This window comes from Mustelus asterias, chromosome 16 (assembly GCF_964213995.1).
Source record: "Mustelus asterias chromosome 16, sMusAst1.hap1.1, whole genome shotgun sequence".
NCBI lineage: Eukaryota > Metazoa > Chordata > Chondrichthyes > Carcharhiniformes > Triakidae > Mustelus > Mustelus asterias.
In genome coordinates this window covers 68,250,993-68,395,171 of record NC_135816.1, presented here as the reverse complement: position 1 = coordinate 68,395,171, position 144,179 = coordinate 68,250,993, and the positions used below count along the sequence as shown (strand labels likewise).

General features: G+C 44.1%; 1 protein-coding gene across 2 annotated transcripts; it reads right to left on the bottom strand.

Annotated features, from left to right (window-relative positions):
- Positions 1-25,591: 25,591 nt before the first annotated feature.
- Positions 25,592-136,864, bottom strand: jakmip2 (janus kinase and microtubule interacting protein 2). 2 transcript variants are annotated; one of them, XM_078231643.1, is made up of 20 exons: positions 136,736-136,864; positions 122,704-123,201; positions 115,131-115,331; positions 111,638-111,736; positions 106,759-106,905; positions 100,008-100,148; positions 96,710-96,766; positions 95,410-95,529; positions 73,974-74,102; positions 69,352-69,435; positions 66,972-67,034; positions 64,119-64,217; positions 60,888-60,986; positions 57,618-57,671; positions 47,579-47,644; positions 38,324-38,392; positions 37,504-37,581; positions 34,339-34,542; positions 26,246-26,311; positions 25,592-25,642 (listed from the first exon to the last, which is right to left on the bottom strand). In XM_078231643.1, exons 1-20 carry the CDS (start codon positions 136,862-136,864, stop codon positions 25,592-25,594), a joined length of 2,454 nt encoding a protein of 817 aa, XP_078087769.1. The 2 variants fall into 2 exon arrangements, with proteins under 2 accessions (XP_078087769.1, XP_078087770.1); XM_078231644.1 differs by lacking the exon at positions 66,972-67,034.
- Positions 136,865-144,179: the final 7,315 nt, after the last annotated feature.

The following is a 144,179-nucleotide window of genomic DNA, read 5'->3' as shown; positions in this document are numbered from 1 at the left end:
CGAGATCAGACAAAGTGAGACCAAGGAAAATGCGACAAGAGCAGAGTGGGGTAATCTAAGTCAGAGCACAAAATACCATGAGACAAAACAGCTCGATGATAGGATGTTCTCTTCTTCTAGACGAATGATTGCATCATTGATCTCTCTCTATCATTGGAGTCACTCAATAGCAATCAAGGTCGGGACCTCTGGCTGACTCCTTCTCCCTTCATGATCCAGGGATACTGGGCTAATTATAGCACACTGACTGTATCTCAACTGAGATTAACTAGCTCAGTTTGTCTCTGACACATAGGATGTACTTAGCTACTGAAGTACTGGGGAGATTCTGTGCATGAACTGCTTGCAAATCAACAGTGCCTGACTTTCACAATATTGCATCACTCAATCCACAAATTTATAAATCATATGTTTGAAGAATTAGTCCCACTTGTCAATTATGGATGGTTTATAAGGGTAGTCATGATGTGGAGATGCCGGCGTTGGACTGGGGTGAACACAAAACCTGTTGGACTTTAACCTGGTGTTGTGAGACTTCTTACTGGTTTATAAGGGAACAAAGAGGAGATCTTGTAGTGCAGTGGGTAGCATCGCTGCCTCTCAGCCAGAAGCTCCGGGTTCAAGACTGGGACTTGATGGCCAAGGAAGGTGCATTCATAACGTGGCAAAATAGGTCAATTATCAACCTGTAAATAATTCTAAAATGCCTATGGCAGGTGGTAAAAGTTGGAGAAACAGCAATGCTTGATGTGGAGTAAAACCCCTCAAATTATAGCCTCTGGCACCAGACGAGCAATCTGTTCCAGGAAAAGCTAGCTACAGAAACAGATACAAGTCTGCTTCATGTGCAATTAGACACATGTACGCCTCAAAGTTGAATAAGTTAATTAGGGAATTTGAAACAAAGTTTTAGTAATTGGTAGATAAAAGCAATACTTGTAGATTGGTAGATAATTGGTAGATAAAAGCAATTGGTAGATAAAAGCAATAAAAGTAGATAAAAACAAGCCAACAAAAGGATTAATGATCTTTGCTTTACAATGATAGTTTTCTAATTGACATCTTAGTCTGTATTTACCCGTCAGTATTTAAACAACCAAAAAGCCAAGTTGGAAAAATCAACTAATATTTACTTCGGAGCCTTGTTTCCAACATGTTTCTTTTTGACTTGAATTTTATGGCTGATTTCCAATCGCAATGATGTATGCCCCACAATGGAAATCAATTAAAAGACCAGACCTCCAGTTCTGGTCCTAAAACGACAGTGAAAACCGCAATCAAAATATTAAAGTAATTTTCACGTTCCACTTTGGTGTCAGAATTCTTGGGATGCAATGGGGAGGAAATGACATAGCACAGATGCAACCCATGGGATCAGCTAATGGTCAATGTAATTTTTATAATTTTTACCATGTGCCAGCAATGCCCCAAACAATGAACATAGTATGACGCTTCTCAGGAAGTATTTGAAATAATTTTAAATGGGCTGGGGGGAGGGGTTGGGGGGGGCGGTGTTGGTTCAGGATGATTGGTGATGTGGCACTGCTGCAATCAGATATTCAATTATCCCCCAATTCTTCTCTCCTGAAGGTGTTGACTCCTGACACCAATACGAATACCAGCAGTACTCCAGTACCTCAGCCAGATAGTGAGTGTTGACAGCCCGATTGAACTGAGTTCAGAGACGAGCAGTTTGCGACCAATGTTTCTTTCATTCACAGCCTCACTCCCGCACACACATTTCGCAAGGATCACACTGTAGGATCAGAAGCAAGAACCGCGCCCCCATCCCCCGCCCCCCCATCTGATTTTTGTATCGCCAATCCAGAGGAACTGAGGCCAATTGCAGCACTGGTCTTTCTAATCCTATTTGAGATTAGCCAACAACAAGGAAAAACTGGAGATCGACCCGGGGGCTTTGATCTGTGCGGCACAGTTAATGATTGAATGAAAGATAGCCCTACCTTTTCTTAAAGGGACCCCATCTTTGTTACATGGAATTACATAGAAGTTATAGGCTATTCAGCCAAGCTGATCTATGCCATTCTTTATGCTCCATATGAGCCTTCTCTCACTTAACTCATCAAATTTGATCAGTATATCCTTCTATTCCTTTCTCGCTCATGTACTTCACCAGCTTTTACTTAAAGGGAATCTACTGCCAGGACAAGGTATTGGAGGTGTTGGCAGGCTGAGAAGTGGACAAATCTCCAGGTCCGGATGAATTGTGCACCAGACTGCTGTGGGGAGCGAGGGAAGAGATTGCAGGGGCTCCGACCCCAATTTTTAATGCCTCTCTGGCCATGGGGCAGGTGCCAGAGGACTGGAGGACAGAAAATGGTGTTCTGCTATTTAAGAAGGGTTGCAGAGATAAGCCAAGAAACTAAACACCAGTGAGTCTCACGTTAGTGGTAGGGAAACTATTGGAAAAAATTCTGAAGGAGAACATCTAAGTCTGCTTGGAGAGGCAAAGCTTGATCAGGGATAGAAAACATGACTTTGTCAGAGGCATGTCATGCCTAACAAATTTGAGTGAATTTTTTGAAGCTATGACCAGGTGTGTAGATGAACGTAGTACAGTGGATGCAGTTTATCTGGATTTCAGCAAAGTCTTTTTGCTGGGGGTGGGGTTAAGATTAGTAAGATTGCAGATGACACAAAGATTGGCCACGTGGTTAACAGTGAAGCTGAGTAACTTGGGCTACAAGAAGATATAGACGGGATGGTCAAATGGGCAGATAAATGGCAGATGGAATTTATCCCTGAAAAATGTGAGGTGATACACTTTGGAAGGAGTAATTTGACAAGGATGTATTCAATGAACAGCATGACACTAGGAAGTTCTGTGGAACAAAGCAACCTTGTCGTGTTTGTCCATATATCTCTGAAGGTGGAGGGACATTTTAGTGGGTAGTGAAAAAGGCATATGGGACACTTGCCTATATAAATCAATGCATAGATTACAAAAGCAGGGAAGTCACGTTGGAGTTGTATAAAACTTTGTGAGGCCACAGCTAGAGTATTATGTGCAGTTCTGGATGCCACATTATCAGAAGGATGTGATTGCACTGGATGGGGTGCAGACGAGGTTCACCAGGATGCTGCCTGGGATGGAGCACTTAAGTTATGAAGAGTGGTTGGATGAACTTGGATTGTTTTCATTGGCACAGAGAAGACTGAGGGACAACCTGATGGAGATGTACAAGATTATGAGTGGCATGGAACAGAAAAGATAGAGAGCAGCTGTTCCCCTTAGTTGAAGGGTCAGACATGAGGGGACATAGGTTCTAGGTGAGGGACAGGAGTTTTGGGGGGAATGTGAGGGAAAACATTTTAACCAGAGGGTAGTGACGGTCTGGAATGCACTGCCTGGAAGGGTGGTAGAGGCGGGTTGCCTCACATCCTTTAAAAAGTACCTGGATAAGCACTTGGCATGTCATAACATTCAAGTGCTGGCAAATGAGATTAGGTAGGAGGTCAGGTGTTTCTTGTGTGTCAGTGCAGACTCAATGGTTCAAAGGACCTCTTCTACACTGTATGATTCTATGATTCTAAACTAGTGGAGAAAAAGGGAGGAAAGAATTTCCATTTCACTTGGCCCCTCACCATGTCCTCAGGATGTTATAAAATGTTTTTTTTTAATTATCAGGATGCGGGCGGGCATCTTTGGCAAAGCCATATCTATTGCGCATCCCCAATTATCCTTAAGTAGATGGTGCTGGGCCTCCCTCTAGAACTATTAGTCTGTATGGTAAAGGTTCATCTATATGGTGAAGGAATCCCTGCAGTGCCGGTAGGTAGCACGCTCCAAAATGTTGACACAGTAAAACTTTACAACCAATAAATTATGTCTGAAGTCAAGTCACTGCTGTCACATAAACAAATGCAATGGAGGATTTGAGCAGAGCAAGGCCCTACAAACAGCAATGAGATGAAAGACAGGTTAATTTGCATTTAATATTATAAATGGAAAGGAGGATGTTAAGCCGGACACTGGGAGAACTCCCAGAAATTCTTTGGATCTTTTATATAACAATGCAGCACTCCCTCAGCACTCCATAGAAGTGTCAGTGTGAGACCAGACTGAATAATCATGCACAAGATCCATCACTGAAATATCACACATGGGCAAAAACTGACTGGCACATTAATTGCTTGCAAGGGACAGAAGTTCCAATTTAAAAGGGACATCCAGATACGAACTTGTAGTAGCGCATGTTATATTTTAGACATTTAACTTTATTCATTCATGGGATGTGGGTGTTGCTGAAGCCAGTATTTATGTCCATCATTATACAACTGCATATCTTGCTGGGCCATATTAAGAGAGCAGTTAAGAGTCTACTATGCCCTGTAGGTCTGGAATTGCATGTGGACCAGACAAGGTAAGGGCAAATTGGTTCCCTTCCCTAATGGACATTCATGAATCAGATGGGTTTCCACAACAATCCACGAGCTTGGTGGTCACCGTTACTGAGATGAGCTTTTGAATTCCAGATTTATTTCATTAACTGAATTTAAATTCCACAGCTGCCTTGGGATTTGAACTCACGTCTGCAGATCCCTGAACTGTGAGTCCAGCAACCTAACCACTATGTGACTGTATCCCCTGAACATGCCTATTAAGGAAATGACTTCAAAATGCATTTGATTGATAGACAGCTCGGTAGCGTTTCACAATCATTGGGTTGAATTAAGATAACAGATTCACATTCAGGATTACACCATGAATAGATTTAATGAGCAAGAAATTGCACGGAAATCAGAAACTAAGAGAAAGCAGCAATTGTTAGGGCACACGGGATCAGCTACTTTTTTATTCTTCGACTGCTGCCTATAGATAATAATATGCAAACAGTAACTGGTGTAAACCACACAGTTCCTCTAGCTGTACGATCATGACTGAACTTTCAACTCCACTTTCAGGCCTACTCCCCATAGTCCTCGATTCCTGATGCACCCAATTTACTCAGATTACTAAGGTTCTGACAACTGTACATCAATGAAGTTAATAAGCCATCTGGATTTTTAAAAATTCACTTTTCTTTTATTTATATCAGCTCATTCTCAAATGGTGGATGAGATATCGGTTAAAAATTATTATTTTTGTGATAAATACATTTCAGCGGCATTAATCAAAATGCACCAGGTCATCACTCTTAAAAATATCGAGGAATATTTTGTGCATTAAAAAGTAATATCTTTACGGCAAAAGAATGAGAAGCAACTTGGCAAAACATTTTTTAGGAGCTTTGTGCAGCAAGTTGCTGTGATCTGGAATACACTGCCGACACTTGAAGGGGTAATTCTTGTAAAAACAGCGGACTGGGATTAATTGGTTAGCCTTGCCAAATCTGATCCAGCATGGGGACAATGGGCCAAATGGCCTTCTTTTGTGCTGTTTAGTTCAATGATTCTATAGCTCTGTGGAACTTCTGGATGTCCCCTTTGGAACCCCAGGGTTCCGTAGAACTTAATTTGGGAAACGTTGCTGTAAAGGCTTGCCCGATTGCACTAACTCAAAGAAGAGTTTTGAATTGCTGATATGCAAATGTGCTTAAGTAGAAACTTGAACAAAAGCATTCAAATCAGGAAATATTCTGTGAGCAATTTGCGCTGGGATCGCTAGCTTGGATATTCCATCCCCAGGTGACAGTAGGATCTCTTAAAAAAAATGCATAACAGGAAAGAACAGCAGCAAAGGGGGTTACTGTTAATAGGTTACCAACATACCCAGCATAGAATGCAACATGTAATGTCAGCTGAAAATTTAGTGCAGTACTGTGGGAGTGCTGTAAGGTGGTGGGTGGGGATGTCGTCTTTCAGATGAAACAGTAAATGATGACTCTATCTGCCCTCTCAAGTGGGAATGAAAGATCCCAAGGCACTATTGAAATAAGAATTCCCCTGGTGTCCTGCAGGGGTCCCGTAAGGAAAGTTTACATCTTTTACATACTAGTCTCCCCCTTTCTTCTCTGTTGTGAGACTCTTCTGTGGCACCCTCACCAATGACATGCCTTTTTGCCAGCGATCCTCATGTTGGCTGGCAGTGTCCTCCCGCCAGTCCACACTCATTTGCGACAGATAGCTGAGTGAGAGCATGCAGAAAAGGCTGGGGAGTTCAAGTCACCTGTACCCTTACAGCTCAGGTTGTTAGGTGGATGAGATTAAAGTTTCCCGACCTTCACACTAACCAGAATCCCAAGCATAAACTTCCCCTTGTACATAACCACTCTTAAACAATCTAATTCAAGATTTAATGGACATGCTAACCTGCTTCTGGACAGGTAAAAGATTTATTAGGGTGCTACCGGCACTTGATGGTCTGAGTTTTAAGGAGAGGCTGGATAGACTGGGACTTTTCTCTGGAGCATAGAAGGCTTAGGGATGATCTTATAGAGGTCTGTAAAATAATGAGGGGCATAGATAAGGGAGATAGTCAACATCTTTTCCCAAAGTAAGGGGAGTCTAAAACTAGAGGGCATGGGTTTAAGGTGAGAGGCAAGAGATACAAAAGGGTCCAGTTCTTCCTCTCAAGAGGGTGGTGATTGTCTGGAATGAGCTGCCAGGGGTAGTAGTAGAGGCGGGTACAATTTTGTGTTTTAAAAAGCATTTAGACAGTTACAAAGGTATAGATGGATATGAGCCAAATGTGCGTAACTGGGACTAGCTTAATGGTAAAAACTGGGCGGCATGGACAAATTGGGCCGAAGGGCCTGTTTCCATGCTGTAAAGCTCTACGACTCTAGTAGAACCAGGGATTAAATGGACAAGTTTACCCGCTCCTGGAAGAACTAGGGTTTTAATGGAGACAAATTGGTTATATTGGATTATTGGTGGTAACATTTTTTCAAAGTTCTTTACCATAAGATCCGCAAACATTTAACGATAATAATATTGCAATACCCACTGACGATACCGGGCCTACAGATCACAAGTCACAAGTTACCTGGTGCTTCCAGATGAACGTTCTTTGTTTGATGATGATCGAAAATTCTAGCTGAGATTTTGCAGTCACTATAGAGGTAAGCTCTGAGAAGTGCATTGCTGTTGAGAGTCACAATGGCACCGTGACTTCGAGGGAGTCCTCAAATTCAGAGGTTGTGGTGCACCTGAATAAGAATCTCACGGAAGGTTCCAGCAGGATCTGCCATTTTGAAACTTGAATCAATTGCTCAAAATACAACACAACTTTTTAATGTTTAATTTTTTTTAGGACTGCTTCTCGGAGACGCAGAGCCTGTTCAGGAGCATGTACCTTTAAACAATCCCTCTCCTCCAGCTCCCTCAGTTTCTATCCCCACACAAACTCCTCCCCACTCCTCAGGCTCTGCTTCTCACTCCCCCACTCCTCCTCCCACCCTATCACCATTGTCTTGCCAATGTTTGAAATAGCTCGTGAGGAAATGGTTTGCCCCTCCAATAAACACTGGGTGTGATCTTACCGGCCATTCACGCCACGCTCCTGCTGCAGTGAGGTCAGAGAATTTGGCGCCAAATCTCCGTTCACTGCAGTAGGATGGGAAAATTCCATTGATGGTAACATTCCAGCAACTGTTTCTGCCATTCGTGGGACTGAGAAGCTGAAGTGGAGAGAATTTGGATGTGCCAGGGATGTACGGTGGGAAGAGACCGGTGGTCCTGGGGAGGAGCTGTAATTAAAACATAGATACACTTTCATCGCCACCTTCAAAATAGAAATTCTAAGGAATTCTAAGGTGTCAAGAAAACTTAGCTGTCACTGAATCTCAAGGGATGTGTCTTCAGTTCAAAACATCAAAGTGAGGAGATCATGGTTTTACCACTTGCTAGGTCTCTCCCCTGACTTTGCCATCAGACCCATGCTGCAGCCAGGAGAGCCAGTTCTCATTGCAGCCCACGTCCAAGGTCAGGTCGTATTTCTTCATGTAGTCAGTGGTGAACACCTTCACTCCGCCACTCACCACAAGATGCGGGCCTCTGTTTTTCCAGGCATGTTCTTTGAAGCATTCTCTAATACCTCTGATACATATATAACCACAGTAAAATCCTCACTCCAGTCCTTTTTTTTTATTCATTCATTTTGTGGGGTGTGGGTATCACTGGCTAGTCCAGTATTTATTACTCATCCCCCGTTACCCCTGAGAAGGTGATGAGCTGCCTTCTTGAACTCAATCCCTGAGCTGTAGGTACATCCACAATGCTGTTAGAGAGGGAGTTCTCGGATTTTGACTCAGCGACGATGAAGAAATGGCAATGTATTTCCAAGTCAGGATGGTGAGCGACTTGGAGGGAAACCACTAAGTGATTGTGTTCCCAGCTATCTACTGCTCTTGTCCTTCTTGATGGTAGTGGCAGTGGCTTTAGAAGGTGCTGCCTAAGGAACCTTGGTGAGTTCCTGCAGTGCATCTTGTAGATGGCATACATGGTTGCCACTGTTCGTTGGTGGTGAAGGGAGTGAATGTTTACGGAAGGGATAGCAATCAAGCAAGTTGCTTTATCTGGATGGTGTCAAGCTTCTTCAGTGTTGTTTGAGCTGTACTCATTCAGGCAAGGGGAGAATATTCCATCCTGGAATACTCCTGGCTTGTGCTTTATAGATGGTGGACAGGCTTTGGGGAGTCAGGAAGTGAGTTACTCACCGCAGGATTCTTAGTCTTTGATTATATTGACAGCCGTAAACAAAACATACCAGTAACTTTATAAATATTCTTTTGAATGTGGATTATGTGAGCAGTGGGAAATTGTGAAATTATTGTTCCATTTAATCAGCTTATTTTTAGGGGCAGTTATATTTCTCTCTCTCTCTCTCCAAAGGCACCAATACCTATTGTCATGCAACAGTACATGACGTGGCCTTAGGCCAAGAGTGCCATAGAGGATATTCAACTGTAGAAGGAATGACAGCACTGCCTTCCCTCACCCAACATCTCCTCACTCAGATTACCTTCCTGGAAAACAATCAGCAGCAGAATTTCTGACTTTACTTTTCTTTACCTTCACAACTCAGGAGCCAATTGTAGAGCTTCACTACCATCTCTCGATGTGATTAACTAACTAATTCAGCTCAGACCAATAGTTGAATCTGGACGTTTCTGTTCAATGTACCTTATGCACCAGGTTACTTAGTTACTTTATTCACTGAGTGTGTGCTCTGGTTAAACATTCACAATCCCCTTCCCCCACAATCCCAATTCTTAACAGAAAAATCTGTGAAAGATTGCCAGTTGGGCGGCACAGTGGTTAACACTGCTGCCTCACAGCGCCAGGGACCTGGCTTCGATTCCCAGCTTTGGTCATTGCCTGTGCGGCGCCTGCAGATTCTCCTTGTGTCTGCGTGGGTTTACTTCGGATACTCTGGTTTCTTCCCAAGGTCCGAAAGGTGAGCTGTTAGATGCATTGGCCATGCTAAATTCTCCCTCTGTGTACCCGAACAGGTGCTGGAGTGTGGCGACTAGGGGATTTTCACAGTAACTTCATTGCAGTGTTAATGTAAGCACTAATAAATGTAACACTAATAAATGTGACACTAATAAATAAACTTAAACTCACACACGCGCACAAACATAGGACACTCACAGGAGACATAATAGGGTTAAAAGAAAGAAAGAGTCAAATTAATGCAAGATTATAGGAAAAACTCATTTATTTCTTTATACAAACTCCAACTAAATACTTGTTTAAATAGTGTCCTGATAATAAATTAAAAAAATAACCGTTCATAAACATAACATGGCGTTAATATTCCTCTACACATTAATACATTTTGTTACATCTGATCACAGACCCCTCGGATGTTATTCAAGAGATCTGTGGTAGAGTTTCTGCAAGCTATCATTTTTAATTACTTAGTTGGGTTTTTGCAAAATAATGTCTGAATTCAAGTTTTCATCATTCACCCAACTCCTGCTGAATTTATTAACTCATTCGTGAATGGAAGTACCTGTTGGTGGGGAGAAATCGGGGAGTGATGAATTCTGAAGGTTCAGATTGAATTGCTAATGGTTTCGGGAGCTGAGCTTTAACTCCAAGATGTGGCAGTGAGACATTCAAAGGAAGAAATCAAGCTTCCTTTCTTCTTGAGTTTTCTACCATTTCTTCCTTCACTTACAGTTGCCAACCCTGGCTGGAGGCTTCATCAGATGCTCTCCAGCCTCTAGCTACTGCATCCAGTTGAAAGGCCTATTTTCTCATCTCCAATATTTATTCTTGTTAAATATTCAAAAAAAATGAAAAACATACTGCCCTGAAGATACTTCATTTTCCCGTGTTCTTCCAATAACACCCTGGATCATCGGGTGTGCTGTTGTCGACTGCAGTTAGTCATAAAAAAAAATCAAATCAACTTTCTTAACTGTTCCGCTCATGCAGTCAGCCTTTTGCTTCATCGCAAATATTCAATTTCAGCCATTGTAACAACAAAAGCATCAATTACAAAATTAAAACATTGAAGCGGTGCACCACCAGCCACCAATGATAGAAGATAAAACAGATGCAGAGTTACTTGTAATAGAAAGAACTTGCATTTTTGTAGCACCGTTCACAACCTCAGGGTGCCCCACTCTGCTTTCCAGCCCAATGAAGTACTTTTATTAACTGGATTTACTGTTGTAATGTTGAAAACACAGCAGCCAATTTGCACAGAACAAGCTCCCACAGACAGTGACGGGATCATGACTAGATGACTGTTGGTCGAGGGGCAAATGTTTGTCAGCATATCAGGAGCACTCCCCTGCTCTTCATCAAATAATGTCCTGAAATCGCCAGAGTGCAGCATTGTTGAAGGTGCCATTTATCAGATGAGTGGTGAAACCAAGTCCCCATCTGTTGCCCCAGGAGGATATTGCACTATTCGAAGAATAGAAAGCAAGCACCCTGGCCAGTATTTATCCCTTGAGCAATGACTTAAACAGGCCATCTGGTCATTATCTCACTCCTGTTTAAGAGATTTTGCTGTGTGCAAATTAGTTGCCAAGTTTCTCTACATCACAACAGTGACCACACTTCAAAAGTGCTCCAACAGTTGTAAAGCACTTTGGCAACAGTCTGTAGAAATGTAAGTCTTTCCTTATGTTGGTTTTGTGTGCAACTATTTTATGCAAACGTTCGTGTAGGAACATTTCCCCTCTCCCCCTTTTTGCTAGAATGCAAAAGTACATGACATGCTGGGACTTCCTTCCCTGACACCGACGCACATCGCAAGGACTAGCTGCTGTTTCATCAGCAAAATATTAGCAAATGAACTGTCTCCATCCCCCACACTTAGCAAGATTGCTGACTCTGTCAAGGTCATGTCAACCTCCTCACACCAGCCTCTATGGCAACATGAAACAGACAAACCTTATACTTTCTGTTATAGCAGGCATATGAATGCCCTGGTATTGCTACCAAAGAGATTTGGTCAGCTGGGAATCTGGGACCATGTATGGAATTGCTCAGAGTTGCGTATCTTGAGGCTGTCTGGGACAGATTTAGAAGTGTTAAAAAAGATTCTTTATCAATGTGTTAATGTACATTTTCAGACTCGAGCACTCTTTTCCCTTTCTCTCTCAATGCCCAGAGGCTGAAGTGGAACCCACTATCATCATAAGAATTTAGACATAGTGGCAGCGATGGGCAAGTACGTTACAATTGGTTGTTTAATCTCAGGCAGCTCTCGGAGTCTGGGCATACACATAACCATAGCCAAGGTCTGAACCAAGTGTTTCTTCACTCCCATTTTCAAGCTATTCAATCTTGTTGTGCTCAAGAAATACTTTGATTTAAGGCCTAGTTCGTCTATGAACTGAACTAGATGTAGTCAACAGCCCTTGGTATGATAAGAAAACAGAAAATACAAAAGCAAATCAAAGCAGGCTGAAGAGAGATTAGAAAGATAATAAGCACCGAGAAAATAAGATTCAAGAAAGAAAATCTCAAAATGAAAAGCAGTTTAATAAAAAGATTCAGGAAGGGGAGAGGAGACCTCCTCTTGTAATAGGATCCAGGATTGCTCCATAAAGCGTGCCTTTCATTTCCATAATTATCATGCCCTCATGAAATCTCTCAAATAAATTAGGGACAAAGTCATTTCTTTCATTGCATTGCTCACAATAGTTTAAGTAAAACTAACTATTCCTGTGGTTTCCTGGTCATTTATCAATTCTTAATATTCTATTCCCCACATATTCAAGCCACCGGGGTTTCCATGACAGCTTCTCTTCCCGACATCTATAAATTCTACCTCATCAAACGATTCAACTTGTGTGTAAATGTCATCCTACGACAACATATACATGGGTGGATCCTGCTCAGGATCTCTGCTTTCTGAACTAGAAATCTTTTCCATACTAAAAGAAATGTAAAAACAAAAGTATGGCAAAACCGTAGCAAATCAAGTAGCTCAAATTAATGGGCTCATCGGTTCTGAGAGAGGGAAAAAAAAACAGATGAATTGGAGAGTGTGTTGGAAGATCAAAGTAAAGTTAGCTTACTTTACTTTTCAGCCAATTGTAAGCTCATCATGTGCAAGTTTACACCGCAGCAGAGGTAGCTGTAGGTGTTAAGCACGCTGTCCGCTAACCAGTAATGCAGAAAGTTGCCTGCACTGACAGTGTTAAGTATATATTCTTCAGAAATATTAGAAAGGAAGCAACTCGACTGGAAAAAAATCATGAAGACCTTGGCAACTTACCTTTTAAGTCATCTGTAATGTAGTGAAGAGCATTACTGCACTATCTTACCAGTGATGGACAATCTGGCAGTCAGGCCCAGCTTTGCTTGAAAGTTGGGAACAAGTAGTGACGAATGAGTTAACATATTCACAGCTATGAGAGAAGGACTTAGATCAACAGATCTTGAATCATCGTAAACGTACACAACAGTCCACATAAATGTTACCACAGCTCCTCAACGTCTGAGTCTTCAGGCATGCGTCTCCTGATGAGCGACTAGCTTCTCCTCAGAGGTATAATCCCCAAATTTCCCGCAGTCTTCCCTTCCTACTAAAAAACATATTACCTTTTCCTTGGTCAAGAAATGCCCTCATCCGTGTTACCATTGCTGAAGAAATAAATAGGTTCCCTGTAAATCTATTTGATGTTCTTTAACCCTGTATGGTTTCAGTTCTGCTCTTCTTCACTGCTAGTCGGTTTTTCTCTGAGAAATCTGATTACAAATTTGTAATCATAAGTTATTTCCTTTGTGATTTTTCCACCTTTTAGTCCTGAATGCAGTGATAGTTTGTTAGTTCAATGTTCCCCTGCACAGCAGGGATAAGTTGTTTTTCTTCACTTTGGTTCTATGTCTAAGACACTTCTTTTAGTGTATCATTGCCATTAATGTGGTATTATTTTGCTTCAAAATACTCTTGATTTGCGATGCAGTTGCAGTTAAATGCAGCAGGTACTGGAGCTTGCAACTTTCTTCAGGAGGGAGAGTCGAGCAAAATAAATCTTGGGTAATAGTTCTGGCAAAGAAGGCAGACAACTTCAGGCATAATCTTGGCTGCACTCCTTCACTTCCGTTAGTCCCAGCAATGGGATGATTCAAGATCAACTCTTCACTGACTTGGAAGCATTTTAACCATCCGGCACCCTGCAAAAAATGCAAAAAACATTTCTCATAATGATAGCATATGACTTGTAATGATGCCATTTGGAGAAATTCAATGAGAGCACATCAGACACAAAGCCAACATTAAGCTTTCTTGACACAAACATCACACTCATGGCCCTTATTTCGACTCTTCAGATTTACTTGAGCTTTCATTGGCAATGTGGAAGTCCATTCCAATCATATGACGAGATACTCCAGGTCTGAGATGTCAATGACAGACAAGAGCAGGTCGGCAACAGATATGGATAAATATCAGCTTCGTTCAGACTTCAGCAACTGAATTTTCATCACTGGAGGTGAGTAGAGAGAGTTCGGAAAATTCACGCACCCGCCTACCTTGGGAGAAAGTACCTGGAAAGGCAGGATCACCTTGTGGTGGACGAGGAAGCAATTTGGATTGGAGTCAGGCCAGCTGATCCAAGAAAGCAGTCAGAAGCAGCCACAGAGGTCGCCAGGGATTAGGGGGCGGGCTGATTAAAAGGCCCATCTCAATGCAGAATGTTCCAGTGATGATTAAAAACACTAAAGCCTTCCAGCACTCGTAAACTCCCCATGTCCCATCCATGCCACTTCACATCCTTCACCCAGCTCCCATGACAGCTCACAACACCCATGCCGCATTATGGCTTCCACCTCTCCCCCCACCCTTCACAAAGCCTTTCACACAAGTTATGGAAAGATATACTCCTCCATCCATCCTCCATGGTCCCTCGTGTCCGTTCTGCCAAGTTATGGCATTTCTCATTTCTATGCCCATTGGCCCACCATACACTGTATAGGACCAATGAATCCTACAATGACAGTCGGACGTATCCGAAAAAGTTTTAATAGAATTAATTCATAATTTTCCACTATGTTAAAATGAATCATTTCACTACAGGGTAGGGACTGAGAGCTCAGACTTCCATTACTCTTGTTTAAACAGCTACTTGCCAGAGAAAACGTTGCTTGATTGACAGCTCTGCCTCTCTGATCTCTGTGGTAAATTTCACAATGTTTATTTATGCATGGTTAAATGTTCTCAAGGGCTTGTGTCTCTGTTATTGATACTTTAAATGGTGTGGATGATTGACACTTTTATTACCTTGAAATTATTTTTTTTTAACATTGTGGAAAGTTATGAATGAATGACTATTTCTAAAGCATTTTTTACACATACTACTGTCACTATATGGTTCATTAGCTCTATACAGTTCATAGTGGATCAATGGGAAGAGAAATGCCATAGTTTTCATAGGGAGTATGAGAATGACTTTTTGAATCCACCTTTTAAAAAGGTCACCACCTGCGGACTGGGGTTCATGACTCTTTTGAGGGGCCGTGAACCACTACTCTTTAAATATCTGGCCTGACTCCATATACATTTTGGGAGAGTAGGACATGCCTATCCCCGCAATGGAGCCAGCCAGGTCAAGAATGCTGGGTGCTGGCTCATGACCCGAACAGGCCCACATACTTAAAAGGTAGCCTTTAAGATCTTTACAACCTAGGAATGTGAATGAGAATTCCACAATTAGGAGCCACTTGCTATTTTTATAGGGCTCCCGCATCATCCCAACTTAATGGCATGAGCGATCAGTATCCCGCCCTAGAGGCCCAGGCTCATTGACAGCTGTACCTGAAATTGGGGTTCAGCTGGGAAGAGGGGTCCAAACCAGAGCCCTGTGATCTGGATTACCTATGTTGAATTTTGGTTTGAATAATGCAAAGAGGCTCAAAGCTGAAGCCATGGAATAGGCCAGGCATGAAATGACAGGCATTTGTACCATCGTTCCTAAGTGACAGTGAAACCATACATATAAGTATAGTAAGAACCATGGATAAGAAAAATTCCTATTTTGACTTTTTGCCAGGCACACAGGTAACTGGCTGTATCCCTATCTCTAAACCACCAGGAATCACATGGAAACATTCTCAGTTAAGGAGAATTAATATCATAATAAATATCCCAAGACCATTTACAGCCTCCAACAAACAGCAACAGTGAATGCTTACTGACCCATGCTGAGTTAAATCCATACCTACCACAACATCTCTCCACCAGGCTACCAGAGATAGAACAATAGAGATAGAAGAATAGATTTCTATCAAGTGGCCACACACCACCTCCCAACTACATTGCTGGAGAAAGGAGCAATGGTTGCCCTACATGCCATCCTCAATCCAGAGGTAACAGGTTATGAATAACAGAGAAACAAGGGCTGGATTAATTATGAGCAGTGAATAATGTTCCTTGAATTGGGCGTTCCTTTCTACTCTTGGAAAGAGAGGTTGCTATAAGGCTGCAACACTTAAGTTGTCAAGAGGCGAAATGGTGAAATGGATGGTTATATTTGTGGAAGGGAAAAGCTACACTGATCCTAAAGGGTCTAAATTTTGTCAAGTGTGTCTGGTATATTAACCAATTTGAATTAATCAGAGTTTGAAATTTGCCTGATAAGGACCTGATGTGAATTTGAAACTTGGTTGGATCGAGGGGAATGATTCTCGCTTTGGGTGGTTCAGTCCAGAAAAGGTGCGAGGTGTCCTGGGTTCAAATCCCAGATTAACCCTTTGACGTTGTTACCTATTTTTCTGTGGGAGGCACAGTGGCACAGTAGTTAGCATCGCTGCCTCACAATACCAGGGACCTGGGTTCAATTGCAGCCTCGGGTGACTGTGTGGACTTTGCACATTGTCCCCATGTCTGCGTGGGTTTCCTTCAGGTGCTCCGGTTTCCTCCCACAGTCCAAAGATGTGTGGGTTAGCCATGTTAAATTGCCCCTTAGTATCAGGGAGACTAGCAGGGTTAATAGGTGAGATTAAGGGGCCTGGGCAAGATTGCTGTCAGTGCAGGCTCAATGAACCGAATGGCCACCTCCTGCAATGTAGGGGCTCTATGATTCTATGAAACTCCAGGTTGTTGGCACCAACATCTCATCTGATTAGTACGAAAGGCAAGCAACTCATATTCACCAAGTCAATACAGTCAAAAGGTTTTGTTATAGGATTCTTTGAAAATAAGTCAAGTTTCTTGTACTGTATGTTACTTTGTGAAGAAGGAATAAAGAAAGGTACACTGCTTGCACTTTAAGGGATAACTCCCTACCTATTCCATCAATAATCTCATTTGCAGAAAACCTCCCCTTGGAGAATGGATTGAGAGTGGGGAGCGTGCGGCCTGAGAAAGGGATTCTGGCTGTTCAACTTGACACAATGGACAGAACTTTTACTGGCCTGACTCGAAGGGAACAGGTTGGCCAGAAATTTGGAGGGAACCCATTATCCATTAAAACTCCACAGCATCTTAATGGCATGAGTGATCGGTACCCACCTGAGTGGCCCAGGCTTATTGGCAGCTGTACCTGAAATTGGGGTCCAGCTGGGAAGAAGGGGTGTCAATGATCTGAGTGAGAAGAGTGGATGCCATCTAAAAGAGCGAGAGACTGAAGGCCTTGGGTGGGGGAATCCGGGAAGTTGCCCTGATCACTGATGCACCTCAGGCAACACCTGGATTCAGCCAGTTAAGTGTGAAGGCCTTACCTCCTAAATCCACCTTGCCTTGAAGAAAAGGCTGTGTTCAGATACCAAACACCTCGGAAACCCGGATGGCAATGATTAAAATTGAAAAGCTGAATGACAATATGCTCACAGCCTTAGATCAGTGTGGAATCCCACCCATCTTCTGGCCTCACTTAAAGGTAGAAATGGATGAGTGGGTGGTGAATTGATGAGTTGGGACCAAGAAGCAGACATTTGAGACTTTAAAATGGTCACATGACTGAACACCCCACCTTCCCCCAACATCCACCTTTCTGTGTTAAAATTCAGCCCAAGTTTGATAGAAAAATTGGCAGCATAATTCTCCCTGGCATTACAATAATCATGTACAGTGGAAATAACACTGTCCCAGTAATCTCATCACCTTGGTGGTATTCTGGACAATCCAGTTGAGCAAAGATGTACCACAAAACTGTGTAATTAGCCAATATCTTCTGGTGGTGAAATTTCACAAAGACCCTCTTTAATTCCTGTCTGCTCTGTACAGGCAAAGTACCACATGGGATACATTCATTATTTAAAAGTAGCCTACTGGTGTAAGAAAGTGCATCTTTAAGATATTTTCTATCCTCCACATGAATAAAATTCAATCTAAAAGAGACAATTCTTATTTCCTATATTAAACTTTTAGAGGGAGAAAGTGGTGCAGGTTAATATCACTGGACTAGTAATTCAGATGACCAGGCCAAAACTCTGGGAACATCGAATCCCTGCAGTGCAGAAGGAGGCCATTCAGCCCATCGAGTCTGCACCGACACTCTAGCAGAGTATCTTACCCAGGCCCTCTCCTCTACCCTATCCCTGTAACCCTGCACCATTTACCATGGATAATCCATCTAACTTATACATCCTGGGACACTAAGGGGCAATTTTACCATGACCAATCCACCTAACGTGAACATCTTTGGACTATAGGAGGAAACCGGAGCACCCAGAGGAAACCCACGCAGACACAAGGAGAACATGTAAACTCCACACAGACAGTCACCCAAGACCGCAATTGAACCTGGGTCCCTGACTCTGTGAGGCAGCAGTGCTAACCACTGTGCCACCGTACCACCCCACATGTAGTCTAATCCTATCCCGGCAGCTGCTGGAATTTTGATTCAGTTAATAAATCTGGAATATAAAGCCAGTCTTAGTATTGGTGACCATGGTAACCATCATCAATTGTTTAAAAAGCCCATCTACTTCACTAATGACCTTTAGGCAAGGAAATCTGCCATCCTTACCCAATCTGGCCTACATGTGACTCCAGACCCACAGCAAGGTGGTTGACTCTCAGCTACCCCCTGAAATGGCCTAGCAAGCCAAGTCAGTCAGTTCAAGGGCAGTTAGGATAGGTAACAAATGCCAGTCTTGCTAGTGACATCTACATCCCATGAAATAATTTAAAAAAATGCTTTGTTGTGCTAGCAACAACAACCTTTGACTAAAGTTGACTACAGTTTGTGATGCGCGATTAATTCACTCGGGAGGCTGATCGTACCCGGGAAATAAAGGCTTTTATTAGCAACAAGAATAGAGCATACTGCTTAACAATACAATCCCAGACTAAAGGGTCACTAGGAAGTGCAGTGACCTTTATACTCCTATAGGAAGGCAGAGCCAACCGGAGTGTACCACAGAACAATACCAACAGGTGGAACACCCCAACCCCAACCCCAACAGCAAGCAGAGTAACATATATACAAGTACCCATAGTGATAACCATCTATGGTTCAGTACCCATAGTGGTAACCATCTATGGTTCACCACATTCACCCCTCCTTTAAAAACAAAGGCCGGTGGGGTAAAAAAAACAATACGAACTGTCCATATATTCACAAGTTCAGTCGTATCGGAGGACCGCACCGTCTCTGCGACCTCCGCAGCACTGGCGGTAGCGCCGGTTCTGGTGACTGTGGTGACCCTCTCTCCAAGGTGATGTCCAATGACTCCTCCAGTTCCTCACGGACGGGTGGACCTTGAGGTGGCGACAATCTCCTGGACTCAGGCAAGCTGTACATGGGAGTAAGAAGATTAAGTAGAGGTCCCGATACTGCCCGCGCCGTGTCAGGAGGGGAGAGAATGGGCACAGGAACCCTAACCAGGGGTGCGGGAGCGACGGGGGTTTCCAGGTCCCCTGCAGGTGCCAGATCTCGGATAGAGACCATGTCCTCTCGCCTGTCAGGATATGCTACATAGGCATATTGAGGGTTGGCGTGGAGGAGATGGACCTGTTCAACCAAAGGGTCGGACTTGCGGGTCCTAACATGTCGCCGCAGGAGGACAGGTCCTGAGTACGTCAACCAAGACGGCAGTGAGGTCCCAGAGGAAGACTTCCTAGTGAAGGTAAACATCCGCTCATGTGGGGTAGCGTTGGTTGCCGTACACAGGAAGGACCGGATTGAATGGAGCGCATCAGAAAGTACCTCTTGCCAACGGGAACTGGAAGACCCCTAGACCTTAATGCCAGTAAGACAGCCTTCCAGACTGTAGCGTTTTCTCTTTCGACCTGCCCGTTACCCCTGGGGTTGTAACTCGTAGTCCTACTTGAGGCAATTCCTTTAGAGAGCAGGTATTGCCTCAAGTCGTCGCTCATAAACGACGAACCCCTATCACTGTGGATATAACTGGGGTAGCCGAACAGGGTAAAAAGACTCCGCAGGGCTTTGATGACCGTGGCAGCGGACATGTCTGAACAGGGAATGGCAAAAGGGAATCGTGAGTACTCGTCAACCACGTTGAGGAAGTACACATTCCGATCTGTCGAAGGAAGGGGGCCCTTGAAATCAACACTCAGTCGTTCAAAAGGGCGAGTGGCCTTAATGAGGTGTGCCCTGTCAGGTCGGTAGAAGTGCGGCTTGCATTCAGCTTCGAGTTATCGACCTGACATCCTCTATGGAGTAGGGCAGATTCCGGGCCTTTACAAAATGGAAGAGCCGAGTGATCCCTGGATGGCAGAGATCATTGTGGAGGGCCTGTAGCCGGTCCTCCTGCACACTGACACATGTTCCACGCGACAGGGCATCTGAGGGCTCATTGAGCTTCCCCGGACGGTACATGATATCATAGTTGTAGGTGGAGAGTTCGATTCTCCACCTCAAGATTTTATCATTCTTGATTTTACCCCTTAACGTGTTGTTGAACATGAATGCCACGGACCGCTGGTCCGTGAGCAGGGTAAATAGTTTTCCAGCCAAATAATGGCGCCAATGCCGGACGGCCTCCACAATGGCCTGAGCCTCTTTTTCCACAGAGGAGTGCCGAATTTCGGGGCCTTGGAGGGTGCGAGAGAAAAAGGCGACGGGCCTGCCCGCCTGGTTAAGTGTGGCGGCCAGGGCGAAATCAGATGCATCACTCTGCACCTGGAAGGGGATGGACTCATCGACAGCGTGCATCGTGGCTTTCGCGATGTCAGCTTTTATCTCTTCAAAGGCTAAGCGAGCCTCTGCTGCCAGGGGAAAAGAGGTAGATTTTATGAGCGGACGGGCTTTGTCCGCATAATTGGGAACCCACTGTGCGTAATACGAGAAGAAGCATCTTCTCAGTGCTTTGATGCTAGTGGGTAGGGGAAGTTCAAGGAGGGGACGCATACGGTCTGGATCGGGGCCGATGACTCCGTTTTCCTCCACGTATCCGAGGATTGCTAGGCGGTGCTTGCTGAATACACACTTCTCCCTGTTATAGGTCAGATTCAGGCGAGACGCAGTGTGTAAAAACTTCAGGAGGTTGGCGTCGTGGTCCTGCTGGTCATGGCCGCAGATAGTGACGTTGTCCAGGTACGGGAAGGTAGCCCGTAGCCCGTATTGGTCCACCATTCGATCCATTTCACGCTGGAAGACCGAGACCCCATTAGTGACGCCAAAAGGGACCCTTAAGAAGTGGTAGAGACGGCCATCCGCCTCAAAGGCCGTGTATTTTCGGTCCTCTGGGCGAATGGGGAGCTGGTGGTAGGCTGACTTCAAGTCGATGGTGGAGAACACCCGGTACTGCGCAATCTGGTTGACCATGTCAGATATGCGCCGGAGAGGGTACGCGTCCAGCTGCGTGTACCTATTAATGGTCTGACTATAGTCTATGACCATCCAGGGCTTGTCTCCAGTCTTAACCACCACGACTTACACTCTCCATGGGCTAGTGCTAGGTTGAATGATCCCTTCCCTGAGGAGCCGCTGAACCTCAGATTGAATAAAGATCCGATCCTCAGCGCTGTAACGCCTGCTCTTAGTTGCGATGGGCTTGCAGCCTGGCACGAGATTTGCAAATAAAGAAAGTGGGGTGATTTTGAGTGTCGAGAGACTGCACGTGGAGCGCGCTGGGCAATTTGGTGGCTGCTGTTCTCCACTGAAAGTGGAGGGAGTGGCCCATCATACTGCAGGGTCACACTCCTCAGGTGGACCATAAAGTCTAGTCCCAGGAGTACCGGAGCGCAAAGGTGCGGTAACACGAGGAGCCTGAAGTTCTCATAAACTGTGCACCGCACCGTTAGAGTTACCACGCAGCTCCCAAGAACGGTAACAGATCGGGACCTCGACGCCATAGAGATTGTCTGCCTGACAGTTTGTACTCGGAGAGCGCACCGTTTCACGGTATCCGGATGAATGAAACTCTCCGTGCTCCTGCTGTCAATCAATGTATCAGGCGTCCGTTTACCTCTATGTCCATCATGGACTTGTCGAGTCTGTGAGGCTTGGCCTGGTCCAGGATGATTGATGCCACTGTTGGATCCCGAGTGGAACTGCAGGCAGCTGAGATGGTCGATGATGAGGACCCCTGCCGGTCGTCTGCGGCCGGTGTCGACCAAAATGGCTGCGCCCATGGATCGCACGTGGTCGATGGCGTTGAAAGTGGCGGCACTCGCAGGTCGCACGTGTCTTGCGTCGTCGCCCTCAGGAATGGTGGCGCCCATGAATCGCACGTGGTTGAAGACATCGACGAAGCTGGAGACGAGGAGACGGATCCTGGGGAGTCACACGCAGCACTGCTTGGCTTCGAAGGTGGCTTCGCTCGGCACACTTTAGCATAGTGCCCTTTCTTCCCACAAGCAGAGCAAAATACTGTCCTGGCCGGACATCGCTGACGAGGGTGCTTTGCCAATCCACAGAAATAGCACCGTGGGCCTCCTGGAGCTGCCGCAGCCGTCAGGTCCGAGGTTGAAAGCACGATCGCGCAGTTCCTAAGAGCCGCCGGGTAGAGTTGAGTTGGTGGCTGTACTTGCCACGATGTTCCCACGTGGTCGGTGGGGTAAGTTTCAAGACTTCTGGAGGCCGTTTCCATCGCATCAGCCAATTCTACCATCTTAGCTAGGTCCAAGTTACCTTGCTCTAGCAGCCGCAGGCGAATATAGGATGAGCCGATTCCCGCCACAAACGCATCTCGGATCAGATCGTTAGTGTATTGAGTAGCCGACACTGGCTTGCAATTGCAGGCTCTGGCTAGCTGCGGAAGTTCGTGCAGGGACTGTCCCGTCGTTTCGCCGGGCTGCCGCCGTCAAGTGGCTAGTAGGTGACGAGCATGAATCTCGTTTGGCGGTTTATGGTACAGCTTCTTGAGTAATTCGATGGCCTCTTTGTAGTCTTGTGAGTCGCAGATTGTTACATACACAGTGTCGCTTACCCTTGCATGGAGGACCCGCAATCTGTCGGCGTCGTTTTGGACTGCTGTTCAGGCGTCGATATAATCCTGGAAACACTTCAACCAATGGTCGAAAGTGTTCGACGCTCCAGCGGCACGCAGATCTAAGGTAAGCCGATCGGGTTTTAACATTTGCTCCGTGGTGTTTTTTTTTAAAACAAAAATTGTTGCTAATAAAATTGATGTGCGATTAATTCACTCGGGAGGCTGATCGTACCCGGGAAATAAAGGCTTTTATTAGCAACAAGAATAGAGCACACTGCTTAACAATACAATCCCAGACTAAAGGGTCACTAGGAAGTGCAGTGACCTTTATACTCCTATAGGAAGCCAACCGGAGTGTACCATAGAACAATGCCAACAGGTGGAACACCCCAACCCTAACCCCAACAGTAACAAGAGTAACATATGGACAAGTACCCATAGTGATAACCATCTATGGTTCAGTACCCATAGTGGTAACCATCTATGGTTCACCACAGTTTGCAGTAAACTAGCCATCCTTTGATAGCTAAACTCTGTTAAATTTCAATTCACACAAGGGCAAAAGAAATGTTCTATACTGGTTAGCCAAAAATCCCAGATAATCTTAATCTTCTGCCATTTAAAATATGAGCAAGAAAAGAAGCAAAGGATCAAATGGGCTCTTGTGATACTTTTTTTTCAATTACAGAAAGAACATTGAAAAAAGATATCCTTTCCACATAATTAGAATCCTATATTCACAAATACCAACCTCCCAGACCTCCAGAAAGACATTCCAATGACTTAGAGGTAAAATACTTGACACTAAGCCATACGGACCATGAAGGAACCAAAAGTTTATCTCTGGTCTGTATCATGTTAGCTGATCTCTGCTGGGGGTCAAATGGGAAACCACAGTGTGACAGTCATGGAGGCGAAAATCGTCAGACCTTCCACCTCTCTCATTTTTAAAAAAATGTGTTTACTCCATTCTTAAAGTTACAAAGCTAATGCTCAGAGTCAACCAGGCAGACCTAAATCCATCTCCTTGCTTGCTCCAAAAACCAAATTCAACTTCCAATTGAATTCAGTTCACAGTCCCCACAAGAGAGACAAACAAGATCCAAGATAAGGCACTGCACCCCACCTTGTGCTTGATCCGATGCTTGATCTTGTACAGCAACTGGAACAGTGCTATTCCAATAACCTACTGAAACTCTGGTGTCTTGAACTTTGATACACTTCACAGTCAGATAACCTGCCAGTCCGACACCAGTCAAAGATTGCATGTGGAAAATGGCCTCTTGGTGGAGGTACTGAGGGGCAATTGCTGTACACGAATCAGAGCAGTGAGAGAGCTTCTTCAGAACAGAGCTGGAGGGAACATTGGATAAAAACAACACCATTCGGGTCCAATGTACCTTTATTCGATTATTTCTATGGAAGGTGTTAAAATAAAGAAAGGTTCCCTTTAGACAGCAGAAATCACCAAATTTGCATTGACTTGCATTCAATCAGCAGATGATGGATATCTTTCATTTCAACACTTTTATATTTATTGTTCCCAGCAATCAGTGTCAAAAGATGTCTTGGTTTTTAAGTCTCTGCCTGAGCGCATCAGAACCTGAAGCTGGGAGACCAATATGCAGGTAGAAAATCCAATTCTATATCTTCTTGATTAGTATTTTACACAACTCGGGGTATTTCAAAAAGGTCAATTTTTGTGCGTGTCTGGGGATGGAATTTATAACTCAGGCATCATCAAAATTGTGGAATGAGAGGAGGCCATCTGGCATCAAGCCTAAATCCTGCATAGACCACAAAATCAATCACTATGGACTCAGACCCATTCCTTTAGCCTCCCAAGGGAAATGTCTGCAAAATTGTTCTAAACTCCCCAAGGTAACTAAATAAAGCTCAAGAATGTTCAGAATTGCCATGGTGACCTGAACCCTGGCTGGCTGCTTTAATTTCCCAGTTACATTCCCAATGTCACGGAGAGTACTATATTCTTGAATTCTATTATTTCCATCTACTGTTATCTCAAACCTTCAATTCTGCTCCTAACCTGTTCTTGAACCTCAAGTCTTCTTTTTGAAGCAGTCAATGAAAACGATATTACTGTTTCAAAAATGAATGGTCCTGAAGCTTCACTATAGTTGTAATGATAATTTTAGTCAACGATCCATTGCAATTGCCAAGATGGGGTATTGGATGGAGCTTTGGACTTTTGTGGTTGTATGTAGGCTCTCTGCTTCTTCAATGCTACCTGGTATAGGTAGCAGAGAACATATCTCCACCGCAAGGAATCAAATGTTGGTTATCCAGATCCTGAAGCCACTTTTAACAAGGTGGAACATAGCATTGTGAAAAGGCCAAAGAACTCATAGCCTGCCTATCTACCTGAATGGGGATTCATAGAATTCCTACAGTGCAGAAGAGGCCATTTGGCTCATCAAGTCTGCACCTACTTTCTGACAGAGTATCTTACCCCAGGCCTTATCCCTGCAACCTCACACATTTACCATGACTAATCCCCCTAACCTACACATCTTGGGACACTAAGGGGTAATTTAGCACGGCCAATACACCTAACCTGTACATCTTTAGAGTGTGTGAGGAAACCGGAGCACCCAGAGGAAACCCACGCAGACACGGGGAGAATGTACAAATTCCACACAGACAGTCACCCAAGGTTGGAATCGAACCTGGGTCCCTGGTGCTGTGAGGCTTGAGTGCTAACCACTGTGCCACATTAGGAAGTCTGAATGGATGTATGCAGGTAGGCCAAACATGTAAAATTCAGTTCATTCTTATAGTTGTTCATCCATCCAATATCAACAGAAGGACTTATTGTAGAGTCACTTACCTTTATTGGGAAGTCTCATTGACATCAAGGCCAAAGGATAAAGGCAAGGGAGAAAAACAGAAATAAAAACAGAAACTGGAAACGGAAAAGAAAATGGAAAGACAGAAGAAGAGCAACATGTTTAGAACAAGTAGTGTTATGATGCAAGAAGCATGCGTGGAATAAATGTTACAAACACTGCATAACACTATGACACTATTCTCATTCAAAAATACTGCATACTTTCCTTTCTACAGTTAGATTAAATGTTCAGGGAATATTAGAACATTATTTAACAATTGCTGGGCAAGGATACTAAAGTTAGATAATTAGAACACACAATTCCATACTGTTAAAGAGGTATCTATTTTCACACCTTTGATGGGTTTGTTTTACTCCTTGCAACTGATGCTGTGTTTCTTGTTGCTATTAACGTGCAGTTCTCCATTTCTGGGGCATTGAAGGGTAACTGAGCACAGATTATCACATGTAAGAAACATGTATCATGAATTCAAATGCAGAGGTCAGCAAGTCCTACAGGATTCTCTGTTGATAATGATCAAAATGTCCAGTAGGGCTCTCTGCGTTCCCTGACTGAATTCCTGACATGTTGGGATGATATATTAGCCCACTGTTGCATGAGTGTGTGTCTCTGGGTTAAAAAATGGCTACTGGTGGGTGGGGAATTGACAAACTCACCTTTTCCTCTAGATCCTTAATTTGCCTTTTCTGAACATCAGTTTTATCTTCTAGATCTCGTATTCTCTGAAAAACCAAGTACACGCTGAGTGAAGCACCAAGCACTGCTTTCCAGTGACAATGAATCACCATTACACACCCATATCTTGCTCTCGTTTAAACATGTTGCTTTTAATTAGAATAAAAGCTGAACATGCCTTTTTTCAAAAAACATATAATCATAATATTCTCATCAACAAAGATTATTCTGAACTGTAGTCACTAAGTGATTAACTGATCTAACTGAGGGGATTTTAGAAGGCGGCACAGTGGTTAGCACTGCTGCCTCACAGCGCCAGGGACCCGGGTTCAATTCCGGTCTTGGGTCACAGTCTATGTGGAGTTTGCACATTTTCCCCGTGTCTGTGTGGGTTTCCTTCGGGTGCTCCAGTTTCCTCCCACACTCCAAAAGACGTGCTGGTTAGGTTGATTGGTCACGCTAAATTGCACCTTAGCGTCATGGGGATAGCAGGGTAAATACGTAGGGTTATGGGATAGGGCCTGGGTGGGATTGTTGTCCTTGCAGGCCCGATGGGCCAAATGGCCTCCTTCTGCACTGTAGCGATTCTATGATTCCGTGATTTTCACAGTAACTGCTTTGCAGTGTTAATGTAAGCCTACTTGTGACAAATAAATAAACTTTATATCTTTAACAAAATTTGAAGGTGCAGTGATATGCTGTTCATTAGAGTTTGGGAACAGGCCAAGGAAAGCTATAGTGCTGTATTTAGAGAATAGGATTTCAGGAACTCAGCATTTCCATAAAGCCAAGAAGCCTTCTTTTGTTTTTCAGTTGGTCTCACCCCACTTCCTCTGTGCACAAATTTGACCACTCGTACTTCAGAAAAATGTCCATTTGCATCTTTGAATCTAGTGTCACTGTGGCTCTGTCACTACACTCCTATCAGAGAGAGAAGGTTAATAGATCCACTCCATGGATTTGAACACAAAATCCGGGGTGGCATTCAGCACAATACAAACATCAGTAATGGTGAAACACTTGATTGGAGGTCTTGTCTTTCAGATAAAGTGTTAAACTGAGGCCTGCCAGTTACAGAGGTTTTCCTTACTGAGAGGGTTTACTGGATTTGTTCAGTCTCACAACTCTTCTCCCACACACCCAGGCCGAAACCCTACCACCTCACTTGCTCCAATTCCGGGGCAGGCGAGGTTCCCAGAATGGAAATCTCTGTTGGCCCCAGGCGGGTTTTACGATCTTGCCCGAGCAAGGCCATAAAATCCCACCCCCAGTGTCCCAACTGTCCTCTATTTATATTCTATTTTAATAATAAGACAATTAATCAGCAAGATAAACTAATAAAAGGGGTGTCAGGCCCTGGTGGTTCACCCTAACAAAAAACAAACTTCAAAGGGGAACTTAACAAGTTAAACCGGAATGGTAAAAAGTAAAATACTGCAGATGCTGGAATCTGATACAAAAACAGAAAATGCTGGAAAATCTCAGTGGGTCTGACAGCATCCGTGGGGAGAGAATAGAGCCAACACTTCGAGTCTAGATGACCCTTAGTCAGAGCTCAGAAACAATGGCATGATGTTCGGTGGTCGGGTCGTGGCCCAGGGGGAGGTAGGAAGAAGCGTCCGAGAGTTGGCGCTCAGCATCTGTGAGGTGGAGGTCTGTACGCCAGACAACAACAGCACCAGCCTTGTCGACGGGTTCGATGACAAGGTCACGGTTGATCCTAAGAAAGCGAAGTGCAGCAGGTTCGGAAGGAGACAAGTTAGAGTGGTTGAGAGGAGCGGAGATATTGAGACAGCCGATGTCACATTGACAGTTCTCGATGAAAGGATCGAAAGCAGGTAAAAGGCCAGAGGGAAGGGTCCAGGTGGAGGGGGCATACTGGAGGTGGGTGAAAGGATCTGCTGAACAGGGGGAGGATTCCTGCCCAAAGAAGTGAGCACGGAGACAAAGGTGGCGGAAGAAGAGTTCAGCATCACGTTGAGCCCGAAATTTGTTTAGGTGAGGCCGTTAGGGTACAAAGCCGCTCTGACGAAGGGTCGTTTGGACTTGAAACGCTGGCTCTATTCTTTCCCCACAGATGCTGTCAGACCTGTTGAGATTTTCCAGCATTTTCTGTTTTTAAATCAGAATGGTGTTTCCAGAGCTGATAATATACTCCAGCCCCCACACTGTCAACCTGTCACGGAAGGTCATTTTTTGCCTAATGGTGGTAACACAAAACTAATTAACCAATAAAGAAAAGCCAATTAAGCCAAATGATAGCCCTTTCAGGGCACTGTAACAAAAAGGGAATTTAAAGGGACCTTACATAATTAAATGTGAATGTCATTTTGGGGATTGTAGGAACATTCCAGCCCCCACCGTGCTCACTGGCCATGGAATGGTCTCCTATTTATATTAATTTTTAATGCACACAAATTAAAACAAATTAAACAAAGGGAATAATCTGTTAAAGGGACACTGTAACTAAAAATGAAATCTTAAAGGAACCTTATCAAATCAAAGTAAAATGTTATTCTGGGGCTCAGTGATACATCCAGCCCCCATAGTGCTCACCAGTCACAGAAGGTGGCACAGTGGTTAGCACTGCTGCCTCACAGCGCCAGAGACACAGGTTTGATTCCTGCCTGGGTCACTGACTGTGTGGAGTTTGCACATTCTCCACGTGTCTACGTGGGTTTGCTCTGGGTGCCCCGGTTTCCTCCCACAGTCCAAAGAGGTGCAGGTTAGGTGGATCAGCCATGCTAAATTGCCCCTTAATGTCAGGGAGACTAGAAAATGCACAGGGTTGTGGGGATAGGGCTTGGATGGGATTGTGGTCAGTGCAGATGTGCGGGTTAGGTTGATTGGCCATGCTAAAAATTGCCCTTAGTGTCCTGAGATGCGTAGGTTAGAGGGGTTAGTGGGTAAATATGTAGGGATATGGGGGTAGGGCCTGGGTGAGATTGTGGTTGGTGCAGACCCGATGGGCCAAATGGCCTCTTTCTGTACTGTAGGGTTTCTATGATTCTATGAGATGTGATGGGCCGAATGGCCTCTTTCTGCACTGTAGGATTCTATGATTAGTATGCCAGTGGATACTGCGTGCTCCCTCTCCAAAGACATCTGGGCATGACATAGCCATGGAAGGGGGCAGACAGTGGGGCCAGAGTACCTCCTCAACCACATGCTGCCTAGACCTGCTTATGGCCCAACTTGGCCAAGCCCAGGAGCAGACTTGCGAGAAGGACCCTCCCTTGCCTCCATCCTGTCCCCTCCCCCCACCAATCCCACACTCCTCCCACCTTCCATTGAGTGCCCAAAATGAGGAGCATGGGGCTGAAATGCAACCTAGATGGAAGAAACAAATTCTAAGGAAAATAAAAAGTGGATGCCGATCCCCTGTTTTTATGTGCTCAAAGTACTTAATTAAACAATGCCTTTTACCTGTGTATGGAACAATATAATTAACATACCATTACCACTGCCTATTCTCCTTAGAGCTCTGTCAATATTTATCCTCAATCAGTACCTATCAGTGTGGCACAGTGGCAGTGGGTGGCATGGTGACACAGTGGTTAGCACTGCAGCCTCACAGCGCCAGGGACCTGGGTTCGATTCCCGGCTTGGATAACTGTCTGTGTGGAGTTTGCACATTCTCTCCGTGTTTGCGTGAGTTTCCTCCGGGTGCTCTGGTTTCCTCCCACAGTCTGAAAGACGTGCTGGTTAGGTGCATTGACCCGAACAGGCGACTAGGGGAATTTCACAGTAATTCATTGCAGTGTTAATGTAAGCCTTACTTGTGACTAATAAATAAACTTTAACTTTAAAACTACCTGTTTGGTTGTGAAATGCTTCAAGACATCCAGAAATTATGGAAGATTCTAGATGCATGCGAGTTCCTTCCTGACCTGCTCACACTGCTTGGTGGTAAATTACTTCTCTCCTCCCCAGTTGATGTTCTCTCACCCACACCACCACCCAGGCCCTGATTTTTCTGCCTCCCACTCCATGGATATCCAGCAATGTACGATTTCTCCCATCCTCCTCTAGGCTCCCTGGTCGAAACCTGCTGGAACAGGCTTTACCACGCAGCAGCTGGCCACCTTCTCATCTGGCTAGCTATAGCCAAGAAACAGTTTTGAAAGATGGTAAGCATTGTTGTCATTAACTTTGGTCAAATCTGAGGGAAGCCGATACTTCAGGTCCTCCAAACAGGTAAAGTGACCACCTCACCCCCTCGTCCCTCTGCAGACATAAAGGCCCACTGAGAGTACTGCTAGAGTTGAGTCTCTGCCAAGCAAAAGCCTAAGAAAATGAGGTGGGTGCCATGCTCTTGCCTCATTTACCATCTACATGACTGTGCCCTCAAACCCTCCTCCCACTTGGAGAGATCTCTGAATGTATATGTGACATACAAAGAGGGTGGCACCCAGCATCACGGTTTCCCCACTGTTTCTTCTACCTTGGAGCTGGGAGATGAATGTGCCTCAGGTGTGACGCAGAAGGGAATCTGTCCCTCAGTGTGCTGTAGTGAGGTTCAAGTTCTCTATTTGCTCTTAATCTTTGTATATCTCTTAGCTTTAAGGAAGAATATCAGAATATGGATCATTTTGTCCACCAATTGTCCTCTATCCCTTCCCCAAATCCTCCAACCCCCAACCACCCCACACCATCACCTTACCATATAGTGTCTAGGAAGGAGCCTTAATGTGGTACTTCTCATGGATGGCTTGAGTAAGAATGACCATGTAGGGAAAGTTACTGAGGTATGCTAATGGACAATTTGCCAATTTAATAAATGTTGAATACATTGGGCAACAGCTTGTGGTATCTGGGAAGCAAACCCAGAGCTGGGAAATTCCAGTTACTTCCACTAATTCATTGGATTTATGATTTAAAAATACCATCTCTCCATGTCACTTTCTCCTTCACCAATGTAATTATACTGCGCCAATTACATTTACAATCTGTCCCGTCTGTTTTTCTCATAAAATCTTATTGTTGGCAATAACATGCTATTCCGCTCAGAGGCCCAAGCCACAAGTGATGCACTCCAGGCAAACGCCAGTGAAGGATATCCAAAAGCTTCAAGACACTGTTGGGAAATGGCTCACTGCGTGGATTCAAAGTTGGCATGTGTGCAAAATCCCTCGGTGCTATTTGCTTATTTAAAGAGACATTGCAAAGCCCTTCAGACCATTTGCTTAAACAGAGATTGCAAAATCTCTCATACATTGTTTATTTAAAGAGAGTGTAAATCCCTCAACCAATTTGTTTATTTAAAAGGCAGTGCGTAACCCCTCATACTATTTGCTTATTTAAAGAGACAGTGCACAACATTTTCAAATTCATTGCACGTTGGGACCAGCTTACTGCCCCTGATTGTAAGCGTCGCACTGCCGACTCAATGACATGGTACTGGATTCAACTGGACTTGCTTCAATTATGCTAATGCAAAACAGAACCTAACTAATTATACTCTGAGTCTTGCGAGCAGCCCCTCATTTAAAATCAGCTGTTTTGCAGTAGGTTGAATTGTTATCTGTACAGATTTTAAATAGATCCTGCTCAGATGTGGCAAAAGTGATTCTCTTTACCTGGGTGTGGTTAGGGGTATCTGTTGGTGTACATGGTATATTCCCTTTCTGTAGACATTTGCATGATGGCTGTTTTGGCATCTGTAACATTATGGGCTGAATTTTCAATTGCACGTGGGGTGTGTTCAGGCCCGTAAAATTGCACACTGGATAAGTGTAATGACCTCAATGAGGCCCATGAGGTTGGCCTCTTGGAGTATGAGCTTCCTGATTGAGGTAATGATTGCCTGCCCAATCAGGGAGTCTCACCTGTATATATATTGAGAAGTGTCAGGGCTACTGACACTCTGGATTCTGACTTTGTACCTGAAGCTATCTTAGGAGTGGAGATACGTTTGTAAATAAGGGGAACCTCGTGAAAGGACTCCAGCCTCTGAGGAGTTATTTCAGTAGGCCTCTCTGGTTCCCAACACCATAGATTTTCAAAGGGAGGGGAGGCCAGCAACTTGCAAAGCTCCATTTAATTGTTCCTTGAGCTCATTGCGGATCACATTAGGATAGTGGACAAATTATGGCAATTTTCAAATGGCTGGCATAGGGAACACAGACGGGTCAAGGAACACATTTGAGTACAGATATTAGGAGCACAGTGCTCATGACTACAGTGTGAAAAGGTTGCAAGAAAGCAAGAGTGAAACTCACATGTGTAGGCAATGGTACAGAGTTTCCTTCGCTAGAGCAAAGAGATTTGATTTCATCAGAAGAAAGTATTTGGACTCTTGGGAGGGGTGTGAGCCTGCTGGTAACCAAGGTTACCTCTAGCCATGCCTGTATGCTCTGGTTCACTGGAGATTCTCTTCCTATTGAAGGGAAGAAAACAACTCTCCTGTCCGCCACAGCCTTGATCAGAGCTTCAACGGAGGCATCATGCAGGGCCGCCATGGAATAGCTGCCCAAACCACTGCTGGCCCTCTGCTCTCCTGACTCAACCAGGAGAAAGGACAAAGGGCTGCCTATTTAGAAAAGTAACGACAGAGTCAACTCCTGTCCATTTTACCTCCGGGCTAATTCGCACTCCTCCCCTCACAAGGATGTGCCCAATAGACAAAATCATCCAATACCTTGTTAAGTAAGAAATTGAGTCAGATGGAAGAAGCTAGATAGCCTTGCCTCACATTGATCTTTCAAGACTCTCTGTTTACTCTTACAAGTATTTTGGAACTGGAGAGCATTGCTCAGATAATATCCAATCTCTCAGTACTGATGTGTGAATAAATCTGTAATTAAACAAGGGCAGTTTCTACGAATAACAGTCTATTGCACCATTCTTAGGGTAACATGCAAATGCTAAAGAAACCCCATCTAGACCCTAAACCCAAGCACCAATAATAGAGAACCCATTGTTCTTCACTTGGGAATCAGCATCTAGAGTCTGAAGGATCTTATGTATGCTTAGCCATGTTTGCTTCAGTCTAGGCAAAATACTTCATTTTAAGATTTCTGCCTCTGCAACTAACTCTGCTAACTTGACTACATGTAAAATCAGAAGGCTAAAAGTTAGCTAAAAACTGACAGCATTCCTAAAGGGTACACCACAGCAGGCAAACAAGTTTTTCATAACCGCAGCTGCAAGAATTGTTTTTCTAAGATGGAGACAGCCCGAGGAAAACATTTCCAATAATAACGGTTAAAATATAGTTTGGATTTTTGTGTATGTTTTCAGTCTGTTTCAAGATCCAGTTCAGTGTGTTCAAGCTCAGTACAGGGCCTGGCTTGCTTAGAAAGCCAGTCTCCAAGTTTTTTCTTCTTTTTGCTTTTGTCATGTTAACATTTTAAGCTCTGTTCAATAAAAGAAAACAATTTTAAAAATGTATCAGTGCTGTCCCCTTTTCTAATCAAATGAATGAATGGACCCAACAAGTCATAACAAACACTGTTCAATACAGAAGGGCTATACGCCCAGGGTGCAGTCCATCATCTCCTGAGGTGGATGAATGCTAAGAATAATAATGATAATATTCTCCAGTGTACTACTGAGGGAGTGCTGCATAATTAAAAGTGTCTTCTTTCTGATTAAGCCAAGGTGCCATCACGTTCTTAGACACAAGAGATCCCATGCATTATTTCGAAGAAGAGCAGAGAAGTTCTGGCCAATATCTATCCCTCAACTAACATCACCAAAATAGATAATTTGGTCATATATCTCGTTGTACTTTTGTGGGAGCCTTTTGTGCATAGTTTCCTCCATTAAAACAGTGATCACATTTCAAAAGTGCTCCATTAGCTGTAGAGCACTTTAGAGCATCCTAAGGTTGTGCACATTGCTATAGTCTTGCTAGTCATTCTTTTGTAAGTGGCTGCACCTTAGCTAGACTGCACGCACTTTTATCCTCCCTCATCTCAGCTGGAACTCAGGAAAGAACTTAAATATAGTGTAATATCAGTAGATTCACTTTCTGTCCAAATTCTGACCCATCCCTTCCTCCCCACACCAACAGATCTGCTATCCAATTCAGTGGAAGTTTTGGAAACATGCTACTTATTTTAATCCTTACCTGATGTGCTTGTTGCAGGAGTTCCATTCTCTCTTGTAGAATTTGGCAGTCATACTCCCTGCTCTTTCTCAGCATCTGACGTCTCAATTTCTCCACGGCCGTTCGCAAGTCATCCTTCTGCTTCTCCGTCAGCGACTCGCCCAGTTTTATGACCGTGTCCTGCTGTAATGCATTGTACAGAGTAGCCTCCAGTTCTTGGATATGCTGAAAGAACAAGGTTACAATGTGGGAGCCATGAAAGAAAAGTAGAACGATCTGTGAAAGGACTGCAGGTTAAAGGCTTAACACTGAATTTCCTGCACAAAGCAGACTTGTGTATCTAATCTGTACTTGGTAGTCTAATAGCGCAGAATCTTCTGCTCTCACTGGTGGCAAGCTTGGAGACAGGAAGGGTATGCAATTTGGTGGGATGGTGGTGTATTGGAACATTAATGCCTTCCTGCCCTACCAACTATTGATACTCTTAATTGACCATTAGTAACCACTAAAAGGACTCATCCGGTCACTGCCTGTCTCCAGCAGCATGTTCAACAAGTAAACCTGCTTGTGACCTCTGATGTGGCGGGCGATCATGGGTGCGGGTCTCTTGATCAAAGGTTTGATCAATGGACAGGAGGGGGGGGCGGGTGGTGGTTCCTTGCCCTTGCTGCCAATCCTCCTGCTCTCACCCAGCTCTCTATGATCCCAACCCTGCAAAACTTCAGTTTAATCATTAATTGCCACAGCCAGGCGGGGTTGTGTGTGTATCAGATGCTTGGGTGGGTCATCATGGAATCTGTCCAGCTTCTGCGCTTGGTATTTCTCATCATGTCTCTGTTAGGCCCCTGGCTTGAATCCTGCTCCCAATTTACCTGCCAATTTAGGGGTGTGAAATCAGGCAATGCAGCTGCTTCTCAAGGGCCTACAGCAGCTGCAGAAAGGGGAGTTTTTAATAAAATCAGCAACAGGAAGAAACTGGCTGAAATAGCAGCCAGTATATCTGACAAGGGGTGGCACAGTGGTTAGCAAAGCTGCCTCACGGCTCAGGTTTGATTCCAGCCTCGGGTCACTGTCTGTGTGGAGTTTGCACATTCTCCCCGTATCTGCGTGGGTTTCCTCCCACAGTCCAACAATGTGCGGGTTAAGTGGATTGGTCATGCAAAATTGCACATATGCTTGTGCACGCGGCTATGCTTGATGTGGTGTAGTGCCTCTCAACTATAAGCTCTTGTCAACAGTTGAACAACCTTTTCCAGGAATAATTAGCTACAGAAAGGAATGAAAGTCTGACCAATGCACCTTCAGGGTGCAGAAAGAACAAGAGTGTAATATTTCACAGGGCAAATGTATATATTTCATATTTAATATTAACATGGGGCAGCTAGGAGAGATATACTTTAATCATCCGGACACCATAAGTTTCATCCAGTGACTTTGTTCAGTTCTTAATTGACTGGGATTCTGACCATGGGCATCATATTATGCCCACATTGAAGAGCTAACACTTATATGTAACGCAGAACTTCACAGTTAAGCAACAGCAGATTATTCAGGAATAAAAATAATAATCAATTTAGCCGGGATTTTGTAACACAAGACTCAGTTGATGACATAAATCATTAGAGGAAATGTGGAATATTTTGTGAAACTTATCCAAATCCCACTTGTGTGTTCTGGGTATTAAACCTTCCCTTAACAACGCGTCAAGTTTCCTTCTCCCTAATCAGCGCTTTCCTTCAGTAGTTTCACCAGTATTCAGATTTCAGTATAAACTGTGGCTATTTCCTTTCCACCACAGACCTTCACTGCACAATAGGAAGGAGAGCAATTTTAAAAGTTAATGTTTAAAGTTTATTTATTAGTCACAAGTAGACTTACATTAACACTGCAATTAAGTTACTGTGAAATTCCCCTAGTCGCCACACTCCAGCGCCTTTTCGGGTATACCGAGGGAGAATTTAGCATTGCCAATGTACCTAACCAGCACTTCTTTCTGATTGTGGCAGGAAATCAGAACACCTGGAGGAAACACACGCAAACACGGGGAGAACATGCAGACTCCGCACAGACAACGGCCCAAGCCGGGAAATGAACCCGGGTCCCTGGCGCAGTGAGGCAGCGGTGCTAACCACTGTGCCACCGTGCCACCCCCAATTTGAGAATCTGCTGGAACAGGGTCATGATAGAACCAACTGCCAAAGCGGGCATCTTGTATCTGAACACCTGAGGGTGCCAGGCTCAGGGGAGGAACATGTGTTTTGAGACGGGGTATCAGGGCAAGCTTAGGGGAGGTACATGTGCTAAGTTGGGGTCACTAAAAGGGCTGGGCTCAGGCGAGGAACATGTGCTGGGGGGGGGGGGGGGGGCGGTGCCTGAGGAGGGCCAGGCTCAGGAGAGGGGCACGTGTTCTGAGGCAGGGTTTCTGAGAGAGGCCTAACTCAAAGGAGGAGTCTTTGTCAAAGTAGGGTATCTGAGGGGGAGTGGGGAGGGGCTAGCTCAGGGAAGGAGCATTTGCTAAGTGGGGTGTCTGAGGGGTGGCTGGACTCGGGGGAAGAACATGTGCTTTGAGGCAGAGCAGCTGAAGCAGGCTGTGGGGAGGAGCATGCACTCAAGATCAGGAGAGGAGAGTCAATATTTCACTGTCACTCAGTTTGAACAAGGCACCAGGAAGGTGGGATTGCTACCTTTAATTAATGTGATCATTGTGCACCTCTAGTAAAAATTCTCTAGTGGAAGACTATGGAGGGAAAGCTTAAAACCAAGTACAAATACCAAGGATCTGGAGGTCAAGAGGAAATGGTGCTCAATAAAACAAGTAAATACTTCAGCAATATTTGGTTTACTTTCAAATTGCAGTTTGGAGTTTGTAGGTTAATTCACTGCTCAAGTTTAAACGGTACAGTTTCAGAGAATAACACTCATGCCTTGGGTTAATGACACTTCTGATCATAGCATAATAGATCACACCTGTGTACATTGTAAGGATAACTCCGTATACAGTAACCAGGACTACTCTGCATATAGTGTGATAAAGCTCTGTAATGAATATTTGTCTATAATATCTCTGAATTTAGTATATTGAAAATCCTATAGATGTTATAAGGAGACCTCTATAGAGAATATACAGAGCAATGCTACATATTGGATAACTAACACCCCAGGATAAAGTGTAGTAGGATTATTTACCATATATGCTTGATCCAGGGCCTGTTTCCTATAATCTAACTCTTCCTCCAGGTAACCTTTTTGTTTGCAAAACATATCCTGCAAGAAAAATAAAAATCAACTCAATTAAGATCTGTTTCTCTGAAATATTCCATAATTGGACACATTGCATCACTGTACACTCTGGGAACATATATTTAAAGGGTTCTCTGCTCACCTGGGTAATTTTTGATTTGTGCAGGCAGCAGCCTCTTTGAGGTGGAGCAATCAAAGATAATTGGATGGGGTGGGGACCAACTTGTGGTGAAACTGTTTCACTGGCCTTCATGTGACAGGCCCAAGGTTTCAACAGCTAGTAACTGACAACATGGTCAGCCGATTCTGGGAGGTGCCTTCGCCAGAGATGCAACTAACACCCCTCCATTGGGAGTAGCACCGGCCAGGATACATCACAGTGAGAAATAAGGGAAAGAGCGGTGAAATGGATAAAGGCAGAACACCAGCATTCTCAGTTCTGACTATTATCCAGAAGCACCCTCCTCCCTGAGGGTTTGTGGTGTGGTGGGCGTTGGGTGAAAGGGAGATCCTCAATGAAGCCAGGGTCAGACATAGCTGCCACAAGGTGAGCGGCCTATTCACACACAGTGCCCACCTGGATGAGATAGTGGAGAACTCCCACTATACCAGAAAACATCAGCGCCTTCAGCAGCGTGGAGTCATAAAAAAGGAACACGCCCACAACTGTGTCAGGAAGTCTTGAAATATTGAGGCGGGAGCAGAATATTTAAACATCAGCCAGTGGCAAAAGCACGCCAGACTCAGCGAGAATTATATTTCGTACCATCTCGATCTCCAAGTCTATCATCTTCTGGTGTAGTGCAGCCTCAGTACCTTCAATCTGTTGCAGCCACTAGAGGGCGAGAAAGGTAAAGCATAACATTAATAGCAAATTCACAAATTAAAGGGCCTGACCCACAGCCTATGGCATAACCATGATTACTGAGATTTCCAGCACATCCTCATTTTTGAAAAAAGCTTTCAAATAATTTATTATGCACATTCTTCTACCATGACTTGATTTACTAGCTTATTTTGCATTCAACAGAATAAACTAAATCATTGTGACAACCCAAACTGAGACATCTGAAGAAGCCACTGGAAACCTCGACTAATTTGATTATACCTTGAGTTTTTTTGGCAAATAGCTGAAAATTCACCTTCATAAAATGTCCTTAATGCTAAATTGTGTGATATTATGATTAAACTGTGTTTAATTCTGGTCTTTGTATGGTATTTTTAAAAAAACACTGTTTAACATCAGATTCTGAAAGGATCCATAAATCATTAGCCTGGGAAAAACACACCCCCAGCCTGATACATGATTAAAACAAGTTAAAGAAAAGTTGATCATTCGTATATAAAGTTCTTAGCTAAGTACGAATGAACATGCCAGGCCAAGTGTGCAATAGAGAAATATGCGATGCACCAGAGAGTATTCACTGCCTCTTCTATTGTTGATGCCACTATGGCTTTTGCTAACTTTATTGCAACTGGAAGTCAGTGCAATGCTTAGTTCAGACAGACATATTAGCATACATTGCACCCTATGGGCATCTACTGAAAATGGCGGCTCACATTTCCCTCCTCCCAGCAGGAGGACCCAAGAACTCAGACGCTCCCCTCAGGGCTCTACATCTAATGAGGCATTGTAAGAGAGTCAGAGCCCTACCACTGTCTGAGCCTCTGATAGTCGGCCATTCTGGTTGCTTTTCCAACCCCTTAACGTGGAACATGAGTAAAAATTGGCAAATAACAAGACTGGTCCAAGGTCTTTCTATTGGGTAGGAATCTCTACACACACATTGGGTCACACTGTTAGGAAAACAAGGAGGTTTTAAGGGATTTATATCTGCATCGGTAAACATTAGAAACAAAGTATTAGTTTTAAATAGGTTTAGTTTAATGTTTCTGTGGAAGGAAAGGAAAACATATAATTAGATTCATACTGGACAAAAGAGTTTGTATGTGTAGGGGTTAATTAAGTTCCATCTGTGTTTCGATAGTGCTTAGAGAGGATTGCAGCGTGAAAGGTAAATAAAAGCATTGAGAAGGATAAGTCTTGCTGCTCCCAAGGTAGTCCACTCTACATCAGAGAGACCAAATGGAGACTGGGTGACCACTTTGCAGAACATCTTCAGTCCGTCTGCAAGCAGGATCCAGACCTTCTAGTCACTTGTCATTTCAACACATCATCCTGCTCTCATGTTCAAAAGCCCATCCTTGGCTTGTTGCAATGTTCCAGTGAACGCCAACGCAAACTGGAGGAACAGCATCTCATCATCCAATTGGGCATTTTACAGCCTACCGGACTAAACATTGAGTTCAACAACTTCAGAGCATGAACTCTCTCCTCCACCTTCACCCCATTTCCATTTATTTATTTAATTAATTAATTTCATTTGATCTAATTTACATATATATTTTTTAATTTTTCATTTTCCATCTTTTTTAATCTCCCCACCCTTCCCCTCATTCCACTAAGGCCACCTGTTACACATCTCAGATTGTCCTTTGTAACTGCTTACCTTTGCTCTGCCATTTACACATTCAGATCTCTTGATAGGCCGCTATCAGCACCCTTCTCAGCCATGATCACCACCATTTACATTCCCTTTGCCTTTTTCTCTGTGGCATCTTTGTCAATCTCCCTCCCCCTCACCCGAACAGTATAAGTATCATCCGTTTTCTATTGTTTTCAGCTCTGACGAAGAGTCATCCAGGCTCGAAACATGAGTTCTATTCTCTCTCCAAAGAAGCTTTCAGGCCTGCTGAGATTTCCTGCATTTTCTGTTTTTGTGTGAGAAGAATAAGTCATTTCTTAGCAACAGGAGGCCACTTTCCAGAGGGAAGGGATTTCCTGTCTTTAGTTTTAGCTGAATTTGTTGGCAGTTGGAGACAGGACACTGGGGAGTGAACATCTCTAAACTCTGCCTGGGGAAGCTAGACAGGACAAGGGAGCTGCAAAGAGGCAGGCTGCCCAAAGAACCAGTTACTGTCCAGATAACTGGGGAATTGGGACAGAAAGAATGTCTTAAGATGACTGAAGCTAAGAACAGAGACCAAGGTATTGTTTAGAAGAATTCAAGGAAGAATAAACAAAGTGCTCAGAGTTAACAAGGCAATTGCATTAAGCAGATTTAAAGTGGAAAAGCAGACTTCAGTGATGAATCGAAAGTTAGATACCAATTAATAATATCTGAGAATTAAGACTTAAAGCAATTGTGAACAGTTTGTACAGCAATCAAGACAAAGAAATCCTAAAGGGGATGATGTAAAGCCTGGATATGGGATTCCGCTGTTAAAAGTGGAGTGGAAGCTTTGTTTAAGAAAATCTTTTGGAAAACCTTGGCTGGATTTCAGAATGCAAAACACTAATGTAAACACTTATCGTGAAAGAACATTTTAAAGCGTGTTTTTGGAAGTGGAGTTTGGAAATTCTTACATGACAATTATCTGGGGGATTCTGAGGAGAAATCCACAGACACCAACTTGGGTCCAGAGTGTGTGTGTATTTGACTATAGCCAACTTGTGTGTTTAAAGGGACATTGTTTGACTGAGATCATTATGCTTAAAATGTACTTTGTAACCCATGTTAATCTTAAAGTCTGGGCATATTTGTTAAACCAAGGGGAGAGTAAAGGAGTATTGTAGCATAATCCAACTTTTCATGTTTAATAAATGTTTTTCCTGTTGTTAAAACTATTTAGTGGTCCTGCGACTTTGTTTCTCCACGTTTTCTAAAGAAAGTAAAAGTTATGGTCTTTTGAGCCAGAGTTCCATTCTGGGATCTTCCTGCCTAGTTGTAACATCAACTGAGATCATAACAGCACATACAAGTCATGGAGTGCATGCATTAGAACATAGAACATAGAACATAGAAAAGCTACAGCACAAACAGGCCCTTCGGCCCACATGTTGCGCCGAACATGTCCCTACCTACTAGGCTTACCTATAACCCTCTATCTTACTAAGTTCCATGAACTTATCCAAAAGTCTCTTAAAAGACCCAACGAATCCGCCTCCACCACCACTACCGGCAGCCGATTCCACGCACCCACCACCCTCTGAGTGAAAAACTTACCCCTAACATCTCCTCTGTACCGACTCCCCAGCACCCTAAACCTGTGACCTCTTGTGGCAACCATTTCAGCCCTGGGTAAAAGCCTCTGAGAATCCACTCTATCAATACCTCCCAATCATTGTTAACAAATTGCTGAAGTTAGGGTTCAGTAGGAATGTGGGGGAAGGAAGTGTTGCCTTTTATTTTCACCTCTAAATGCACAAAAATTGTAAGGAGCAAATTCAACTTGAAGAGTATGCCATAGTAGCCCTGATGGAGACAAGACTGTCAAGGACCAGGAACTGAATATAGCAGGTTATAAAGGCTACAGGGAAGATAGGGAAAATGGTAAAGAGGGAGGAATAGCCTTTATGATTAAAGATTGAACCTCTTCAATGATAAAGCAGGATATAATACAATGGCAATGAGATGAGGTGGCTCAAGTTCAAATGATCAAATTTGCAAATGTCAGCTAAATTTCAAGATGTTTTTCTGCGCACGAGTGACTAATCTGTAGAATGAATTTAAAGTTTATTTATTAGTGTTGCAAGTCGGCTTCCATTAAGACTGCAATAAAGTTACTGTGAAAATCCCCTAATTGCCACACTCTGGCACCTGTTCAGGTACACTGAGGGAGAATTTAGCATGGCCAATCCACCTAACCAGCACAACTTGCGGGCTGTGGGAGGAAACCCATGCAGACACGGGGAGAATGTGCAGACTCCGCACAGACAATGACCCAAGCTGCCGCTGGCACAGTGTTTAGCACTGCTGCCTCATATCGCCAGGGACTTGGGTTCAATTCCCAGCTTGGGTCATTGTCTGTGCAGAGTCTGCTCATTGCTGCCTCATTGAATTGTCAGAAAGGAAAATAAACACAGGAGCTGTTTAACACCTGGAGAGGGCTGTAGGATCTTTCTGATGGGTGAGTTGAATAGCCCTTTTCATCTGCATCTATCAAATGATCTTGTGTCATTTAAGGCATGATACCGTTAGGTAAAGACAGCATGAGTGATGGTGTGATTTACATTGAAGTGTCTGACGAAATTTGGCAATTTTTTTTTGTGATGACAGGGTGGTCTGGGCTTTCTGCCTCCATTTACCTTTAAAGGGGGAGACAGAAGTGGGAGTGATGGTGAGACAAATAGAGTCATCAGCTTCCTTTAGTACAGATCTTCCCAAACTGATAAAGAACAGGTTAGACCTGCTTGGAACAAAGTTCTGTAAAAGTTGTAAGAATAATTCACATGAGTCCCAACTATCCTGAAAACATTGAACCCACTACAAATATTCTTTGCATTATACAATTATGTTTCAGGGCTGTTGCTGTCATATCTGTTTTTAATTATTTAGACAGAAGTCGAGTTCTGTGCAGTTCCTGCTGGCCGTGCACTTCCCAAGTTTGGAATTATTGCTGAGCACTAATATGTTTTCCATTTAATTCTAACCACTTATTTGTTGTAGATGGATAATTCCTTGCACATTGCTTTCCACATTATTCCTTACATTGTTATGAACGTTATAATAGATTGGGCTGCCCAGGCAAGCAATCACTGATTCCACTTCCATGTTTACAATGTTGTTTCCTTTTCTGTGATGGCAAAAAAGACCGTCCTCGTCAGAAACCCATTTTTAGAATCAAACTATGACAGTAATTTCCAACTGGGAGAGTCGGGTGGTGCAGTGATTTATAGCAGGCTTTCCTTTGAACATAGGAATTAGGAGTAGAAGTAGGCAAATTCAGCCCTTCGAGCCTGCTCCGCCATTCAAGCAGGTCATGGCTGATCTCTCCCTGGACTCAAATCCACCTCCCTACCTGTTCCCCATAACCCATTATTCCTTTTTTTATTCGAAATATATCTATCTCCTTCTTGAGATTCTGACTCCATCGTGCTATTGGGCAGCGAGTTCCACAAATTCATGACCTTCTGCGAGTAGTAGTTCCTCCTCATCTCAGTTTTAGATCTATTGCCTCTCAACCTATATTTGAGAACTAGACTTTAATCCAGATCAGACTGATGGACGGTAAGCCCGATGTCTGCTGGCTAAAAGCATTCAATGTACAATACACTTTAAACAGACTCGGCAAAATTCACAGTGGGCAGCAGCCCACAGCAGCTGACAATCATTTGCTTAATATCTTTTGGTAATCTAATATCGAGGGAAGAGTGACATATGGACACAGAAAGAGAAGGAGGTTTGGGTTCATTAAAAAATTAGGAATTATAAAAATGATGGAGAAGAATGACTGTTTGACTGGGTGGAGCAATTCTAGTTGAAATAAAGTGCTCTTTAAAGTATTCAACATGAAGCAAGAGCAAGAAGCCAATTCTACACCATAACCACTAGAGTGTGCCACTCATTAACCTCTTGTAAATCCGCACTGCTGGAGCACCAGATGCTGATAAAATTACCCATCGTACTAGTAGTAGTATTGATCTATTCAGAGAATATAGTTTTAAACATTTTCAAACTGTATACTTAAAAAAAAGAGAATTTGTAAGTCATAGTTCAAGACTTTAACAGCAAATGTGGAATAGAAAAAAACACCATTGTGCAAAATAGCATTTGGGCAGTTTGTTTGATAAATAAGAGATGAGCATTATTTATAATTCAGTGCAGGTATTATTTATAGGTTTCTGGTTTATATATGGTTGTACGAATTGAGTTGGTTGGTCACTCAAACTCTACACTGAGATATTCTCACAATTTCTTGATTAAAAGTAGCTGCACACAATCTCATTTTCAAGTTGTCGTGTACGTATGAAAATAAAACTCTTAAACATTTTAAAGAGTTTAAAAAGAGCATAAAGGCAGACAACCGGCTACCACCTGCCTTGGATCTCTAATCACTTCCTTGCATCGTTCACCACTCACATCCGCACACTGGCCTCATACCTCCTTCTGCACCTGTCCCTGGAGTAAGCTACACCCCAATTCACTTACAACTGCCTTTCAAAATCCCAATCATCTACCCTTTGGCCTTCTGTTCATCACAATATTTCTGCAGCTATTAATTGATCAACCATGCCCTCATCTCCCCGTTTGGTGTTCGAAACCAAACCATGACTCTCTCTCACCCCGGCCATTCCCTTTGGTACAGCTCTCATTTTCACTCTCGAAGCCTAAGGAACACTGACTTGAAAGGAAATGGCACACAACTGACTTAGCCATCCACGTCTGGTTTAGCTAGAATCATTGCAAACATTACTGGGTCTTACTCACATCTGCTCATATTCCTGAATCATCCTGGAATTCATCTAGCTTCTTTTCTCAAATCCACACTGTCTTCCTAAACCCCCTCTTCCCTGTCTACTCTACCCTCGCCTCCAAAAACAAGTGCAAGGAGCTCTTGGACTTCTTTGTAACTAAGATTGAGACAGCCACCTCTGCTATATTTCTTCCTTCTACGAACCCGCCTGGCCAAACTTCCTTTAATGTTGATTCTTGTCCTAGCCCTGAACTTGAATCTTTCTCTAGGTGCTTTCCTATCTCCCCTCATGCCCTGTCTGAGCTCATCTTGTCCACGAGACCCATCTCTGTTTCCCTCAATCCAATTGCCATTAAACTGATCACCCAACGTTCCCCTCTGGCTCCATTGTTGGTCGACATGTTAGCAGCTCTCCCTTTTTAGATAAAGGTAAAATGCTGCAGATGCTGGAATCTGAAACAAAAACAGAAAATGCTGGAAAATCTCAACACGTCTGACAGCACCTGTGGAGAGAGAATGGAGCCAACGTTTTGAGCTGAGCTCTGACAAAGGGTCATCCAGACTCAAAACATTGGGCGGGATTTTCCGGCTGGCGCATGCCCCAAAACCAGAAAATCCCATCCATGGTTAACAGACTTTCACATAGTCCGCACTCTGCACTCCCCCCTTCACAATTCCAATGGCGGGCAGGATGGGAAAACTCCCCCCATTGGCTCTATTCTCTTTCCACAGATGCTGTCAGATGTGCTGAGATTTTCCAGCATTTTCTGTTTTTGCTCCCTTTCCAGATGTTGTCCTGCTGTGCTTTAAATCCGCTGCCATCACCGTTGTCCTAAAAAAAAAAATGATTCTTGACCCATTGGTGGCTGCCTGTTCAGTTGTCTAGGCCCAAGTTCTGTAATTCCCTCCATGCACCTCTCCAAGTATCTACCTCTCTTTCTTCCTTTAAGACGCGCCTACCTTTTGACCAAGCATTTGGTCACCTGAATCAATATCTCCTTATGTAGCTCAATTATATACTTTGTTTTGTGATGTTCCCCACGTAGTGCCTCTGGGGCATTTTATTACATTTAGTGTGCTATATCTAAGTTGTTGCACAATGTTGAATTTTACGTCCATAACGTCAAAGGACAATTCTGACAGAATTTCTTTAGTTAAATGTTGACTGACTTATTAGACAAACAGTCATCACAGGTGGGCAAAGAGAAACTGTGAGAAGAAAAACAGGAAATGACAGCAACTTATAATCCTGAGCAGATAAGCATGTACCATTTGAAGGAGTTTATGACTTGTTAAAGGTTTCATATCTTGAAGGTCGATCACACAAAAGTGGGCAGAGGAGGAATTGATGGTCTAACAAATCAGAAAAATGGTAACCTTTTGCCTGGTTTGGGGACTTCACGGAATGGAAATGAAGGCTATGGTATGAAATAGGACAATTGCAGGAGATGACTTAGAGGCAGGATTCAAGAGGCTTCTGAAAGTGAGATTGGAAGTGAAGAGGTTCAGGAAGAGAGTTTCAGAGTGTGGGGCCAGGAAAGATGAGGATCCCAGCAATGAGGATGAAGGGTAGGGAGGCAGAAAGAACAGAGCCATGGGTTGGCAAACTGGAGGATAAGCACTTGCAGTCGTCTGGTGGGGGCAAGGCCATGGATTGATTTGTAAATAATCATAGAGATTCAACATTCAGCTTGGAGTTGGGGTGAGATGTTAACGACCTGTATTGCAAGTGAGTTTGAAAACAGCAATGACTTGGGTCAGCCACTGTTTTGTAGGATGAAGCTCAAGAGGTTGCTGAGAGCTCCACTTCATACTGAGATCACACACAACTAGCTTCAGCCTGAACAAGCAGACAGAGGGTGGGACGGGCACCGAAAGGGGCCAGAGGCTAATGTGAAGAGATTTTGGTGGGAATCTTAGGTCTTAATAATGTGGAATGAAGATAAATCTGGCACATTTAGGCTCTCTCTCCCTTTCTAGCCATTTAGCCAATTGAGCTAACTCACCTCCTAGAAAGCAGGGCCCATCAATGTGACAGTAGAAACTCCCAACTGGGAGTGGAACTCACAAAGTGTAATTCAGGATATCACAGATGTACAGTCCATTATTGCAACTGCGCACTCATGATTTACCAAGATGTATGTCCTACTAGCGCTACTTCCTAGTACGTGCAAGCAAGCAAGCAATTGATCCTATTCCTGTCAGATATTCACAAATAAGCTTTGCCTTGGGAATCAGCAGATAATTGTCATGGAACTCATAGAATTCCTACAATGCAGAAGAATGCCACTCAGCCCATCAAGTCTGCACCGATTCTCCAACAGAGCATCCCATTCAGGCCCTATCCCCATAGCTCTATGTATTTACCCTGCTAATTCCCCTAACCTACACATCTTGGGACACTAAGGGACAATTCAACATGGCCAATCCATCAAACCTGCACATCTTTTGACTGTGGGAGAAAACCAAAGTACCTGGAGGAAACCAACGCAGACATGGGGAAAACATACAAACTCCACATGGATAGTCACACAAGGCTGGAATTGAACCTTGGTCCCTGGTGCTGTAAGGCAGCTGTGCTAACCACTGTGCCATCCTTAGGAGTGGAATACCATGGATCTGCACTTCGTTGGGCTCAACTTGTAACCTTTCCAGGGGAACTTTATCAAACATCTAGGCACAAAGCAGGATCTTTCCATATTGCATTCAGGGTGTCACTTCCTCAAAGAATCAGACAGACATACAAACAAAGATTCAACTCTACCTTTTCTGCTAGAGACAGCACTGTGCTCGCCTGGATAATTGCAACTTGCTCTTCATTTCTTAGATTCTGGAAGAGAAATATTAATAGATAAATGTTGTATTATGAAATACATGTGTATCATACAGATAGATAAACAATATATTTTTAATTCTTTGGTGGCATGCATGCATTACTGGTTAGATCAACATTTGTTGCCCATGCCAATTGCCCTCGAGAAGGTGGTGGCGAACCGCCTTCTTGAACCCCTACAGTCCATGTGTTGTAGGTACATGCACAGTGCTATTAGGGAGGGAGTTCAAGGATTTTGACTGAGCTACAATGAAAGAAGAGTGATATATTTCTAAGTCAGGATGGTGTGGAACTTGCATGTGTTGGTGTTCTCCTCGGAAGAGGTTGCGAATTTGGAAGGTACTGCTTAAGGAGCCTTGGTGAGTTGTTGCACTGCATCTTGTAGATGGTACACATTGTTGTTGCTGTGCATTGTTGGTGAAGGAAGCAAGCATTTAATGTGTTTTATTGGCATACTGATTAAGCAGACGGTTTTGTTCCGAATGGCAATGAGTTTCTTGAGTGACATTGGAGTTGCACTAATCCAGGCAATTGTACTTGAAACACTTGTACTCTGTAGATGATGGACAGGCAGGTGGTCAGGTGGTGAATTACTTCTCAGCCTCTGACTTGCTCTTGTAGCCATAGTATTTATATGGTTGGTCCAGTTACATTTCTAGTCAATGGTAACTCCCAGGATGAAAGCAATAGTTAGGAAACTGTCCTGCACACATTTTACTGAACGCAACTCAACTGCAAAACGTCTGATAATTAACATAGTTAAGAAAAATTAGTCACCTTTTTTAACTTCACAAGTTGAAGCATAAACTAAAATATAAGGCACACACTTCTCTGAACAGTCCCAGTGTAGGCCAGGAGACATAGTGTCACAACCCCTGATTGTTATCTCTTAAATTACTGGATGGGAGATTGGAAATCTAAGCCAGTGATTTCCCCACCAACTCTTGTATTCAGCCCTGTTACATAGCTCAAACACCCAGGCAGGGTGTTCCCTGCAGGAACACTCAGGCCTTGTTTATCTGAAGCACACATTATGCAAACTCCACTCATAGTTTTCAACAGAAAATATATTAGCTGGTTGCAACATATAATTAAGAATCATTAAAGCACTCAACTGTTTTGTTGCCGTGGCTACGCAGAGCAAGTTTAATTTCCCCCTTCTGTATTAGATAAGTGGTAGGGTTTAAATATCACAGCTGGCAGCACAGGCCTAAATGTTTAAAAGTAGAATCCAGGTGACATTTCATTGTCACTTCGATTTACATTAGGGCTTGGTTAACTGAGATTAAATGGGAACTAACCAGGTACACTGCAAAAGATGGAAAGGTACAGGTTCTGATATAGGGATTGTGTCCTCTCCCCACACACCATCATCTCCTCACCCCTCCACGCACATGCACACGCACACACACACACCTCGGTGAGAGGCTTTATTGAACTTTTTTAAACTGATTACTTTCTAAAACCCAAGCATCCCACTTTTCATAATGAACAGGAAGCTCATTTGCCACGTTACCCACTATACCCACTGTTCTTCTGTATTGACAACTGTTTGTTCTACTAGTCAGTCATGTCACATGCACCCATGGTTGGGGGGGGGGGGGGGGGGGAATTTTCCTGTCCTGTCCGTCACGGGAATCGTAGCAAGCGGGGAGTGGACTATGCAAAGGTCCGTTGACCTCGGGTGGGATTTGATGGGAGTGCACCCGGAAAATCCCACCTTTAGTCTTTAAATCATGCAATGCTCTTAATGGCACGCATGCATGTTTACATGTGCTGATCATCTGGGAGATGTTCCTTGTCCAGAGAGTGTCATTCTCATGGTACTTGTTGCTGTGGTGACTGCTGCTGTCCCTTTGCAGTTATTGGGGCCTTGTGGATCACTGGTATTAATGATAGATCTGTACTCAGTACAGTTGGTGAGATCCCTCCTTCCTGACCTGTCGGTTGCAGTGAAGGAATAGCTTCACTAGTTGATTCGGGTATATGCCTGGGTTGTGCTGGTTTATTTGATCCTTCACATCCACCCCATACAAATGAGGTGACAATTTATCCACACACATCTTCAGTTTACACGCTGGTTGACTCCTGTTGAGAGCGTTGAGGGCTTGTATCCTGACTGGCTCCTCATGTTTTTTCATGGGTGCATATTGATTCTTGAAGGAGTATTTCAAGGTTACAACTGCTTTACATATCCTTTTATCCTGCTATATTGTCTCCTTATACATCTGGTTGAGTCACCTTTGTGTCATCTCTGACATCTATTTGTTCAGGTCCCGCACAGCTTGATTCACTGAAGACTTCAGTTTATCGTGCATTGTTAGAGAAATTCAGAAAATCCTGGGATTTAAAAACTAATGAAATTACTAAATGGGGAAATTAACTTAGAATAAGGACCACAATGTGCCTTATATTTATTTTATACAGGTTACTATTTGCATTGACACTCATTTGCTTAGGAATTAAAACATGTATTTTAGATTTAAACAAGTATTTTTTGAATGTATTGTGCACCTTGGTCAAAATGCAAGCTGCCCTGAAGCATAATGGGAAGAGAGTTAAACCAGATAGGCCACACTCTCTGGGAATAATAAATCACAGAATGCAATCATGTTATCAGAGAAGTCAAGGCAAATGCACATTCTCATACTCAAGACAGTGAATAGACATGTTCACAAAATATTCACAATGTATATATTCAATTCCGACTGATAATGACAGTAAGAAGTCTCACAACACCAGGTTAAAGTCCAACAGGTTTATTTGGTAGCACGAGCTTTTGGAGCGCTGCCCCTTCATCTGGTGAGTGGAGGACTGGGTTCACAAACAGGGCATATATAGACACAGACTCAATTTACAAGATAATGGTTGGAATCCGAGTCTTTACAGGTAATCAAGTCTTTACAGGTGCAGACAATTCGAGCGGAGGGAGGGTTAAGTACAAGTTAAAGAGGTGTGAATTGTCTCAAGCCAGGACAATTAGTGAGAGTTTGCAAGCCCAGGCAAGTTGTGGGGGTTACAGGTAGTGTGACATGAACTCAAGATCCCGATTGAGGCCGTCCTCGTGTGTGTGGAACTTGGCTATCAGTTTCTTCTCGGTGATTCTGCGTTGTCGTGTGTCTTGAAGGCCACCTTGGAGAACGTTTACCCAAAGACCAAAGGCTGAATGTCCTTGACTGCTGAAGTGTTCCCCGACAGGAAGGGAACACTCCCGCCTGGTGATTGTCGAGCGGTGTCCATTCATCCGTTGTCGGAGCATCTACATGCTCTCGCCAATGTACCATGCCTCGGGACATCCTTTCCTGCGGCATATCAAGTAGACAATGTTGGCCGAGTTGCAAGAGTACGTACCGTGTACCTGGTAGATGGTCTCACGTGAGATGATGGCAGCCGATGATCCGGCACGTCTTACAGAGGTTGCTGGGGCAACCTGTGTGGTGTCGTGGTCACTGTTCTCCTGAAGGCTCAGCAGTTTGCTGTGATCAATGCTCTGTCTGAGGCAAGTAATTGGGGTATGGGGATGGCCTTGGCAAGATATTCATCTTCATCGATGATATGCTGAAGGCTCCGGAGAAGATATCGTAGCTTCTCTGCTCTGGGGAAGTACTGGATGACGAAGGGTACTCTGTCCGCCATGTCCCGTGTTTGTCTTCTGAGGAGGTCGGTGCGGTTTTTCGCTGTGGTGCATCGGAACTGTCGATCAATGAGTCGAGCGCCATATCCTGTCTTTGGTGTCTGTTGCAATTCTCCTCATCAGAGCAGATCCTGTGTATACGGAGGGTTTGTCCATTGGGGGTGGCTTCTTTAACGTAGTTCGGGTGGAAGCCGGAGAGGTGGAGCATCGTGAGGTTATCCGTGGGCTTGCGGTACAGTGAAGTGCTGAGGTGGCCGTCCTTGATGGAGATGGTGTGCCCAAGAATGCAACTGATTCTAGAGAGTAGTCCATGGTGAGTCTGATGGTGGGATGGAACTTGTTGATATTATCATGTAGTTGTTTCAATGATTGTTCGCCATGAGTCCAAAGGAAGAGAATGTAATCGATGTATCTAGTGTATAGCATTGGTTGAAGGTCCTGTGCGGTGAAGAGATCTTGTTCGAACTTGTGCATGAAGATATTGGCATATTGAGGTACAAATCTGGTCCCCATGGCTGTTCCGTGTGTCTGGATGAAGAAGTGGTTGTTGAAGATGAAGACGTTGTGGTCCAGGATGATGCAGATGAGTTGTAGAATTGCGTCTGGAGATTGGCAGTTGTTGGCATTCAGTACTGAGGCAGTTGCAGCAATGCCGTTGTTGTGGGGGATGCTGGTGTAGAATGCTGAGACATCCATTGTGATGAGGAGTGCTCCTGGTTCAACTGCTCCATGGGTGCTGAGTTTCTGTAAGGAGTCCAAAGTGTCACAACAGAAGCTGAGGGATCTTTGCACGATGGGTTTCAGGATGCCCTCGACGTAGCCGGAGAGGTTCTCACACAGGGTCCCAATGCCTGATACGATGGATGGATGGGTGTGATGGCCTTGTGTATCTTCGGGAGGCAGTAGAGATCTCCAACGCGGGGGGTACGTGGGATGACAGCACGGAGGATGCTCTAAAGTTCCAGATCAAAGGTCTTGATCAGGCTGTTGAGTTGGCGGGTGTGTTTTGTGGTCAGATCTGCAGGTAACTGTCTGTAGTACTCCTCGTTACTCAGTTGTCGGTACACTTCTTTGCAGTAATCCGTTCTGTTCAGTATGACGGTGGCCTTTCCTTTGTCTGCTGGTTTGATGACAATGTTGCGGTTGGTCTCGAGAGCACGGATGGCATTGCATTGTGCTTGGGTGACGTTCGGGGCTGTCTTGTGAGTGCGGTTGATGAATCTGGCATTGACGCACCTCCTGACGGCTTGGGTTTTTCTATCACCTTCTTTCTAGGTTCTTTTGCTGCTTCCTTCTGGAGTCTTTTGTTGCACTCTGTTGGCATGTTCAGTGTTACCAGCCCAAGCTTTAGTCTTGCTCCCATTGAGATGAGCGAGCAAGCATCCCATCTATGATCTGGAATTTAGACCAATTTCCTTTCCTGGTATGAGCATTGTGCCATCATATAGCCTCAATGTTACTTTCAAGGGCTTCATTTTCAGATTGCCACACTGAGCCAATTCATAGAGCATGATGCACCCATGTCTATCTGACACTTCTTGTTCACTTTATACTCTCCTCTGCAGTCCTCATTTTAACAGTCACAAACAATTTGCCACCTTTGGTTTTGACCAAACCAACCTGTTTTATGACATATAGTTCTTCACCAGACTCTCCTGCTAAAAGCTCCACCAGTGGCCATCTGTAGAGGCTTGTGTTGCTTTTTCCTCACTAAAGGCTCGTGTGCAAAGTGATTCTGCTTCTTGTAATTAAAACACTGCTTTTCCCATGCTGGGCAATTCTTCTTCACATTTGTATGTTGCCCTCTGCAGTATTTGCATCCTGCTCTTTGTCTGTGATTGCTCTGCTCTCAACATCATGCATCTCCTACTCTGCTCTGCTCTACATATGCTGTAGCTGACATTTCACAATTCCCACATGTCTCTTGCTTTCTTTAGCATCAGTTTCCCATCCTGCAGCAGGATTGCTCTCATTTTGTGATCTCCCTGACATAAATCCTATTCTGGCCCTCTCCTGAGAGTTAGTAGCCAAAACAGGATTTGCATCCATGGCAAATGGGGCTGGAAAATTGCTCACTATTTTTCATAGAACATAGAACATAGAAAGCCACAGCACAAACAGGCCCTTCGGCCCACAAGTTGCGCTGATCATATCCCTACCTCTAGGCCTATCTATAGCCCTCAATCCCATTAAATCCCATGTACTCATCCAGAAGTCTCTTAAAAGACCCCCGAGTTTGCCTCCACCACCACCGACGTCAGCCGATTCCACTCACCCACCACCCTCTGAGTGAAAAACTTACCCCTGACATCTCCTCTGTACCTACCCCCCAGCACCTTAAACCTGTGTCCTCTCGTAGCAACCATTTCAGCCCTTGGAAATAGCCTCTGAGAGTCTACCCTATCCAGACCTCTCAACATCTTGTAAACCTCTATCAGGTCACCTCTCATCCTTCGTCTCTCCAGGGAGAAGAGACCAAGCTCCCTCAACCTATCCTCATAAGGCATGCCCCCCAATCCAGGCAACATCCTTGTAAATCTCCTCTGCACCATTTCAATGGCTTCAACATCTTTCCTGTAATGAGGTGACCAGAACTGCGCGCAGTACTCCAAGTGGGGTCTAACCAGGGTCCTATAAAGCTGCAGCATTATCTCCCGACTCCTAAACTCAATCCCTCGATTAATGAAGGCTAGTACGCCGTACGCCTTCTTGACCGCATCCTCCACCTGCGAGGCCGATTTAAGAGTCCTATGGACCCGGACCCCAAGGTCCTTCTGATCCTCTACACTGCTAAGAATGGTACCCTTCATATTATACTGCTGCTTCATCCCATTGGATCTGCCAAAATGGATCACTACACACTTATCCGGGTTGAAGTCCATCTGCCACTTCTCCGCCCAGTCTTGCATTCTATCTATGTCTCGCTGCAACTTCTGACATCCCTCCAAACTATCCACAACACCACCTACCTTGGTGTCATCAGCAAACTTACCAACCCATCCCTCCACTTCCTCATCCAGGTCATTTATGAAAATGACAAACAGCAAGGGTCCCAGAACAGATCCCTGGGGCACTCCACTGGTCACTGACCTCCATGCAGAGAAAGACCCCTCCACAGCCACTCTCTGCCTTCTGCAGGCAAGCCAGTTCTGGATCCACAAGGCAACAGCCCCTTGGATCCCATGCCCTCTCACTTTCTCAAGAAGTCTTGCATGGGGGACCTTATCGAACGCCTTGCTGAAGTCCATATAGACCACATCCACCGCTCTTCCTTCGTCAATGTGTTTGGTCACATTTTCAAAGAACTCAACCAGGCTCGTAAGGCACGACCTGCCCTTGACAAAGCCGTGCTGACTACTTTTGATCATACTAAACTTCTCTAGATGATCATAAATCCTGTCTCTCAGGATCCTCTCCATCAACTTACCAACCACTGAGGTTAGACTCACCGGTCGGTAATTTCCCGGGCTGTCCCTGTTCCCTTTCTTGAATATAGGGACCACATCTGCAATCCTCCAATCCTCCGGAACCTCTCCCGTCTCCATCGACGATGCAAAGATCATCGCCAAAGGCTCCGCAATCTCCTCCCTCGCCTCCCACAGTAACCTGGGGTACATCCCATCCGGTCCCGGCGACTTACCAACCTTGATGCCATTCAATAGTTCCAACACATGTGTAAAGACAATGGTAAGTCATCGGTGTTTTTCAGTGAGAGGCTTTCACATGAATGCCTCCGGTGCGGCAGCCTCATGGCATAGTCATACGACTATGGAAAATTACATGTCATGTATAGACTGAGTACTTTTCAAAACCCAAACAATTGGCTTTCCCTGCAGTAAAGGGGAAAGAATCAAGTGGCATCTTTCTGTGTTATTTAATGTGCAATTCCCTGCCAACCCAAAGCCTGCTTTAAAGGCCTAAATGCCACTTGCCTGCCTGCCTGCCCATGAAAGGAAACCTATATTGCTACAGTGTATGCTAGGACTTTCCACTTGACTTTAATTGCACCATCACAACATCCACCACGGAGAAATCAAACCCTTTTCCAGAAGGAGGAAGGAAAGAAAGTAAGGGCCACGATTCTCCTCCCAAAGTAATTAAGTGCTGCTGCCAGCAGGAAAACCAGAGTGTTTCTGGCAGCACTATCCAGGTGGGATTCAACCACCCTTTGGTTGCAAAGTATTCTTCAATGGGAAATACAGCTTTAAATAGATCAGGACGTACTTTATAAAGAGCACAATATCAGCACCCCCACCGCCCTCCTCCCCCCTCCCCCCGCCCCCACCCCCACCCCAAACACAGACATTGCAAACCCCTGCAGGCCAGGGAAGCACTCCTGACCTTTCACCACAAAGGGGCGCAGCACTAAATGTTCAGGTCAACCCCTCCAAGCCAGACAAGCATTCGAGTGACACAATCTCATCCTCATCCCATCAGTCAGAGGCCTCACCACCCACCCCACCCCACCCCCAACAAGAGAGACTCTCTTATATGGAGGCAGCAAAGGCCCCACCCCCTTCAGGCCTCCCCCCTTGGCAGTGCCAACCTGGCAGGTGCAACGAGCTAGGGAATTCCAATGGGTTGGATGCCTGTCGAGAATCCCGATTTGGCCCTCTCGCCCAATTCTGCAGGTCATTGGAATTTCCTGCTGGGGCCAGCAATCCCAGAGAATCATCACCTGGATGTGAATAGAGGAATTAATCCTCTTCACTTCTGTACAGCTGCCATAACAGGAAAAGTGGGTACATCCTGACTCCCTTAGCAATGAGGGACCAGAGGATGGGAGAAAACATGGGAGAAGGATAAATCAGTTTCATTATTAAAACCATTCGTTGATTTAGCTGTGGCGATAAGTGCAAGTCCTTTTGTTTTTTTCTCAAATACAATGTTCCTCCTCCAGGGGGCAGTAAAGCTTCTCATCCACTCACACTTTCCCCATTTCCAAAGCCAGGGTTGGACTGCGAACAATTGTCTCAACTGACAGCTAGCTTTACTCCTGTTCAAATTTTCATCTCCCCTCACATTCTTTTAAACTCTTTCATTGCAGAGTGAGGACAACAATTTTTAACATGAAACAGATGAAATAGGTTGCCCAGAATTACTGTAGGCTATCTTCATGAGTGTTCACCCTTTACTGATGGTGGAGGAATGAAAGTTTACGTATTGTTGGAAATAATCATTAACTATTTGAATCAATAAGCTAGTTTTTTTGTCTCCTGCAATGTAACTCCCCAGAAAATAAAATGAAGCCACGAAATGCAGGCAAATTTTCCTCTAATGAAGAGCAGTGTCCACAAGGTTTTGCCCATTTATTGTCCAGCAATGTACATGTCAATTGATGTCCTCTAACCAGTTCCTCAGCTGGGATCAACTAGCTCACTTAGGACCAAGGAGTGAAATTTCAAGCTTCTTACACAACGTGCCCTAAGAACAATATTCAATGACCTATCAACATCACAGTGGCTGTTGCGCCTGTGCCTTCAGTTGTGCAGTTGGACTGGTCTTTTTTGACTAGCCCGCCTCAAATTCAAACTCGTCTTATCATGTACACAAGACTGCGGCTGCTATTTTTCAGCCAAACCGGGTGGTGCAAGGATATGTACACTTGGAACAATGTCGGCTGCTGGCCTGACACGAGGGCAAGTTCTTCCTGAATTGTACTAACCTCTACCCAAAAGTATCTTTGGGCTATCCATCCATTGAGTGCATACCACCCAGGTTTGCCATTCATATTTGGTTATCCACATGTGTATATTTTCAAATGGAGTCAACGGGGTAAGGTGGTGAAGAACACTGACAATTGTTACCAGACCTAGAGGAACAGGACTGCTTCATCAAGCTCCACAAATTGAGCCCAGCTGCCTGGTCCAGCTTTCCTCCTTCCAGACATCAGGGCAGCTTTCTCCCCACCCCTAATTTCCATCAATGTCCAACAGCCCTAATGGGTTGTAGCCCCAGTGGTGCTGGCTTGGAGTCAATGGGCTGCCCAAGGGTCCTTAATCTCAGGCTGCAGCCTGCCATCCTGATGTCATTGAGGGGTCAGAAAGGAACAGGCCTGTCAGGAGGCAGAAGCCAAATGCCCGAACACTGCTCAGTGAAGTGATGGAGCGCAGGGGGAATAACATGCAACTTCTGTTCCTCACCAGGCAATGGATGGCAGTACATTTAGCCACTGAGCAATGAATCAGAGTTTGATATCAATCTGACATCCATATTCATAATGCAAGACTTTTTTTGGGTAGACGGTTTGTCTAAAGGGAACCCTCAGTACAAAAGTTGCAATAATTAGGATTTCACTTTTCATATACAACTTTATGATGAATAATAAACACTTACCCCATTATCTCCAAGTATGTCCAGCTGTTTAATGAGGTCATGAATGGAAACATCCTGCAAAGTAAATTATTCCAAAGATATTTAGCAAGTTAATAATTACAAAAGTCAAGGACAAATCAAATAACATAAGTAAGTTATCACTCATTGTTACATACTTCCCTGCTCTTTCCTTATGAACCTATAATGTTTTCCCCCTTCAGGTATCCATCCAATTCCCTTTTCATAATTACTGTCAAGGCAGCTTTCACCACATTTACAAAAAGTACATTCTAGATCACAGCAACTTGATATTCTTTAAAAAATGTTCCTCATGTCAACGTGATTCTTTTGTCAGCGACATTACATCTGCATCCTCTGGTTACTGACCCTTTCGCCAGTGGAAGCAGTTTCTCCTTATTTACTCTATCAAAACCCGTCATAACTGTCAACACCGCTATCAAATTTTTTCTTAACCTTTTCTGCTCCAATGAGAATAATGTCAGCCTCTTCAGTTTCTCTGCCCAACTCAAGTCCCTCAGCCCCCTCATAAGTCTCTTCTGCACCCTCTTGAAGGCGTAGAACTGAACACAATGATCCAGCTGAGGCTGGGCATTGCTTTATGATGATTCAGCATGCATTTTAAGATTTCTGTACTCTGTGCCTCTACTTATAATGTCATGTTCAAAGATCTGTATTCATATGCCCACTTTCACCCGCCACCCCCATCCCAATCTCTGTTGCTGTGCCTTATGTACAATTTAGTGATGTGATCTCTCTCCATTCTCCCTACAAAGCTGTATCACTTAACTCCTCTCCAAATTAAATTTCATCTGCCATGTATCTGTCAATTTCAGTAGTCTCTGGTTTTGGCCAGGTGGACGCGGATGGGACGTTTCCTCTTGTGGGTAAGTACAGAACTATGGGGTCCTGTTTTAAAATTAGGAGCAGAAAGATCCTGCCATTGGGAGGAGGGTAGGAGGTTGGAAAGACTTTGGAACTCTCTCCCTCAGAACAGAGGTGGCGCCATTTCATGTTTTAATGCCGAAGGTAGATGGGAATGTGGAATTAGAAACATGAGCAGATCAAGCCATAGTCTTATTAAATGGCAGAACAGGCTTGAGGGGCCGATTGGCCTGCTTGTGTTCCTAATTCTTATGTTTATGAAAACCTATCTGGTTCACTAATGTATTTTAAGGAAGGAAATCTGCCATCCTTACTTGGTCTGGCCTACATGTGACTCTATCCCACAGCAATGGCCCACCAAGCAACTCAGTTTATGGACAATTAGGGATCGGCAACAAATGATGCACTTGCCAGCGACACCCACATCCCAAGAACAATTTTTTTAAAGAATTAAAAGTAGGTTGTTTAACCATAGTCCATGTGATCTATATTGGGTTGATCAGCTGAAGGGGACGAGAGCAAATTTCCAGAGCATTTTTTCCCTTATTGGCCCAGTGTCTTGCCTCTCACAGATATTAACCTGACTGCTAGGAGAGGGAGAGGAAGAGATAGAAAGAGGCTGTAGTCACCATGCTTAGGATACCATGAGTGTTGGTCAGGTTTGATGGACCATTTTGTCTATTCTTACCCATACATTTTGTGTGTCTGTATGTAATCCACCTGCATGACGTCAAGATCACTCAACCATAATATTCAAAACTGGAAATTTTGACAGCGTATTTAAGAGGCCAGCTTGCAATATTGGCAAGGGTGGGCTGGGCAAGGCTGGATCATGCAATAGAGGTGGTCCCTAGGTGGATCATATTACACACAGCAGTATCCTGGAATAGAACACTCATGGGTCAAAAGCTGTGCACACGGTCTCGCCATCGGCAGGAGCAGAGAATCCCACAGGCATGAATGTCCGGAGAATTCCGGCCAACAATTCAAGGGCCCAAGGATATTGCCTGAAGGAACAGCACACCATTAAAAAAAATTATTTGATGGCATGTGGGTGTTGTTGGCATTTGAACAAAGGGCAGTTAAAAGTCAATCACACTTCTGGATCTGGGGTCACATATAGACCAGACCGGGATTTTACAACAGTTTACTGGCACATTTCCTCAGGCTAGCTTTCCAATTCCAGGTTTTAGCGACTGAAATAAAATTTTGTCAGCTGCCGTGGTGGGATTTGAAGCCGCCATCACCAGGAATTACTCTAAAGCGCACTAACTTTTGTTACTGGGATAAATGTAGCAGCTATTTCGTGCATGCGACCTCACAAACAGTAATGAGATGAATGGTTATTCAGACAACTTACTGTTGATTTTGGTCGAGAGAGGAATACTGACTGGGAGAACTCCCTATTCTTCATTGAATCGAGAGGTTTTTAATATCTGCTCAAGCCAGTGGAACAGGCAGGTGAGAATTTAGTTTAAAGATCTATGGTGCAGAATACCCTAGATGAATTGTTCAAACCCTGGCATGGCTATTGAACCCACAACCTTCTGCTACCAAATGGGTCAAGCTAACAAGAAAAACCTGCAGCATTCACACAAAGATATGTCCCTGCTCTGTAGACATTAAACATTAACTGATGAACGATTGTGGGGAACAAATGCTCCCAAGTTTGCAGTAAGCACTCCCAGTGTGCAGAGAGCTGCTCCCCAAGTGTTTAATTTGAAAAGTTAATTCAAAATAAACCTGCACATTTCTTAATACCAATCCACACTTTCACAACGGTGGAAACCGTGTCTAAAAATAAGACATTTTGTATTCATCAGGCTGAGGAATATTAGTGCCAAGAGATTTTCCTATTCAGTGTTAACAGACAGCATTCACAGGCCAGATTTAACAGAGGTTTCCACAAAGTGCAGCTCCCTTTTTTTAGCTCTGATTTCAGAAGAATGAGGCCTATCGCAACAATGCGGCTGGAAGCCTTTGTCGAGTAGCACTGCCAATTTCAGACCAAATTCAGAGACTGTACTGGAGGTTCAACACCCACTGAGAACAGGATCAAGACAATTCCAATAATAATCTTCACATCTGACAAGGAAAGCCTTCAAATCTTGGAGATGAAAGGGCTGTGCCTAAAATATAATATGAACTATAGCCCCTTAGGAAAACAGTGGTTTTCAGAGGTAGTGTAACACTCAGACTGCAAGTGATCTGATTAACATACCGTGGATTAAACTGAAATATTGACCTTGTAACTTTACTATTTGCTTTACCTTCAAACGACCTTTCAATTGAGGTAACCCAGCCTTATACCAATTCTGGCCATTGGAAAACATGTGTCGCTCTTAATTTCTCAAACAGAATTAGATGTGAACGTATGTCAACATGTACCTTTACACCTTCCTGCATACAGTAGATCTGAAGAGCACTCACGCCATCTGAGAAAGGTGTAATCTGGAGGTTGAAGGCAGGGGACCTTCTTTCTCTCTCCTGCAGAAAGGGGATAAATAACAAATGGTAAGGCATTTTGCTCAATTCAGAAAAGGTACATAAATCCACAAGTTGTAGATTCATGCTTTGGGTGGATCCATCTTTGTGGCCAATAATGTTGTCAGTCCTGGGGAATGGGAAAGATTTCTGGGACCCAAGATCATGCCCCAATAGTGCTGAAAAAGCAGAGCTAAGATGTAGGGTAAATCAACTCATGCACTTCAGAATAATTTATTACACACAAAGCAATGCTTCCGAGAAACATGCTGAGGATATGTAAATCCAAGCCTTAATTATTAATACCCTCGGCTCAGTTGAAACAAAAATCAAATCCCACAGTAAAAGAGCAATCGCTCCTGTTCCAGTGTGACATCACCATTTCCTACATTAGCCACCTTTGAGGTGGACTGAGAAATATCAGTCATCGATTACGTCCAATTTTGTGCCTGCCAGGAAAATGGCTCAAATCTCACAAACTGATTTCCTTCAGGATGTTTGGAGCCACCATAGACGGGACATTTAAGTCCCATTACTTGGGACTAAGTTCACGCCATGTTCCAGAAGTGAAACAACAGTGTTCTAACACACCAGTCACCAAATTGAAAAGACTTGGTTCTCTCTTTTGGACTACATGAGGGACCATAAGCATCACTTCCTGTTGCTTGGAGAGAAGTGGTTATATTACTTGGGGCACCACACTGTATGGGGCAAGGTAAGGAGACAGGCCTCCATTAACTATCTGCCAGTCAGTATGGGGATTGAACCAACATTATTGGCATTATTCTGCACCACTCTAACCATCTAAGATAGCTGACCTGCCCAATATCGTTGACCATCCAAGGCCCAGATTTTTATCACGACGGTGAACATGCCGAAAATGGATGAGTTTTCTAAGCCCCACCCAAATTTTTGAGGTCCCACCACGGAATCCAGCATTTCCCATCTTCACAGGGTTGGGACTGGAGTTGGGCTGGTTTCGCGAATGCACAAATCCAAAAGGCATCTGGTTATTTAAATCACCAGCTACCTCTAATGACATCTGATTTTTGAATTCTGGTAGAGTAAACCCCAGAGCAGCAGAGCAGACCAGGTCAGAGGGCATCTGAATGTAGTAGATTCATTTGCATAGCCAGGGTATCCCTCAGATAGGGTGTTGGAACATCTTTGGAAGAGGTAAGGCATCTCTCTGGATGATTAAAATTAAACATGCTTATGCAATTCTCACACACAAATTCATTGGAATTGTATAGCTGCCAATGAACTGTCTAGCTGTCAAGGGACTGTCCAGCAAATGTCCAAGTTGTCCAAGAAATGCTAAAATTTTCCAGAAAGTGTCAAAGCTATCAAGGAAGTCTCCAAGGACACTAGCTGAGTTGACAAGGAGGGGGTAAAGACGAAAGGTGGTGTTGCGGGGGCATGTGAAGGCATGGGTGAGCACTAACCTGGCATAGGCAATATGAGGGGCAATGGGGGGAATGGGTGGAGGGCACAGGTTCCCATAAGTTGGCATGGATGGGGCATAGGGTGTGTGTGGGGAGGTGAAGGATGTTTCTTGTTTTCTTATTTCATATATTTAAACATAGAGCCAGAGCACAGAAGCCAGCCGCCTCCACAGCTGGCAGTCTCCACATTCATTCAGGGTTGCCCGCCCCAACTGCTATTCCAGCCCACCCCACTCACACCCACCTCCCCTTGACCAAAAGTTCAAGTTACGTACAGACATTTTTATAGGTTGAGATCACCAAGCCAGGTAATCTCCTGACTCTGCGCACCCGGGTAGTAAAGAATAGTCAGGAATGACTCTATCCTGTAATTCCCAATGCCGGAAGATTGACTATCGTCTCTATTTGCCCCCTGTCTACTCCCTGTAACTCAGACTGGGAACTGAGCTCAATCCTCCATGTCCGCCAAGTCTCTCTGATGTTGGGCATGTGTGTTTCATCATGCTAGCTTTATGCCTGTGCCCCTGCAATTCCATGACATCTCTCCGAGGTTAGATTTAATTACCTAAGGAGGTTGGAGAGGAATTTCTCTGAATGATTCTCCCCAAATTTGCTCGTGATTTTTTAAAAATCTGGATTATCACCTCTCCTAAGAGATCATATGGTTTTGGTTTGGGTAGAGGGTGTCTATATCATGATGCACACGGCATCACAATGAGCTCTTGTTTGTGCTCAGTACAAAAATGCTGCCATTGTCTATCATATTAAATTCAGCAGAAAACCTGATGTGCCACCTTTTCCAATACCACTTTTATCCCACCCGATAACGTGTGCCCTGCTGACATATTGAGCCTTCTGAGGCTTAGAACTCACGAAAGACACCAGGGCATCACGGTGGCACAGTGGTTAGCACTGCTGCCTCACAGCACCAGGGACCCGGTTCGATTCCCGGCTTGGGTCACTGTCTGTGCGGAATCTGCATAGGTTTCCTCCGGGTTCTCCAACTTCCAACCACAGTCCGAAAGACATGCTGGTTAGGAGCATTGGCCATGCTAATTTCTCCCTCAGTGTACACGAACAGGCGCCAGAGTGTGGTGACTCGGGGATTTTCACAGTAACTACATTGCAGTGTTAATGTAAGCCTACTTGTGACACTAATAAATAAACTTTAAAAAAGTTTGGGTGGCTGGAGCTAGTTGAGATGGGGGGAAGTTGAGGCCTACCCTTGTTGTTAATGTTCTTTTCTGAGATTTCTTTTAAGTGTTGTTCTGTCAGTGAAGACCTTTACATGGGCTAATTCTGGCCATGAAAACTGCAAAGCTCTCTTAACGGTGGCACAGTGGTTAGCACTGCTGCCTCACAGCGCCAGGGACCCGGATTCAATTCTGGCCTCAGGCCACTTTGTGTGTGGAATTTGCACATTTCCCCCCGTGTCTGCGTGGGTTTCCTCCGGGTGCTCTGGTTTTCTCCCACAGTCGAAAGATGCGGGTTAGGTTGATCGGCCATGCTAAATTGACCCGAGTGTCAGGGGGATTAGCACGGTAAATATGTGAGGTTACGGGAATAGGGCCTGGGTGGGATTATGGTCAGTGCAGACTTGATGGGCCGAATGGTATTCTTCTGCACTGGAGGGATTGTATGATTCTATGGAATGCCATACAAACAACTCTCTATTGCAATGTCATTTCACCTCGAGTTCCAGGATGCGGAATTCTAACAACTCATTTTGATCCCGAGAATCTTGAACTTCCTGTTGCAGCTGGGATACTTCTGTATCCAGTCTCTCAATCTGTAAGAGATGACATTGAAACATCAGATATAACTTGCTTGCTTGTTCGTTAAAGGGGCAGAAGCTTCATGAGAAAGGTGTGGCTTTCTTTTGCATACTTACAAAAATAAAAGTCAACGAGGTAGACTGCATCAAAGCACACATCGGTTTATTCATGCAATGAACCATTGTGATCAAAGTGATGCATATCACTTCCTCTCCTCATACCGTTCCATGAAGGCCACATCCCTTTAATGACTGCATTACCATATAGTGTGTAATATAATTTTAAAATGACTTAATTAAAAAAGTAAAGGTTTTAATCAAACTAACTCTAGATTACTGTCATCGCAGTAACTATGAAGCAAAAAATGGCTTTATCAAACCAGTTTTGATGCAGCCTTACTGGCTGGGGTTAATCTGATGGGTCCAGCAAAAAGAGCTGCACACATTATTTCTGATCCTAATGAACCTGGCTGATAAACTGGTTTTATGAAATCTAATACCCCGATACAGATTAGGTTTAAAACAATTATGCACAGCAGACAGGTACAGCATTGCATGCTAATATCTCTGCTGCTCACTGGAATTAATAACCAGGTTATGCAGAACCCAAGTAAAGCTCAGTCACCACCCCAGTAAAGGGTAGATAGATTTCCCACATGCAAATCTTCCACGCATATGTTTTCATGCTTCATGGTTCACATGGTTCCATATTAAATGGAGTATCGCCGTAAATGGCCCCAGAGCATTCTTAACAGTGACTGCTGGAAACAAGGCATCTAGGAACTTTCAAAGATGTATTAACTATATTCTATTATGCACAGAGATAGATGAGCATAAGGCTCCTTCCAGAAACATCTCTCGCCAAGATCCGGTTACATGTGATCTGATATAACTGACAATGTATATTAACGATTAGCATATTAACCATAATATACTATATAGTGTATAGTATATATTATACTTCCCACAGAATCTTTCATTCTATTGATTAACTATTTAGACATTCTTCAACCCCCTCCTTCACAATGTCACGGCTACTATCCCTGAGTCATAGTGAAAGACACCACGGTGGTTTGACCAGTCTGCTGGATCAGCTTCTTCTTTCCTTTGGATGAGGCCAATGATCACAGTCTTCCTGTGGAGGGGACTGTGAACCATCTAATAAGTTGGTCAGGTTATCTTCTTGGTTATCAAGGTAGTCAACCCAGTCCTATAACAGCCGTCTGTCTGCTGGTGCATTAAGAATGGTGGAACAAGTGATGTGTGCAGCTCCAGGACAAACACGTCTGCAGTGTGTTTGAAGTTCGAGCAACTTCAGCTCAGAGTTTAAGGGCCAGAGGCTGAACTAAATCAGTTTAAAGTGCCATTTATTTCAATAAATCTCAGATTGTTAATCCTGACCTCTCTTGGCGTTTTGATGCAGAATTTGTCTGCCAACAAGGCAAGAGTTCGAAAAGCAGACCTTTCCAAACCTTTAGGCCCATAAAATTCAAACAGCACTATAAAAACTTAAGACTGAGTTTGCTGGGCTTCAATACCAAGTGTTTGAAGATTGCAATTGACCCCCAGGCTCTATGGTGCACTGTGAATAGCAATCATGCACATCAACGTACTTTCATCAGATATACAGAACAATTAAACCTTTAAAAAATATAATCGTGCATGGAAGGAACCTCCCAATGATTCTATGAAGGGACTGGCCTGAGAACGCAAAAGTCAAGACTATTGATTGTTTTGAGCAAACATTAGCCTGGTTTTTAAAAAAATTCTTTATATAGGAGGATTAATGTTTCTTAGTTTCATTTTCTCAGCATCAAGCTGCTTTTGTGCTTCAACTAAACTTAAAGCTCATCACCACTTTCTCAATAACATGCATCACAATAGCAAATAATATCTGATACTATTAATGACACTAATCAAAGTTCTGAGTCACAGACTATAACGCTCATCATAACTACAGTTGGTAGTATAATGAATCAATCATTTACAGTGTATGAGTTCCTCAGTTTTTCTGTTCAGACACAGTATGACCGTATTTGACTCCACCAATAGAGTGCTATACATTGGCCGAAACCTCACTTTCCTCTCACCCCTGAGCAGTAGAAGAGGCTCGCTTATTTGGGGCTTTCTGCAGCAGAATAGGGAAGATTGGAAGAGGAGTTTTTGCTTTAATTCATTTTCGGGATGTAGGTGTTGCTGGCTAAGCCAGCATTTATTGCCCATCCCTAGTTGCCCTTCAGAAGGTGGTGGTGAGCTGCCTTCTTGAACCGCTGCAGTTTCCGAGTGCAGGAAGAAAAGAGTCTACGTGCACTGTACCATGCTAAAACGGTACAAGGAGTTAATAATCTAGAGCTAATGGCAAGGACAGACAGTCAATAAATTAGAAATACTTGTCCCATAAATGTGAATTAGTATTAAATAGCCAGTCTGATGTTTACTATCAACGTTACTTTGCCCAGAGCAAGAACACAGAGTGGGGACGATTGACAGTCTCAAATAATCCAAACATTAAAGGGGAAAACAGGCTTTCAAAAATCTATCCAGCAATCTGACAAATTACACCAGGGAACCAAAATAAATTATATACAGATATATTGAGACCTATACATACATCCCAGTAGCTCTGGTCAGCAGAAGTGTTGGCAAGTTTATGGAAACACTAAATTATACAGAATTAAACTAATAGTTCAAAATACCAAGGCTGAACTTTCCATAATGACTGGCATATCTGAGATTCAAAAACAGATACCATGCAAATGCCAGGGGTACCTTTTCCAAAAGTTCCTGGTTTCTTTTCATAAATAGTTGTTTTTCTTCAACCCATTTTGAATCCTGTGTTGGAAAACAGAGGTGGGCATTAGAATAAATTCCTGCATAAATGCAATGCATTTCAACAGTTTGAATCGCTTGTTTTGGAAGCTTTTTCAGAGGCCTTTAATAATTTAGAGTTTAAATTCTGTCCAATCCTTCAGCCACTCTATAAGCCTCAAGTTCTGCTCTCCAAGTCTAAACAAATTGCTTTCTCTTCAATTACACTCTTATCCCATTATATCATTTCCCAGTTTAAAATGAGCAAAACAGGGATCCAAAATCAGGTAATTTGAATTAAAGACTGAATCCGGGAACTTCTTTAGCCAGGTTGATTTGGTTATTAGCATATACTGGTGGCAGGATCTCAATGTGAAATTGAACAGACACTGGGCATCATAGGACCACAGAATTCCTACAGTGCAGGAGGAGGCCATTTGGCCCATCGAGTCTGCAGTGACTATCTGAAAGACCATCCAAACCAAACCTACACCTCCCGCCCTATCCCCATAACCCTGCACATTTATCATGGTCTATCCACCTAACCTGCCCATCTTTTTTAGTATGGGAGGAAACCAGAGCACCAAAGGAAACCCAAGCATGATCCATGGAGAACATGCAAACTCCAAACAGGCAGTCATCCAACTCCGGCATCGAACCTGGGCTCCTGGTAGAGCTTGCAATGATGGCTTTCAATAGTAATCTAGAGGTCAGCTGACTTTAAAGGGATATGTCCTGTTGTATGGGAAATTATTCAGGAAATATTCCAGTTCACGGTAGACGAGGAGGTTCTAACTCCCAAACTTCCAGGACAGGGGTGTTGTGACAAAAGCCACTGAAACTTTCAACACAGCCAATTCATTGTATTGATTCCGTCGTTCCACCTCCCCTGTGTACAAACAGGAGAAAAGGTGTTGCCAGGCTGTTCACCATGATGAGATTGTCCTGCCTCTGTAACCTCCTCCAGCCTCTCAGTCAATATTCCTGTTAACCTAGGCAGGCGTGTAGCTGCAGAGCAGCAAGCGGGTAAGTAGGCCTTGTTCTGGATTACACAATTTGTGTGCTCAGTCAAACAAAAAAAATTAAAGGGACTAGGCACTCAAAAACAATGGGTCATGCAAATCTACTAAATTTTAAAGGGCACATTGTCCCTTATCTTCTGAGATATCAGCACACTTCTAAATCTAGCCTCTTGCACATCCCTGATTTTAATCAGTCCACTGCTGATGGCCTTACCTTTAGTGGTCTCCTTGCTGAATTCTGGAATTCCCTATAAACCTCTCCGTCTCTCTACCACTCTTTCCTCCTTTACATTCTCCTTAAAATCTATTATGTTGACTCAAAGCTTTGTAGTATCTTCCCTAATATCTCATGTGGCTCAGTCATATTTTGTTTCATAACACTCCTGTGAGGCTCCCAGAGAAATTTTATTACATTAAAGACCCTATATATATATATATATATATATATATATATATATATATATATATATAAGGGGCAACACAGCCTTTTAGGGACAGTGCCAATCATTTTATTGGCACAACACTGACAAAGAATTTTAACATTGTCCTATTCTGGTCAGTATTGATTTTGCATTTGTTGACTGCTCACTATGTTGTTTGCGAAGAGTGCGGACACAGAAACTGAAACTAAGCATTGAGCATGATGAAGGAGACATTTTAAAACCAGTTTTTAAAAAAAAACATTTTAAAAAACTTTGCACAAAAAACCTAGGGTTGCAAAATACTCCAGGATTAGCCTGGAGTCTCAAGGAATTGAAGATCATTTCTGTGTACAACCCCAGAGAAAACCATCGGGACATTAAGAAAAAAGACTGTTTTTGTTATTTTCTTTGAACATTTCTCTTTACCATATTAAAAAGGTATTGAAAATGAGGGAGGAAAAGTTGTTTGGTCGTAAGTCAAACATCATCCAATTGGGTAATGTGTCTTTATACTTTCTAATTGGAGTTGAAAGGCAGAACGTATTAAGGATGGATGTGTTGGCCAACTAATGGTTGGAGTGTGGGGGCAAGTCAAGTGATGAAACCTCCATGTAATCACAGCTGGCAACCCTAACAGAAACTGGTGAAAGTCATCTCTTGCAATTCTCTGGAGGGAACAAAGAACAATAAACATGATCACATAGCAGTTTGTGTGTGAACATGGTGTTGAATAATCTCTTCAAACATGGACTGAAGAAGCGGTCACATTGGTCCCAAACAATGATGATTGCATGACCAGCCTTGGACGTTAAATCAGAAGTTTCCAGAATAAATCCAGAGACTGGGAGCTGGCCCTCAGTCAGAGTTGGTAATTGGGCAAACATTTTAATTTCTTACCTGCCCTTTCTGGGCCAAGGCTTTTTCGAGGTCATCAATTTTAGCTTTATACCTGAGAACTTCTGCTTGTAGTTGTTCATGAGCCTGTTGAAATCAGGAAATAGCCATTAAAGCCATGAGAGAAATGTTATTTTGTGAAAGGACAAAGAGTAATACAGAAGGGGAATTTTCTTTTCTCAGTTTGAAACTAAATTGCTTCTCATTTTATACCATCAGTGACATCAACAAACGGGGCATTACATCAATGATTTGCATAAAGAAGTTTCTGGAAAGTGCAGTAAGATCTCAAATATTAAATTACAATATTTTAAATATGTGACACATTTAAAGAAGCATCATTGAAGCTAAACTCCTAAAAATTTGGCTAAATTGTAATTTAGAACAAATATGATGCTGCGCCTTGCTTTCCTAATTGAAATATTTTTTTTTAAGACTCAGAACATGCCAAATCTGCATGTCCTCCCCGTGTCTGCATGTGTTTCCTCTGGGTGCTCCAGTTTCCTCTCTCAGTCTGAAAGACATGCTGATTAGATGCATTGGCGATGCTAAATTTTCCCTCAGTGTACTCGAATAGGCACCAGAGTGTGGCATCTAAGGGATTTTTACAGTAACTTCATTGCAGTGTTAATGTAAGCTTACTTGTGGCACTGATAAATAAACTTAAAAATGTTATCCGTAAAAACAAATGGGAGGGGCTGATGGAGGAAATGTACAATGTTTAAAATAATGTTCATTCTCATCTGTCAGCCCCGCTGAAGAGGTTCAGTTTCAATTGGTGATCTACACTGCCAGGTGCATTAGCAACCAACTGGCACCTCATCCAATTAACAAGCACCAAGCAATCCAATTGTGACAGTCGTTGTAGCCAAGGCTACTCTGAATCACATCCAATATCCATGCTGTTTTAATGTTGTGCAATGTGATGTCTCGATGATGAGGAGATCTTAAGACAGGTATAATTAAACATGAACCCTTTATTGGTAGTCTTTAACTATTTATAATTCCTTGCATGGCCATGTATGGAGCTGTTCCATGCAGGCTGACTGCTTGCAGAATGCTGTTTTTAGACTGTTCTCTCAGAGTGTGACTCTGTGTATCATACCATGGATGATGCTATTCTCACCCTTGTTCTGCCAGGCACCTTTACATTACAATGACATGCAAGAACATATCGCAACACATACTGCTGCACTTTTCTAGGTGGGATCACTGGGCAGTGGTTAGGAATAAGAATATTGTGGGTTTTCCTTCACTGTGACCAGGGATGCTGTGACCAATTGCAGCACCATACCCCCTCCTCAATTGAGATCAGTTAATCGCATGCAGATTGGAAACTAAACACATGCTAGTTACTCAGTTATACAGAATCATTGGAGGGGTCCAAAGGAATAAACAAGTAACAACTCAATTTGGAACCCAAGGCTGGTAGATCATTCATTGCATTTTAGCCAATCTTTTACCTCGCCTAACGTCACTAACATAAATTTTGTGGCATTTATATTGTTTCTGTTTCTGGGACAAATTGGTTGCCACATTTCCACAATAACAATAACAACATTTCAAAAGTACTTCAGTGGCTGTAAAATGCTTTGGGATGGCCTGTTATGAAAGGCAACATATAAATGCAAGATGGTAGCTGTTCATAAATTATTTTGACTTTCCCAATGGATGAATACAAGGTGGTGTGGCAACAAAAATCACAGGGAATGAAACTCAACAAGAGTGAACCTGACTTCCCAACCAACGAAGCACGTTAAACTGCAGTCACTGTTGTAAAGAAGGGGAAAATGGCAACCAATTTTCACAGAGCAAGATCCCATGAACAATGAAATAAATGGACAGATAATCTGCTTTTAATGGTGTTGATTGGGGACAAATATTGACTAGGATATTATGTGAAATCACCCTTATTTTCTCGAGTGGCATTATATTTCTCGTGAATCTGGTGCAGCAACAATAATCTCTCCCTCAATGTCAACAAAATGAGGGAAATTGTCATCGACTTCAGGAAGCGTAAAGGAGAACATGCCCCTGTCTACATCAACAGGGACAAAGTAGAAAGGGTCGAGTTTTTATGTGTCCAGATCATCAACAACCTATCCTGGTACCCCCATACCGACACTATAGTTAAGAAAGCCCACCAACGCCTCTACTTTCTCAGAAGACTAAGGAAAGTTGGCATGTCAGCTACGACGCTCACCAACGTTTACAGATGCACCATAGAAAGCATTCTTTCTGGTTGTATCACAGCTTGGTATGGCTCCTGCTCTGCTCAAGACAGCAAGGAACTACAAAAGGTCGTGAATGTAGCCCAATCCATCACACAAACCAGCCTCCCATCCATTGACTCTGTTTACACTTCTCACTGCCTCGGCAAAGCAGCCAGCATAATTAAGGACCCCACGCACCCCGGACATTTTCTCTTCCACCTTCTCCCGTTGGGGAAAAGATACAAAAGCCTGAGGTCACGTACCAACCGACTCAAGAACAGCTTCTTCCCTGCTGCCGTCAGACTTTTGAATGGACTTACTTTGCATTAAGTTGATCTTTCTCTACACCCTAGCTATGACTGTAATTACATTCTGCACTCTCTCGTTTCATTCTCTATGAACGGTATGTTTTGTCTGTATAGCGCACAAGAAACAATATTTTTCACTGTATGTTAATACATGTCACAATAATAAATCAAATCAAATTTATACTCAACTGAGAGAGCTGATGTGGCCATCATTGAATATCTCATCTGCAAAATGACAACTCTAACAGTACAGCACTCCCTCAGGTGTTGCATTGAAGTATTTAGTCATAATTATGTGCACAAGTCTCCAGAGTGAGACTTGAACCCACAACCTTCTGATTCAAAGATATGGATGTTCCGATTGAACCATGGTCGACAACCTCACTCTTGCATAATACAACTTCTGAAAACACTTCTTACTGCCTGAGGAATGTAATGTTTAAACTTTAGAATCTTCATGAAGATGGTGAGGTGGCATTTTATTTAAAGACGATCTCAGAGAATGTTGCCTTTCATCAGCCAGATTATTTTTGTAATGATTGTTTATTATCAGGTTACCATCAAATAGTGTGACCTGAACGGCCTGGAGATAGCACAAGCAGTAATTGTATCAGTACTGCAGGGATGCAGCGGTTCCAGAAGGCAACTCACTACCACTTTCTGAAGGGCAACTAGCAATGGGCATTAAATGCTGGCCTAGCCAGTGACGCCCACATCCCATAAAATGAATTTTTAAAAGACTGACATTCTCCATTGACTAAGATTAATATCCAATAGCCAGTAAGTTTCTTTTAGTTATTGTGTTAAATTAAAAATAGACTTATGGAAAAATCTAATGATATGCACATTTTTTTCAAACTTAAAGGAGACATTGTTTGTTTGATGTTTCTCTTCTCACACTTAATGATGCACTAGGCAGCTTTTCATCTGTTTCCATAGTGAGACCTTTCCTGGAACAGGTTGCTAACCTGTTGCCAGAGGCTTGTAGCCTGAGGGACACCATTCCCCACCAAATATGGCTGACCAGGACTCTCTCCTGCTCTTACCATCTGCCAATGACAGGCGGGAGAGCTTTTACAGGTTGAAACTCAACCTGTTTGACTGCATTATGAATGCATCTTCATTGGCCATCAAATCCTGGGGTGGAACCCAAACCCAAGGCTTCTGGATCAGAGATAGGGATGCTACCTACTGTGCTACAACATCTTCTCAAGAGAAACATTGCAAGGATGTTAATGTCTACTTTATTACTTTGACATTTATATAGTGCCTTGTCATGCATCTCAGTTTATATCAAGATACCTCTCATACTATGAATTACTTTGAATTGCATTCTCCTATGCATTGTTATGCACAGTAACATCCCATTGTAACAGCAATAACATAATGATCAGTTAATCTAGTTTTAATGGTGTTTTTCTGAGTGAAAAACATTCAAACACCCTGTATCCTTCAAATAGTGTCCTGGAATCATCACTGTTCGGAAACAGGCAAATGAGGCAAAACAGGCAAATGAGGCTCAGAACTCACATTAATATAACACAGTCAATGTAGTAAAAGGTTGCACATTAAACACTTCAGCCAAAGGAGGGTGCCACTGACAGTATAGCACACCATCACTACATTGAGCCATCAGTCTATATTATGAGGTTGAAGCCTGGAGTGGGGCTCGGATGAATAACCTTCACATTTGAAGGAACAGGTATTATGAACTGAGCCAAGTTGACATGAGATCAAGCCTCCCCAGGTGAGGTATAACATGTCCAGATGTAGGGTAAAGCTCCCTTGGCTCTGCCTCAAACAAGCAAGATTACTTATTTTCACACCACTGTGATGTTTTCCTATTTCCCACGCCAACTATTCTGTGACCCTTGTGAGGAGGACTGTCAACTTAGGTACATTTCTGTGCTGTGTAGGAACTCGAGTGGCACTGACCCTTCAATCAGACTGAGTAAAATTTCATTCCACAATCTGGCATGTTTGTACAAGGTTCCAGAGGTGAAGACCAGTGTGTACCACAATAGTGTACATTCCCAAAGAGGTATATCGCCAATTCAGCATTTTAACCATACATGATTATCTTAACTTATTATTTAATAATCACCTTTGCCTCCCGTTCTGCATCCAGGATACCTCCTGTCTGCTCCTGAAGTAGTGCATAAGCCCTCTGGAGTGCTTGATATTCCCTCGTTAATTGTCTGAAACGGAGCTCCGATTCTTCAGCTGCCAGACTCTTATTGAGAACAAAAAGTGAATTAACCTCATGAAGATGATAACTTTTAAACTCTAGTGCATATTGAAAAAAATCAGTTAAAAGAAGTAATCATTTTGCATTTTACAGTAACATAGACTAGGTGCTTCATGCATGATATTCCTTATATTCTGTTTACACTGGAGTTCCCTGTACAGGAACATAAAATCAATAACAGTATATTTATGCTTCAATTCAATCATAGAATCTCACAATAATACAGCACGAGGCCATTCCGTCCATCATGCTGTGTCATCTCTTTGGAAAAACTATCCAATCTGTTCTAATCCCCTCTTCATTTCCCATTGACCTGTAGGTATCTATTGAGTCGTAGAAGTCTACAGCACAGAAAAAGGCCCTTTGGCCCATTGCGTCTGTGCCGGTCAAAGACAAACCACCCAGCTATTCTAATCTCATTCTCGAGCACTTGGTCCATAGCCTTGTATGCCTTGGGATCGTAGTGCACATCTAAATACCTCTTAAAATGTTACGAGGTCTCGAACTCCACCAATAAATATTTGTACAATACTTGCAAGGAACTATGTAATCATCGACTGCGTACAAAAATGTTTCCTTAAGACGCTTCTGGTTCTTTGCAAACCAGCATTGTCTGGTTACTGGCCCTTCTGCCAATGGAACAGTTTCCCGTTAGTTACACGTGTATTTTTAACAACTTCTTAATTTGGCCTGCTACCTTCAAAATTTGTGTACGTTAACCCCAGGTCCCTCCATTTCTGTACCCACTTTAAAACTGCACCATTTCATTTATGTTGCATCTCCTCACTTTGCTGCCAAGAGGAAATTACTTCACGCTCCTCTGCAATAAACTTCACCTGGAATCATAGAATCATAGAACCCTACAGTGCAGAAAGAGGCCATTCGGCCCATCGAGTTGGCACCGACCACAATCCCACCCAGGCCCTACCCTCATATCCCTACATATTTTATTCACTAATCCCTCTAACCTACGCATCTCAGGAAACTAAGGGGCAATTTTTTTATCATGGCCAATCAACCTAACCCGCACATCTTTGGACTGTGAGAGGAAACCGGAGCACCCGGAGGGAACCCACGCAGACACGAGGAGAATGTGCAAACTCCACACAGACAGTGACCCGAGCCGGGAATCGAACCCAGGTTCCTGGAGCTGTGAAGCAGCAGTGCTAACCACTGTGCTACCGTGCCGTGTATCTGACCATTTTACCAGTCTGTCTATATCCTCCTGAAGTCTGCTACCACTCTCTACAGCGTTTCCAAGTTTCATGCAAATTGTGAAATTATGCACCACGTAAACCTGTCCAAGTCATGAACACACATGTGTCCAAAGATGTGCGGGTTAGGTTGATTGGTCATGCTAAAATTGCCCCTTTGTGTCCTGAGATGCGTAGGTTAGAGGGATTTGCGGGTAAATATGTAGGGATATGGGGTAGGGCCTGGGTGGAATTGTGGTCGGTGCAGACTCGATGGGCCGAATGGCCTCTTTCTGCACTGTAGGGTTTCTATGATTCTATGATTCTACACATCATAAAGAGCAATGGCCCTCACATCATATGAACATACAAACATACGAAATAGGAGCTGAGGTAGGCCATTCAGCCCCTCCAGCCTGCTCTGCCATTCAATAAGATCATGGCTGATCTGTTTGTGTTTAGAATTCCACATGCACCTCCGATAACCTTTGATTCTCTTGCCTAACAAGAATCTATCTGCCTCTGCCTTAAAAATATTCAATGCCTCCGCCTCCACCACTTTCTGAAGCAGAGTGTTCTAAAGTCAGACAACCCTCGAGGAGAAAAATATTCTCCTCATCTCTATCCTAAAAGAGCAACCTTGGGGGTTGCGTAGACTGGGTGATTGCTTTGCTGAGCACCTTCGGTCAGTGTGCAATCAGGGCCCTTACCTTCTGGTTGCTTGCCATTTTAACACATGATCCTGCTCCCATGCCCACATGTCTGTCCTTGCCCCGCTGCAATGTTCTAGTGAAGCTCAACGCAAGCTGGAGGAACAGCATCTCATCTTCCGGCTAGGCACTTTACAGCCTTCCGGTGTCAACATCGAATGCGGCAACTTCAGATGATTTGCTCGACCCCACCTCGACCCCTTTGTTTTCATTCTATTTTATTTAATTTTTAGGACACTAAGGGCAATTTTTAGCATGGCCAATCAACCTAACCCACACATCTAACCCGGATATCGGGTGGGATTGACACTCCGTTCAGATCTCTAGGTTGCTGGTCGAGTAGCATATAAAAAAATCCATTTGTTCATCGTTTATTATTTTCAGTTTTGATGAGCGGCTTTATGTCTTGAACATTAAATTATCTATTCTCGCCACAAATTCTGACTGATGTAATTGCTGCTTCACTTTCTCAGGTCAATGTCGATCTGTAATGTCCAATGTGGAATTACCTGTACAAAAGTAATTGTTAATAATACCCCCTCTACCCTGTACTTATTACTCACAACATCTGCAACTCACATCTACTAGCAACGGGCTGGTGTTGGTAACGGAGCACAAGAATGGAATGTGTTCATTCTGGGGACACCAATTTGCCGATATTTTGGAGGAGACATTCTCTGTCTCATGAAAGCCTCGTGGGAGGATAAGAGGATGAAAAAGAGGAAGGCTGAAAATCCAACAGGAATCACAGAAATCAGTCACCCCAAGCCTGAGAAAATTTAATTTATTAGGCAATGTGCAGTCCTGAGACCAAGTGATTAGCTTATGTGGGATTTAATTGCCGAGTTAACATAATGAGCATGTTATCTACTAAGCTCAGAGATAAACCAACTGGCTTTCTATGTTTGTATTTTGCTGTCCATTTATGGTAAATACACAATGTAAACTCATCCAGGCCCATTCCCTTGTACACACACAATCATGGAGAGCTCTGGAAAAAAAAAACTGCAAGGTGACAAAGATCTCTGACTGAGATGCTGAATATATACCGACACACTGAGTAGATTCATTATTTCAGGTGTCCAAAGCATGGCAAAAATCATCAGATATCAAACGTCAGGAACTGATGATATTTGACATGATAATGCTGATTCCCATCTTTAGATAGGAGTCCATCAACTCACTAATTAATAGTGAGTGCAACAGTGGCAGCAGATGCGACACAAAACCTGTGATTAACAAGAGAACAAAAGAATGCAGAGAAGCTGATGATGTCTGGTGGGAGATTGGGGTCAGCTATTCTATTTCTACACATGCCGAGATGAATAGTTGCTGCAGCTTTTATCTCATAGTCTGAAATTTGTCTCTTTGAAAAGCGAATACTTACTTTTAATTCTATTTATTCTCTTTGAGGACTTGTGCATAATTTAGCAGCGAAAATCAAAAGACAAATCTATAGTAGAGGCGGGTACAATTTTGTATTTTAAAAAGCATTTAGATAGTTACATGGGTACGATGGGTATAGAGGGATATGGGCCAAGTGCGGGCAATTGGGATTAGCTTAGGGGTTTTAAAAACAAAAGGGCGGCATGGACAAGTTGAGCCGAAGGGCCTGTTTCCATGCTGTAAATGTCTATGACTCTATGACTCTAAGAGGAATTGTGTTGCCTCTGACATTCGATACTATTGTACTAATTGAGATTCTGTATGTTTTGGGCCATATGTGTAAGACTCAAATTAAGCAGTTAATGATACTTAACCATTTTCAGCAGAACACTGTACTCAGAATGATGAGAAATCAGAGGAAATATTGGAATCTGATATGTGATAGGGCAAAGATCAATGAGGACAATAAATGGCTGAGGAGGAAGACCCTCCAGTTTGGCCCAGTTAGAATTAATTGTCCACAATATTTTCAAAATCATATGCTGAAATTTTCTGGTCCTTCCTGCTGGTTGGATCTTCCAGTCCTGCCGATGGCAACCATCTGCAATGTGTTTCCTGGCGGCAGAGGGTGCACAGGCATGCAAAGTCCCATGGATATCGGTGGGACCGGAAGATCCCACTGCTGGAAAATGTGCTGTGGGTTCTTCCCGTAATCTGTCAGAGCTCTCCAGCTGGGATGTCTTTTTGCCATCACTCTGGTGGGACAAGGCCTGTTGGAGCCGGTAACATTGGCTCCACAGAGATCAGAGAGCCACCTTTAAAGAACTCCCTGATCTACGCTAAAAGGAAACTATCTCCCCCACACTCCCTCGCACAGACACAGGGAACTCTCTCACAAGAATGAGGGCAGCCACCCCCAACAAGTAATAGGTGCCAGTAATAGGGTGCCTCCCCACCTGCCCCCACCACACAGGCATCAGCCCCACCCATCTCCCCCTCCACACAGAAAAGGGGAACCCCTCCAATGGGGCACCCCAGATGTTCCACCTTGGTTCTACCACTCTGACACTGCCAGGTTGCCAGGGCATGTCTCTTTCCCCCTGGGGCTATAATGATCTTTGTGGGATGTGGAAAATTTAAAAATGAGAACGCGCCAGCGAGAATCTCATTTTCCGACTCCCATGAGAGTTTGGGGCTGCGATTACGCTGATGGCTAACAGGGCTCGATATCGCCTCCATTGTCTCCACAGTTTTTAAATCAACAGACAGAAATTAATTGGCAATTTTTTGAGCACATTCACTAGCTCTGGATGTTCCAAAGCAGTTTAAAACTTCTCTACTTACCAACGAGATAGAACAGGAATGGCAGGGTGGCACAGTGGTTAGCACTGCTGCTTTACAGTGCCAGGGACTGGCTCAATTCCGGTCTCAGGTCACTGTCTGCGTGGAGTTTGCACATTCTCCCTGTGTCTGTGTTTCCTCCGGGTGCTCCGGTTTCCTCCCACAGATGTGCGGCTTAGGTTGATTGGCCATGCTAAATTGATCCTAGTGTCAGGGGGTTTAGCAGGGTAACTATGTAGTGTTGCAGGAATAGGACCGGGTGGGATTGTGGTCGGTGCAGATTCAATGGGCTGAATGGCCTCCTTCTGTACTGTAGCGATTCAATGAGGTGAACACGACATTGGATGATAAGAGCAATGAAATAAGTGCAATTAAATGGAGATTTATTGAATAAACCAATCAAACTCAAAGATGATAAAACCCCTGGTCCTGATGGATTGTAATCATGCATTTTTTTTTAAATGTAGGGAAAGGAGTGGAGAGGATTTTTTAATAACTCCTTTAAAAAAGTTGCAATGTCAGAGGACTAGGGGATAGCTAATGTAGCACCTGTATTTAAGAAGGGGGCAAAAGCATGCCCAGGGAATTATAAACTAACATCCACGGTAGGAAAAGTAATAGAATGCTAACTAAAGGGGAGAATAGAATATCAATCAGAAACAAAGAACAAAGAACAGTACAGCACAGGAAACGGGCCCTTCGGCCCTCCAGGCCTGTGCCGCTCCTTGGTCCAACTAGACCAATTGTTTGTATCCCTCCATTCCCAGGCTGCTCATGTGACTATCCAGGTAAGTCTTAAATGATGTCAGCGTGTCTGCCTCCACCACCCTACTTGGCAGCGCATTCCAAGCCCCCACCACCCTCTGCGTAAAAAACATCCCTCTAATATCTGAGTTATACTTCGCCCCTCTCACCTTGAGCCCGTGACCCCTCATGATCGTCACTTCTGACCTGGGAAAAAGCTTCCAACTGTTCACCCTATCTATCCCCTTCATAATCTTGTACACCTCTATTAGATCTCCCCTCATTCTCCGTCTTTCCAGAGAGAACAACCCCAGTTTACCCAATCTCTCCTCATAGCTAAGACCCTCCATACCAGGCAACATCCTGGTAAACCTTCTCTGCACTCTCTCTAACGCCTCCACATCCTTCTGGTAGTGCGGCGACCAGAACTGGACGCAGTACTCCAAATGTGGCCTAACCAGCGTTCTATGCAGCTGCATCATCAGACTCCAGTTTTTACATTCTATACCCTGTCCTATAAAGGCAAGCAGACCATATGCCTTCTTCACCACCTTCTCCACCTGTGTTGCCACCTTCAAGTATTTGTGGACTTGCACACCTAGGTTTCTATACTCTTGATGGCTCTGCCATTTATTTTATAACTCCTGCCTACATTATTTCTTCCAAAATGCATCACTTTGCATTTATCTGGATTAAATTCCATCTGCCACCTCTCCGCCCAATTTTCCAGCCTATCTACATCCTGCTGTATTGCCCGACAATGCTCATCGCTATCCGCAAGTCCAGCCATCTTCGTGTCATCCGCAAACTTGCTGATAACACCAGTTACACCTTCTTCCAAATCATTTATATATATCACAAATAGCAGACCATACAAAAAATACAATAATTAATGAATGGGCAGCAAGGATTTCAAAATGGATTTCAAAAACTGCTTGAATTTTTTAAAAGGGAGGGTAGACAGTGAGAACGTAGTAAATATCATTTACCTAGACTTTCAAAAACACCATCGATGAAATGGCCCACAATAGGCTAATGAACAGGATCGGAGAATGCAGAGTTAAGACCAAGTGACAGAATGGATTGCTTATTGACTTCAAGATAGAAAGCAGGAAATGAGAGTAAAAGGTAGATATTCAGATGGCGGAAAGTGGGAACCGGTGTTCCACAAGGATCAATGCTGTTCACATTTTATATTGGTGGCTTGGACTTTGGCATCAAAAACACAATTTCTAAATTTACAAAAGGCACCGAATTAGGGGGCATGAGTGGATAGTGTGGTGCTGCATGGTCAGGCCACAATATAGGTGGGGCTTAGGGACACAAAGTAGGAAACCAGAAGACCAAGTCAAATCAATAAACAATTGAATAACACACATGAAGGCACGTAGCCAAGTTCATGATTATATAAATGGAAAGAGGTAAAGTTATCGAGACACATTCTCATACAATCTGTAGCAGGTTCCAAAACAGGTTTGTTGTCCAGTCCTGGCCATAATTCACAAAGCACACAGCAAGTTTCACACAGAAAGTAGTTCTCATAGGAATCCAATGCCCTCCTCACTTTCACTCTAATATTTCTGGCTCCTTTTTTACTATTGCTCGGTGATCTACTTGTTTACTCTACATAAGGGTTCTCGTGAAGATAGAAAATTATCTCCATTGTATCAATAGCTTTTGTGACTTTACCTTCATCAATCTCCAGAGTAACTAAAGTGTGATCCACACAGTGGTCCATTGCATACAAAAGTGTAGCGGCCTGCTCACAGAGCAAAATCAAGTGATTCACTGTACCACTTTAGCCATTCATCAGCCTGATTTAGGCATGTGACTGTCTCAAAGCACTCCAGTAGAGATGGAGATGCCATCCTTTTACCATTTGCCACCATGTTAGTGTGTTGTCGGATTGGAGTAAGTTCAATAACTCCCAAAGACCGTTAGTGGCAAACATTGACTTTACTGTAACAGATTTACAGTTATGTGTGCAATCCCTTTGCACTAGCTTCTTCCCATGTTGCTTTCTCCTGTCCAATCACATCAGTAAATGTCACTTCATTCTATGACGCCACAGACTATTACAGTTAAACCTTTATGGAACTTAGTAGAAGAACTTCCATTAAACTGCACCATCAACAGGCAGCCACAATTTCAGATGCAACCAGGCATCAGTGCACAGCATATAAAATTAAATTCATTGCCTTAGTATCCACACAAAAAGTGAGACTTAAGGAACCATAGTCAAGGAGTTCAATAACATTTTGGGGAGCAGCAGTCATGACCTTTACCACCTGAGATTATAGCAATACATAAATGTTAGCTACGTATATGCACTGTAGAAACAAGGCAAAAAATCTTTGACACCAACAACAATAATCCAAGCCACTTCACAGGAGCACTATCAGACAAAATTTGGCATTGAACATTTAAAGAGGTCAGATGGCCCAAAGCTTGACCAAAGAGGTTGTTTTAAGGAACATTTTAAAGGAGAAAAGAGAGATAGAGTATCAGAGAAATTTAGGGAGGGAATTCCAGAGTATAGGTCCTGGGCAACTGAAGGTGCAGCCATCAATAGTGAAGTGATGAAAATTGGGAATACTCAGGAGCCATGATGTGGAGATGCCGGCGTTGGACTGGGGTGAACACAGTAAGAAGTCTCACAACACCAGGTTAAAGTCCAACAGGTTTATTTGGTAGCAAATACCATAAGCTTTCGGAGCGCTGCTCCTTCGTCAGATGGAGTGGAAATGTGCTCTCAAACAGTGCACAGAAACACAAAATCAAGTTACAGAATACGAATTAGAATGCGAATCCCTACAACCAGCCAGGTCTTAAAGGTACAGACAATGTGGGTGAGGGGAGCATTAAACACAGGTTAAAGAGATGTGTATTGTCTCCAGACAGAACAGCTAGTGAGTTCTGCAAGTCCAGGGGGCAAGCTGTGGGAAGCCATCCCCTACGGACAAGCCCTCCGGATACACAGGATCTGCTCGGATGAGGAGGATCGCAACAGACACCTCCAGACGCTGAAAGATGCCTTCATAAGAACAGGATATGGCGCTCGACTCATCGATCAACAGTTCCGACGCGCCACAGTGAAAAACCGCACCGACCTCCTCAGGAGACAAACACGGGACACGGTGGACAGAGTACCCTTCGCCGTCCAGTACTTCCCCGGAGCGGAGAAGCTACGGCATCTCCTCCGGAGCCTTCAACATGTCACTGATGAAGACGAACATCTCGCCAAGGCCATCCCCACACCCCCACTTCTTGCCTTCAAACAACCACGCAACCTCAAACAGACCATTGTCCGCAGCAAATTACCCAGCCTTCAGGAGAACAGTGACCACGACACCACACAACCCTGCCACAGCAACTTCTGCAAGACTTGCCGGATCATCGACATGGATGCCATCATCTCACGTGAGAACACCATCTACCAGGTACACGGTACCTACTCTTGCAACTCGGCCAACATTGTCTACCTGATAAGCTGCAAGAAAGGATGTCCCGAGGCATGGTACATTGGGGAAACCATGCAGGGGCTACGACAACGGATGAATGAACAACGCTCGACAATCACCAGGCAAGACTGTTCTCTTCCTGTGGGGGAGCACTTCAGCAGTCACGGGCATTCAGCCTTGGATCTTCAGGTAAGCGTTCTCCAAGGCGGCCTTCACGACACACGACAGCGCAGAGTTGCTGAGCAGAAACTGATAGCCAAGTTCCGCACACATGAGGACGGCCTAAACCGGGATGTTGGATTTATGTCACATTATCAGTAACCCCTACAACTTGCCCCCTGGACTTGCAGAATCTCACGAGCTGTTCTGTCTGGAGACAATACACATCTCTTTAACCTGTGTTTAATGCTCCCTCCACCCACATTGTCTGTACCTTTAAGACAAAGAACAAAGAACAAAGAACAGTACAGTACAGGAAACAGGCCCTTCGGCCCTCCAAGCCTGTGCCGCTCCTTGGTCCAACTAGACCAATAGTTTGTATCCCTCCATTCCCAGGCTGCTCATGTGACTATCCAGGTAAGTGTTAAACAATGTCAGCGTGCCTGCCTCCACCACCCTACTTGGCAGCGCATTCCAGGCCCCCACCACCCTCTGTGTAAAAAACATCCCTCTGATATCTGAGTTATACTTCGACCCTCTCACCTTGAGCCCGTGACCCCTCGTGATCGTCACCTCAGACCTGGGAAAAAGCTTCCCACTGTTCACCCTATCTATACCCTTCATAATCTTGTACGCCTCTATTAGATCACCCCTCATTCTCCGTCTTTCCAGGGAGAACAATCCCAGTTTACCCAATCTCTCCTCATAGCTAAGACCCTCCATATCAGGCAACATCCTGGTAAACCTTCTCTGCACTCTCTCTAATGCCTCCACGTCCTTCTGGTAGTGCGGCGACCAGAACTGGACGCAGTACTCCAAATGTGGCCTAACCAGCGTTCTATACAGCTGCATCATCAGACTCCAGTTTTTATACTCTATACCCCATCCTATAAAGGCAAGCATACCATATGCCTTCTTCACCACCTTCTCCACCTGTGTTGCCACCTTCAAGGATTTGTGGACTTGCACACCTAGGTCCCTCTGTGTTTCTATACTCCTGATGACTCTGCCATTTATTGTATAACTCCTCCCTACATTATTTCTTCCAAAATGCATCACTTCGCATTTATCCGGATTAAACTCCATCTGCCACCTCTCCGCCCAATTTTCCAGCCTATCTATATCCTGTTGTATTGCCCGACAATGCTCTTCGCTATCCGCAAGTCCAGCCATCTTCGTGTCATCCGCAAACTTGCTGATTACACCTTCTTCCAAATCATTTATATATATCACCAATAGCAGAGGCCCCAGTACAGAGCCCTGCGGAACACCACTGGTCACAGACCTCCAGCCGGAAAAAGACCCTTCGGACTTACCCTCGAACATCCTCTCCCAATCAACATCCACCAATTCCTGCCTAATCCGGCTATAGTTAGCCTTCCCCCAATTTAGCACCCTGCCCGTAGGACAGCACTCATCCTTGTCCATTACTATCCTAAAGTTAACAGAGTTGTGGTCACTATTTGCCACATGTTCCCCTACCGAAACTTTGACGACCTGACCGGGCTCATTTCCCAGAACTAGGTCCAGTATAGCCCCCTCTCTACTCGGGCTATCTACATACTGTTCCAAAGAACCTTCCAGACACTACCCTCTGTCTCCTATGGCCAAGCCAGTTCTCCACCCATCTAGCCACTTCTCCTTGTATCCCATGAGCCTTAACCTTCATAACCAACCTGCCATGTGGAACTTTGTCAAATGCCTTACTGAAATCCATATAGACGACATCCACGGCCCTTCCTTCATCAACCGTTTTTGTCACTTCCTCAAAAAACTCCACCAAATTTGTAAGGCACGACCTCCCTCTTACAAAACCATGCTGTCTGTCACTAATGAGATTGTTCCGTTCTAAATGCACATACATCCTGTCTCTAAGAATCCTCTCCAACAACTTCCCTACCACGGACGTCAAGCTCACCGGCCTATAATTTCCTGGGTTATCCCTGCTACCCTTCTTAAACAACGGGACCACATTCGCTATCCTCCAATCCTCAGGGACCTCACCCGTGTCCAAAGAAGCGACAAAGATTTCCGTCAGAGCCCCAGCAATTTAATCTCTCGTCTCCCTGAGCAGTCGAGGATAGATGCCATCAGGCCCTGGGGCTTTGTCAGTTTTAATGTTCCCTAAAAAACCTAACACTTCCTCTCTTGTAATGGAGATTTTCTCTAACGGGTCAACACCTCCCTCCAAGACACTCCCGGTTAACACGCCCCTCTCCTTCGTGAATACCGATGCAAAGTATTCATTTAGGATCTCCCCTATTCCCTTGGGTTCTAAGCATAATTTCCCTCCTTTGTCCCTGAGAGGTCCGATTTTCTCCCTGACAACTCTTTTGTTCCTAACGTATGAATAGAATGCCTTAGGATTCTCCTTAATCCTGCCTGCCAAGAACATTTCGTGACCTCTTTTTGCCCTTCTAACTCCCCGTTTGAGTTCTTTCCTACTCTCTCTGTATTCCTCCAGAGCTCCATCTGTTTTCAGTTGCCTGGACTTAACGTACACCTCCCTTTTCATTTTAATCAGATCCTCAATTTCCCTGGTTATCCACGGCTCTCGAATCCTACCTTTCCTATCTTTCCTTTTTACAGGCACATGCCTATCCTGCAGCCTTATCAATAGTTCCTTCAAAGACTCCCACATGCCAGACGCGGACTTACCCTCGAACATCCTCTCCCAATCAACATCCACCAATTCCTGTCTAATCCGGCTATAGTTAGCCTTCCCCCAATTTAGCACCCTGCCCGTAGGACAGCACTCATCCTTGTCCATTACTATCCTAAAGTTAACAGAGTTGTGGTCACTATTTGCCACATGTTCCCCTACCGAAACTTTGACGACCTGACCGGGCTCATTTCCCAGAACTAGGTCCAGTATAGCCCCCTCTCTAGTCGGGCTATCTACATACTGTTCCAAAGAACCTTCCAGTACGCATTTTACAAATTCCTCCCTGTCCGGACCCCCAGCTCTAAGCACTTTCCAGTCTGTGCCAGGGAAATTAAAGTCCCCCACTACAACAACCCTTTTTTTTCTGCACCTATCCAGAATCTCCTGACATATCCTTTCCTCCACTTCCCGTGGGCTGTTGGGTGGTCTGTAGTACACCCCCAGCATAGTGACTGCACCCTTCCTGTTTCTGAGTTCCACCCACAGCGACTCAGTACATGACCCCTCTAAGTTGTCTACCCTCTGCACCGTGGTAATATGCTCCTTAACTAATATCGCTCCTCCCCGACCTGTCTGGCCTAAAACACTTATACCCCGGAATATTCAGCTGCGAGTCCTGTCCTTCTTTTAACCAAGTTTCCGTCACCGCAACCACATCCAAATTCCACATAAGCATTAAGGCCCTAAGTTCGTCTGTTTTACCCGTTACGCTCCTCGCATTGAAGCAGATGCACTCCAGACCTCCAGGCCCACTCAGGTCATCCTCCTCCAGAGTGCTCCTCTTCTTAGCTAGCCTTGCCCTGGCCCCCAGCTCAACCCCAGCCTCAGTATTTACTGACCTACTGTTTTGTTCCCCACCCCCCTGCCACACTAGTTTAAATCCTGCCGAAACACTCTAGCAAAACTCCCAGCCAGGATATTTGCTCCCTTCCAGTTAAGGTGTAACCCATCCTTTCTGTACAGTTGCCATCCTGACTTGAAGCTTTCCCAGTTATTTTTGAATTTAAAACCCTCCCTCTTGCACCAGTCCTTTAGCCACGCGTTCAACTGTAGAATCTCCCTGTTCCGAGCCTCACTTGCACTAGACACCTGGAGCAGTCCAGAGATTGCTACCTTGGAGGCTTTACTTTTTAGCCTAGCACCCAACTCCCTGAATTTCTCTCGTATGACCCCCCTGCTCTTCCTACCTACATCATTTTCACCAATGTGTATAATCACATCCGTTTGACTACCTTCCTTTTTAAATATGCTTCCTACCCTCTCGGAGACATCCAGTACCCCGGCACCAGGGAGGCAGACTACCATCCTGGATTCTCGTTCACTCCCACAGAACCGCCTGTCCGTGCCTCTAACCATTGCGTCCCCCACAACTATTGCTCTCCTAAACCCCTTCTTTCCCTTCCGGACCCCTGAGCCTGTCTCCGTGGAGGCGATCTAGTCCTCGTGGCTTACCCCTGGAGGGTCATCCCCCTCCACAGAATCCAAAACGATATACCTATTTTGGAGGGGGACAACCACAGGGGATCCCTCCACAGACTGCTCACTCCCTTCCCTTCTCCCATCTGTTGCCCATCCCTTTCTTTTATGGGAGACTGCCACTGGGGTACTTTCTGGCACATCACCCTTCTGACTATTACCCCTCCTAACTGTGACCCACGTGTCTTCCTTCCGAGACTATAACTTTTATCTATTAATCTCTCATTTTCCCTAACTAAACTGAGTTCATCGAGCCTCAGCACCAGCTCCCTTACACGATCCTTCAGGAGTTGCAGTTCCACACATCTGGCACAGATATGGACTTCCGGGAGGCAAGTTGTCTCCAGGAACTCCCACATCCCACACCGAATGCAGTATACTGGCCTCCCACTCATACCAGCCATGTCCTTTTTAGTTTTTGGGAGATAAAACAAAAAAAGGGGGTGTAACAGAAGAAAAGCAAACAACCTTCCTCGCCTTCGCCGAAGCCCTGTGAGCCAAAGCCCTTACAGCTCACTCTCTGCTCCCTGCTCACTCCACTGCCCGCTCCAGACGCTGCCCGCTCAAAAGTGTGGCCTGCTTTTAAACCCTCCAAAAAACCTTCCCCAGGCTGCTCCTGGGCCTACTCCCTGTTTTGAAAAAAACCTCCGATTTTTAAGCCAAATTTAACTGAAAAATAAATAAATAAAATGCAGACACAATCTTTCTTACACTCAGCCTGCTCCTGTGGAACAATGAGGCTGAAACCTCCAAGGTAAGCCCTTTTTAAACCTTCCCCAGGCTGCTCCTGGGCCTACTTCCTGTTTTGAAAAAAAAAACCTCCTTTTAAAATTAGCCCTTTTTAAACCTTTCCCAGGCTGCTCCTGGGCCTACTCCCTGTTTTGAAAAAAACCTCCGATTTTTATGCCAAATTTAACTGAAAAATAAATAAATAAAATGCAGACACAATCTTTCTTACACTCAGCCTGCTCCTGTGGAACAATGAGCTGGTTGGCTGGCTGGCTGTAGGGATTCGCATTCTAATCAGTGTTCTGTAACTTGATTTTGTGATTCTGTGCACTGTTTGAGAGCACATTTCCATTCCATCTGACGAAGGAGCAGCGCTCCGAAAGCTTATGGTATTTGCTACCAAATAAACCTGTTGGACTTTAACCTGGTGTTGTGAGACTTCTTACTACAATACTCAGGAGGCCCGCATTGGAGGAGGTCTTCTGGCTCAGTGAGTAAGTTTAGTTTATTTATTAGTGTCACAAGTAGGCTTACATTAACACTGCAATGAAGTTACTATGAAAATCCCCTCGTTGCAACACTCCAGCATCTGAAGCATCTCTGCCTCTGAGCCAGGAACTTCGAGTTTGAGTCCCACTCCAGGACTTGGTGGTCAAAGAAGGTGCATTCATAACACCATCAAGCAGGTTAAGTGTGTCAAACTGCAAATCCCTCCAAACATGCCAATGGCTGGCAGTAAGAGCAGGAGAGATTCCTGATCAGCTAGGCTTGATGTGGAGTGGCGCCTCTCCAGCTATAAGTCCCTGGTGACAGACGAGCAACCTGTTCCAGAAATTACTAACGATGGAAACACACAAAAGTCTGCCTTGGGCACCATTAGGTGAGGGAAGAGAATTGGAATTGGAACCAATATCTTTTAAGTTTAAGTTTGTTTATTAGTGTCACGAATAGGCTTACATTAACACTGCAATTAAGTTACTGTGAAAATCCCCTAGTCGCCACACTCCAGTGCCTGTTTGGGTACACTGAGGGAGAATTTAGCATGGCCAATGCACCTAACCAGCACACCTTGGGCTGTGGGAGTAAACCAGAGCACCTGTAGGAAACTCACGCAGGCACAGGGAGAATGTTCAGACTCCGCTCAGACAGTGACCCAAGCCAGGAACTGAACCTCGGTCCCTGGTGCTGTGAAACAGCAGTGCTAATCACTGTGCCATCGTGCTACCCATATCTTGGAGGTTTGTAGGGCTAGAGAAGATTTAACAGACAGGGAGGGGAAAGGGCGGCGTACTTGTTGTCACCTACTCCCTCTACTCTGCCACTGATTATGATTCACTGATGCAACCATTATTCTCCTGTCCTATGGACCTTCCTCTCCAGCTCATGCTGCCTCGTCACTGCTTCAGTAAAACCTTTCCTTACATGTCCTTCCTCATCACTTTCATTCTCTCTTTGTTTCATTTGCTTGACATCCACTGTATTTCCCCCTTAACGCACTTTGAGGAGGCTTCATCTGGCTTCATCGACGCCTTCGAAAAATAAACAAGTGAGATCAATAACGCTACTTTGTACCTTTCTCCCAAACACAAAATCAAAAATGTGTTTTACTTGTAAAGCGAAGCAGTAGGAGGAATTAACAGCTAACAGGGATTTATGCCTGTATGTGAGCTCTACCTTCTGTTCAATTCTACAATAAAGAGATAAAGGGAAAGAGTGGGGGATGGGAAGGAAAGAGGGAGCGACAGGGGGAAAGAGGGTGGAAGTGTTTGGGAAAGGGAGAGGGAGAGAAGAGGAAAAAAGAAAGAGGAGATAGAGAGTGGGTGTGTGGAAGAGGGGGAGTAAGGGGAAATGAAAAAGGAATATGACAGGGAAGAGGGGGAGAGGTTCCCATTTTAGATCTGAAAAATTATTGTAATGTTACAATTCTTTTCAGTTCTAATTTTTTCAAGATATATTTTGCAGTCTACAACACCAATGTATTAAAATGAACTCTTGGGAAAAGCATTTCTGTTTTCAGTGCCTGAGCCTGACCCTGTTCAGTAATGTTTGAGATTGGCTCAAATCCAAACAAGTCTGATTGGCTTCGGCTGCCTCTGTGATTGTCTAATCTTTTTTCACATTGACAAGGGCACCACTAAAGACAGGGCAGAAACAGCAGCAATCAATGCTCTATGAAATACACGGGATCACTGCATCCCAGTTGGAGAAAGCAGACTATTTTTCCATTAAAAATGCTCAGAGCAGAAACTTGGTCCAACATCAATAATGCTGCCTAAGCTCATAATGTGAAGTCAAAACACCAAAACTGTTAGTGATGATGGGTCGCAATGATAAAGGAAAAATGGTTGATGATAATGGAAGGTAAAGATTTCAACAGTCAGGCTCAGATGAGAACAGTTGGAAAAGGGGTTATTTATTCTTAGCAAGTAGTCGAGCTGAAGTAAATTCAACGTTGGCCATAACCATAATAATGCTAATTAGAGTTAATTTGGTGAACATATAAAGAAAGGTGAACATATAGATTTGGCCTGTTTTGGGTGATATTTTCTTTCAAACTCTACTCAACTTGTTATCAGGGACTTAAATTCCATGGAGAGATTAGCTGTTAGTTTTGTTCTCTTGAGAGAAAAGAATATTAAAGGGGAGATTTAGTGGAAGTGTTCAAAATTAAATAATTTTTTTTCTGTTTTTAATTAGTATCACAAGTAGGCTTACATTAACACTGCAATGAAGTTACTATGAAATTCCTGTAGTGGCCACACTCCGGCGCCTGTTCGGATACACTGAGGGAGAATTTAGCATGGTCAATGCACCTAACCAGCATGTCTTTCAGACTGTGTGAGGCAACCGAAGCACCCAGAGGAAACCCATGTAGACACAAAGAGAACACGCAGACTCCGCACATGCAGTGACCCGAGCCGGAAATCGAACCCGGATCCCTGGCGCTGTGAGGCAGCAGTGCTAACAACTGTGATTGAGTTCACTGACAAGAGTGTCAATATGTGGAGATGCCGGCGTTGGACTGGGGTAAACACAGTAAGAAGTCAGTAAACACAGTAAGACTTCTTACAAGAGTGTCAATAACCAGAGAATACCAATTTAAGGTAATTGCTAGCAGGTGGGAGGTGAGGAGGCTTTCTTATGCAATGTGCTATCATGATCTGGAAGGCATATCCTGAAAGGATGGTGGAAGCAGATTCATTATTGCGGGGGGTGGGGGTGCGGGGAGTGGGGGTACGGGGTGGGGGGGGGCGGCGTGCACGGTGGCTAGCACTGCTGCTTCAGAGCTTCAGGGACCTGGGTTCAATTCCTGGCTTGGGTCACTGTCTGTGTGGAGTTTGCACATTTTCTCCGTGTCTGCGTGGGTTTCCTCCAAGTGCTCCAGTTTCCTCCCACAGTCCAAAGGTGTGCGTGTTAGGTGTATTGACCATGCTAAATTGCTGCTTAATGTTCCGGATGCATAGTTAGAGAGATTAGCAGTGTAAAGATGTGGGATTACGGGGATAGGGCCTGGGTGGGATTGTCGGTGCAGACTCAATGGGCTGAATGGCCTCCTTCTGCAATATAGGGTATCTATGCTTCTATGATTTCAAAAATAAATTGGATAAATACTCCAAAAGGGAAACGGCTATGAAAAAAGACCAGAGGAGTGGGACTATTTGGATGTATTTTTCCCCCCAAAGAGCCCCAAAGGCACAGTGGGTCAAATGGCCTCTTCCTGCACTGTAATATCCTCTGATTCTATAACTCCATTCAAAAAATGGCTGCTTGCAAGGACAGAGTAGTTACGTATTCACTGGTTCAAGAATGCCACCATTTCTTTTATTGTCGGTGACCAAGGAGTGGGTGAGTCTTTTGTGAATGAATGCATCTCATGTCTCAATCACTCTTCTTTATCTTCCAGGACAAGGTAACACACAACAGGTACCAGCTGGACTTGACCATAAGATCATTCCCCTTGAAGAAGTGGTGCTGACAGTAATTGGGAGGGCAGTGGTCCATGGCTACAAGCAGAGAGGGAGACATTTCAACTTGAGGTATGTGGCCAGTCCAGCTCCCTTCCATATCCAGTACTATTTCTGATCTATAATTCCTCCAAATGTACCCCCACTCATGTGCTCCATATGCTATCATTCCGTATATCCTCCTACAATGGTCACACATGCCGCAATCCTAACCTTCCCTGCTTTGTCACTACAGAGGAGAAGAGAGTGGGGAAGAAGGCACTATTAATTTCTACCATTGTCACAGGCACCAGAACAGGGATTGGCCTAACTTAGAACCAAAGGTACAATAGCGATTTCCATTAGCATATTGGGCACAAGTGGGTAGTAGTCATGCCAGGGCATAGGAGCCTCACAGAAAATGGTGTGCAGTAACCTTAATGAGCATTAGGAGACAATGTAATAGGTTAACAGGCTTAATCATACTTGGGATGGTCATAGCTAACACACCTCATCCTCTTCGCAAATGTCATCTCGCATGAAAGATGGACTAACTAAGAATTGAGCTGAAGTTTTAACTGACGATCCATTGGCTTCATGGTCACTTTTACCAATAGTCACTTTTTTAAAGATTTTCAAATGTTTAAAACTGTTTTCGAATACTCAGGCTGCCACAGTGGAATTTGAACTCACGTTCTCTGGAATATTTTCCCAGGCCTCTCAGTTTCTCATTCAGTAAACACAATTTACTAAACCACCATACCAATAAATGTGCAGGTGTTTTATCCACAGCTGTCTAATGTGGGGTTTGGGATTGTAAAGAAAACTGACAGGTTTGTGGTAGAGGTCCATTAGTGTTTCTACGTAACTCAAAATGGTGGCAATTATTACTTATTCTCCTCCACATCAACAAAGCTGCTTTATAATTTATAGCCTGTAGTTCATTCAGAGCTATTACAAAGGTCAGCAATGTTAGGAGTTCAGGTTCCACTTCACAGGCTTCAAATATGAATCAGAAGTTTGGATCTAGCTGAATTCACAGGCAAGGTGTACATGATGTGGAGAATAATGAACAGTTAGTAATATGACAGGGACATTCACTGGATGATCAGCAGTGGGGTGGTTACGCAGTTGTCTCGTCAAACAGTTCTGAAACTGGGAACAGAGGTTCAAGCGACTTGTCATTCGATTGGATCCTTGAGTTTGGAATGCTCTATTTAACCCACAGTCCAGCGTTATAAAGAAAGCATTTATTCATCTCGATAAAGCAATGTATCCTATGTTATACGGATCAAACTGAGAAGTAGTCCAGGTGATGTAAGACTACAAAAATTCCTTTCCTGGGTTCAGATGTGATTGTGGACTGCAAGAATCACCTGAACAGTGGTCAGCACTGCTGCCTCACAGAACCCAGGGATCCGGGTTCGATTCCTGGCTTGGGTCACTATCTGTGCGGAATCTGCACGTTCTCCCTGTGTCTGCGTGGATTTCCTCCGGATCCTCCGGTTTCCTCCACAGTCCGAAAGATGTACTGGTTAGGCGCATTGGCCATTCTAAATTCTCCTTCCGTGTACCCGAACAGGTGCTGGAGTGTGGCGACTAGGAGATTTTCACAATAACTTCATTGCAGTGTTAATGTAAGCCTACTTGTGACACTAATAAATAAACTTAACTCCAAAGAGGATCAGAGTCTTGATCATATTTCAGAACAGATACTGTGATCTGCAGAAAGGTGGCTTTGTTCAATTTGAAACTCTTCAGTATCACACATTGGCAACACTCCTACTGACATTGATCCATTAACTGCAAGGTCAGTAATCTTGGTGTAATCAACATGTATAATCAGTCAGGCATTGCACATTTATCAAAAGAAATGTATCGATACTGTTTCCTACTAGGAAATCAAATTACCATTTTATAGTCGGGAAAATTTAAAAATATCAGGGGGGAACTTCACAAAGGTCGCATATTGCCAAAGGTTACACATCCTCATAAACTCCTTGACCCCTACCCTGGCAATCTGATCCAAAGCTGATAGTCTCATGACAAGTTCTTATCCATCGGTTAGCCTTTATGCTCTTTATTGTAAATTCTATTGGCACAAAAAAACATTAAAGTGAAAAAAATGACAGAATCCCATTGGCATGTAGCCATTGGACATGTAGACATTTAAATAATGCTGATTTCTTTGTTTCCAATGGCCTTATTTGCTGCTAGAATACATGCTCACAAGCAATATTCAGCTATTTATATTTGGAATGAGTGCGTATTGATTATTAAAAGTACTGGATCAAATGTGAGGGGTTGGCTCCTTTCAGGCAAATGTTTTTTTGTGTTGAAAGAAGAGGTGTCAATGTGTCAGCTTTGAGCATTCCCAATTTAGGACTAGCATCACAGTGGCACAGTGATTAGCACTGCTACCTCACAGTGCAAGAGGCCTGTGTTTGATTCCAGCTTGGGTCACTGTCTGTATGGAGTCTGCACATTCTCCCTGTCTGCGTGAGTTTCCTCCGGGTGCTCCGGTTTCCTCCGTGCTGGTTAGGTGTACCCAAACACGTGCTGAAGTGTGGCAATTAGGGGATTTTCAAAGTAACATCATTGCAGTATTAATGTAAGCCTATTTGTGACACTAATAAATAAACTTAAACTATATCAGTTGGATGAAATGTCTATACTTTTCTATTAAGCAATTCAAGGTACAATAGGCACCAGATAAAGAGTAAAGTTTCCATTCCTCACCCATCCCTCAGAAGAAATACAAATGGAAAAATAGTTACCACTGGCCCTGATTCATGCGAATTGTTCTGCCTTAGTTTCCAGAAGTTTGAAATAATCATATTACTTTCCACAGATACAGGGGCTGACATCAAATGTATTCCTCAGATCTCACCAAGTTAGTTAGGTACACTGGCTTTAGTACAGTAGTGAGTGATGTGACATCATGGATACTTAGGTATATATGAGCATAACAACATAGTCCCTAAATGGCCTTGAATATAACTACAATGCAACATCACCAAAGGAACATTTCCTACAGCATTCATATGAGATTCTTCAATTTTCCACCCCCTGACCATTTAAGTCCTTCTGAAATTATCATCTTGTGCTTCCTAGGAACTGGGTTGAACGTAACAAACTCACCTCATGTAGATTATTCACAGGCAGCAGAAAGAGGACACTTGCAGCTCAGCTCCAGAGGTGAATGGGCATTGTTCTGTAATATATTGTGCCTCCAATCCTCGGATTTTGCATCAATCTACAGCAATAGCTAAATATGCCTCTTTGAAAGATTACTGATTTACCAAAATAAAAGTTAGGACCAGCTCAGTTTGTTGTATTCATGTCAGCACCACTCAATGTCACCCTTCCTGCATTTCAATAAACTCCTATTACCATCATATGTACAATTGCTGAAAACTTTTAAAAACATTTCTTTCATCCCCTTGGCATTGACGATTCCTATTGAGTTGTGCCATCCACTCACTTCATTCAAATCATCCTCTGGCGTTGCTGGTGTCCTGTCTGTTCTGTAGGAGGCCAAGGAGGATGTTTCTGAATCCATCGATTCCTCATCAAATCCAAAACACGTTTCTACCACATGTCTCTGTGAGTGGAGGAGAAGAGAGAGAAAAAACTACTACTCTCGAATGCACAATTTCCTTGGGCTATCAGAGCTGGATATCCCGATATGTTCTACTGGCACACTTGGATGATGGTTGTCGTGGAGTGGTTGCAGATGAGCTACAGTGGGTGTGTGTGGGTGATGCAAGAGAGATGAGCGTGACATATTGGGACAACAAAACATCTTCTGGTAGGAGTAGCTACAAGCAGTACCAGCTTCTGGCACATGAGATTTCACATGGGATTTATCCACATAAATGTGATGGCAGGATTTTAAGCTTTGAATCAGGGCCCAGAACTCAGGGGAATCGCAAGCCTGCACGATGTGTGAAACAGCCGACTGACAGTGATTTTCCCCAAATTTGCCAATTACTGGCCAGAGGGCTGACTCACTGTTCAATTCAGGTCAGCGAGTGGGCTCTCGCAGTTGGAGGAGTTTGGAAGCCTTCATTTTTAGGTACCCTCACTGCAACCTCTTAAACTTTCATGTTAAAAAGTGGACTCAAGCAAGCCAGGCTTCCATTGTTACGGGTGCCGCTCCACAGGGCAGCCTGTGGTCACAGCTGTGGCCGGACAGGCAGGAAAAGTTTCAAAATCTGCCCAGAGTACTGGTCACAACTCCCCTGCCCACTGCACACACCAATCTGCCACCAGGAGGCCGTGTCCAGGCAGCAGGTCTAGTCCCTGATATCTAAAGGGGAGGGGGGGTGGGGGAGCGCATATCTAACAATAGGCTTAATTAACTTTAATTTCCACTTAAGTGACTACCCACCATCCCCATAAAACAGTCCAAGGACAGGATGACGTTGGCAAAGCAACACATCAATTGGGGTTGCAAAGTTTCGCACCCACATGCTCCACACTTGCCCAATATGCGGTTGAAAATTCAGCCCCTTTTTTACGTGCATTTCTTTAAATGTGCTGTAATTATGAAGAAAAATGTGATTGCATATATATAATTAATTTCAATATTTCCCCCATCCTTTTGTTTTCGGTGAACCTACATCCTTCGATGAATTCTGGAGAGGGAATGAGTGGGAGAATAAAGATTTGTACATTTCCTGGGAGAGAATTAGATTGTCTCCTTCAAACAAGCCAGTATAACAAGCTTCAGGAATTAAAAAAAAAACACCTTTATCACTGTGCCACCCGGTATTAGTTACCTTGATATGCTTTGTACTTCGTTTGTGTCTCTTGCGACGAAGCAATCGTTCTCGGTCCTAAGAATAGGGAAGATTCACAAGACTGAAATTTGGTGCGTTACAGAAAACCCCGCTGAAACAACTGCGTCATGTAATAAAAAATGATTAATCGATAGTCTCAGCATATGGGGACTCCTCCCAGTATGAACAACTCATTTATCACACAGTGAATTCCATACACAATACAATGTTCTGTTTATAGAGAAATAAAAATGATTAACAAAGCCCATACGCACATGCGTGGCCTTTACAAATGTTGCTTGACATATCAGCAAAAATACACTTCTGCCTTTTATTCATTGCTACACTTATGGCTGCTCAGGATGCTGGCGAGTTCTGCAGTGACTAAGCCTGAAGGTGCAAATCTAATTAATTTCCACACCGAATTTTCAAGTCAGTTAGATATTTAAAGATGTCAAAAATATACATGCCTTCAGTAATCTTCCTAATTGCTCCACAGTATTGATTCCTACTTAATATAAAGGATGATTCTGTTTTCATCATAATACGCAGCACTTTTTACTGTTGGTCACGGCCCCACTACTCTGCAAAGAGGACTGCATGCCTTGCCTCCAATCAGTGCAAGCAGCCCTTCCCTTGAAATAGAAAAGCTATTTTTACCATTCAAAATATCTAGAATCATCATCAAAATTACAGCAGCTAGGTACACTGACTGAGAATCTGTCAATTATTCAAATTTAAGAAATGTGCCAACTAAAAAGACCTTTTACAAACACGTCATACTTTTCCTTTCTGTCACAACAGAGGGCAGCACGGTGGCACAGTAGTTAGCACTGCTGCCTCACAGCGCCAAGGACCCCAGTTCAATTCCAGCCTTGGGTAACTGTCTGTGTGGAGTTTGCACATTTACCCCGTGTGAAGGTGGGTTTCGTCCTGGTGCTCCTGTTTCCTCCCGCAGTCCAAAGATGTGCAGGTTAGGTTGACTGGCCATGCTCAATTGCCCATTAGTGTGTCAGGGATGTTAGCAGGGTAAATGTAGGGGTTACAGGAATAGGGCCTGGGTGGGATTATTGTCGGTGCAGCTCAATGGGCTGAATGGTCTCTTTCTGCACTGTAGGGATTCTATGATTCTATGAACAACCATGGATCTTTATTCTTGCAGAACTCCCACCATCTCATATCTGAACCCCTTGGATCCCAACTCCCTATTTCTGAAGATCAGAATTGTTTATATAGTGAGGGTGTGTCCCAAGGCTATTTATAGAATCCATAGAATCCCATAGGAGGCCATTCAGCCTATCGAGTCTGCACCGACTCTCTGAAAGAGCATACCACTCAGGCCTTCCCCTCCACCCTAACCCCGTAACCCCACACATTTATCATGGCTAATCCACCTAACCTACATACCTTTGGACACTAAGCAGCAATTTAGCATGGCCAATCCACCTAACCTGCACATCTTTGGATTGTGGGAGGAAACCAGAGCACCCGGAGGAAACTCACGCAGCCACAGGTAGAACATTCAAACTCGAAACAGATAGTCACCCAAGACTGGAATTGAATCCAGGTCCCTGGTGCTGAGGCAGCAGTGATATCCACTGTACCACCGTGATGCTGTTTGTGCCCTTGTCTCAGGTTGGGGATTGAGGAGGTGTGAGAGGTGACAGAATTTATTAAACGGTAGACATATTAAACACAACACTGCCAGTCCCATCAAGAGACTTGGAAGTCACCTCAGGTGCAGGTGTAGTTGTGGAAGTTTTAAAGGCTTTAATATATGACATACAAATTAGGAGCAGAAGTAGGCTATTCGGCCAACATTCAATAAGGTCACAGCTGATCTAATTGTGGCCTTAACTCTACATTCCAACCACCCTGATAACTCTTGACTCCCTTGTTAGTCAAGAATCTACCTACCACTTCCGTAAAAAATATTCAATGACCCTGTCTCCACCACTCGCTGGGGAAGAGAGCTCCAAAGACTCATGACCCTCGGAGAGAAAACATTTCTTCACATCTCTGTACTAGATGGGAGACCCTTTATCTTTAAGCTGTGTCCCCTATTCTTAGTCTCTCCCATAAGGGCAACATTCTTTCAGCATCCACCCTGTCAAGTGGTTGTTGAGATATTGAAATGTTCAAATGTTGGGATTTTAATTTTATTTCATTGAAACTTAATTTAATTTAAAGTTGGAACTGTGTCTATAAAACACTCAAAAATGACAACTACGTTGTGGGAAGAAAAACAAATGAAGGTTTAATGCATTCAAATACAATTCCTTCATCTATGGTTTTAACTGAAGCATTAACTGCTTAAAAATAAACAGCTTAATGTAACCATTAAAATCATAGGTCAAGAAATGTCATGGGAGCACATTAAGCATTCACGTATTATTCTTCACACAATGACATTTTAAGAATTGATACTGGAATAAAGCAATAACATTTCTCTCTATTCTATTGAAAGGTCACTGAGGAATGCTCTGTACTCATGTTTACATAGCAAGTACAAGGAAGGAAAATCCCTTCAAGGTTTTAGTGTCCTTGAAAATATTTATTGCAATGATTAATAAATGTCCTTTGATGACATTTGTGTTTTAACATCAACTCAATGTACATAAAATGTATACCGCAGCTTCTTTTAATATGTTGTACGTATCATTTGAAACAATAATTCATTTGTGTACAGAGTTTGAATGCAATAAAAATATCTGGAATTAAGAATCTATTGATAACCATAGTCAATTGTCGGAAAAACCCATCTGGTTCAACAAATGTCCTTTAGGGAAGGAAATCTGATGTCCTTATGTGGCCTGGCCTACACGTTACTCTGAGCCACAGCAATGTGGTTAACTCTCAACCGCCCTTTGAAATGGCCTAACAAGCCACTCAGTTCAAGGGCAATTAGGAATGTGTAATAAAAGCTGGCCAGCCAGCGACGCCCATGTCCCATGACTGAATTTTAAAAAAAGAGTGGGAGGATAAAGATTTGATGAACTGCTCTATGTGCTCAACCTGGACTATGTCAAAGAGGGAGGTGCTGGCTGAGGGCCCAGGGGTTTTCCTGAGCAGCAGGAACTTGCGTCACTGCCAAGTCATGATTGCGTGGCACCTGATAGCTGACGAAAAGTGGGCACTGGTGTTGGCAGGCTGCGAAGGCAGAGATGTGGCCTGCAACAAGGCCAGGAAGAGAGCTGAGGATGTTTATTCTACACTGTGGGGGTAGGTGCTTTCAGCAATAAAGAAACAATGATGCAGTATAATAACATCACAAGTAACAGAGATTCAGAGGACTTACCCTCGTCAGGTCATCAATGATGTTCTGCTGTTCAAGAACCTGAAGCTTTAAAAATTCCACTTCTTGTTCTTCATGAGCTTGGTCGAGATCATTTAAGGAGCGTAATTTTTTCAAGGGTGGATGACAGCTGTTTTTCTCTTTCTGCAGAAGGAGAGAAATGTTTTGAAAAGGCATGAGTAAAAAAAAAAGCAGTAACGTGTGATCCTTTGGGAGGCTAGCTTTGCCTTGCTTCGGGGAAATGGCCATGTTGTATTACTTAGGCAGCAATCAGAACGTAATTACAGACCACTGTGTATCATCACAATGACTTATCTTTCACTCAGGCCGGACACTACTTTAAGAAACCAAATCTAAAGTGCCATGTGCCATTTACTATTACATCACCCACTAATTTTGCTACTTTTGCTTTATTTCACCTCTCTCCAGCTTCTCCCCCAATAGTATCTCACAATAGTTCTTAGTCACTGCTGATGCCAACTTAACTGGAAGCAAGCAGATATATGGGCTGGAATTCTCCGACTGTTCATGCCGGTGGGATTCTCTGGACCCTCTGGCGGTGCACCCCTGTTGCGGGTTTCCTGAAGGCATGGAGTGGCTTCAATGCGAATTCCCATTAACAGTGGTGGGACCAGAGGATCCCACCATCAGCAAACAGCACACTGCCTGCCACCTCCAGCTATTCAGGCAGATTCAACAATCAAGCACAGTGCCACGCAATCACTGGCTTTACCATCTCCCTTTGCCCATAACGTGAGGGGGAAGCAGAAAACATACCCTCGGGTGACTCTGCAAATCAATGCCCTGAGTGCCCTCAAGGGGGTGGTCCTACCCATCAATGAATTGGAGCCAATGCAGCCCATGGTATCTAGCACAGCAGAGTCTGTCCAGGATATAGTGAGCGATAGCCCTATGCCCCTGTTTAACTCTCATCTCGACCTCATCTGAGATGTGGTATCAAGGGGAGATTGAAGATGTTCTGACTATGGAATTCCTGCTTTCCTCCCCACTCCACTTCTCTCAAATATCTCTGCCCCCTGCTTGTCTGCTTTCAGATGCAGAACAGCTATCACCATGTCAAGGAGAATACTGAGATACAGGCTATTAGACTAGACGGGATTGAGGTTAATAAGGAGGAGGTGTTAGCAATTCTGGAAAGTGTGAAAATAGATAAGTCCCCTGGGCCAGATGGGATTTATCCTAGGATTCTCTGGGAGGCTAGGGAGGAGATTGCAGAGCCTTTGGCTTTGATCTTTATGTCGTCATTGTCTACAGGAATAGTGCCAGAAGACTGGAGGATAGCAAATGTTGTCCCCTTGTTCAAGAAGTGGCGTAGAGACAACCCTGGTAATTATAGACCAGTGAGCCTGACCTCTATTGTGGGCAAAGTTTTGGAAAGGATTATAAGGGATAGGATTTATAAGCATCTAGAAAGGAATAACTTGATTAGGGATAGTCAACACGGTTTTGTGAAGGGTAGGTCGTGCCTCACAAACCTTATTGAGTTCTTTGAGAAGGTGACCAAAGAGGTGGATAAGGGTAAAGCAGTTGATGTGGTGTATATGGATTTCAGTAAAGTGTTTGATAAGGTTCCTCACGGTAAGCTATTGCAGAAAATACGGACGCATGGGATTGAGGGTGATTTAGCGGTTTGGATCAGAAATTGGCTAGCTCTAAAAAGACAGAGGGTGGTGGTTGATGGGAAATGTTCATCCTGGAGTTCAGTTACTAGTGGTGTACCGCAAGGATCTGTTTTGGGGCCACTGCTGTTTGTCATTTTTCTAAATGACCTGGATGAGGGCGTAGAAGGATGGGTTAGTAAATTTGCGGATGACACTAAAGTCGGTGGAGTTGGGACAGTGCGGAAGGATGTTGCAGGTTACAGAGGGACATAGATAAGCTGCAGAGCTGGGCTGAGAGGTGGAAAATGGAGTTTAATGCGGAAAAATGTGAGGTGATTCACTTTGGAAGGAGTAACAGGAATACAGAGTACTGGGCTAATGGTAAGATACTTGGTAGTGTGGATGAGCAGAGAGATCTTGGTGTCCATGTGCATAGATCCCTGAAAGTTGGCACCCAGGTTGATAGGGTTGTTAAGAAGGCGTACGGTGAGTTAGCGTTTATTGGTAGAGGGATTGAGTTTTGGAGCCATGAGGTCATGTTGCAGCTGTACAAAACTCTGGTGCGGCCGCACTTCGAGTATTGCGTACAGTTCTGGTCACCGCATTATAGGAAGGATGTGGAAGCATTGGCAAGGGTGAGAGGAGATTTACCAGGATGTTGCCTGGTATGGTGGGAAGGTCATATGAGGAAAGGCTGAGGGACTTGAGGCTGTTTTCATTAGAGAGGAGAAGGTTAAGAGGTGACTTAATAGAGGCATATAAGATGATCAGATGGTTAGATAGAGTGGACAAATTTCCTTGGATGGTGATGGCTAGCACGAGGGGACATAGCTTTAAATTGAGGGGTGATAGATATAGGACAGATGTCAGAGGTAGGTTCTTTACTCAGAGAGTAGTAAGGGCATGGAATGTCCTGCCTGCAACAGTAGTGGACCCGCCAACATTAAGGGCATTTAAATGGTCATTGGATAAACATGTGGATGATATTGGAATAGTGTAGGTTAGATGAGCTTTAGATTGGTTTCACAGGTCGGCGCAACATCGAGGGCCGAAGGGCCTGTACTGCGCTGTAATGTTCTATGTTCTATTACCAGGAGAGTCTCAGCAGAGGGAGGAGAAAAAGGAAGGGCCACCCCATCAAAGTGGTGAGGAAGCATCGTCACTTGATCTTACACTCACAGCCAGCAGCTTAAATATTGGCACTGAGAGAACTTTTGAGGCTAATATAGAGTTGCAATTAGTATATAGTGAGTCAGCAGGCACAAGTGGTCTGCAAGTAGGCCAGCTCCCCAAATGGCAAGGTCATGGATGAATGCTGCTGCAAGGGCTAAGAAAAGGTCTTCAATGGGGCAGTGGATAGCAGATAGATGGTGATGATGCAAGAGGAGATGCTTGGTGCTGCCAGGTAGACTGTATGCCAAGGAGAATGGAGTCCAGCTCCAATCTGGGAGACATCATCACACAGAGCGTGGAGCCCATTCTCTCCAGTGTTAAATTGATGGCGACCTTTATGACAGCACATTTGAATTGACCCATGGTGCAGTTTCTGGTAGCCTCTGTCTCAGCTTCCACTGCAAATCAGGCAGAACTCCTGCAACATTTCAGTGTTGCAGTGGAAGCTCAGATGGAGGTCATGAGGTCCATGGTTGTTGCCATGGAGATTCAGACAGCTGCCATCTTAGCTGCATATCTTTGTACTCAAAGGGGCTTGCAGGCTCTAATGGTGGTTTAGCAATCTGTGCCCCAGCAGATTATGAGGATGGTTAAGGTACCAGCTAGGGAAGTGGCAGTCACTCCATGGAGCCCTGCTGACCTCTCTCAGGATGCCTCCCACTATTGCCACACTGCCAGTCTCCTCGTTTTTGCCTGACAGCTAGCCAGCCCAATCTGCAGCTGCCACCCATGCCATGTGGTACAATTTGAAGTACGCCCTCAAGCGATAAAGTTACATGTGGTGTACACATGGTCTTCCACATAGAAAGTCAACAGTCTTCTACTAGTCATGCTATAGTCACTGGGGTAGCACAGCAGAGGAGCACTAGGACAAAGGCATCTATATGACTGGTACTAAAAGAATACACAAGGTCCATTGGTATGATTGGATGTTTTGTTGGATAAAGATGTTTTATGAAGGTTTCCACTTGTGACTTTTATTATTGGATGGGTGGCACAGTGGTGAGCACTTCTGCCTCACAGCACCAGAGACCCAGGTTCAATTCCTGGCTTGGGTCACTGTCTGTGAGGAGTCTGCACATTCTCTCCGTGTCTGCGTGGGTTTCCTCTGGGTGCTCCGGTTTCCTCCCACAGTCCGAAAGATGTGCTGGTTAGGTGCATTGGCCATGCTAAATTCTATCTCAATGTACCCGAACAGGTGCTGGAGTGTGGTGAATAGGGGGCTTTCACAGTAACTTCATTGCAGTGCTAATGTAAGCCTATTTGTGACATTAATAATAAATAAACTTTAAACCTGAATATTGGCCAAGTGGACATTGCGGTGAGGAGTCTGAAATGGACGTCATAATGGGAAATGGAGGGGTCCATATTAGCATGGTGATGCTTTGAAGCCTCACATCTCTCTCACTCAGTCCAGTTGCAAGGGGTTATTGTTGCCTGATCCCTGCCTCCTCCTTTTTCTTCTCTTCCTGAGGTGGCCTTCAGATGTGAGGAGCTAATGACTGCCTCTTCAGAATGACCAGTTGTGGAATGTGCAGCTGACCAAGGCAAATTGTGAGGTCCTCTTTGGCCTGCACAGCAAAGATCCCTTCCAGCAATCTTGGCAATAGAAGCACTGCCTGAGGAGATCAACTGCCTACTCCATAATGTTATGCATGGCTCTCTAGTTTTCTTTATATGTCTGTTCTGCTCAAGGGGTGGGATGTAGAGGAGCAGCCAGCCTCGAGAATGGTGGGTAGGGCAGAAGCATTATGGCTGCTGGGATTGTGGGTATTCACTAAGATGAAGGTCTGGGTGTATTATGTGAATGGATCATTGGTGGTGGCAGGACAGATGGAGAGGAGCAGTTAATAAAACATACTGTATCCTGGGCTTTATTAATAGGGACATAGAGTCCAAAAGCAAGGAAGTTATGCTGAACTGTTACAAGACACTAGTTAGACATCAATTGAAATATTGTGTAAAATTCTGTGTGTCACATTATAGGAAGGATGTGAACGCATTGGAGTGAATGCAGAGAAGTTTACAAGAATAGTTCCGGGGATGAGAAACTTCAGTTGTGAGAACAGGTTAGAGATGTTAGGACTGTTCTCCGTGGAGAGAAGAAGGCTAAGAGGAGATTTGATAAAGATGTTTAAAATCATAAGCGGACTGGGCAGAATAGATAGGGAGAAATTGTTCCTATTCATAAAAAGATCAAGAACGAGAGGATACAAATTTAAAGTGATTTTCAAAAAAAGCAAATGTGAGTGGTTCAGGTCTGGAATTCTCTGCCTGGAAATGAGGAGGAGACAGGTTCAATTGAGGCATTCAAGAGGGCAGTAGATGATTATTTGAATAGAAACAATGTGCAGGAATACAGGGAAAAGGCAGAGGAATGGCACTAAGTTATAAAGCTCACTTGGAGATCTGACACAAATGTAATTGGCCAAATGACCTCCTGAATCTGCGCCGTAACTATTTTATAATTCTGCAATATGGATGCACATGGTTGCACACTAACTGCACATTTTTGGTATGGGAACTCTTAAAATTCCTGTAACCATCCCATGAAAAGGGGAGATGTACAGAGCTACATACATGCAATCAGTGGTGGCTTTATAATTTGAAACTGCTCAGAGCACCATCATAATGCAGGTAGGGTCTTCATTTTTGTCTGGTGGGTCCTGACAGTGGAATAAGGGCTTTACTGTCATTTTAATTTAGACTTGAACACAGAAATCATTGCAGTCATCCAAATTGATTAGGAGAAGATCAGCCCCTGGAGATGAGGAATATTACTCCTCCAGATCTCCTAGAATGAACTAGCCCTTTGAGAGGATGAGGTTTCCGAAAGAGGGTCAACCCACCGAGACAGATGAGGTCAACTCACACATTCCGTCCCTGGACAGGTTCAGCGAAAACCTTGCTCTCCAACAGGGTCAACCCTGCCTCCTATTCCCTCCTGACAATGTCAGCCAACCCCACCCCCCCACACCCCTGACAGGCTCAAACCTGAAGAGGATCAGCCCACCCTCAGAGAGGGTCAGCAATCCCTAACCCCTCCCCACAGTGTTACCCCATTTCCACCCCCCAGTCAGGGAGAGGGATAACTGTCAGAGGGGATCTTGGCCCCGAGAGAGGCTGGAAGAACATGAATTTTCCTTCATAGAAAGAAATCATAGAAATCATAGAAACCCTACAGTGCAGAAGGAGGCCATTCGGCCCATCGAGTCTGCACCGACCACAATCCTACCCAGGCCCTACCCCCACATATTTACCCGCTAATCCCTCTAACCTATGCATCTTCGGACTCTAAGGGGCAATTTTTAACCTGGCCAATCAACCTAACCCGCACATCTTTGGACTGTGGGAGGAAACCGGAGCACCCGGAGGAAACCCACGCAGACACAAGGAGAATGTGCAAACTCCACACAGACAGTGACCCGAGCCGGGAATCGAACACGGGACCCTGGAGCTGTGAAGCAGCAGTGCTAACCACTGTGCCACCGTGCCGCCCCTATGGGTCCAGGAAAAGCAGGATTGTGCCTCATCCCAGACACACAAGGAAAGTTTAAGTCTCTTCTTTCACATCCTTTCCTCTTCCCAAACACAAGCTCCCTGTAAGTTTTTTCTTGAGTAAATCTTGCCTCTCCAGGCACAATCTATAAATTTTCCACTGCTGCCCACAACTTAAATGGATGGGCAGCTGAGCAACAGAATGTAAATGAGGCCCGGGAGTTAACTTAGCTGGCTCCCATTTCTGTACTGAATTTCTTATCACGCACCTGACCGAGACACATCTGGGGCAAATATCACGGCACATCTGGTAGCTTTTTGAAAAGCTGGAATCCACCAACTGGTTTCAATAACTCTAAACAAATCTAAGCAGAAGCTAATGGGGATAATCTTGTAAAAGTTGAGTTTCATTTTACACAAGGGCTAAGGAGAAACAAAAGTCTGCCGCACTCAGGAATTACCATTTCTGCATTTTCTCTGGTGAGTGCTTTGAGCTTCTCCTCCATGCGTTGCAAAGACTGAGTTAAGTCATCGTTTCTCTTGCACAGGCACTTGTTCTTCTCCAGCAGAGGTTTATATTGCTTCTCGGCTTCTCGAATTCGCTTCAGCTGGAAACACAAGTTCAAATTTAATTTTATTTGACCTTATGTCTCCTTACCGATATGTCACACAACTGTCTGGTGTCCTCAGGCATTACACAATTCTCACTGTTCCATCGTGTCAACTAATAAACCCCTTGGGTCCATTCAGTCAATAATAATATGTTATAAAGATTGTTCAAATTCAGCCAATATACCGTAATTCAATTTAAAATCCAAGAACAACACAGGAAGTAACTGAATTATATTCGGGCTTGTGCTTAAAGCTGAACAGAACATTGTGCTCAAATGAGGTATTGCTTAAAGGGCCCACTTCATGGTCAAAACTTTGAGGGCATTTCTTTTTAAACTGTGGTGAAAATGGTCAAACGTCACCATTGAGCCAACCATAAACTTAATTCATCTCATGGAGCCATGTGGGAGTGGGCTTGAGAAAATTCAGAATTGATGTGACCATGGTTTCCCTGAAAGTTAAGAGTTAGTGTGGTCTCTTGCACACATTTCAGGTGGTTTAGTCAGGAATAACCTGGGGTTGATTGCCTCGACCACCCAACCAATTTCTCCTTCATGAAAGCATGCTGACTCTGCTTGATCAGATTCTGACTTTTCAAATGCCCCGCTCTTTTCTCCTTAATGATAGATTCTAATATTTTTCCAATAACTGAAGTTAGACTAACTGGCCTGTAGTTTCCTGCACCTTGCCTCCTTCCCTTTTTGAACAAGGGAACAACCATATTGGCAGTTTTTCAATCCTTTGACACAATTCCAGGATCCAAGGATGTTTGAAAAATGACTACCAATGCATCCACAATCTCCATAACTACCTCCTTTAAGATCTTGGGGTGTGAACCATCAGGTCCAGGGGACTTGTCAGCCTTTAACCCCATTTGTTTGCCTAAAACTAATTCTCGGGTGATTGTGGCTGTATTTAATTCCTCTCCCGTATCTTTTTATTACTTTTTGGGATAATTGTAGTATCCTCTCTTCTTTTACTTTTCTCTTCCTTTTAAAGTACTCAAAAAACTCTTATTATCTGTTTTATGTTTATTGCTAGCTTACCCTCATAGTTTATTTACTCCTTCCTGTTTTTTTTAGTCTATCTTTGCTACATTCTGGATCTATCCCACTCCTCTGGTCTATCATTAATCTTATATGTTTCCGCTTTCAACTTAATACCCTCCTTAACTTCCTTGATTATCCATGCTAAGTTCTTCCTCTCTTTAGAGTAATAGAAACTAGAAGCAGGAGTAGGCCATTCAGCCCTTCAAGCCTTCTCTGCCATTCATCTTGATCATAGCTGATCATTGAATTCAATATCCTGATACCTCCTTCCTCCCATATCCCTTTAGCCCCAAGAGCTATATCTAAATTTTTCTTGAAATCAGGCAGCATTTTGGCCTCAACTACATTTGTGATAGTGAATTCCACACATTCACCACTCTCTGGGTGAAGAAATTTCTCCTCACCACAATTCTAGAAGGTTTACCCCTTATCCTCAAACTATGACCCCGAGTTCTGGACTCCCCCACCATTGGGAACATTCTTTCTGAATCTATCCTGTCTAACCCTGTTAGAATTTTATAAGTTTCTACGAGCTGCCCTCTCTCACTTCTTATCTCCAGTGAATATAATCCTGACCGATTTAGTCATGAATCATCTCCTTGAATGTCTGCCACCCTTCCCTCTGCCAATGAGACACACTGTCCCAGTGAAAACTGTGGAGGGGGGTGTAGTGCTCCTTGTAACATTTTTAACTTTCTTGCCATGATTTTGAGATGGCCATAGCAGTGACTCCTCCTCTTCATCTCTCCCACCCACCACACCCCCCACAATAGCAGGCAGCTGTGGCCAGTATAAATGTCACCTTTATTACAAGCTCTTCAAAGGGTATCAACTTGAGGTGCTCTCTCTCTCTCACCTAAATACATCAATCACTCCCATCTCTGACTTCTCACGGCTGGAAGGATTCCGACTCACCCTCAAACCTGGGGAACTCACCACCTTAATTGGGCAGCGAACTTTGGCCACTAATTGGCCAGCTGGTCAATAATCACCTCAGAAGCTAACACAATGGGCCCGATTTTACCATTTTCATTCTAAGTGCTGAATCTGGGCGTAATCCAGATCCGACTTAGAAATCTGCTTTCAGGCGCTCCCATACGCACTCAGCCTGAAAAAAAAAATCGCCAGTCCCATTCGCGCTGTGGGCGGAACTTAGCGCGCCCCAAATGATCGGGACTCTGAACTGCGCATGCGCAGTTAGAAAAAAATTTGAAAAAGCGTGGCCGTGTCAGATCGCTCCCGGGCCGCAGAAAGTGGCCCGGGAGCGAAAAGCAGGAGCGATGGCCCCCACAGACATCACTGTGCTCCTTATCCACCGCCCCCCCCCACTACCCAGACACATCACTGTCCCCCTTATCCACCCCCCCACTACCCACAGACATCGCTGTCCTCCTTATCCACCCCCCCACTACCCAGAAACATCACTGTCCCCCTTATCCACCACCCTCACTACCCACACACATCACTGTCCCCCTTATCCAACCACCCCACTATCCACACACATCACTGTCCCCCTTATCCAACCACCCCACTATCCACACACATCACTGTCCCCCTTATCCAACCATCCCACTATCCACACACATCACTGTCCCCCTAATCCACCCCCCCCACTACCCACAGACATCGCTGTCCGCCTTATCAACCCCCCCACTACCCACACACATCACTGTCCCCCTTATCCACCCCCCCACTACCCACACACATCACTGTCCCCCTTATCCACCCCCCCCACTACTCACACACATCGTTGTCCCCCTTATCCACCCACCCACCCCCGCTACCCAGACCGATCACCACCCCTGCCCCCCTGCCCCCCTCCCCACCCCACCGATCACCCACAGAGTGGCAGCGGACCCCCCTGCCCCCCCCACCAGATATCCATCTGCCCCCCCCCCACCAGAGATCCATCTGCGCCCCCCCACAACCAGAGATACATCTTACCCGCCTCCCTCCTACCCACCCCCCCCCAGACAACAATCTGGCCTCACTCACCCCTCCCCCTCCAGACAATGATCTGGCCTCACTCACCACCCCCCTCCTCCCCAGCCGCCAGAGGAATATCTGATCCGCCTCCTCCTCCCTCCCCACCAGACAACAATCAGGCCCCCCCCCCAACCACCAGACAACCATTGGCCCTCCCCCCCTTCCCACCAGAGAAACTTTGACCCACCTCCTCTTCCACTCCCCCCCCCCCCACCCCCCAACCAGACAACGATCTGGCCTCACTCCCCCCCTTGCCCCAAACAGAGAATGATCTGACCCACCTCCCTCCTTCCCCCCACCACTGATCTGAGTCAGAGAGCCGTTGGAAGCACTGAACATGCTCTTCAGCAGCTGGAGCGCCCGATTCAGACTTTTATTTAGCAGGTCCATTACGGCGTGGTTCCGGATCGGCAAACGCGGTGGTAAAGGGGGAAATGCTGATAACGTTGGGCGGGCAGTTCATTAATTCAGTTTAAATGCATGCAAATACATTTAAATCACCGTTGCGCCCATTTTGGGCATGAAGCGGATCGCCGCCATTCCCGGGTTTCGGTAAAGTGGCAATCTGCGCGGACACGGGCGCGGATCGCGTTAATGGCGTCCCACCCGACTTTACCACGTTTTTGCGCCTGAAAACAGGTGCGACACAATGGTAAAATCGGGCCCAATGTGACCTGGAAATTAATCCAACACTGGGATCCTGACCCCAGAACAAAATCCCCCGTCCACAATTTCTTCCAGTGATTAAGTTTTCATGGGAAGCCCCTCTACCCATTTCAAATTTTATCTCCATTCTTTGACTCAAAACCTTCATCAGAAACTCAATAAACTAACCAAGCATTTGATCACATTTTCAACAGGGGAAATGATCACAAACTTGTGCAACGAGTACATGAATTACTGATCTCACTGAGTCTCATATAGGAGTTAGAATAAGAAACAACCTCGCAAATTAGCTAAAGGCAAAGGAAAGACCTGGGCAGGCTGGGAGTATCAGGCCACAGGATAGCTTCCCCAGAGTCGGGTGGTTCTGGTGGAGATCTGAGGATGGTTTAAATCTGCTTCCTCTAATATGCCACTATTTGAAATGGAGGTGACCAGTAATATTGAACTGGCCAAATGAGCTCACAGAGGGCAGAGACCTGATTGATGCTCCCATGTCAATAAGAAAAATGACATTCCGCACAAATGGCATGTTCCAGTGAGGTTATCTGAAGAAGATGAACACCAGATAATATTTTTTATCCATTAATGAATGAGGTGTTGGAGAAATGTTATTTTATGACCAGTATCAAGGGAACCACTTATCCTCAGAGTATCTGAGCCATCCAGATCTGCAAGGTCTCAGGTTCAGTTTCTAGTTTCTACCCAGTCAGCTGTTTTCTGACCGCTTGCAATTGGCCTAAGCACCTGCTGAAGTAGTGATGGGTGATAACATAAGGTAGGATTCTCATTCCCAATGACCATCACGTAATTTAAACTGACAGTTCAGTGCAGTGTGGGAGGATGATCAGATATGCTGACCTTTGGATGGGATGTTACGATGTCTGTCACAGGAGCAAAATAGACTGGGATGTTCCTCATGATGGAATAGCTTGCTGAAGCCCAGCGATGAATTTGCCTCCGGGGCAGGTTTGGCTGCTGGGGGAGGGTCGAGTGCGATTTGTCGCTTACCAATAAATAAATCACTTACCAATTCATTCCTTTCATCTACCAGCAATGTATTTCTATCTTCGAGTTTCCGAATTGTTGAATTGAGGTCTGCAATCTTACGCTGGTTTCTCCGGAGATCCTGTGTGCGAGAACGTGATACAATAATAACATTGTGCAATGCTGTGGAGATGCTGGCGTTGGACTGGGGTGAGCACAGTAAGAAGTCTCACAACACCAGGTTAACGTTCGACAGGTTTATTTGGAATCACGAGCTTTCGGAGCGCTGCTCCTTCATCAGGTGAATGGAGAGGTAGGTTCACAAACACGGCATATATTTCCACATTCCAATCTGTAATTATCTTGCAATTGTGTCCTTGCCTATATATGCCGTGTTTGTGAACCTACCTCTCCACTCACCTGATGAAGGAGCAATTCTCCGAAAGCTCGTGATTCCAAAGAAACCTGTTGGACTTTAACCAAGCGTTGTGAGACTTCTTATTGTGCAATGCGGATAGGCAGAGACTGCAGCTCAGGGTACGTTGATAAAAACAACCTTTCCTCACTCAAAGCTGGTTACTGTTTGTTCAATTCATCTCAATCAAGGAACTAAACATGGAAAACAAAACGTTAAATGTCGAAAAATGAAAGCAAGTAGTCATAATTTTCTCAATGTTATCCATTCTCTATACGGTTAAGCAAATGATGTATTTAATTTCTAATTGATATGCTCTAAACATTACAAATACTGGGTTACTCTCAAAGTACCACCACTAGGAGCAGCCACCGGACTGCAATAGACTTTTCTGATTCTCTCATTTCTATCTTATGCATGTACTTGGGCAGACAACTTGTGCTCATATAGAAGCAAATGAATAAAAACCTCACAAGGGGCAGCACAGTGGCAAGCACTGCTGATTCACAGCACCAGTGACCTGGTTCCATTCCCAGCTTGGGTCACTGTCTGTGCAGAATCTACACGTTCTCCCAATGTCTGTGTGGGTTTCCTCCGGGTGCTCAGGTTTCCTCCCACAGTCCAAACGATGAGCTAGTTATGCTTAACTCTCCGTCTGTGTGCCCAAACAAGCGCCAGAGTGTGGCGACTAGGGGATTTTCACAGTAACTTCATTGCAGCCTACTTGTGACACTAACCTTTAAACTTTAAAAATTCATTTTTGGTGATGTTGATTGAGATAGGATTACAGCTCAGGACTCAGGAAGGACCCCTTGCGTTTCTTTGAATAGTGCTGTGGGAATTGTCTATCTAAGTAGGCAAGTGGGATTGCATTTTAAAATTGAGATGTGCTAAACATGGAATAATTCAATCTATGGGATGTCTGTATGAATCGGAAAATAAAACATTTTATTATCTGTATTTGCCAAGGAGGGAAAAGTCAAGCAGCCACATAATGGAGTTAATCGTTGTGGTGAGTGTCCCTTTAAGGATCCATAACGGGTCGCTGTCGGTGTGGAGTTTGCACATTCTCCTCGTGTCTGCATGGGTTTCCCCCGGGTGCTCCGGTTTTCTCCCACAGTCCAAAGATGTGCGGGTTAGGTTGATTGGCCATGCTAAAATTGCCCCTTAGTGTCCTGAGATGCGTAGGTTAGAGGGATTAGCGGGTAAATGTGGAGGGATAAGGGGGTAGGGCCTGGGTGAGATTGTGGTCGGTGCAGAGTCGATGGGCCAGATGGCCTCTTTTTGCACTGTAGGGTTTCTATGATTCTATGATCTGCAGAGTACGAGTCAACTCCTGGGAACTAATTAGGGATCAGCGCGTGGAGTCACTCTGTGAGCTCAGGTTTCTGTTCCAGAACCTTCTCGGGAGCTGACTGGCAGCCATGAGTTTGTAAGCCTCTGTATTATAGTTATATGTAAATAAACATTGCAGTTGTTATTTACCTAACCTGTGAACTGGAATTATTACAACCGTGTAGTGCAAACACTAAACTTTGCTATAGTAAATATTGGTGTCACCGGATAGGATTTTATGAATTTTTTCAATGTAAAGTTGAGGGAGCTATAAATGAAATGTCAGTCTCCAGCAATAACCCGTTAACACAATGTCAAGAACTAATGTTGCATCTTCATATATTGCAGGAGTATATTGGCTGGTTTCTGAGTTAAATCTTTCAATCAACTAGATATTTGTTTCACCTGGGTCAAAAAGAAACAAATATTTGAAAATAAATCTTTTAGAAATAAACATTATTGGGAATCCCAACATCATGAATAATGCATACTTGATACACATTTAGTTCTGGTGGAAGAAGGAATTTGCATGTATTTGGTGCCTTTCAAATCCACAAACAAATTACAACTAATGGGTTACTCTCAAAGTACCACCACTAGGAACGATCACCAGACTGCAATAGACTTTTCCAATTCTCTCATTCCTATCTTATGCATCTACTTGGACAGGTAACTTGTGCCCAACAAACAGCAGATGAATAAAAGACTTCATAATGCATTTCTGGTGATGTTGATTGAGAGAGGATTGCGGGTCAGGACACAGAAAGAATTTCCTTGCAATTCTTTGAATGGTGTTCTGGGAAATTTACATCTACCAAAGTAGGCAAATGGGGTTGTATTTTAAAATCAAAGATTTTACATCAAGGCAGTTCTCTTTCCATGCTACAATGATCTGTCAATCTAGATTATGGGTTTAATTCCACAATTGATGACTCAGTGATAACAGTAATATAAACAGAATTAAAGGAAATCTGTGTAAAATAAATCCTGATACTCCGTGCCCACTCTGTTCTACAATTGCAGAGTTAGGTTTTCCCTATTTCACAATTTAAGCACACAATCTAGATTCCAATGAAGTAGCATGGGAGGGCTGCGTTGTTGAGAATGGAGTTGTTTGAGTAAAGAATACCTGTGTCCCATGTCAAGTGGACATTAAAGATTTCCTTGTATTGATCACAAGAGGAGATTCTGCATTATCCTGGCTAACATTCCAACCTCCCAATGCTATCAAAAACAGATCAACTCGTGGATTTCCTGTTGAGTGCTATCGTCGTCGTGGTCCCTCAAAATCGAGGATGACCCCCTTCAGGCTTGGTTAGTCTTCAGCTGACTGAGGAGCCCAATTGTGGATCCACAAGTTCTTCCATGGTGGGGGCATGTTGTTGCATGGAGATGTGGAATTCGAAGCCTCGGGTTGGATACCTTCTCCTTCCCCTGTCATTGCCATTCTGTTAAATTGCTAAGCCTCAAAGCAGCTTGCATCTTGATGGACCAAGTGGAACCAATCCGAGCAGGCAACAGTCTTCTCCTCCCAGTCAATAGTATTACTGCCTCCATGCTTTAGGGCATCCTTGAGCGTTTCCCTATACTTTTTCCTTTGGCCACCCTTAGAGCATTGGCCAACAGACCTGTCAATTACACAATGGCTTTTGCATGCATGCATATGAGATTGCACTTCAAAGGCTTTCATAGTGTGCAGAACATTGAGAAGGCATTATATAAACACAAGCTTTTCTTTCTTAAGCTATTTCTTACTTAAAACCTTTGAAGAGTATGTGCTGCTTACCGGACTGCTTGGACGATCCGTGCCTGGGATCTCCCGCTTTGGGCTGCTCACACCCATGTTGCATTCTGCCTCCTTCACCAGAAACAGTTGCTCATCGAGAGCCTCTTTCTGGAGTTGAAGCTTCTGTGTGTAACCTGTTTGCACCTCTAACTCCTTTTCCAGGGAAAAGATTGTTCGATCTTTAGATTTAATCTCATCCATCTTGAAACACAAAGCAAAGCAAACAAGGTAAATACCAATGTGAGTGCAAAATCTCCCTCCGACCTTCTCTCCATCACCATTAATTCTGCAATGCCAACTTGCTTCAACAAGTTAATTGCAAACGAACTGTCAAAGTTACATTTGATTCAATGGCAGAGGCAACTTTTATTTCAAGTTTGTTCTTTCTAGATTTTCCTTGGTAGAATACACCAATCTATTTCCACTGTCAGTGTGTAGTTTTGTCTCTCAGTACTTACGAGAGGAATGATCAGCACATTTGGATTGTCAATATGACTGCATTTTCTGGGGCAATGCTTTGCTTGACACTCGATAATTCATCCACAGATGCTAGGGTTTGGAAAGGTGGGTAGCACATGCAGGGTCCTGTAAGTTGCCTTATGTGGGTCAATAGGAAGGATCTTCTGTGACTGCCTGGCCACAATCTAACCTTCTTCAGGTCTGCTCTTTACTTGTGGGAGATATCTGGCACTTGCGGCTGTCCAAGAAAAGGTCTGGTGCCTCTTAACTTTCAGTCAGAGTGTGTACCATCTTCATTCTGATTGACATATGGAATGATGCTCCCCATTATAAGAGAGTAATGCTTACTTTTCAGGAATGGGCAGGTCTACCAGGCAATAATCGAACAAGGGAACTACTCCAGAATAATAACATCAAGCCAAAGTCTTTCCAAGAGTAACCCATAAGGAAATGTGGAAGTTGTGTATTTTCTGTGGAGTTTACTATGTTGGCGCATCTCTAATTGAACAAAAATCATTCCACAGTCAGCAATTTCACTTAAGAATAAACTGGGTAGCAGTAAATTCAGCTGGGTTTCAGACATAGTTCATTCATTTGAATCAAGGCTAAACTTAAGGAAACAAAATGCTCTACTTACTCTGGCATGCGTCTGAAGCAGAATAAATTTGGGGTATATCAAGTAGGTGTTTAACCTTTGCCAAATGTTTAACATTTGCCAAAAATTGGCAATCAGAAACCATGTGAATGGTTGGTTCCAGAAATGGAAATGCCACATTAGCTTAGCAGTGGTTGCTTTTCTTTCAATTCAGCATTCTATACTTCCTGCGCATGATGTGATCTCTTCTACATCTACCAAGTATATACTGGGTCATCATTTTGCTTCCATTCAGTCTGCAGGCATGATCCTGAGCTTCCAGTCGCCTGTCTCCAACTCTCTCCCATTCTGACCTTTCCATTCTTGTTCTGCTGCAATGTCCCACTGGAGCTCATTGCAAACTCGAGGAGCATCTCATCTTTGGACTGGGAAATTTACAGCCTGCAGAATTCAATGCTGAGCTCAATAATTTTGGATTGTAACTTCTGAACATACAAACATTCTTACATTTGAATGTTCAAATTAGAAGCAAGAGTAGGCCGCTTGGGCTCTCGAACTTTCTCCACCATTTGATAAGATCATGGTCCATCTGTTTGTGGTCTCTACTTACTTGTCTACCCATTATACCCATTGACTCCCTGTCAGCCAAGAATTTATCAAACTCAGTCTCAAATATATTCAATTACCCAGCCTCCACTGCTCTTTGCGGAAGAGAATTGCACAGATTAACAACCCTCGGAGAAAAGATTTTTCATTTCATCTTAAGTGGGATTTCTCTTATTTTTAAACTGTGTCCCCTAGTTCCAATCTCTCCCAGAAGGGGAAACATCCACCTTGTCAAATTCCCTCAGGATCTTACATGTTTCAATAAGATTATCTCTTATTTTTCTAAACCCCAATGAATACAGGCCTAACTAATCCAACCTGTCCTCATAAGACAACTCCTTCATCCCAGGAATTAGTTGAGTGAACCTTGTCTATACTATTTCAGTATTTATATCCTTTCTTAAATAAGGAAACCAAAACTATACTCCGGATGTGGACTCACTAACACCCTGTACAACTGTCGCAAAACTTCCTTATTTTTATATTCCATTCCCTTTGTAATAAATGACCATATCCAATTTATCTTCCAATCACTTGCTATACCTGCATACTAACCTTTTGCTATTCATGTACTAGGGCACCCAGATCTCTCTGTACCTCAGAGTTTTTAAACTTTCTCCATCACTAAACTTATGTATATCCCTTTGCTTCCATTCAGTCTCCAGGCAATACCTTGTATCCTTTTCACAGCCTACTCTCCTATTATTTGAGTCATCAGCAAATTTAGCAACTATACATTCAGTCCCTTTATCCAACTCAAAAATCAATAAATAGGAGCAGGAGTAGGCCATTCAGCCCATCAAGCCTGCTCCACAATTCAATATGATCATGGTTGATTACTTCAATGCCTCTTTTCCACATTATCCCCATATCCCTTTATGTCATTGGCATTTAGAAATCTGTCATTCTCTGCTTTAAACACATTCAATGGCTGAGTTTCCACAGTCATCTGGGTAGAGAATTCCTAAGATTCACAACCCTCTGAGTAAAAACTAGCTCTATTCATCTCGGTCCTAAGTGCTTCCCCCTTATTATGTCCCCTGATTCCAGACTCCCCGACCAATGGAAGTATCTTGCCTGCGTTTACCCTGTCTATCCAATGAGGTTACCTCTCATTTCTTGAAATGTAGGGAATACAGGCCCAGTTTCCCCAATCTGTCTGCATGGGGTAATCCTGGCATCACCGGAACATGTCTGGTGAATCTTCGTTACAATTCCTCTACGGCAATCATAATACCCTTCTGAAAGTAAGGGGACCAAAAATGAACTCAGTACTCCAGTTGTAGCCTAACCAAGGTGCTGTACAATTGAAGCAAGACTTTGCTAATCCTGGACTCAAATCCTCTTGCGATAAAGGCCAACACACTATTAGCCTTCCTAATTACTTTCTGCACCTGCATTTTAGCTTTCAGCGGCTTATTAGCGGGGACGCCCCGGTCCCTTTATCCATCTATACTTTCTAATCTCTCACCATTTAAGAAAACACCCGCACAACTGTTCTTCTGGCCAAAGTGGATAACTTCACATTTTTCCACATTTCCCCATGCTGTCTGCCATGTTCTTACTCATACATTAAGTCTGTCCAAATTTCCTTGAAGCCTCTTTGCATCTTCCTCACAACACACAAACACACCTAGCTTCATATCATCTACGAACTTGGAGATGTTACATTTGACTCACACATTCAAGTCACTGGTATATTTTGTGAACAAACAAATAACCCATTTATACGTACTCTTTTCCCTGTTAGCTAACCAATCCTCTGCCCATGCTAATAGGTAACCCCCTGCACTATGAGCTCTTATTTTATGTAGTAACCTTTGACATGGCACCTTGTCAAATGCCTTTTGGCAATCCAAGTCCACCACATCTACAGGCTCCCCTTTATCGACAGTGCCTGTTACTTCCTGAAAGACCTCTAATAAATTTGTCAAACACGATTTCCCTTTCACAAAACTATGTTGACTACCTGAGTATTTTAAAACCTTCTAAATGTCCTGCTATAACCTACTTAATAGATTATCACATTTTTCCTACGACAGATATTAGGCTAACTGGCTTGTATTTTTCTGCTTTCTGTCCACATTCTCTGCCCCCATTTTATTTTATTTTGTTTAACTAGCTTGTTTTTTTTTTGGTCCTCTCTTATTGCCATTAGCTTTGCAGGATCCTGCCATTCACATCTCCTCTGGACACACCTTTTCTTTGGTTACATGTCCCAGTCCCACCCAATTTGGCCCTTACATCATAAACCTTTATGTTATTTAATTTCTCCTGCCCTTCACATGATCACAAATTCTTCCCACCACCCCCGACCATTCGCTTGCTCAAAGCCGAATACATTTCTAATTTTTCCAGTTCTGACAAAGGGATATTGACCTGGAATGTTGGCCGGGATTCTCCCAGCCCGCTGCACTGCTCGAGTAGCGCAGTGGGCCGGGAGACATCAGCGGCGGCCATTTTGCAGAGTTCATGCTGGGCGCCATGGCCTCAATGCGTCTCCCAGGCTAAGTATTTTAGTGACATCAGTTCCGTGCCAGAGATCAGCGCAGAGCTGATGATCATATTGAAATCAGCACTTCAATAGGATTAGCGGGCCCAGGACAGTATTCTCCAGGCCTGTTAGCGTCCCCCCAGCCCCGCCCACCGGGAGTGGTCCCCTCCAGCTGCGTTTATGACTGTTCCCCACTAATAGAGAACAGACCCCCGATCTCACTGGAGGGAACAAAGGCCATTGAGGCACCCCAGGGAGGTCAAGGGTAAGGTGGGGATGCACCATGGGCAGTGCCAGCCTGGCACCCCGCACTGCCTAAGGGGCAAACTGGGCACCAGGCAATGCTAAGAGGTGGGCCTTCTGGGGGAAGAGCCAATGGGGGGAATATCATGGAGGGGGGCCCGTAGCCACTCTGCAAGAGGATCGTGGGAGAGGATGCGAGGGAGTGAGGGCTATCAGAGCTCGCCATCAGGGTGGGGGGGGGGGGGGGGGGGGGGGCGTTGGGACTGTCGCGGGTGGAGCGGGGAGTCGGAAGACCAATGATCAGGGGGTTGTGAGACTGGCCAGCAATCAGGAAAGCCAGCGATCGGGAGTTCGGCAATGGGGGACAGTGCACATGCACCGATCTCCACTCCGACAGGTCAGCATATGCACAGTGGCCTGCTCAGTGCTATGCTGCCAGCCTCCTGGACGGAAATTGGCCCCACCACGTACTCACCAGAGTGACTCCTGCTGAGGCACTCTGCAGTGTTTGGTGTTAGAGACTCACTCTGGTAAGTATGCAAAAGAAAAGGCTGGTATTACTCCTGTTTTCCCACACATTGGGAACTTAGATTATTTTTGGGAGAATCCTGGCCATTAACACTGTTTCACTCTCCACATAAGCTGCCTGACCTGCTATTTTTTATTTCAGATTTACAACATCCGAATTCTTTGTTTTTCTAATTTTCAGGGCAAAACATGTCATTGGCACAGACAATAGGAAGTTCCCGACTGCGACTGTTCATGTTGTGTAACTCACCTAGGTTACACATTAATGCTGTCTCTGAATAAAAAGTATTGGAACACATTACACGATCCACTAATCACCTCTCTTGCCCATTTAAAGCTCTAAACACCAAGATTACTGCAAATGCGATCTGCAAGTGTTTATCCAGTTTTGCCGCCAGTCTCACTGAGGCTGCTATTCTGGTGGACTCTGGTACCTTGCTTAAGTCATCAATATTTATCTGTTAGCCCAAACAGTCTTATAGCCTGCTGCATTGCTATGTGGAACATTGTAATCTAGCCAATGCCTGTCCTACCCAATGCCCCAACACAAAATATCTAGTCAGCAGAAACAATGGCTAAATTTCTTTTGACTGGCATAAAAGCACTGAAGCAAATTATAATCCCTCCCACATTCATCATAAATGAGAAGGATCGAACCCAGAGTCTTCCACGTCTCCAAGACTCAGCACTACATCCACTTAGGGCGGCACAATGGTTAACACTGCTAACTCACAGAGCCAAGGACCCGGGTTCAATTCCAGCCTTGGGTCACTGTCTGTGTGGAGTCTGCACATTCTCCTCATGTTTGTGTGGGTATCTTTCTGGTGCTCCGGTTTCCACCCACATTCCAAAATGTGTGCTGGTTAGGTGCATTGGCCGTGCAAATTCTCCCTCAGTGTACCAGAGTGTGCCAACTAGGCACAGTAACTTCATTGCAGTGTTGACATAAGCCTACTTGTGACACGAATAAATAAACTTCAAAACTTACCCATCAAACAGAACTTGGCTTTTTCCATATTTAGATATTCCAACTGGATTAATTTCTGACGAGTGATTTAATTATTAAAATTTTTGACCCGGTTTAAAGTGCATTTGTGCCAATAAAGGTGTGTCTAAATAGTGCTCTACGACTGGCTATTACTATACAGGGTATTGAACAGGTTAATAACATCTGTGTAAAATAAACATATACAGCATATTATGTTTTCCTACACACTCTCATGTCGACATCGCCAATTGATATTTCTGCCCTTATAAACTAAGGTCATTATTGGACAAGTTGTCAATCTGTAAGGAAAACCAAGACATAAATAAATTATGTCCCAGGTCTGGTCTCTGAGCCATTATGAAATAGAGGAGGATAATAGAGTAAACACAAGCGGCACTGTCATCCATCACTTTCCTTGAAGACCAAAAGCAACACAAGCAATAATGCTAAAGGCGAGATTAGCCATAGCATATTCAAGCAACAGTCATATTTCTGTATGTTTTACCACTCTGATAAACAGCAGAGATAGTCAGGGCCTGTTGGAAAGTCACAAAGGCCCCAGATGATTTTATTTCAGTCAGTTCTGGAAGGAGATGAATGTGTGCATCTTCTCACCCTCAACAAATGCACCTGTGTCTCTTGACATGTTTTTGAAAAAATACACCACCAACGCTCTCAGGGATAGGAAGTAACTCGTCACTTTTTGTCTTGAGCCAATCATTTATGAGTGACACTGATGAAAAGAAACCCTCAAATCTGGTTGGAAAATGTTACCTTTATGAAAAATTGAAGCATAACTACCCGCACAAAATGAAGGTCAATAGTTGCAAAGTAATCTCATGTTGATCACAGGGCAGCTGCAATGGTCAACAGAGAGATTTGTACCTCCTGACATTTTGAACAATGAGAATTCATTCAATAATTCCTCTCAACTTTTGTTGTGGTATAACATTTAACAGTTAAATGCATTACTTATTCAAGACTGAGGACTGAACCCCACACGGATATCGGGACCCCACCCTCCCAAACACGGACATCGGGACACCCTCCCCCCACACCTACACAGACATCAGGACCCCCCATAGTGCCTAGTGGGCATTGCCATGGTGCCAGGCAGACAGTGCCAGCTGGCATTGCTCCATGGGCACTGCCCAGCCCTGCCCCCCAACCCAGGGGCTTCAATGGCCTCTGATCCTCTCCGGCGAGGCCATCACGTTTGGTTTCCATTGGTGGGACCTTGACCGGCGAGGTGGTAAAAGTAAGTGAACCTGGATGATAGCATCCAGGGTTCAGTAATGACATTCAAATGATGTAATTAATATTTAAATCGGCTTTGTGCTGATTTCGCCGGAAAAACTGTGCCAATACGAGGGGCAAAACCAGGCACGAATCTGATTTTTCATCTCCCGCCTGATCTCACAATCTCGCCACGCCAAAAGTCAGTTGGGACGGAGTCGTAAGATCATACCCATTAACTTTCAAAAACTTATCAGAAACAAACATTTACCAGGCTCTTTTGTTTCTCTTTTAACGACGGGAAATCATCCGACAGATGGAAGATTTGTCCAGATGACCACATTCTACCTTAAAAATAGCAAACCCATTGAAATAATAAAGGGACATTGGCAACAGTCAAAGCCATGAAATCAGTGATCCTCACCAGCCTTCGGACTTCCTTCTCACATTCCCACTTGATTTTGCCAATGGCCTCTTGATGGGACTGGTGCTCACTCCTTAAGTTTCCAGCTTTTATTTTATCAGATTGAATCATATTGTTCAGTGACTCTTCCACCTGTTTCTTGGCTGACTTTAGTTCACTTATTTCCTGCAACAGTTTAAGGCGTTCAGAGTCAAATGTTTTCCGTGCCTCATCCCGGGCCTCATTAAACAACGCTGTTCTTACTTTGTCACTGCTACCATCTCGCAGCGCATTCACAAGTGACTTCAATCGTTGGACCTCGTGGTCTTTGATTTTGATGGTGCGAGCCAGCTCCTGGTCATGTTGCTTTATCAATGTCTCTCGGACAGACTGCAGTTCTTTCATTTTATCCTCATGTAGTTTGCTTTTCAAGTCTGTGACGGTTGCTGTGTGCTTGTGCTGCTCTTGCTCCCGTATACGCTTTACCTCTTGTACCTTTTCTCGTTCAAGCTTGCTAACCTGAAAACATAATGACACAAAAAAAAATTAGAACGCCAAACGCTGGGAAATGAAATTGAAGAAAATAAATGAAGGCTGACACTCCGGTCCAGAACTGAGTGAGTGCTGCATTGCTGAAGGTGCCATTTTTCAGGTGAGACAAGTCCCCTTCTGCCTAGAGCGAGTGGGCATAAAAGATTCCATGGCACTATTTCATGGTGGCACAGTGGTTAGCACTGCTGCCTCACAATGCCACGGTGACTGTCTGTGTGGAGATTGCACGTGCGTGGCTTTCCTCCGGGCGCTCCGGTTTCCTCCCACAGTCTAAAGGTGTGCAGATTAGGTGGATTGGCCATGCTAAATTGTTGACTAGTGTCAGGGGGGATTAGCAAGGTAAATATATGGGGTTACAGGGATAGGGTCTGGGTGGGATTGTTCTCGGTGCAGGCTCGATGGGCCGCATGGCCTCCTTCTGTACTGTACTGAAAAAAAGGGCAGGGAGTTATCCCATGTCCTGGCTAATATTTATCCCTCAAACAACATCACAAAAAAAAGATGTGATTCTCCAGCCTCCCAGCAGTGTGTTTCCCACTGGTGTGAGATGGCGCATTGTTTGCAAGTAGCGAGATTCTCTGGTCCCACTGCTGTCAATGGGAATTCCCACTGATGTCACCCCATACTGGCAGGAAACCCACAGGTGGGTGTGTGCTGCCAGCGGGACTGGAGAATCCGCAGGCATGAACGGCCAGAGAATTCCGGTCACCCTAACTGGTCACGATCACATTACTGTTTTCGGGAGATTGCTGCATGCAAACTGGTTGCTCTAGTTCTTTATTAGTTCCACATTACAACAGCGACTACACCTTGAAAGTACTTCACTGGTCATCTAGTGGTTGTGAAAAAAATGTATAAACCATCTTTTTTCACAACCAGTCTTTTTTTAAATGTTATCTGAACAATGGCACTAAAATTTGTTATTTTAATTGCACAAGTGATGAATTTTAATAATTTATTAGTGAATCAGATCAAAGGTTTGCAAAGAAATTGAAAGTAAATCAAGTTCCTTACTTTTCACGTTAGCATGAAAGCAAAATAGAAGTGGTTCAACTGTAGTTTGGAAGGGCTAGTCAGTGGGCAGGTTCTAAATTAGATTGTTTTCCTTTAGCTCTAGACGGTTGGCTTGAAAGTGCCAAGAAGTTGTAAGGTGACTTAAAACTAGTGTTTACTAATGATTCTTAGAATGACTCTAAACATAGATTTATAGAACTATAGAATGGTTACAGCACAAAAAGAGGCCATTGTGTCAATGCCACTGTTCTGCAAGAGCACTCCCTCTAGTGTCACCCCCCCGCCTTTCCACCATAGCCCTGAAAGTTCTTGAATACCTCCATCAAATCTCCTCTCAAATTTTTCTTCTCCAAGGACAACACCCCTGACTTCTGCAATCTATCCATATAAACTGAAGTTCCTCATCCCTGGGACCATTCAGGTGAATCTATTCCACATCCGCTCTAATGCCTTCACATCCTTCCTAAAGTGTGGAGCCCAGAAATGGACAAAATAGTTTTTGGTTTTAAAGTTTATTTATTAGTGTCACAAGTAGGCTTAGATTAACATTGCAATGAGGTTAATGTGAAAAACCCCTAGTTGCCACACTTCAGCGCCTGTTCGGGTACACTGAGGGAAAATTTAGCATGGCCAATGCACCTAACCAGCACATCGTTCGGACATCGAGGAAACTGGGGCACCCGGAGGAAACCCACACAGACACAGTGAGAACGTGCAAACTTCGCACAGACAGTGACCGGGAATCGAACCTGGGTCTCTGGCGCTGTAAGGCAGCAGTGCTAATCACTGTGCCACCATGCCGCCCATTATACTCCAGTTGAGGCAGAAGTATTTCATTAACGTTTATCATAACTTTCATTCTTTTGCACCATATGCCCTATTCATAAAGCCCAGGATCCCATCTTTATTTTTTGAACCACTCTTTCAACTTTGCGCTACTGTCTTCAATGGTTTGTGCACATATATCCCCTGGTCTCTCTGCTCTTACAACCTTTAATACTCTACCCTTTTTTAAAATATTGCCTTTTGCCATTCTTCCTATCAAAATTAATCACTTCACAATTCCCTACATTAAGTTGCGTCTGCTAGTTGTCCACAATTCCACCAACCTAAGTGCTTTTGAAGTTCAGCGATATCCTATTGATAATAATTCCAACTTTTCTGTCATCCACAGATTTTGAAATCATGCCCAGTATATCAATGTCTAGGTCACTTAACGAACACCAAGATGATTGGGGCTCCTAAAACTCACCCTGGGAAACACACAATGAACCTGTCTCCAATCCAAAAGCAACTGTTCTGCTCCTTGTCACTCAGCCAATTTTGTATCCATGTTGTCTAATGTCCCTTTTATTCCATGAGCACTATCTTTGCTCACAAGTCTGTTGTGTGGCACTTTATCAAATGTCTTATGGAAGTCCACGTACATCATATCAACTTCATTATCCTCAGTGACCCTCTCTATTATCTCGTCAAAAAAAAATGTAGTCAGAATTTTACCACTGTTTCCCATTCCACCGCGGTGAATGGAGATCGTGCTGTGATGCAGAATTTAGGAAATCCAGTGTGTGTCCAAATTTATGGCAGGGTTGTGTGGACAAATCCAGGGAATGGGATTGGTTGGGAAGCTGTTGCAAACGTCAGACACCGGCATAGTGATTAGCCTCCTTCTGTGATTAATGAGATCACTCTTTGGACAACAAGAGTTAAAATTAAACTTCATGCTGGCAGGGTTCCAGAAATAACATAGAATAAGGGTATGGATCAATCAGGAGGAAACATTTACTGATACTAGCTGACTGACTGATTGGTGATTCAAGCTACTCAGTAGCTTTAGCCTAAGAAAGCTATATTTAGTTGGGCTTCGGATCCTCCCTCAGAAGAACATTTATTTTGCTTTTTTTGCATTTCCCCTCCTTTTGAACCGAGTTGTGTGACTGTTTGTGAGGAACTTTACTGCCACAGTATCTCACCTAAAAATAGCCCAGCTTGCATGGAAGGTCACAATGACCGAGGCCTGCCCTCATCCAACGCCTACACATAATGCTTCATACAGAAGTGACTGGAAGGAGATGGGAAACAACACATCATAATTGATCTTTCACTTCCCTAATCTGGAGGGGACGGTTCATACTCTAGAACTCTTCTGCTGATTCACCTGAGATTAGCAAACTTCAACACAGGCCTGGTGGTCAAACCTGGGATCTTCTGGATCTATGTGGCTCAGTACAACACCTGATGGTTCACCTACCCACTGAAATATAAGTGCATATGCCAGGGTATGACTTTTATTATGCAAGTTTTTGAGGAGATACTTTCTATTTTGACAGAAAATGCACCGCCATCGAGAATGTTTTTACTCAGATGATACATTGGCCACTCATCACCAGTTGTCTTGACATTAAGTTAAGTCAAGATTCCTATTCTTTCAATCTTGGCATTTCAACATGAACACTGGGCAAGATCCTCTGGCCTCCCCTCAGTATTTCTCTCTGCAGCAGGAGGTGGTGCTGTCATTAGGAATTCCCATTAAAACTACCCCACACCGCCAGGAAACCCATGACTGGAATACAGAATATAGAATCCCTCAAGCATGAACAACCAGAGAATTCTAGCCACTATCTTCAGTGTTATCAACTGGTACAGTTCTACTTTATTTAGTCCTACAGGTAAAAAGTTTGCTTTTTACTTGGCATTCTGATCACTGACTTGGATACAATGGGATCTGCCATCCCAGAAAAACAAGTTGGAGAAATGGCCAGGAGTTGGACCTTTTGGTCAGGAGTTGAGTTCACTGGTCTGTCAAATTACTGAGCTTTAGAGAGGGTATTATCATTTTTAAAAAATTATTTGCCTGTTTCATTGTATAGTATCTGGGAGTTGTCGATATATGGGGGCAGCACGGTGGCACAGTGGTTAGCACTGCTGCCTCATAGTGCCTGGGATTCGGATTCGATCCCTGGCTTGGGTCACTGTCTGTGTGGAGTTTGCACATTCTCCCCGTGTCTGCGTGGGTTTCCTCCAGGTGCTCCGGTTTCCTCCCACAGTACGAAAGACATGCTGGTTAGGTGCATTGGCCAAGCTAACTTCTCCCTCAGGGTACCCGAACAGGCGTCAGAGTGTGGCGACTAGGGGATTTTCACAGTAACTTCATTGCAGTGTTAATGTAAGCCTACTTGAGACTAATAAATAAACTTTACTTAGATATGGCAGAGTGTGAGGAAGCAGCCCAGAGGATATAAATTGGGGCTGAGGCTCGAGGCCTACACTTACCTGGGAGCTGGGGAGACAGCGGGTGGGCAGGCCAGTGAGGAAGCATTCCACACTGAGTTCCAAAGAGTAAGAAAAACACAAACAATGGCATCAAAGCAACGAAATAAGTGATTGGTTGGAGAGGAAGCTAGCTGTTTGGTGAGCATCTGGTATGTGGTTATTCCTAAGCTTTAAAATAGTACATAAATTGGTCGTAAGGTTAATAAAATGACTTATAAAGGAAACAAGTAATTGAATAATATAATGAAGTAGATAATTAAAACACATTAAGGGTGGCAGGGCAATTGCTGTGTCACAGCTGCAGCATTTGGGAGCTCCTGGATTCCTTTGTGACCCAGGGCAAACACCCCTGCAGTAAGTGTTTGTGGATTGAGGAGCTCTGGCTGGAGGCCAAGCTGCAGACACCACAATGCTCAGGGAGGGGGTAAGCTTTCTGGACATTTTGGACCAGCAAGTGGTCCCACCCCTTAGGATAGGGTCTTCAGATTTGGCCAGGGATAGGCATATGCTACTGCGAGTGAGGAAAGTAAGGGGACCCAGCCTCTGTAATTGTTCACCAGGTTTGATGCTCTTTCAACTTGTATGGAAGAGTGTGGGAGCTCCAGGGTGGATGAGCTAACTAATCATGGCACAGTGGTACAGGAAGCCATTTAACTAGTAGAGGAGCAAAAAGCAATGTAGCAGTAGTAGGGGACAGTATAGTAAGGGGGTTCTCTGAAGCAAAGAGCCAGAGTCCTGACAGGCTGTGTTGCCTGCTCAGTGCCAGGGTTCAGGACCTCTGCTCACGGCTGGAGAGCAACTTCCAGTGGGAGTAGGGAGGACACAGTCATCATGGTCCATGTTGATAGCAATAAAATAAGGCAAAGAGGCTCTGCATAGTCAGTTTAAGGAGCTAGGCATCAAATTAAGTAAGACCTCAAAAGGTAATCATCTCTGGTTCATTACCAGAGCATTGTGCAAATTGGCATGGCACAAATATGAATGCATTGCTGAAAGATTGGTACTGGAGAAGTGGGTTCCGATTTGTGGGGCAGTAGCACCAGTATTGGGGAAAGTGGGGGCTATACCATTGGGACAGTGTTCACCTGAACTGTGCTGGGGCAGGTATTCCAGCAAGCTACATAACTAGGGAGGATTTTAAACTAAATAGTGGGAACAAGGGAACACATTTCGGAAGATGTGGTAGATCAAATAGTAGAAAAAGGGCAAGTGAGAAAGTTATTAATACGGGGAATGATGAACAAGATGTGACAGGAAGGGATAGAGTACAAATCTAAGAGTTAATCAGCAGTGAAGACTAGATGTTACAAAAATAATAAAAGGACAAAGCTAAAGGCTCTGTATCTGAATGCACCTCGCATTCAAAACAGATGCCACTAATAGAAATAAATTAAGTATGACCTGATAGCCAGTTCAGAGACAACACTACAGGATGACATAAGTTGGGACCTGGATATTGAAGGGAACATAGCATGAAGGAAGGACAGGAAGTTGGAAAAGGTGGAAAAGTGGCTCTGTTAATTACTGATGGGTATTAGCACATTAAAGATGTATGATCTAAGTTCAGAGAACTAAGATGTGGAAGCGGCTTGGGTAGAGATGAGAAATAATAAAGGTAAAAAGTCACTTGTGGAGTGGTATTCGGGTCCCCCAACAGTAACAACACTGTAGGACGGAGTATAAAGGGAGAGATAATAGGGGATTGTTGGAAAGGTACAGTGATAATCATGGGGGATTTTAATCTATGTTTTGACTGGAAAAATGAGATGGGCAAAGGTAATCTAGTTTGGGAGTTCATAGAATGTTTCCAGGATAGTTTCTCAGAACAACACCTTCTGGAGGCAGAGAGCAGGCTATACTAGATCTGGTATTGTGCAATGAATTAATTGATGACCTCAAAGTGAAGGTGTTTCTAAGTAGCAATAATCATAACATGATTGAATTTTGCATTCAAATTGAGGGAGAGAAGCGTGGATTTTAACCTAAAACAAGGGCAATTATGAGGGCATGAAAGCAGAGCTAGCTAGGGTGAACAGACAGGTTAGGTTAAGGCATGGGTCAATAGAAATGCAGTGACAGACATTTAAGGGGACATTTCAGAATTCACAGAATAGATACATTCCAATGGAAAATAAAAAATCCAAGGGGAGAACCCACCATCTGTGGTAAACTAAAAACAGTTAAATATATTATCGAACTTAAAGAAAAAACATATCATTATGCAAAGATTTTGCAAAGAAAATTAGTCACCAGAGAAGTGGGAGAAAATTGTTCAGCCTAGGTCCCTAAAGAAGTGATTGGTTAGACAGTTAATTTGTTGCTTTTAATTTTCCAAGATTCCCTAGATTCAGGAAATGTCCCATTAGATTAGAAAATAGTGAATACAAGTCCTTTATTTAAAAAGTGAGGGAGACAGAAAGCAGGAACCCACTGGCCAGTTGGCTTAACATATCTCATCGAGAAAATGTTGGAAGCTGTTGTTAAAGATGTTATGGCAAAGCACTTAAAAAAATTGAAGGTAATCAGTGTGGTGAACCATCGTTGGTTCCCACTGGATAGTGCTGAGCCAGGGGCTGGCCAGGACTACAAGGATGTGTATAGGTTACTGTTGGATTGTACTATTGTTGCTGTTGGGTTAGGGTGGGGTTGTTACACCTTTGTATGATAGTGTTGTGGCACATCCCAGTCGGGCTCCACCTCCTGGGAGAGGTATAAGAGTCCCTGCTCTGGCCGGGACCCCTTCAGTCTGGGATAGTGTACATAAGTTCTGATAGCTTCATTAATAGTAAATAAAATTGATGCACATCAATTTAGACACGAGGCTCGAAGCTCAGTAAATGAAGGCTTTTATTTACTATTATTAAACTCTCGACGGAGAAAAAAAAAGAAGAGAGAGTATGGAGCAAATTCTCAAGCCAGAACGTCTGACGCTAGATCCACGTGCGGTGGGCACTTCTAACACCTTCGACCACTGGCTGAAGTGTTTCGAAGATTACCTGGCAGCCTCCGCAGCGGTCACTACAGATGATGACAGACTCCGGGTCCTCCATGCGAGGGTAAGCGACACAGTCTACCTCGCGATCCGTGCGGCCACTAATTACTCTAAGGCCCTCGAGCTTCTAAAGAAGTGCTATACAAAACCACCTAACAAGATACACGCTCGTTACCTCCTAGCCACTCGACGACGGCAGTCTGGCGAAACGATGGAGGATTATGCCAATGAACTCTTACAGCTAGCCAGGGGCTGTGACTGCAAAGCTGTGTCGGCTGAGCAGAGCATGTACGACCTCGCCCGAGATGCGTTTGTGGCCGGGGTCGGATCGTCGTACATTCGACTTAAACTGTTGGAAAAGGGTAACCTTAATCTTACCCAGGCCATCGAGTTAGCAGAGATGCTCGAGTCAGCTTCAAAGAGCTTAGTCTTATATCCAGAGGACCACGTGGAGACAACGTGGCAGGAGCAGTCGCAAATCCCTCCTCGCCCCTCGGGTTCGAAATGCTGCGTAATGGCGTGCTCCCATTCGGGCCAGACGACGGCTGCAGCCCCATGCGGCCCGCGGTGCTACTTCTGTGGAGGAGCAAAACATACCCGGCAAAAGTGTCCCGCTAAAGCGGTATTGTGCACCGCATGCGGTAAAAAAGGGCATTATGCAAAAGTCTGCCGATCGAAACCCAGGAACGGCAGTGCGGCCTGCGATTCTTCGGAGCTTGGATCATCATCATCGTCGAAGTCGTCGCGGGGTTCGGCCATGTGCGAGGCCAGGATGACGCCATTACGGTCGACGGAGTCGGAGGAGTATGACCACCAGGGGTCGCGGAGTTTGGCGCCCTCACCCACGTGCGATTCATGGGGGCAGCCATGTTGGTCGACACTGACCACGAACGACCAGCAGGGGTCCTCCGCATCGATTTCAGCTGCCTGCAGTGGCGTTCATGAACCAACGGTGGTGTCAATCATCCTGGACCAGGCCAAGCCTCATAGACTCGATCGTTCAATGATGAATATCCAGGTAAACAATCATGTGCATTATTGTCTGTTTGACAGCGGGAACACTGAGAGCTTTATCCACCCAGACACTGTAAAGAAGTGTGGACTCCAGATTCAATCTGCCAAACAGACAATCTCTATGGCATCAAGGTCCCAGTCTGTTGCCGTGCTAGGGAGTTGCGTGGTAACCTTGAAAGTACAGGGCACAGTTTACGAGCGCTTCAAGCTCCTTGTGTTGCCGTATCTTTGCGCGCCAATACTTCTCGGACTAAACTTCATGGTCCACATGAGGAGTGTAATCCTATAGTACGGTGGGCCACTCCCTTCACTGGCAGTGGGAAAGCAGCAGCAGCCTCCAAATTGCCCAACGCGCCCCGCCTGCAACCTCTCAACGTTAAAGATCACCACTCCCTCCTTGTTTCAGAATCTGGTACCAGGCTGCAAGCCCATCGCTACTAAAAGTAGGCGTTACAGCACTGAGGATCGGATCTTCATTAGATCTGAGGTTCAGCGGCTCCTCAAAGAAGGGATCATACAACCCAGTGTTAGTCCGTGGAGAGCACAGGTTGTGGTGGACAAGAGCGGGAACAAACCCCGGATGGTCATTGACTACAGTCAGACCATTAACCGATATACACATCTGGATGCGTATCCTCTCCCGCGCATATCTGATATGGTCAATCAGATTGCGCAGTACCGGGTGTTCTCCACCATAGACCTCAAGTCCGCCTACCACCAACTCCCCATTCGCCCAGAGGACCGACAATACACGGCTTTTGAGGCGGATGGTCGCTTGTATCATTTTCTTAGGGTTCCCTTTGGTGTCACCAATGGGGTCTCGGTCTTCCAGCATGCTATGGACCGAATGGTGGACCAGAACAGGCTGCGGGCTACCTTCCCGTACCTGGATAATGTCACCATCTGCGGCCATGACCAGCAGGACCACGACACAAACCTCCAGAACTTCTAACGCACTGCATCTCGCCTGAACTTGACCTACAACAGGGAGAAGTGTGTATTTCGTATGCGCCGTTTAGCCATCCTAGGATACGTGGTGGAAAACGGGGTCATTGGCCCTGATCCAGACCGTATGCGCCCCCTTGCTGAACCTCCTTTGCCTGCTAGTGCAAAAGCACTGAGAAGATGCCTAGGCTTCTTCTCTTATTATGCGCAGTGGGTTCCCAACTACGTGGACAAAGCCCGTCCGCTTATTAAGTCCACGACTTTTCCCCTCACGCCAGAGGCCCAATTGGCCTTCAAGAAATTGAAAGACGACATCGCGAAAGCTACGATGCACGCGGTAGACGAATCCATCCCCTTTCAGGTGGAAAGCGATGCATCTGATTTCGCCCTGGCCGCCACACTTAACCAGGCGGGTAGGCCCGTCGCATTTTTTTCCCGCACCCTCCAAGGCCCCGAAATTCGGCATTCAGCGGTGGAAAAGGAGGCCCAGGCCATTGTGGAGGCCGTCAGACACTGGCGCCATTACTTGGCGGGAAAACGGTTCACCCTGATCACGGACCAGCGGTCCGTGGCGTTCATGTTCAACAACACGCAGAGGGGCAAGATCAAAAATGACAAGATCTTGCGGTGGAGAATTGAACTCTCCACCTATAACTACGATATCATGTATCGTCCAGGGAAACTCAATGAGCCCTCGGATGCCCTCTCGCGTGGAACATGCGCTAGTATTCAGGAGGATCGTTTGAACGCCCTCCATAATGATCTGTGCCATCCTGGGGTCACTCGGCTCTACCACTTTGTAAAAGCCCGCAACCTGCCTTACTCGGTGGAGGACGTCAGGTCGGTAACAAGGAGCTGTCGGATTTGCGCGGAATGCAAACCGCACTTTTACCGACCTGACCGGGCACATTTGGTCAAGGCCACTCGTCCCTTCGAGAGACTGAGTGTTGATTTTAAGGGCCCCCTTCCCTCAACAGATCGGAATGTGTACTTTCTAAACATCATCGATGAGTACTCCCGGTTCCCTTTTGTTGTTCCCTGCTCGGATACATCTGCTGCCACGGTGATCAAGGCATTCCGTGATCTTTTTACCCGGTTCGGGTACCCCAGCTACATCCATAGCGACAGGGGCTCGTCGTTCATGAGCGATGACTTGACGCAATTCCTGCTCTCATACGGGATTGCCTCTAGTAGGACCACGAGTTACAACCCTAGGGGTAATGGACAGGTGGAACGAGAGAATGCTACAGTCTGGAAGGCTGTCTTACTGGCGTTGAAGTCCAAAGGTCTTCCAGTCTCCCATTGGCAAGAGGTGCTCCCTGATGCGCTCCACTCTATTTGCTCCCTCCTGTGTACGGCAACCAATGCTACTCCCCACGAGAGGATGTTCTCATTCCCTTGGAAGTCTTCCTCGGGGATTTCTTTACCGTCTTGGTTGATGTACCCAGGACCCGTCCTCCTGCGGCGACATGTAAGGGCTCGCAAGTCCGACCCCTTGGTCGAACAGGTCCATCTCCTCCACGCCAACCCTCAGTATGCCTATGTGGCATACCCTGACGGGCGAGAGGACACGGTCTCGATCCGAGACCTGGCGCCCAGCAGGGGACGTAGCAATCCCTGTCGCTCCCATACCCCCAGTAACAAACCCATTATCTCTCATTTCTTCCCCGGACACGGCGCGGGCAGCATCCGGACCGTTGCTTAACCATTTTACTCCCATGTACAGCTTGCCTGAGCCCAGAAGATGGTCGCCACCGCAGGGCGTGTCAGGATCCCCTGGACTACCGTCATCTCAGGGTCAACCGGCCTGTGAGTCCATGGAAGAACAGCTGGACGCCGTTTTGGGGAGAACGCCACCGCAAGTGCCTACTCCGGTGTCACCACCGGTATTGAGGAGGTCACAACGACGGTGCGGTCCCCCTGACCGTCTGAACTTATAGATTGCTGACATTTTATTCTTGTTTTTGTACCCCGCCGGCCTTTGTTTTCAAAGGAGGGGTGAATGTGGTGAACAATCGTTGGTTCCCACTGGATAGTGCTGAGCCAGGGGCTGGCCAGGACTACAAGGATGTGTATGGGTTACTGTTGGATTGTACTATTGTTGCTGTTGGGTTAGGGTGGGGTTGTTACACCTTTGTATGATAGTGTTGTGGCACATCCCAGTCGGGCTCCGCCTCCTGGGAGAGGTATAAGAGTCCCTGCTCTGGCTGGGACCCCTTCAGTCTGGGATAGTGTACATAAGTTCTGATAGCTTCATTAATCGTAAATAAAAGCCTTCATTTACTGAGCTTCGAGCCTTGTGTCTTAATTGATGTGCATCAATCAGTCAGAGTCAACATGGTTTTTGTAGGTGGGAAGTCATGTTTAACCAACTTGTTGGAATTCTTTGAAGAAGTAACATGTGCTGCGGATAAAGGGGAACCATTGTTGCATTGTACCTAGATTTCCAGAAGTTATTTGATAAGTTTCCACATCAAAGGTTACTGAAGAGAATAAAAGTTCATGGTGTAGGAGGTAACATATTGACATGGAAAGAAGATTGGCTAGCTAACAGAAAACAGAGAGTAGGTATAAATGGGTCAATTTCTGGTTGGCAGGATGTAACGAGTAATGTGTTACAGGGATCAGTGCTGAGACCTCAACCTTTACAATTTATATCACTGATTTGGATGAAGGGACTGAAAACGTGGTTGTTCGTTTTGCTGATAACACAAAAGCAAGTTGGGAAGTGGACATGAGGAGACTACAAATAGATACAGATAGGTTAAATGAGTGGGCAAAGATCTGGTAAATGGAGTATAATGTTGGAAAATGTAAAATTATCCATTTTGGCAAGAAGGATAAAAGTGAAGCATATTATCTAAATGATTAAAGATTGCAGAGCTCAGATGCAAAGGGATCTGGGTGTCCTTGCGCATGAAATTGCAAAAGATTAGTATGTAGGTACAGCAAGTAATTAGCAAAGCTAATAGAATGTTATAGTTTATTGCAAGGGGAATTGAAAAGCAAGGAGTTATGTTTCAATTGTACAGGGCATTGGTGAGACTACATCTGGAGTACTGTGTACAGTTTTGGCCTCCTTATTTAATGGAGAATGAAGCAGTTCAGAGAAGGTTTACCAGACTAATACCTGAGTTCATTATCTTATGAGGAAGGCGGCATGGTGGCACAGAGTTAGCACTGCTGCCTCACAGCATCAGCGCCAGGGACTTGGGTTCAATTCCAGCCTCGGTCATTGTCTGTGTGCAGTTTGCACATTTTCCCCATGCCTAATAGGTTTCTTCTGGGTGCTTCGGTTTTCTCCCACAATCCAAAGACGTGCAGATTAGGTTGATTGGCCATGTTAAATAGACTTTTAGTGTCAGGGAGTAAATATGTGGGGTTACGGGGATAGGGCCCGGGTAGGATTGTTGTCAGTGCAGGCTCAACAGGCTGAATGGTCTTCTTCCGCACTGTAGGAATTCTATGATTCTATGAAAGGTTGGACAGGTTAGGCTTGAATCCACAAGAGTTTAGAAGAATAAGAGGCAACTAGATTGAAGCATATAAGATCCCGAGGGATCTTGGATGTGAAGAGGATGCTTCCTCTTGTGGGAGAATCTAGAATTGGGGGTCATTGTTTAAAAATAAGGAATTGCCCATTTAAGGCAGAGAAATTATTTTCTTTCAGAGCGTTGAGAGACTTTGCAACTCCCTTCCTCAAAAGGAGGTGGAAGCAAAGTCTTTGAATATTTTTAAGGTGGAGCTAGATAGATTCCTGATGAGCAAGGGGATGAAATGTTATTGAAGGTATGAGGGAATGTGGGGTTGGGATTAAAATCAGCCATGATTGTTAGGAAAACCAGAGCAAGCTCGAGAGCCAAGTGGCCTACTTCTGTTCCTAACTTGTATGTTCATATAGGGTTCACTAAAATCAAAATAATTGGTTTATCCTAGAAATGAACTTTAGTTCATTGTATTAAATCTTAAATAGCATCCCCATAGCTTGTGTACTTCTTGCTGAAAAAAGATTTGTAAGATAAAATGTTAATGATAATTATGTTCATCAAGCTTCTGGCCAAAATGATTAGAAAGCTGTATTAGTGTAAATACTTGCGCTGGTTAAACTCCAACCTTGGGCCACAATATTCCAATGTTATTCTAAATATCTGTCAATTGGTTTAAAAGTTTAGTCATTGTGCATTATTTTAAATTCATCCAAGAAAGCCTTCCTAAATTATACTTTGTTGCCTTACTTGGCCAAATAAAAGAGGCATCACTCACCTTACATTTCTCTTGATGAAGCTCTATTTGTATATCAGTCAGTTTAGTCCTAAGATCCTCATTAGCAGCCTGTAAGGCAGCTATAAGGGCTTCAGGCTTTTCAGCCTTCCCACGCCCCTTCTTGGACATCTTCGGTTCTTCCCTGTTATTCTTTTCAATTCAAGAATAAATTGCCATTTTTTCTTAGTGCAAATCCACTAGCACATACTGTATCACATTCCTTAGCTCCCTCCGGCCACCAGTTTGGCTGTATAAGGCCTGGAACATATGTAGTAAAGGAAATGCTTTAGTTAAAGATGATAGAAACAAGATGGTTCTTTACTTAAATGCTTGCTTTGACATAATTGGCTTTACCAACACAGTTGCCAAGTGATGCTGATCTGATGTTTTATTAATTCTCAACCAGTTAGCCAGGGAAGGTAGAAGTGTGGGGAGAAAGTACAAGCTTCTTGCACCCACCTCTTAAAACACTTCTAAAATTTCCAAGAGGTACACTTCCTTTCTGCAAATGCCCTCCAGCATTCCTTTGGCATGCCACTGGACTGTTGCAGTTGGAGGCTCAATGCTAATGGAAGAGTGGGAGCTGAGACTTGTGCCTTTGTTTTCCTCTCTCTGCTCATATCGCTTTTCTTTATGAATCTGCTGGATTCAACTGAGCAATTCTGAAAAGAAATATAAATCTTCAAAGCCATAGAAAATGGGCCATTAACAGTAAATTGGTAAATTAAATCATGTACCCACCACATGTTGCAATTGCTGAGCTCCCTTGATTATTAATTGGGTAACTGATAAAATAATTGGTTAATAATTGATTCTATTGATATAAGCTATAAAAAAACTAGGAGGTCCTAGTCTGGGCTTTGGGGGCGGCACGGTAGCATAGTGGTTAGCACTGCTGCTTCACAGCTCCAGGGTCCCGGGTTCGATTCCCGGCTCGGGTCACTGTCTGTGTGGAGTTTGCACATTCTCCTCGTGTCTGCGTGGGTTTCCTCCGGGTGCTCCGGTTTCCTCCCACAGTCCAAAGATGTGCGGGTTAGGTTGATTTGCCAGGTTAAAAATTGCCCCTTAGAGTCCTGGGATGTGTAGGTTAGAGGGATTAGCGGGTAAATATGTGGGGGTAGGGCCTGGGTGGGATTGTGGTCGGTGCAGACTCGATGGGCCAAATGGCCTCCTTCTGCACTGTAGGGTTTCTATGATTTCTATGATAGGTAGTTAATCTCAGTTGTGATAGCAGTTGGTGGAGTTCCCTCATTGTCTGTAAAGCACTTTGGGACATCCAATGAGTGGATGGGTTAAAAGCGGCATGGTGGCACAGTGGTTAGCACTACTGCTTCACAGTGCCAGGAACCTCAGTTCAATTCCAGCCTCAGATGACTGCACGGAGTTTGCACGTTCTCCCAATGTCTGTGTGGACTTCCTCCGGGTGCTCCGGTTTCCTCTCACACTCCAAAGATGTGCGGGCTAGGTTGATTGGCCATGCTAAATTGCCCCCAGGGGATTAGCAGGGTAAATACATGGGGTTACAGGGATAGGGCCTGCGTGGGATTGTTGTCGGTGCAGGCTTGATGGGCTGAATGGCCTCCTCCCGCACTGTAGGGATTCTATGATTCAATGGTTGTGAACGATGATATATAAATGCTCGTCTGCCTTTCTTGCAATTGATATTGTGGAATAAAGAAATTAGTCAGGGTATTCATTCTTGACTACTATACATGTTGTAAATGTAGTTGTGCTTAAACATAATGTTCACACTGTGAAACAGACAGATGCTTAGGGGTGGGAGCTACTGCCAACTAAGTGTTCATATGAACACATAATAAACTTGTACCAAATTCTTCTCTGTGATACTAACATTGCTATTAACTGAAATAAATGAATTAACATCTCTCTTTAAGACTTGCATGAGCCTCACAGTGATGCAGGGGGACCAAGTGATAATTCACTATTTACACTGGGCTATAATGTCCGCATCATTAACCCAGGTAAATGCCACCATTTACCTGAATGGTGATTCATTGGCCCAAATCTTGCTGGAAAAATAAGAATGTGTCGACAGCACACACTGTTATTAATGCACAAATTGTCCACCATGTTCTCGGGAGTTGAGTCAAGATCAGCGAATCTCTAGAATTTATTCATCGTTTTACCTTACCTGCCTCTACTTTTGGCATCTCAGCCATCTCCTTCCTATTATTTTCAAGAACTTGTTCGGTTTACATATTGAGTCCTCATTAAACTCACTGCACAAAGATAGGGTGGTTACTACGAATCTAAGTACTCTTAAAGAAGTGATAATTGTTAATGCAATGCCGATCAAATTCCCTGGCCCAGAATGGGAACAATTTTTCCATATGTAGTAAATTCTTGGTAGAGTTTTAGAAATCAATTTTTTTCTTACTTCTCCTTTGTCGCTTTTATTGTCTCTCTGGGTGGCACAGTGGTTAGCACTGCTGCCTCACAGCGCCAGAGACCCGGGTTCGATTCCTGGCTTGGGTCATTGGAGTCTGCACATTCTCCCCGTGTCTGTGTGGGTTTCCTCCCATAGTCCAAAGACATGTTGGTTAGGTGTATTGGCCATGCTAAATTCTCCCTCGGTGTACCCGAACAGGCGCCGGAGTATGGTGACTGGTGGATTTTCACAGTAATTTCATTGCAATGTTAATGTAAGAATACTTGTGACACTAAATAAATAAAGCAAAATCTTTATTCCTGTGTGTGGGATTTTCCACCCTCTCTCGCCTCAAAACCGGAAAATCCCACCGAGGTCAATGGACCTTTCCATGGTCTTCCCCTCGTCCACTCCGATTCCATTGATGCACGGGACGGTAAAATTCCGGTCTCTATCTCTTTTTCTGTGCCTGAAATGAGTCTATTTCATCCGATTTCCTCCTTAGTCATCTCTTTTTCTCCCCCCAATCCCTAAGTCTCATTGATTAAAGAGGACTTTTGGTCCTGCCATTCAATTAAGTTTATTTATTGGTGCCACAAGTAGACATACATTAACACTGCAATGAAGTTACTGCGAAAATCCCCAAGTCGCCACAGTCCGGTACCTGTTCACGTACATGGAGAGAGAATTTAGCATGGCCAATGCATCTAACCAGCACATCTTTGGACTATAGAAGGAAACCGGAGCACATGGAGGAAACACACACAAGACACGGAGAGAACGTGCAGACTCCAGTGACCCAAGCCGGGAATCGAACCCGGGCCCCTGGTGTTGTGAGGCAGCAGTGCTAACCACTGTGCTGCCCTAAGGTGCTGGATGCTTTCTTATCCTTAGCACATTATTACTCCTCTAATGTCCAGCACGTTACGGTACAAAAATGAATTCAAGCTAATAAAAATAAGTGAATAGTTTAACAGCAAGCTCCTTTGGAGAAAGATTTGGTCCAAAAAGGAACTGGATCTTAACCTACACGCACGTAACACAAAAGTAGCAACATAGTTATATCTCTTTCTAAAAATAAAGCATGTCATATTGGATTAGAACTGCTTATACAAAGTGACATAATTAGAAACACTTGCCATTTATTGCTGAATTTGGATTTCTCTGCCTAGGTATGAAAATATGACGAATATTCTTGCTGACACAAGTGACATGGGCTATATTGGGTGAGGCAGGTTTCAAACAACCTGCAAGTTAGTGTCCCTTTATTCAGCCAAGTGTGTCCTGCATAATCTCTTTTCAGAATGTCTTGTCTTTCAGAGTCAAGTGTACAGTGACACACAAAATGTAAAATTATCGTCATTATTAAAAATCACATAACGATTAAGATATGAATGAAGCGAATGATGAATTATCTTATTACCTTTCTTATCTTAACTTTTAGATATCTCTCAAAACCTGTTTCTGCCTATCTGCAATCATTGTCAGAGAAGAACCAGCAATTTGTTTGTTAAAAACCCCTGCTCCAATGTCAGTATTTTATGGATTATGGAGAAGAGGACTACATACATGATCAACAATGGAGGCAAAATGAAACCTCACAACAAACCTCTGGTGGAAGAGAACCTCAGGAAGAGGATCCCAAGGAATGTAATTGAAGTCTTGAAAAAAATGTTGGATAGATATCTAGTCGATCATGACATTTAAGGTTATAGAGATAAATGGGAGCTGCAGGCTATCCACCTCAAATCCGTCCCTCCACACCCCACATTTTGTGGCGGAGACAGCCCACTATTCGTCGGTGTCAACGGGGTTTCTCGATGTGCGCACCCTCAGCTTTCGGGAATCCATGGCACGGGATCGCCGTCGGAGGGACCGGAAGATCCTGCTAGCGGGAACGGCTGGAAAATCCCACACTATGACAGTCTTCCAGGAAACATGTTTTGGCCAAATATATTGGATTAGTAATTTACATATGAGGAATCTGAAGTTTTATTTGATAACTCTTGAGGATCCATAAAATATTAAACTAGTTACAGGGGTGAATCCATCTTTGGTTTCTTGGTACGTTGAGGAGAGGTTTTGATGAACCTAATGCCACATTCTACATTTAATGTTATTTTGGTTACAAATTTCCTATTGTACTGTTTCTCCTTTGTAAGGGTGTCTTTGTAAAATCATCTAGCAGTGCGCAACAATAAATGAATATTTTGCTCAATCATTCATCCCTCTTATTCTCCACTGCTCAGGTGTTGGCCTCTTCCCATTCTGGTCTCTTTTGCTCCACTATTGATGGTTATGCCTTCAGATCCCTAAGCTCCAATATTGCCCTAATCTTTCATTCTCTCCTTGTACCTATCTGCCCCCCTCTTCTCCTTTAAGTTTATAAAATCCTACAGTGCAGAAGGAGGCCATTCAGCCCATCGAGTCTGCACTGACCACAATCCCACCCAGGCCCTATCCCCATAACCCAATGCATTTACCCTAGCAAGTCCCCCTAACACTAAGGGGATATTTAGCATGGCAAATCCACCTAACCCACAGATCTTTGGACTGCTGGATAAGGAGACCAGAGCACCCGGAGGAAAGCCACGCAGACACGGGGAGAACATGCAAACTCCACACAGGCAGTGACCCAAGCTGGGAATCGAACATGGGTCCCTGGCATTGTGAGGCAGCAGTACTAACAACTGTACCACCGTGCCACCCCAAGTTGTTCCTTTAAAACCTACTGCTTTGACCAAGCTTTAGTCACCTGTGTTGTTATGTGGCTGAGAGTCAAATGTTGCCGATTTAAGCACCTGCGCAGTACCTTGAGAAATTATGGGGAGGCGATGGCCGAGTGATATTATCGCGAGACCATTAATCCAGTTAATGCTCTGGGGACCCAGGTTCGATTCCCGCCACTGCAGATGGTGGAATTTGAAATCAATAAGACAAATCTGGAACTAAAATCTACTGATGGCCATTGCTGATTGTCGGAAAAACCCATCTAATGCCCTTTAGGGAAGGAAATCTGCCATCCTTACTTGGTCTGGCAGACATGTGACTCCAGAGCCACAGCAATGTGGCTGACTCTCAACGGCCCTCAGGCAACTAGGGATGGGTAATAAATGCTGGCCAGCCAACAACGCCCATGTCCCATGAATGAAATAAATGCACTCTGTTAAAGGTGCTATATGAATGCAAGCAGTTGTTGCTTGCTGCTGATCAGCATACACAGACAGTATTCTCACTGCACAACTATGTAATGTGAAAATGGATTGACCAAGGAAGAGGACAATCCTATTTCAGGAAAATATGGATAAAATCACTGACTAGCATAACAAGAGAGCCCTTTGCACGTGTTCGTAGTCAATGAGGTATTACACAGAAATAAAGAAACAGCAGCTTTGATGAGATATAGCAATGGAGCTTGTTTGTTATCCGTCTTTGTCCAAAACATCATCCAGCATCTCAGTCAGCCTCTCCATTACATAACTGTGGTAACGTGGCCCTTTTAAGAGCGTAGACTTATGCATTAGTTCTATCAGACCCTTAGCTTGTCTAAAAAATTATTAGTTAATAAACCGTTTCTTGTCACGATGAGTCATCTTCAAATTTACCACAATAACCAAGCCTGTGATGTGATCAGAAAATCAATCTCTCTATCATTTGTGCAATGCCATTTCTTAATACTGTTGGGTTTTGCATCTGGTCATCGTACCTTCATCCATCCATATCCATCCAGTTAGTCAATGAAGTAGCCATCATCTGTGAAATGAAAGAGAAAAGATTTTAAAGTTGATTTTGAAGTAACGTTGAACAACCAGTTCAGTTAATCTATTTTGAGAAAATGTCTATAACATTCACCCCAAGAATCATATGTTGTGAAGTTGAGCTTATAAAGATGGACCGAATGTCTATAGAGTGTAAAATACTAAAGGAAAAACAACAGGGCATGGCCCCTTTAAAAACTGAGTGTGTCAGTGTTTGCAAAAGCTGTTTTGTTCAAGGCTGAGATGTTTAAAACATTTGTTTCAGACCAAAAGCATCAGGGTTGCCTTGGTAACAGACTTTGCAGGCAGTTGCATTTTGATAGCATATCAGATTAACGAAGACACTCAGCAATCAGGACCCTATCAAATTTGAATTTACTATTGCTGTCAATCTCAAGCCAATCCAAGTACAGGAATGTTAATAGGCCATAAGGACAATAAAAGAGGAATGCAACCGTGTTGAGGGGAGTTGAACCGGAAGTTCCACCAGGGGTTGAGTCAGGAGTTCAACCAGAAGCAGGGCCAGACCACTTGAAATAGGCAATTAGATTAGCTGAAGCAGTTAATTCTTAACTCTGCCGGTTTCAAATAGGTCTTAAAAATAATTCACCTCTAACCAGCGAAAGGTAAAAATTCCAGCAGTGCTTACAGACAGAAGAACTCCAGAAAGCTTCCGAATTCCATCAAGTCTGGTTGTATCATTTCTTTGAGACTTACTAGAATTCTGTTATTTATGCTTTGAGTAACGACTGTTCCTTGTATTATCTGAACAGCATTTTAGTTGAACTGTACCTGAGGTTGTGTGTTACTTGTTTAGTTAAAGTTCCTGGTTATTTATATAAAAATACCTTGTTAATTCTTCACTTAAAGCGAGTGTCAGGTCTTTATGTTAATGAATCTCTAAACATTAATTAAGAACAGATTTTTTCTTTAAATTAAGAACAGATAACACCTTCCCAAAATAATTAAGCAGATTATGATACAAGGTAAAAGGGATTAACTTCTGTGTCGTAACACATGAGAGCAAACACATTAGAGGTGATCTTACCATCTTACCCCGATGAGCGGGGCGAGCTGGTAAGATTGCAAAAGAGCTGTGATTTCGTGCCCGACTTCTCATCTCTCATGATCTTATTGGCACTGGATATCCAGCGAGATCCAACAGATCTCAATACTTAAATTCTATTTAAAATAGAATTTAAAGATTGCAAGTGAGCCCAAGGTGCAATTGTCTGGGTTCATTAGTCTTTGAGTCCTCACTGGTGAGACCAGAGGCCAGGGCCAGTGGGTGGGGGTG

Excerpts from the sequence above, each read along its gene's own strand:
- jakmip2 (XM_078231643.1), bottom strand. The coding sequence starts at position 136,864 with ATGTCCAAGAAGGGGCGTGGGAAGGCTGAAAAGCCTGAAGCCCTTATA. Across the intron at positions 74,103-95,409 it reads CAGAGGATGATTTGAATGAA|AGTCTGGCAGCTGAAGAATC; the intron begins GTGAGTGGATGG and ends GTTCTCAATAAG. Across the intron at positions 25,643-26,245 it reads TTAAGGATCTAGAGGAAAAG|TTTCTGTTTTTATTTCTGTT; the intron begins GTGAGTTTGTCA and ends TTCCGTTTCCAG.